The sequence below is a fragment of the Equus przewalskii genome, chromosome 9 (assembly GCF_037783145.1).
Source record: "Equus przewalskii isolate Varuska chromosome 9, EquPr2, whole genome shotgun sequence".
Lineage (NCBI taxonomy): Eukaryota > Metazoa > Chordata > Mammalia > Perissodactyla > Equidae > Equus > Equus przewalskii.
This window is the reverse complement of record NC_091839.1, coordinates 82,006,155-82,150,333: the sequence shown is the minus strand read 5'-3', so window position 1 is coordinate 82,150,333 and position 144,179 is coordinate 82,006,155. Positions and strand designations below refer to the sequence as shown.

At 44.8% G+C, this 144,179-nt stretch overlaps 2 protein-coding genes and 2 long non-coding RNA genes across 4 annotated transcripts; 2 read left to right on the top strand and 2 right to left on the bottom strand.

The window, feature by feature from the left end:
• Window positions 1–6,950: 6,950 nt before the first annotated feature.
• IL22RA2 (interleukin 22 receptor subunit alpha 2) lies at window positions 6,951–26,747 on the top strand. Its single transcript, XM_008517130.2, has 5 exons — window positions 6,951–7,105; window positions 10,439–10,574; window positions 13,148–13,326; window positions 24,974–25,143; window positions 26,353–26,747. The coding sequence occupies exons 1-5, from the start codon at window positions 7,045–7,047 to the stop codon at window positions 26,500–26,502; spliced, it is 696 nt and encodes a 231-aa protein (XP_008515352.1). The 5' UTR covers window positions 6,951–7,044; the 3' UTR covers window positions 26,503–26,747.
• Window positions 26,748–36,112: 9,365 nt separating this feature from the next.
• On the bottom strand, window positions 36,113–40,999 carry LOC139073436 (uncharacterized). Its single transcript, XR_011522179.1, has 2 exons — window positions 40,839–40,999; window positions 36,113–39,198 (listed from the first exon to the last, which is right to left on the bottom strand). It is a non-coding gene; the product is annotated as an uncharacterized lncRNA (long non-coding RNA).
• A 38,167-nt stretch (window positions 41,000–79,166) lies between these two features.
• Window positions 79,167–117,014, top strand: IL20RA (interleukin 20 receptor subunit alpha). Its single transcript, XM_070557320.1, is given in 8 exon segments — window positions 79,167–79,620; window positions 100,464–100,599; window positions 106,430–106,608; window positions 107,834–108,009; window positions 108,566–108,710; window positions 112,580–112,719; window positions 114,652–114,702; window positions 114,704–117,014. Coding segments are annotated over 7 exon segments (1,551 nt in total). The 5' UTR covers window positions 79,167–79,620; window positions 100,464–100,522; the 3' UTR covers window positions 115,487–117,014.
• Window positions 117,015–124,229: 7,215 nt separating this feature from the next.
• LOC139073741 (uncharacterized) lies at window positions 124,230–128,296 on the bottom strand. Its single transcript, XR_011522730.1, has 2 exons — window positions 127,987–128,296; window positions 124,230–125,061 (listed from the first exon to the last, which is right to left on the bottom strand). It is a non-coding gene; the product is annotated as an uncharacterized lncRNA (long non-coding RNA).
• Between the last annotated feature and the right edge of the window lie 15,883 nt (window positions 128,297–144,179).

Below are 144,179 nucleotides of genomic sequence, written 5' to 3'. Positions count from 1 at the left end.
TAGTCTAGTTTTCTTCTGTCACCATACGTACGTGCCCCTTTACCCTTGAATTTTTTTTTCTTTTAAAGATTGGCACCTGAGCTAACAACTGTTGCCAATCTTCTTTGTTGTTTTTTTTTTTCTGCTTTTCTCCCCAAATCCCCCCGGCACGTAGTTGTATATTCTAGTTGCAGGTCCTTCTAGTTGTGGCATGTGGGACGCCACCTAAGCATGGCCTGATAAGTGGTGCTATGTCCGCAGCCAGGATCCAAACCGGCAAAACCCTGGGCCGCTGAAGCAGAGCACGCAAACTCAACCACTCGGCCACGGGGCCGGCTCCCTGAAATTTTTTTGAAAAGTAGAATATATAACTAATTATAAAATCTGGTTCCTTGAAGAAAAGTTCAAAGATAAATAACTAGCTAACTTAACTAAAAATAAAATAAGAAAACAAGGGAGAAAATACCATTACTCAAAATAGGAAATTATAGCAGGGAAACCACACAAAGAGGGGAAACTGCATCCACCGTGAGGGAATCATTTGCTCAACTCTATGCAAATAAACTGAAAAGCATGAATGAAATGGACACTCTTCTAAAGAAAATTTAATTCGTACAAACTGAACCTGGAAGAGGGAGAAAAGATAGACTAATGATCATATGATTATGATTATTAGAAAATTGCCGGAGAATTGCCCCCCTACTCCCACCCCCGACACAGAAAAGCATCCAAACGCTTCCTCAGGGAGATCTCCCCAACCCTCAGAAGGAGAGGCTCCCAGGCACCCAGATGGACTTGTCCAGCCGAGTGGGCAGTGCTGCCACATGCTGTTGCTGCGTGTGTCTGACCTCAGGGGTCCAAGAACCACAGCCCTCCGCCACCAGACTCCACCCGAGACCACACAAGCAGCGAAGCCTCTCCCTGTTCTTCCAGCTCTGGTCTTCTAAGTCCTTGCCCACTGCTCGTCTCACGTCCCTTTGCACTGATTCACGAGGTGGGCACTAAGTGCCGACTCTGTGCCTGAGGCTCTTCTCAGTGAAGCCAGGACCAGACAGACACCGTCCCAACCTCACGGAGCCTGCATTCTAGCTGGCAGATAGACAGCAGGAACAGACTAGAACACAGCCCGTGAAATGGTGATGGGTGTTACGGAGAAAAATTAAGCAGATCAAGGGGTGGGGAGAAGTGCTGGCAGGCCGGGTGGTCCCGGAGGAATTCATGGCAAGATAACGTCTGAGCCGAGGCACCAGGAGGGGAGGGTGAGCCTGGTCCTCTCAGGAGGAGCACTGAAGCAGAGAGGGTGCCTGGGAGAAGGTCCTAGTGTGGGATGTGCCTGACGTATTTGAAAAGCAGCAAAAAGGCCTTCCGGCCAGAGCAGCCCGGTTAGGAGGAAAGCTGCAGGGATGAATTCAGAGGTAACAGGGCCAGACTGTGTAGAGCCTCGTAGGTGACTCTAAAAACTTCGACCTTCATTCTGAGAGGGATGGGAAGACATGGGAGGGTTCTGAGCCAAGCTCTGATCTGACATGTAAAGGGACACTCGGCCTCATGCCCAGGACGGCGGCAGAGGCAGAGAGAATGGAAAGGAGGCTGTGGTCACAACCCAGGCAAGAGATGATGGTGGTAGGTGATGCGGGGTCAGTGAGCCGAGAAGTCGAAAGAAAGATTTCTTAGACTCTTAAGATCTGGCAGTAGTGCTCTTTTATTTAGAGAATAGTGTAGCATGGGGACAGGGCCCACGGGCGGTCAGAGCTCCTGCTGCTGCCCCGAGTTGAGGGTTAGGGCTAAATTTAAGGCATAGGTGTGTGAGTCATCTCTTTACGAAGACAAAGGAAAGAACATGGAAAAAAAGTTAAAATGGTATCAGTGCAGGTGGGGTCTGGTCATTGGGTGATCCCATGACTTTTAGACAAGAATCAAATCGGATTAAGTAACGTCAGAAGCCACCACCCTAAATCAGTTACATGAGATTGCCAGACAGCAACCAACTTAAGTTCTTGCCTTCCCCATTAAGAATTTCTAGGGATAAGGTCATCTCTCTTCTTCTTCCTGGTACAGAGAGGGAGGCACCTTTTACAGATAGAGATTTACCTTACAAATGTAAATGTGTCCCAACAAGGGCAAGTTCCATTCCTCAGAGCCTCCTTCCCTGTCCCAGTTTATCAAAAGCAATCAGCCCAAAACAATCCTGATGCCAAAGAGACATATCCTGGGGTGGCCAATTTCAGGTCCCTACAAGGTCATCCCCCCTTCCTTCACAAGTGCAAATGTCTCTCAAAAGGGCAAGCAAAATTCCAGTCCTCGGAGCCTGCTTCTCATCTGCAGTTTTAAAAGTAACCAGCCTAAAAATCCTCATCATAAACCATTTTAAAATTAAGCAGCCTAAAAATCCTCATCAGTAGGGACCCCAGTGGCTGTAGCGGAGGGGATGACAAACTGGTTGGATTCTGGTTATGTCGTGAAAATCTTTCCAGAGTCGAAACAATGTAGAGGCATATGCTGGGGCGTGGGCATGATGCTGGATAACACCCAGTAGGATTTTCAAGGTCAGTGAAAGACCTTGGTCAAGAACAGTCAAAGCAAAATCAATAGCATCTTTGATCCAGAACAATATGAGTGAAGAGCAGCAAAGTTATCCTAATGGATTGCGAAGTCCGATGAATGGAGAATTTAAATAATGCGTTAGTGTCCCTAGTCCAAAAATTAATCACAGTTAAACTGGATCAGACTGGTCGTTGTGCTTATTGCCCGTATTTGAACAATGGAGTTCCTTTTTTTTTTTTGTGAATTGAAGCCCATAAACTATTTTGAAATGCATGTCAATTATTTCCAGAATGCGGAACTCCTTAAGGGTCATGGGTGTCACTCGGCAGAGTCATTGAGGGTCCCTCACATGAGAAGGAACAAATAGTTTCCTAGCTATTGGTAGGACAGGCATACGGTTCTCTGTAGGTCTGAGGGGGAGAAGGCTGATGTTCCTGTTATCATTCATTATGGAGCCTTAAAAAGACACCTGCTGCTTACACATCACCGAATGGGGGAGGGGGCCTGGAGCAGAAACCTAGCCCATGTGACTCCGGGAACAAACCCCCTGGAGCAGTCCAGAACACCAGCTTTCAAACACTTTTCTGAAGGAGAATAGGGAGCATGTGGCCCTTCACTACCAAGACCCACTGGAGAGAAAGATGTTGACCGGTGAGGACTGGCCCTGTGGTCTGGTCCATCCCTGCCCGCCTCGCAGGGAGCCTGGTACCATCTGAGTGAATAAACAGGTAAAGGACTGAATGGCTGGATCTTCTCTGACCTCATTCTGTCCCTTTAGGGAACCAATATTACAAACGTAGAACAGTGCACAATGATTTTATAATCAACCTGGCCCTGAGGTCCGCCAGAGCTGAAGTCACCCCTCACTTTGTCCCTACCTGCGACAGAGTGCCGTCAGGTCCTCTCAGTGTCTCTGTGCCTCAGTTTCTCATCTGTAATATCAGGATAATAATGCCGACCTTCTGGGCTTTTTGTGAGCATTAACTAAGATAATGTGTGGGAAGAATTTAACATGGTGTCCCATAATGATTAGATCTTGTTATCAACACTAAAATGACATTAAAATTACCAAAAGGAGTTTTATAAAGATGGCATCTTGTAGATAAACTTTTAAAATCTTTTTTGTTAGGAAAAATTTGGGGGCTGGCCCTGTGGTGCAGAGGTTAAGTTCTCACGTTCCAATCCTTGGCGGCCCAGGGTTCACCGGTTTGGATCCCAGGTGCAGACATGGCACCTCTTGGCAAGCCATGCTGTGGTAGACGTCCCACGTATAAAGTAGAGAAGATGGGCATGGATATTAGCTCGGGGCCAGGCTTCCTCAGCAAAAAAGAGAAGGATTGGCAGTAGTTTGCTCAGGGCTGATATTCCTCAAAAAAAAAAAAAAAGGAAAAATTTTAAATATATACAAAAGTAGAGAGTACAATGAACCTGTGTGTACCCCATACTTAGCTTCAACAATTATCAACTCATGGCTAGTCGTGCCCTTCCTCAACCCCTGGGATTATTTTGAAGCAAATCCCAGACATCATGTCATGTCATCTGTAATACTTCAATGTGTATCTCTAAAAATAATAGCCAAAATCTCATATCACACTTAAAAATAATTAATAAGGATTCGTTAATTAGATGAGCTGTTGGTCTGCTGGAAACCACAAGGAGAAAGGAAGAAGAGAATCAAGAGAATCTGCCAGCCCAAGGCTGAGGCTTAGACAAATTCTCTGCAGACCCAACACGATGGAGGCATCTGTTGTCCCTACCAAGGTGGGCGGGTGGGAGGACAGTGGAAGGCACGGAATGAGTTTGAAGGCAGCATCCCATGCCTGAGCGAGGTAAAGCAGGGGTCTCTATTGTCTGTAATTTTCTTACTTCCCAAAGCAAATGTTTCGTTTGAAACAATTCCGCACAAATTCTTCTTCTTCCAGATTGGCAGGATTTGAGGATTGAACTTTACCTTTTCACCTACCTCGAGGCGCTGCTGCAGTGTGCGCTTTATGCAGGTAGGACATCACACGATTGGAGAGCTCATCGAAGGGGCACGGGACAGTTTGGTTTCGGAAACTTACAGCACGAAAGCTCACACTCCTCTGAGAGAACTCAGCTCTTAGTTTATTCCGCACTCATCTCCCTTCCCCCCAGTCTACAAAGCCAGTAACCCAGCGGACACCCCGATTTCATTCTCTGCTGCTCTACTTATTAAACTTGCAATTAAAACATTTTCATTTTTTTCTCAGCCGGAATTTGGAGGTATTTTGTTGCTTCCGAATAAGAGCTATTTGTGTTGAAGATCCTGAACATCAATAGCTCAAACCCAGACTATCACCCCCCATCTAGAGACCAAGGCGATGCAAAGTCTAGAGTTCAGTGGGCGACACAGCAAGTAAGTGAAGGCTGCTGAGAAGGCGCGGGGACAAGGAGCACCTGGGTGTGCAGAGGGCGCTACCGTAGGCTGCACACTGCTTCTTTGAAAGCCGCAGTTAGCTTATGAGCAATGGAAGCTTCGCCTGGAGGAAATAAGGAGTCTGGATTCCAAAGTCTGACAGAGCACAGAAGTGCTGGAAAACCTGGCATCGTCTTCGCAAACCCTCCTCACAGCTCCGGGAGTGGGTCCGCCTCCCCCTTTAGAGACGGGTGGCGGGAAGGCAGAGGTGATGTCCTCCGTTTGCTGCTACATCCTTGCTGCCAAGAACACTGCCCAGCACACAGTAGGCAGCAAATGTTTGTTAAATGTTGAATGAATGAATGAACGAATGAGTGCATGCGTACTGCTCAGCAGCCAACTCACCAGAGACTGTTCTACCAAGAACTTGAACGCTCCTCGAGAGCAGACAGCAGAATATGTTTCCTCTTTGGACCCAAAGAGCGTCTTTAAAAAAACTTTATGATTTTCTTATGCTTTAATGTATACTTTTCGTGCCTCTAAAAACAAGTGGTAAAAAAAAAAAAATTGGTGAAAAAATGGTATAATGACTCACGGGCAAAGAACAGATGACCTAGTTCGATCAGATGTCAAAGAAGATGCGAAAAAGATCTAACGTAGCTCAAAGTGATTCATCCTTTAAGGGACACATTTGGTTTGACGGCTCAGAATCTTATCAGATTGCTGGAAACTGAGGGTGGGAATGGGAAAGGAAGAAGCACTGGTGGAGTGGGGCCCAGGCCCACGTGGACAAGAAGGGGACACAGCAGGGAGCCCTTCGGGGAGCCAGGGGCACAGAGGGTGAGGTCTCCCGGGAGCAGGGGGTGGGTGTCAGGGAGCCTCTGAGAAGGGAGGAGAAGGGAGAGCGGACTGGGGACCTCACCTGTCAGAACCACCGCCAGGGGCCCCAAGAGCTGCAACTTCCGAGGGCGGATCAGTCAAATTCACCCTGTCGCCAAGTCCTGGCTGCCAGCCGCTCCCTGCCTCCCGGGCCAGGTTCCCTGGAGGCTTCTCAGGTGGTTCACTCCCTCTTGCGAGTGCCCTGCAGGGTTCCTCGCCCTCCCTGCCGGCCAGGTGTCTGCCAGTCCTCAGTGTTTTGCCTTTTCACAGCTAAAGGAGCTCGAGTCCCGTTCATGAAAAGATGCTCATCATCACTGATCATCAGGGAAATGCAAATCAAAACCATACTGAGATACTACCTCACACCCGTCAGAATGGCCGTAATCGCCAGGACAAAAAATAACCAATGCTGGAGAGGGTGTGAAAAGAAAAGGGAGAAAAGGGAACCCTTATCCACTGCTGGTAGGAATGCAAACTGGTGCAGCCACCATGGAAAACAGTATGGAGATTTCTCAAAAAGTTCAAAATAGAAATACCATATGACCCAGCTATTCTGCTACTGGGTATTTATCCAAAGAACTTGAAATCAACAATACAAAGAGACTTATACACCCCTGTGTTCACTGCAGCACTATACACTATAGCCAAGACGTGGAGGCAACCCAAATGCCCAACAACTGAGGAGTGGATAAAGAAGACGTGGTATAAATATACAATGGAATTCTACTCAGCCATAAAAAAGAGAAAATCGTCCCATTTGCAACCACATGGATGGAACTTAAGGGCATCATGTTAAGTGAAATAAGCCAGACAGAGAAAGACAAGCACCACACGATTTCACTCATATGTGTAAGATAAACAAACACATAGACAAAGAGAACAGATTAGTGGTTACCAGGGGGAAGGGGAGGGGAGGGTGGGCACAAGGGGGCAGGATCACATTTATATGGTGTTTGACAAATATTAAAGTACAACTGAAATTTCACAATGTTATAAACTATTTAGACCACAATAAAAAAAATTTTTAAAAAAGAAGACCCGTCCCCCAAAAATGAGTTTCCACATCAGAGTGGCTTAATGTTTTTTCAAGTGATCCTTACACTTTTATGATTCCTCTAAAATAATAAAATAACGTATTAACAAAATGAGGTTTCGTTGCTTCAAGGAACCATGGTTGGACCCGGGAGGGGACGTGCAGCGTGAGGATTCTGGCTTCCTCTTCTGTCACTGAGGGACACCGCTCGCCTGGCAGTCGCAGCCCAGCCATGATGCCTCCACACGCCTTTCTAGGCTTCCTCATCGGTCTCTCCCTGACTCGTGCGGCAGGTAAGTGCTTCTTTTCTTTTAATTGCTCACAGCCTTGTCATCTGAGCCTGCTCCAGCGACTGTCTGAAATGCCACTGGCGCTTTTCCGGGCTTTGCAAAAATTTCCACGTCTTCTGTCATGAAATGATACAGCAGACCCAGGGGCGGTTTCTGTTTGCAGCCTGAGCAACTCCGAGGGGCTTAGTGAGTAGCTACTAGAGGGGAGGCCGGCTAGTGGGTGCAGGGAACTCCACCCACGCCAGGCGCACATCCACCTCTCCATCTCCTGAGCCTCTCTTTGGCCTCCCAGGAACACGACAGCACAGCAGTTCCCAGCACAGACTCCTAAGCCAGGCTGTGAGTCTGGATTTCAACTCTGCCGTTTATTATCTCGGGGACCTTGGGCAACCGACTTCATGCCCGTGCCTCAGTTTCCTCATCTCATCTCTGGTGGGTCACTTGAGGGTTAAATGAGTTAATACGTGCCAAGTCTGAGGGCAGTGCCCGGCACAGAATGGATCGTAAACAACACGTGAGAATCTGCCGTTGGTCTTCACGGAGAACTCTTCAAGAGCAGAAAGCGTCTTATCACGCCACTCCTCTGAGCAAGGCCTTGGAACCCCAGGTTACTGGTGCGTGCCTTCAGCGTGGGGGCTTCAAGCAGCTCTCCCGAGACTGGACGGGCGCCCAGGGACTGATAACACAGAAACGAGGCAGCCTCCATCTCCCAGAAGGTGTGGATTTGAGACGGGAAGACCAAGGACTCACTCGGCAAAACAGGGCAGGAATTCAAGAGCTACAAAGTGATCCTGGCTCTGCTTCTTACCGGGCCTGTAACCTGGGGCAAGATTCGCAACTTCTTCAGCTCTCGGCTTCCCCATCTGTGCAACGCACTAACAACAATGCCTATCTTATCCGCGGTTGGGAGAATGAGGTAACGGAAAGCTTTGAGCACAGTGCCTCACATGTGCTTAATGTTCATGTGCGTTCCATGATAGATGCATGCAGCCAGGAGGAGGAGGAGGGTAAAGGGAAGAAGGAGGAGGAGGAAGAGCATCCTTCAGCCTCTCACTGCTCTGCTCCTCCGTGCGCTCCCTCTCCCAGACTTTGCACTTGGTCGTCTGTGGGAGGTGAGAGGCAGGGTCTGGAGTCAAACTGCCTGGGTACAGAATCAGCTTCACCGTTTGCTGCTGTGGGAGTTCCCCCACCTCGTCAAGGCTTAGCTTTTTGGTTGGTAAGAGGAAGGTGACGATAGTACCTTTTCAACAGAGGAGCTGGGCAGACTGAGTGAGTTGATGCAGGTGAAACCCCACCACGTCTGGATCAGAGTCATTTGCTATTGTGGTTGATAGTGGTAGTGTGGTGGAGTCACAAAAGCGACAGAAGAAATGCATAGACAGATGAGATAAGGGCGCCGAGCCACCCATCTTCAGGATAAAATCAACTCTAGGCAGAGTCTCCAGGAAACTGTGCCTGTCATCTCCTGAAAACTTCCGGAAGTTTTATGTACTAAATATGATTGATTAGGTAGTAATTCGGTGAGCAAAGTCAATGGTGGCAGACTTTTAAAGTGCACACCACCATTTGGTGCACTGAAAGAGATCCAAAACATTAAACTAAAAACAAACTAATAACAGTATTAACATTATTTGGCTGGTAAAAATAAATATTTAAGGCAACAGTCCCATTCATTAGAACATAACAAATCTTGAATGTTCAGAGCTAAGATTATGGGTTTAGGAGTATTTTCTTCCATCCCAATGATATTTGAGCAAAGCCTTGAAGGAGGTGGAGAGATGAGGCATGTGGAAACCCAGGGACGAATATTCCAGGGAAACGGAAGGGCCAAAGCTGAGACCCTTGGGTGGGAGCACCCCCAGCATGGTGGACCAGGGAAAGAGGCCTCTCTGGAGAAGCCAGGAGGAGGTGGCAGAAGACGAGGTCAGGGAAGAGACAGAGGGTGGGCTTCCTGCCTCCGCCTCTGCCCAACTTCCCATCCCTCATCAGAAACTTCAGACCTGTTGGGAGGCAAAGCTTCGCCTCTGCCCGTCTTGGGTTTTCAGTTGGGGACTCTTCAACAAAAGGGCAGATTAACAAGAGAAAAACAGTCTGTTAACGCGTGCAGCTCACATCACGAGGGAAAGACCTAATCCAAGAATAACTCAAAGTGGTGGCTTGGAATTCCAGCTCAGACAGCATCTTCAACCAAGAACCACACATCTGTAGGGACAGGGCAGGACAAGGGAAGCAGTTCTCGGCTTCCGAGGGAGGTAAACTGTGGGAAGGTAAAAATATCCCAGAGGAAGCGCCGAAGCGAGGAAGGTTTGTGAGCTGCTGTCTCTGGGCTGATAAGAGTCTGTCTGCAGTAAAAGGAGAATCTATGTCCTGCCTTTACGCACAAAGACGGAAGGTAGAGAGAACTCTTCCTGCACTTGCTGCTCCTTAATTGCTATCAGCTCAAACAATTTTTATGTCACAGAGGTATATTTTGGGGTGACATATTACTGTTTTCTTCAGAATCTACAGTAGAATTTTGTCAAAGCTGTCTTGCCTCCCTGGGCCTAAATGCAGGTGAGACTGGGCCACCCATGTAGCATGGTCTGAGGAAGAAAGCACAGGCCACACAGGTGTGAAGTGTCCCCTTTCCCACCATGATTACTGCCTAGACTCTTCCCAGAAACACCAGGTCGCAGGGCAGGGTCGTGGGCGGTCTCCCTCCATACGAAGACCAGGGCATCTGAGCAGTTGTGTGGGGCTTTGGAGCCAGGGTGCAGGCAGGTGAGCACAGCTGTTTGGGAATGGACAGCAAAGGCTGACCCAAGTGGAACAAAGCCCGGTTGTCTGGGAGAGGAGGAGGAGAATGGGGCAGGACCCAGAGACTGAGCACGAACCGAGAAAGGAGGATCCCACCGAGTCTGGGCTGAGGTCCTGGAGCCAAAACTGATCTTGGGGAAAATTTTGCTTCCAAGTAGCTGTCATTTCGGGCTCCTGGGAGGGTGGGCGAGCATCCTTGGCATGGGCCCTTCATCTCAGTGGCTCCCTTCCATCACCACTGGGGAAGGGACCAAGGACAATATCTCTCCCTTCTGTTTATTCCCTCTACAGCTTGGGGATGGGGTGGGAGGCCATCACTTATGTTCTTATAGTCTTGAACACAGTTGCTCTGAAACCTCAGCATGCATCAAGATCAGCACATTTAAGACTCGAGATGTTGGTCCCTGGGCTCCACGTCCGCCATCTGCACTTGCAGCAATCACTTTTGGGACTCCTGACGCAAATACGACAGGAAAAACTACTGCTCATGACAGCAGTGCCTGCATAAAGCTCATGTTTCTCCTTCTCTTCCTGTTGTAGAAACTCAGCCAGACCACGCGTCTCTGAAGCCACAGAGAGTACATTTCCAGTCCCGAAATTTTCACAACGTTTTGCACTGGCGCCCTGGGAGGGCTTGCACCGGCAACAGCAGCCTCTATTTTGTGCAGTATAAAATGTAAGTAATTTGAGTTTCCTCCAGCTGGCAGAGATGGCCCCCGGGATAACATGTTCTAGAATGCAATGGAGCGTTAGGATCTGAGCTTTTCTCAGAAGTGTCAGAGGGGTTGAGAAGCAGCAGAAGAAGGGACCAAAGCATCTTGTCTCCCCTGAACGCTGCCTGGTGACAGAAAAAGCACAACGATGTGCAGTCTGCTGGGGGACAGGCTTCACCCCCAGAGACCCGGCATGAGACCGCGCGAGCTCAGCCTTCGGCTCCACAGGGAGGCTGGCATGTGGGGGGGCTCTCAAAACATATTTGCTGAATGAATGTTGGAAGCGAATTGTTCAGCACATAGTAGGGACGCAATTAAGTCGACACTATTGATAGTTGACAAAGAAGTTGTGGGCCACATGGAGATGAATATGTAAAAGGCATTTTTAATTTAAAAGCCTTTATTTTAGGGTTGGCTTACTATTTAGAAAATTCCTTTCAAAAACTAAAGTCTCTTGTAAGCCTGAACACACAGGAGAACGTGCTGCCTTATGTTCCTCTCGAGGGAGCTTCAGGCGAGTTCTGGAGCATTGTTGCCAGGACTCAGATATAATCAACTCCTTTCCTCCATCCAGGCCAGGAAACAGAAGCTCCTGATTTGTGAGCGGCACGTTTTCCAGCTCAGATGTTTCCTGGGGTTTTCTGAGGCTCTTCCTTCTCTTACACAGTTTGAAATGCGGCTGAGCCTGAGAGAGGAGATAGTGCAGTTCAGCTTTCAGGGTTTTTCATTAGAAATTCAGAAAATCAGATGCAGCTGTGGACCAAAATAGCAATTTTTATTTCATAACTTCATCCACGTCTCTCCAGCGTCGGGGGAGGTCCAAGGTCAGATTTTCGCATCCATTAACCTCTTGCCACCTTCAGCAGGACCTGTCCCACAGAGGTTTCTCAGTCTTTAGTCTGCTGCTTTCCTCAACACAGTTTGTGTGGCAACTCTAAAAGCTACAAATCTTTACAAGAAAGATTTCTCCATGCTCAACGCAGATTTGTGCAGAGCTGGAGATGTTGCTGAACATGGGGGTAGGGGTTGGTGCTACTTTCATTCTTCCCTCTTAGGCAGCATACACAGCTCCAAAGTGGGCCTATTTGTGGTCCAACGCAAAAAGTGGGTTAGAAGTTGTTTTACCCTGAAACTAGTGAAGATTAAACTTCAGGGTCCCCTGGAAGAATTTCATATTTGTAATTCATTTTCTTTTTTTTTTTAAGATTTTTTTTATTTTTCCTTTTTCTCCCAAAGCCCCCTGCTACATAGTTACATATTTTCAGTTGTGGGTCCTTCTAGTTGTGGCATGTGGGATGCCGCCTCAGCATGGCTTGATGAGCGGTGTCGCGTCCTTGCCCAGGATCCGAGCTGGCGAAACCCTGGGCCCCCAAAGCAGAGCGCGCAAACTTAACCACTGGGCCCCGGGGCTGGCCCATGTAATTCTTTTTCTTAAAGAGGGCCTCCAGACTTGTATAAAATTCAGAATTCCTGGGTCCATTCCTATCTAGATGGTATTTTCAACAGCACAATGCAGATTCGTATTTTTGAAATCTTTCCCTTTGGTTCTACCCAGTTCACGTGGGTCTACTGTTAATATCTGTGCCATTTGGGATAGGACAAAAACCAACATAGCACACTAAAAGAGAAGCCAGTCATTATAGCTAAATTCAGCTAGCAAAGACAGTGTCTTGTCAATAAATAACAATTAAAAAGCATTAAATTGCACTCAATATATATTGTTGGTTCTGCTTTAACGGTACCTTCTGATATAGTGGAACCGCTGCCACCACACAGTTTACAGATTGCAGACAGCAGCGATATCCCTCATTATATGCCTACAAAGTCATATTTCAAGTCCTTCAACAAATATTTTGGAAGCCTTTCTCCCAGCCTCTAATTGCCGCTGTTCCCGCCACCATCTTGTTGCGTGTTCTGAAGGGTTAATCTTCCCTGTTGCTGTCACACCATCCCATTGCCTTAGGCTGGGTCATCTATCTGCCTCTTCGGCTCTCTGCCTTCTTTATGGGATCTCCTCCCCACCCCAGCCCCTGATTACAGGACTTCTTGTAAAGCCCTCACCACCACCCCCCTCCATTCAGAGAAGAGCTTGACCAGATGTGTTGAGTAAGCATCACCTGAGATGAAAGGTTGTTGCAAGTTCTCAGAATCAGCTGCATTACTCAACAGCAAGCTGATGAGAAGTGAAGAAAACCACAAAGGGGTGAAACCTCAGAAGCATTAAGGATGTGGAGAGCTAGTACTCAAAAAGGGAAGACGTCCACACCCCAGAGGAAAAACTCACTAAATGTTAAAAACCCAAACCCCTTTGCTGGTGATGCAGCAGGTGTCAGGCTCGAGTTAATCTTTCAGTGAGATAGCACTTTGGTTAAGAAGAAATTTTTTTGAAAGATACTGAAGAGTAGCCATAAGCTTTCACAGTGGTACCAGTATTGGAGGACACATTTCAATATAATTTCTAAAAAATTAATAGACTGAAAAACTGAAGACTCCAGTGGAAAAAAGAAACTCAGCTCTTGCCTTTTCACTTCTGTAGGTACGGACAGAGACAATGGACAAACAAGGAGACTTGCTGGGGTATTCAAGAGTTCTTTTGTGACCTTACCAACGAAACGTCAGCGATCCAGGAGCCTTATTACGGGAGGGTGAAGACGGCCTCGGCCGGGATCCACTCTGGCTGGACCATGACGCGGCGGTTCATTCCCTGGTGGGAAAGTGAGTTCCATGCATTTCTTTGCATTCTTTCCTGCGCTTGCATAGTCCTCAGGGAGTGTGGCAGCCCCCGGGCCCCGTGCCTTGCGGAGGTCCACGGCTTCATCTCATTTGGGCTAATTCTCCAAACAGCTCTAGAGGATGGTTTTCCCCACCCCCACTACGCAGCCCAGGGAATCAAGGTGGGGGCTCTAGCAGGTGCCCAGGCTCACAGGCTTCATAACCCGGGTCGGGATTCAAATTCTGCTGCATCTGACTGCAGAGCTGGCACTATCCCACTGCCAGGTTATTACCTCCTGGAAGAAAGAAGTCTGTTTAGACAGCAGAAAAGGAGTCACATCGCCCTAGTCCCTTCCTAAGCATGAGGATTAAGTTCCGAAAAATGCTCATTAGAATAATCTTCTGTTGAGGAAATTAAGACTTTTAGTCACCTCCCCCAAAAGGGGAGACCAAAAGTGCTCTCTCATATCCATTTCTCAATGATGTATTTTCTTCTTCTAGTTTAGTCATAATCCCAGAAAAATATATTATAACCTAAAAGGTAAATTATAAAATAAACAATTACCGACAGACCTTATAGAAAATAGTAGACAAAAGAGAAAGAGAAAAAAAGTATTTAATGTATACGTACAAAGATACGGATAACAAAACAAGAAAGAAAATATGAGTATTTACTGCAATCCTCATAACTGCAACCCGTCCTGAGGCTGAAGTTAATTTATAACTGCTTCCCTCCTTGTTAACTCAGTGCTCACCTTCTTTCCAGCCAGCACCTCAGCTCTTCACTCTTGAGGAGTTGGAGTCCTTTTCGTCTTTCCTGTATCAGCTTGACATAATCGTACGTTAACAGGAGTTCTAGGAGGCCGCCGAGAGGATGCCAAGCTTAACCCCCCACCTGACCCCACTGTGTGTGTAATGACTTTATTTCCCCTTGGCGGTCAGAACCAATCGCCCTAGACAACACAGGGCCTTCGCTGTCCCCTGTTGGCTGAACGGCATGGAGAGTTGCCTACAGTCAGGAGGGCGACTCCCAGTTCTTTGAAACCATTGTCCTTATAACCCAGAAGAATTAAGGATCGAGTATATGGAGAACAAACCACTCATGAGTCACTCACTAGGACTCCATTCCACTTCTTGTATCCTAGACCAGTGAATTCTGTCTATGGAAGACATAGCACCATTTATTGGTCACAGATTAGAGCACCAATTCACATACCACCTCACAAGATGTTGTCTCTCAAACGGAGTTTTCAGTTATCCACGTTACCTTCCTGTAAGGCCAGGGTTTTGAGCGATGGGCTATCTGGTAAGGCCAACTATTCCTGTGGGTCTGAGAGTTTACTTCACTCCTCCCACACTAACTTAGTTCTTCTGTCATAAGCAATGTGCGTTGGGGTGCCGTTCCCATGAACAAGGCGTTCACTACATCCATGCGGGGGGCTGCCAGGGGGACAGTGGTTAAAGCGTTGAAGCAGCGAAGACAAATCCAAACCAGAAAAGTGTCTGCTTCAGAGTCTCTTGTCCCCTCCCTGTTGGAAGGGATAAAAAAATGTGCATAAAAAAATCCCTGCATGAAATGAACCCACTGCTAGTGCTTCGGCAGTGGTCCTCCTGGCTGGGGAGCTGGACGCTCAGCGGTGTCCGTCCGGCTTTGGCAGAAGAAAGCCTGTATTGTCGAGTCCATACGTAGCCTCCATCCCATTCACACAGCCAGTTTGTTCATGAGCCTGTCCAGCAGGAGTGGGACACTGGAGAAAGAGGTTTTCACTGTCTCCACCTCGATCTTTTTAAACAGCTATATTGAGATATAATTCACACCCCTTACAATCCCCCATATAATGTGCACAATCGATGGTTTTTGGTATGTTCACAGATATATACAACCATCACTCACAGTCAGAATATTTTCATCACCTCAGAAAAACTCCACACCCTTGCCTCATCCTCATCCCTCACTCCTCCAGCCCTAGGCAACCTCCAGTCTACTTTCTCTATCTATGGTTTCCTGTTCTTGATGTTTCACACGAATGAGATCATATAACATGTGACCCTCTGTGACTGGCTTCTTTCATTTAATGTAACGTGTTCAAGGTCCATCCACGTTGCAGCGTGTGTCAGTACTTCATTCTTTTTTGTGGCTAAATTGTGCGGATAGACCGCATTTTGTCTGTCCATCCATCAGCTGATGGACATTTGAGTAGTTTTCACCTTTTGGCTATTATGTCTAGTGCTCCTATAACATTCGTGGCCAAGTTTTTGCGTAGACGTATGTTTTTATTTCTTTCTCTTGGGTCTATACCTAGGAGTGGAATCACTGGGTCACGTGATAACTCTATGTTTAACCATTTGAGGAAGCGCAGGCTGTTTTTCAAAGCAGCTGCACCATGTTGTGTTCCCACCAGCAGTGGATGAGTGTTCTGATGTCTCCACACCCTGGACAACACTTACCTGACTTTTTTATTATAGCTGTCCTAGTGGGTATGAAGTGGTATCTCATGTGGTTTTGATTTGCATTTCCCTGATGATTAATAGAGTTGAGCCTCTTTTCATGTGTTTATTGGCCATTTATGTATCTCCCTTGGAGAACTGTCTATTCAGATCCTTTGCCCGTTTTTAAATTGGATTATTTGCCTTTTTATTGTTGAGTTGTAAGAATTCTTTATACCAGTCCGTTATCAGATATATGATTTTAAAACATTTTCTCCCATTCTGTGGCTTGTCTTTTCACTTTCTTGACGGTCACTTGAAGCACAAAAGTTTTTAACTTTGATGAAGTCCAATCTATCTATTTGTTCTCTTGTTGCTCACGCTTTTGGTGTCATTTCTAAAAATCCTTTGCCAAATCCAAGGATATGAAGGTTTAAAACCCTAAGTTTTCTTCTAAAAGATGTATAGTTTTAGCTCTTACATTTAGGTCTTTGATCTATTTTTAGTCCATTTTTGTATATAGTGTGAGGTAAGGGTCCAACCTCATTCTTTTGTATATGGCTATCCAGTTGTCCCAGCATCATTTGTTGAAAAGACTGTTCTTATCCCATTGAATCATCTTGGCACTTTGTTGAAAATCAGTTGACCATAGACCTGTGGACTTATGGATTCTCGATTCAATTCCATTGATCTATAGGTCTATCCTTGTGCCAGAACCATGCTGTCTTGATTGCTGTTGCTTTGTAGCAAGTTTTGAGATTGGGGAGTGTGAGTCCTCCTACTTTGTTCTTATTTTTCAGGATTGTTTTAGCAATCTGGGTCCTTTGCAATTCCATATCCACCTAGATTTTTAAGAGCTTCCTTTTGGTAGGTACATTTTGCTTTGCAGTCACATGGACATAGAAATACTTTTTTAGGGGTCCATCCATATAGCTCTTCTCCAGACCTCCTGCCACCACCTGAGTGGGATATAATGCTGCAGAAGTCCACTTCTGGCCAGTGCTGTCATATCATGCAGAGCCTTCTGGGAACAAGCCTCCTTTATTTTTTCTCCCTAAGTTAACTGGTCGCAGGGAACTCCTCAAGAGCTCGTAACTACAGGGGAAGAAGAATGATAAGACAATAGGTGAAGCTGCACTGGGAGGATAAGCAACCTACTTTTGCAAATTAGTTCCACAGTAAGACCTGCTAGAGGCTGGACTCATATAATCCTTTTCCACTTAATGTTGGCAGGTTTCTGTGCATTTTATGACTTGCTGTATCAGAGGACACCTAGCTGATAATAGGAAGCTCAGGTCACATGTTTCCTTTATATCCCAAGGTCAGGTGTTCAGTTTCTATCAGGGGCCAGTAACAGGGAAGTCTGGAGCCTTTTCTCAAAAGGAAAATAGTTATTTGTTAAAGAGGATATGACTTTGTTCCAAGAATCCAGGGGCCGGGAATTGTCACAGTCTCTACATGGCATCATGAGCTGCCGTAGATGTTTTGAAGATGGTTAAGATTGTTGGATCTTCCAGATCATAAAAGACAAGTGGCAGAGCTGTTTGTTTGCAGCATGGACTGGCTGAATCTGTCTCTTAGTCTGGGTTCCTCTCAAATGTCAAAGTCTTATGGATTACTTTGCAAGTGGGTAGCCACAACTAAATGTGGTATGTGTTCCCTCCAAAATTCAGCGAGGCCCAACAAGCCCAGTGAATCTTTCTTAGTAGTAGGGGATGCAAAGATAAACAACCTGTCTTTCACTCGGAGGAAATGTCTCAATGAACCCAGAGGAAACTTAACTCCCACATTCTGCTTCCATGTGTCTTACTAAGGCACCTACAGTGCGTAGTCCTTTAGGCCACCAAGTGCAATCAGTGTCATGTGATCAATTTAGTGGACTAACATGGTGTCCTATGGATCAAGGATCAAAGACAAGACTACATGTGACAGAGTCAGGGTGACAATGAAAGCTGATGAAAGGAAACTGTTCTGACTCTTTCTAATTATTGGACAAAGGAAAGAAAAATATCATTCTCCAAATCAATAGCTGTCTATCAGAGGCTGTGTTGATTGGCTCCAAAACCGAGACACAATACTGAAGCAATTACACTGTGGTCACCACCTGAGTACATTTACAACTATCCCTTTTATTATTCAAAACAAATCTTTTTGGGGAGAATAATTCAAATAAATGACTTAAATGGGGAGGTGCTACATCTCACTGCGTCTGCATCCTTCGAGGTGTTTGGCGTTCACGAATTTGCAGTTTCCCCAGGGAGACATTAGTACTTTTCATCTTCCATTTTGTCCAAAGGAGAAATTCCACTGGCTTCCACTTGGCCTTTCATTCCATAACAACTTTCAAGCCACAAATCTGGGAACCCAAATGGAAATGGGGTCTGTCAGTTGTTGTGTTTATCTCATTGAGTTTTCTTTTATTACCTGACTGACTAGAACCCACAGTGGCATTCTGAGTCCCCAAGGATTACCATCCACTCAGAATCAAGGTCCAGTGTTGGCCAGAGGGCCTGCACTAACGTTTCTCCGGTTCCCGATTACCCCATGGGGATGGATGAGAGAAGACTTATCTTAAGACTCGGAGCACTGTTACCTCACTTGCCTCCCGCATCTCACCCGCGTTCCAACTGGTACAGTGTCCAACTAAATCCAAACTAAGTGGATAGTGTCCAAAATGCTAGATGCAATAGAGTTTAGAAAAAGGCATTTTCAGTCTTTCAACTCTTCTACTAGCAGGAGAGTGGATTGGGAATTGAGCAAACCATCCATGGGATCCAGCACATTGTTTCTGGGAATAACTTGAGATTCAAGCCCAATAGACTCCACCAACAATTCTCTAGTTGAGGAAAAGGAGATTGCATGACCAAGCTGGGATGCACCAGTGAGGGGTGTATTTGCAGAGCAGTTTAATTACTTTACTCAAGCCTGAAATGGGGTCTTGTTCAAATTTATTCATCGAATGAAGTCTTCTCGAGTGTGATCCCCTGGGCTAGCTGGTGAGATCAGCCAGAGACACTGGCTGAGATGAGGTGAGCTTTTGGCTCAGTTCTATTTAAATTGAGGCAGTGCTGAGTTATTAAGGAGTTCTGTTCTTTCTATATGACCATCCCCATTGGAAAAAAACTAGTGGCTGGCCCAGTGGCATAGTAGTTGAGTTTGCATGCTCTCCTTCTGCGACCCGGGGTTCATGGGTTCAGATCCTGGGCACGGACCTACACACCACTCATCAAGCCATGCCATGGCAGCATCCCATGTATAAAATAGAGGAAGATTGGCAACAGATATTAGCTCAGGGCCAATCTTCCTCAAAAAAAAAAGAAAGAAAGAGCAAAACTAACAAAGCCTTGTGCTAGGACCTCTTGGGTAGAATAAGACACCCAGTGTATAAAGAGTTGGAACTGGAGCTCCTCTTGTTGAAGTGGTCATGCAGAGCCCTGCCAGCTTGGCTGCTTCCTCACCCTCCAGCTCTGCCCTCTCCTGCCCGAACCCCTGAGGCTTTTTGAAGAACATGTTTTGAAAAACGGGTTTCTGGGTTATTCAGACAATACTTTCCTAGGGTCTGTGATACGAGCCAATGAGCCAACTGGCTGCCTCAACTCACCCGAGCCCTGTTTCTGAGCAGCATGGGGTTATCTTAGGTTCAGAGATTCCAGGTCCTGGTGTCTATCTAGAGGCAAAGAAAGTTTTTTTTTAAAAAAAGAAAAGCTTCTTAAGTTAAAAACAGCATTCGAGGCTCAGTAAGACTTCAGCATTATCTAACCCCAGAATTTCTTGGATTAAAATAGTTGTGGAGTTTCAGAGTGGGTCTATTTTCTAATGGAGTGGGTTGGGATCAGATTAAATCATCACCGTGTCTCTTTATTCATTCAACAAGCATTTGTAAGGCATGTACTCTGTTTCAGGCATTGTACTAGGTCCTGAGGGGGGATAGCAGGCACAGCAGACACCAAGAAGTCGCTTTCTTCATAGAGCTTTCCGTTTGATGAGGAAGACAGACAATAATGACATAATCAGGGGCTGGCCCCGTGGCCGAGTGGTTAAGTTCGCGCGCTCCGCTGCAGGCGGCCCAGTGTTTCGTCGGTTCGAATCCTGGGCGCGGACATGGCGCTGCTCGTCAGACCACGCTGAGGCAGCGTCCCACATGCCACAACTAGAGGAACCCACAACGAAGAATATACAACTATGTACCGGGGGGCTTTGGGGAGAAAAAGGAAAAAAATAAAATCTTTAAAAAAAAAAAAAAAAAAAAATAATGACATAATCACACAAGCAAACGTAAGATGATACCAAAGACAGGTGGTACAAAAGAGATGCCCAGTGCTATGAGAGCCTAGTCAAGAGGGGACCTGATAGGGATGTCAGGAAAAGCATCTTGGGGAAGTGACACTTGAGCTGATATCTAAAGATGTCTGAAGAGGTTAACTAGGCAAAGAGGGTAGAGTAGAAGATTCCAGGCAGGGAGAGGCACGGCAGATCTAAGAGCCTGAGAGCCAGCTGCATGGCAAAGACGAGCAGGCAGAATGAGCATGAAGCGAGGAGCAGCTGGAGATGGAGAAGGAGAAGTTTCTGTTAAGGAGTTATGACTTCCTCCAGAAAAATCAGGGGGCCGCATGATCAGATTTGTGTATTGAAAAGACTACTGTGGCTCTAGGTACAGATCAGAAAAAGAGTAGTTTGCATACAGGTAAATGAGGTGGCAGGTTCCTGTGATAGTCTAAGGGAGACAGCTCCTGGCTTGAATTAGGATCATGAAAAGGGCTATAGAGAATGGATCACTGGAGGGACATATGGTAGGAAAGATTGGCAGGACTTGGTGACAGGTTGGACATAGAGGTAAGGATGTGTCAAAGACGACCTCTAAGTTTCTGGCTTGCACAACTAGACGAGTCACTGAAATGTTTTTGATGGGGTTTGATGGAAAAAGCCCAGTCTGATGGGGTTCTGAGTAATTGAGATCATGAGCTCAATTTTGAGTACGCTGAGTTTAAGATGGTTTTCAGACATCCAAAGGAACTAGCTATACAGACTCAGAACTCTATGAGAGAGAAATTGTGAGTCATTGGCATATAATACAATGGGCATTGATAGAATTGCCTGGAGAGAGGATTGACTGAGAGGGAGTGTTGAGTAAGACCAGGTATTGAGGGAATCCCAACAAAAGGTGCCGAAGTAGGGAAGATAAATCCTAAAAGGACATTGAGAAGAAATAGACAAAGACATAGGAGGAAGTCAGTGGACTCTTATATTCGTGAATTCCATGGGAAGAGGATATTTCAAGGAGAGAGCAGTCAACCAGTTAAATGGTGCTGTAGGTCAAGTAATCTTAAACTGCCAGTGTAACACAATCACAGTCCACTGACTGGGTCAGGAATGGTCACTCAGTTACAAAGCCCAGAGTCACAGACCACACACCAGGCCCCCTGTGATGTCTGCAGCCAGGCTCACTGTCTAGGCCATGTACGTCATCTGTATTCAGGATCAAATATCACATTAAACAATCAAAATCAAAGATAATGGATTGATACATTCAAAGATTGTATATGCATATGATAAAAGAAAATTCTTCAATTATCATAACTTGGGCCAGAAAAGGCAAATATTAGTCAGCTTAAATATAAATATTTTAGTGAAAAAAATACACAATAGTATTTAGTCTTGCCAGTATTTATCTTCAACTAATTTCTACCATTTGAAGTAAGTCTAAACACTGAGTCACATAAAAGAAAAGCCGTACCTGGGGCAGGAGACAAAGCTGTACCCGTACAAGGTACACCCAGTGCCCTGTAAAGTCTTGGACTCTCGAGGGACTACACTCTCAATAAAAGAGCAGACTCAGAAAAACCCTTCCATGCATGGAAGAGAGGAAACGAAGAAGGATGTATTCAGTCTTGACTCTTAACAATCAAGGGTTTCCTAAATTCACAAAGTTTGAGATTCAAATATATGCAACTTTCATGTTTCAGAAAACACCAACTTGAGGTTGTACCAGGTTGGTGGTGCCACAGGACACCTTGCAGAAGCAAAGTCAGGCCCTTAAACCAGAGTTCAGAAGCAACACAACACGTGTATGGTCATCTGATCTACATCCGTGGTGCAGTTCAGTAACTCTGTTCTTTTTAATCAATGAGCTTGGATCAATGGGGAAAACAATAAATCTTGGTCCCCTACCTGACCCATTTACAGAATCAAGTCTGGCTGGATGAAAACAATAAAACTCGGCAACTACAGCCCATGAGCCAAATTTGACCTGTTTCTGTTTTCATAGATAAAATTTTATTGGAACATAGTCAAGCTCATTCGTTTACATTTTGTCTATCCTTTCCACTACAGTGGCATGGTCGAGTAATCACAACAGAGATGTATATGGCCCACAGAGCCTAAAAATGGTTGTTATCTGGCCCTTTACAGAAAATGTTTGCTCACTGCTATTCTATAAGATAATATGAGAGAATATTTTCGTGACTCTGGGGAAGGTAGACTCCCAAAAGTACTAATGATGAAGGAAATAACTGATAAATTGAACTACACTAAAATCAAGAACTACTATTTATCAGAATATACCATTAAAACGATGAAAATGCAAGCCCCAGAGAGAAAAATATTTACAATGTGTAATTTGATAAAAGACTGCCCAGAATGTATGGAGAGCTTTTACAAATCAATAAGAGAAGACAACCAATTAAAAAGTGGCCGAAGACTTGAACATGCTCTTCATGAAAGGGGATATCCAATAGCCAACAAACGTATGATGTTCCATCAGGGAAATGCAGTTTAAAAACACAATGAATCGGTACCACACACTTACCAGAATGGCTACAATTAAAATTTTCAAAAATAATAATGCCAAGTGTTAGAATGTGTAAAATGGGAGCTTTCATACTGAAGGGGATATACATTGGTGTATCCACTGTGGAGAACGGGCAAGATCTATAAGAGCTAAACACGTATAAACTCTGTCACACAGCCAGGCCACTCTTAGTTATATTCCCAACAAAATGCATGTTTCCCAAGTGTTATGTGCAAGAATTCCATAGCAACTTCATTCGTAGTATCCAGAAACTAGTCTGTGAGTAACACAATGAGTAAGTTCTGACAGTCATACAATTAAACACCACACAGCAATCAAAAGAACAAACTGCTGATACACGAACAACATGGAAAACATATATATAGTAGTTTTCTAGGAATACCACAGACTGGGCGTTTAAACAACAGAAATTGATTTTCCATCCATTCTGGAGGCTGGAAGTCCAAGATCAAGGTGTCAGCAGGGTTGGTTTCTTCTGAGGCCTCTCCTTGGCGTGTACATGGCCGCCTTCTCACTGTGTCCTCACATGTTCATCCCTCTGTGATTGCACATGTCTGTGTCTTCTTATAAGGACACCATTCATCCTGGATTAGGGCCACCCATACCACCCAGATGTCTTCATTTTATCTTAATCACTTCTTTTAAGGCCCTGTCTGCAAATACCAGCATATTCTGAGGTACTAGAGGTTAGGACTTCAACTTATAAATTTGAAGAGGACATAATTCAGCCCATAATTATAGTTATAAATAAAAGTGAAGGAAGCCAGACTAAAAAACATTGTATATTGTATGATTCCAACAACTAATGTACAGTCTGTGCTGCATAAGGACATCTCAGTTGATGACGGACCAAATATAGACAGTGGTGCCATAAGATCAGTACCATGTAGCCTAGTGGGCCGTACCATCTAGGTGTGTGTAAGTGCACTCTGTGATGTTCGCACAACAATGAAATCGCCGAATGACACAGTTACCGGATTGTATTCCTGTCATGAAGAGACGCATGACTGCACATGGCGATAGAGATCAGGACAATGGCGTTATCTTCTGGGTTAAGTAACGGGAGGAAACGGAAGGTTTCTGGGATGCCAGTGATGTCGTGTCTCTTGATCTGGGTGCGGCCATACAGGAGTGGTCATTTGTAAAGATTTGTTTAGCCATATCCTTATGATTTATTTATTTGACTGTATCTATCTTATAGGTCAATAAAAAGTTTATTTAAAATTTAAAAATTCAAACCAAAGTAACAAAAAAGAAAATATCAACTTGAAACACGTGCTCACAATAAAAACACAAGGATCCAGATCAACACAAGCAAGTTTGAAAGAAGCGAACACTGACCCAACCTGCACGTCATGTGTTTGTAATATTCGAAGCAAATAATAAAATAAACGAATTTAAAGATGTAACAGAGGGAACAAGAACATAATCAAAGGAAAAAATATTACTTTTTAAGACCAGATAGATTGAAAAAGACCGAAATAGAGCTCATAGAAATAGAAAAAATATAGTCATTGAAATAAAAAAATTTAATCTGGGGGGTTAAAGATCACTTTAAACATGACTGACTAGTAAACCGGTGGACTGGAGGACGGTCTGAGGAAACCACGCAGAAGGCCTGCGGAGAAAAAAGATGGAAAAATAAAAGAGAAGTCAAGACATATGGAGAATCAAACAAGAAATTCTAACAAATGTTGAAATGAAATTTCATAAAAGCATATATATCCATCTATCTCTATCTATCTATCTATCTAAGTGGCTAATTTTCAAGAATTGTAAAAGATATGAATCTACAAGCTGAAAGTATACAATGAATACCAAACAAGAAAACAATAGACTCCATTAGAGAATCAAATCCACCCAGAATTACTAATAGTTAATCTGGGGAAAATTAAAGTGACTATTAATTTATCCGATTTTCTTTCCTGGTTAATAGTGATCTGGTTATTGATACCGAAACGCAAGAAGCAAACCTCCCTCTTGTGATCGTTCCCCTGCCCTTTCATAGTATATAACACAATCCTGTTGAATTCATTTTATAGCAACAAATCTTCAAATGGTTTTAAAGCTGCTTTGAAATCTTACATCTTTAAGGACTTACAAAACATTCATCTTACTCTAAGATCTCCGCCCAAATAACTTTTTATACTTTGTTTTCCAAAACAATCACTGTGGGCTATGGAAATGATGATAAATGTCCTTTTAAAGCTGAAACAGAATCTATCAGTCTTTGCAGATAAAAATTATCTTGAAAGAAACTTCTCAGGTATTTCTATTTTAGGTGTCAGCAGTATCTTTGCACAATGATTTTTACCAGATCTCTGAATTTAATGATGACGTTGTTATGCATAATGTGTCCATGTGAAATGTTACGTTTTTTGAATGATTTGTCAAAATTTCCTATTCTTTCTCCAGCGAAAATAGATCCTCCAGTTATGAACATAACCCAAGTAAATGGCTCTTTGTTGGTGATTCTCCATGCTCCAAATTTACCACATAGAGACCAAAAAGGAAACAGTGTATCAATGGATAATTACTACCAGCTAGTATACCGAGTCTTCATAATTAGCAATTCACTAGAAAAGGTAAGTTCAGATGAATAGATGTTTAGTATTTTCTTCTTTTGTTCATTTAAGTAACATTTTAGCCATAATATATGCCCTCTCTCTTGCTACTCTATCTGGTCTTTATCTTTTCTCAGTTCCTTCTCGCTTCCCCTCACTGATGACGTCAGAGCCGGCTTCACCATCAGAACTTGTGTGTCTGTTTGTTCCTTTCAGCCGCTCAGCTTGCCTCCACTTCCTCTTCCCTGCATATCTAAAGACTGGTGTTAACAATGTTTCAGTCCGTTTGATTGCCACAATATTCATTTTTATGGACTTCGCACACCTTATTTTAAGAAGCTTTTGGATCTCAGCATCATATGCTTGTGCCAATTTTGCTGTGATATTCTTCTCCACTATCAGTGCTTTAACTTGGTTTCGTGGTTAATTCAGTAATACTTTTTTTTTGGTAAGGAAGATTGACCCTGATGGCCCTGAGCTAACATCTGTTGCCAATCATCCTCCTTTTGCTTGAGGAAGATTGCTGCTGAGCTAATATCTGTGCCAATCTTCCTCTACTTTATATGGGATGCCGCCACAGCATGGCTTGATGAGCAGGGTGTATGTCCGCACTTGGGATCTGAACCTGTGAACCCCCGGGCCATTGAGGTGGAGCTTGCAAACTTAACCACCACGCGAGTGGGCCGGCCCCTCAGTGTTCTTTTTTGGTGTCCATCTAAGACAGGGTTCCTTTGGTTGTAAGGAAGAGAAAGCCAGTCAAACTGGTTCCAGTAGGAAAGTGGAGGGGAGGGAGGAGTTTAATCAGGAAATACAAGCAATCCTATGGACCGCCAGAGCAGGAAATACAGGGCTGCCAGGCTTTGTAGCGACTGGAAGGAGAAATGGAGCAGCGAGTCTTAAAGACTGCCACTCTGTCTCTCTGGGGTCACACGTTACATGTCCACAGTTGTCTCCAGATCTGCTCCATTCTCCTCGCTGCACAGTGCAAATTCTTGACAGAGACTGACTGCTGGTCAATCAATCAGCTGCCCTCACGTAGCACCTCCACAGCCACCTGACCTGTCTCCTTGTCAGGCTGGGGTCCACCACTCTAGGGACGCATCTGGGAAGAAACTCCACAGCCCATCTACTACTGTGACTTTGAACAACTTATTAATTTTATCAAAAATAGAGCAAATCAGTGAAATTCCTGAAAACCATGTATGGTCTCTTTTTTTCCCTTGTGTTTAGGAGCAAAAGGTGTATGAAGGAGCTCACAGGGTCATTGAGGTTGAAGCTCTCGCACCGCATGCTGTTTACTGCGTGGTGGCTGAAATCTACCGGCCTGAGTTAGACAGGAGGAGTCAGAGGAGTGAGGAGAGATGTGTAACCATTCCCTGAAGCGGTGTGGAGGGCTCGCCGTGTGGACGTCGCAGCTCTCTGCGCACTGAATGGCTGGTGCTCGCAGGATCTCCTTGAAGATGGTTCTCCATTTTCTTAAAGAAGTGCTCACCATGACACTTTGGGGCTCTTTGCTCATCCTTTCTTCCTTCCTTTAGATGCTATTTGTGAACTAAATTTAAGCAACACCCCCCAAAATACATTCGAATTTAAAGAAGAGTCAGACAATAAAGGGCTCTGTGAAATACGGAACTTTATTTCTGAGCGTAACACCCCTAACAACAATCTCCATTCTGCTAAGACAGCTAAATAAAAATCGGAGAGCCAAGGAGTAACAGGCGTTTAACAAAATGTCGTTGAAATCACCTTTTAAAATAGCATTCCAGACAAGCAATCCTTTTTCACTTGACATAGATATGCCAACTTTTACATGAATGGAATTTTTACATGAATGAATATGTTCCCATACATTTCTATTTTATACAAATATATTTTTTCATACATTTATTTTCTATTGTAAAGTATTTGTACTTAAAGAACCAATATTTTCTTTCAAATTCTGGTCTGTGTCAATAAGACTAGTATTTTTAAAAAACTTCTCATGATCTCTGGATTCATCTCTAGGTTCAGATTATCAACAGTAACATCTAAATTCCACAGGATGCCCACTCAATGCAGTTTCCCTCTTTTAACACATAGTCAAATTAAGGTTCTCGCTTCTGTTTTTGTATTTGCTTTGTTTTGTTTTTTAGTATTGCCTTAGAAGAATTTATCCTTATTCTCAAAATCAGGTGTGGTGTTTTTTAGCAACAAAGTAAAAAGGAAAACTTAACTCCAATTTATACCGCACTCAACCCTCCTGGCAAAGGGTCTTTCATGGGTGGTCCCTTCCTGGTCTCCATATAAGAGGGTCTTATGAATGACAGTTTGACTGGGGATGTGGGGGATGGCTGGGGGCCAGGCAGAGAAGCTGGCCTGAAGCTGAGAGCACGTAGTGGGTGGTGGGTTCATTCGGAAGAGGGACTGGGGCTGGCAGAGATCCCAGGGGCAGCTGGAGCCCACCAACCACCTCCTGCAGCTTCACCGTCCCCCGGAGGGAAGATCTGTGGCCTACGCTCGTGTGGGCAACAGAAAACTGCCGTCTTCACTCGGGGCTTGGTCTCATATATGTGACAAATATCCAAAATGTGATAAAAAATATAGTAAGTGCCTCTGTCTATATACAATTACACACAATAATAAACAGATTAAAAATTATTCCAAAACGCACAGAGGGAGAGAGTAAGAGAGAGAGCAGAAGGTAGACAACTGGTTTCATCACTTTCCAACATGGCCAGAAAAGATGAGTCCTTGTCGTGCCCCCAGGCCTGTGTGATCTGTTCCCTGGCCTCACTTCCAGCAGGTCTCTGCTGGAAGGTTGTTTTATCCTGAGGTTTCCCTCCCCATTCCATTTAAACTTGCAAACTACCCCTGCAGTCTCTCTACCACTCATTTTTCTCCGTAGCACTCTGAAAATTAATCAGGGGAAACTTCATCTAAAATGAAGTCAGGAGGCCAGAAGGGGGAGCTCCCACCCAGTACCACTGGAAGTGAATCACAAAAAAGTCAATTACAGACCCCCACAAAAAGAAGTCGCCAACGGGAAGATAGCCAATTACAGGAAGAAATGTCCATTGCATCCCAAACAGAAATCTAGGACCCCAGCGACTCAGCCAATGAGAAGCCGTCACCACCCTGAATGCCTGCTTTCCTCCAGCGGACTTTCCTTCGAAACAACCCTCCCAATTTCCTCCTTTTTCCCTATAAAACATTATTTTATAGGGAAAATTTGTTGGATTTGCCTGTGGTCTGCCACAGCACGGATATCCAGAATTTCAATTATTTGGCTGTTCCTGAATAAACTCCTTTCACTGGTAAAATAACCAGCTGTTTTGTTTGTAAGGTCGGCAACTTAAACCACCTGAGACACCATCGTTTGCTTGTTCATCTTGCTTGTTGTTTGTCTTCCCTCCTGCGCTGGAACGGAAAGGCAGAGCTGTCTTTTTTTTCACAGCTGTATCTTTATTATCTAGAGCAGAAGCAGCACGTGGCAGACACTCTGTTGATATTTGTTGGATAAGTTAATGAATCAAGAGTGGAACCACTGAGAGCCTGGGGGGAGTGGGGAGGGTGGTGGAGGGGGGCTTTTCTTACAATCTTGTACAAGCTGCTGCCTTATCTTCCTCCACAGGTTGGTGGGAGAGCAAGCCGTTCCTTAGAGAGATGCAGAGATGGAGGCAAGTGGAGGCCAGGTCTTGGGCATCTCTGACTCGATAGCAGAGAGCTAGTCTAGAATGGTTGTTTCTTCCTCCAACTCAGGGTCACCACACAGGCACAGTTTGTTCTCCTTGGCTGATGGTCAAGTCCAGAAGTCCTGCCCCAGATTTTCTTTAAAAGGAGAGAGGGTGTGAAATTGGAACATGGAAGAACATATGCAAGTTGACGAGAAGGAATTTTGGAGAGTTCTCAAGGCAGGGGGAGGTGATGACAGGAACTGTGAGAACCCGGGACGCCCTGTGAGCAGTGGGCCTGTCCCATCTTGAGATGGCTCGTCCTCTACAGAGTGGGCTACAGAGGGGCGCTAACGTCTCCTGTGCTTCTAGAATTAGTGCCAAGCGCTTACATATTGAGTGACTGTCCACGTGATGATGCCAAGAGCGAAGGAAAGATTCCAGTGGACACACAGGTATAGTTTCCTTTTATGGTAAAAGACATGGAAATTTCTAGAGATGGTCAATGAAGGAGAACACACAGCTCCCGGCGGGGGTTGGCTTCCCAGATGCCTCACTTCCCCAAGAAGACAGGATGGTGGCGACTGCCAGCTGCTCAGGATAAGGCCCCCTGGGGAGAGGCCCTTTCGGTTCTCACAGGGCTCTGATACCTCCTGGCTTCCCTCTCACGGGTCTCTCACGAGCCTGGCTAGAGGCCTGCCTGCTACAAGGAGCAAGCCAATGGTGACAAGCCATCTCAGCCCAATCCTGAGAACTGGCCATGGGTCCAAAGTGACCCTCATTTCTCAGGCACATCCCTCAGCAGGTGCGGCCTTCAGCCTGCCTGAGGGCTGCATGTGCACGTGCGTTATTTCTTTAACCTCACACTGGCCCACAGGGAGCCATCATTTTCATGAAATAGCTAGTCACCTACTTCACGAGTGAGCCTCCAAGAGGTCAGAAACCGCGTCTGTCTAATGCCACAGCTCATGCACTGTTCGTCAGACCCGCTGGAACTTCCTCTGGGTTTGCACACACCGATTTCCCTTTAGTACCTTAGTTAAAATTCCGTTTTTAAATGTGTTTCCCTTGTTGAACTTTGGGACATTTTTTTCTTTAATGTCAGCCAATATATTTAAGAGCAAGTGTTGACCTTTAGGGTCTTTTTTTCACTGTTTCAATGGATTTTCTTTTGTTTATTTTGTCCTGCTGGTTGGGACCGTGTTCCCTGGAAAGAAAAGTAGGCCTTTGTGTTTAAACAAAGACGAAACTCACCACATAGTCAAGTGTTTGATGTTGCCAAGACTGAACCACCAAAAATGACCTCTACAGAACAGGGGTTGTCCAAGCAGAGGGACCTTGACCCCAATGCCCCAAAGATACAGACTTAGCTTTTTAAGCTAAGACCTCAGTCCCTTTCAGCTCTTCTTCGACAATGGCTGGCCTCTCTTTACCCACAGCTCCTGGGCTGCTGTGGGCACAGGCTGTCTCTCCCGGCCCCTGCTTCCCATCCTGGGAGTCCTACGCCATCCTCCTTTCTGACCTCCAGCAGGTCACAGAAAGCAGCAGTTATGTTTGGCTGACACTCTCATGAATAAGTCAGTTCTGCCAGATACTTCCAGTTGGGACGTTTTTTGATGTATAAAAGATTAATCTGGAACAAAATGCTTTGCCCTGAGTGAAACTGATTCCAGACACATTGTGCAATGGAAATATGTCCTTCAGGCAGAAAGGCCCTTCACGCTGCCCCTGGAATCATACTGTGCCCGAGGCTGCTAATCGTAAACGTGGTGAGGAGAGGCTGTCAGCAGCTGTGTGGCTCTGCACAGCCATCCTTTCTTCCCACCCACCCCAGCTTCCCACGTGACGGCCCCCAGAGCTCTGCTCACTGTCGTCCTTCCCTGTCCTATTTGTCACCTTAACAGAAGGGTCTTTCCTGCCTCTCCCCAGCCCCCGACACACATGCACAGCAGAATCGCCTAACAGGATTCAACTCAGGTAGGGCAATCTGTTCTTTTCAATATTGATGACAAGAGTGGAGGAGAGAACCCCTCTCCCTCCTCTGGGATCGTGTGCTCTAAGGATCAGCTAAGCTGGAGCTGCCATGACCGACCCTCCTACCAGATGGAGAAAGCCCACTCGAGAATGGAGTCAACACAAGGGAAACAGAGCAGAGGTGTAAAAAGGCAGATTTCTGATGGAATTCAAGCTGAAAACCAGACTACCTTCTGAACTTTGACTTTACGTGAACAAGTAACTTGGTTTTCCCCCCTTACTTTACTTTGACTAGAATTTCTACCACTTTCAAGCAAAAGATCCTAGACAAATTCGACAGATGATATAATTAATTCAGTCTGAGCACGAGAAAGCCCTACTGAAGCCTCTGTGTTGTTCTGGTCAAGCTTTATCAGACCCCCTCAGCCAAGGTCTTGTGTGTTCAACAAATTCCCATCTTGGTGATACCACTTGCCTTAATTCGCAGCTACCTGGGTACTAAATACATGTGGAATTATGTTCCTACTCATTGTTACAAGAGCAAATCAAGGTCCCATCTGATATTCTTCAGAAATTGCATGGCTATATGAATACTAGAACCCAAGGGCTGATATCTCCCTGTTTATCTATTAATATAATCTTCAAGGTCAAAAAGTCCTTCAGGTCACAAATGTTTCCTGACACCCTAATACATGCCCAGCGCAGTGCTAGTGAACAAAACTCTTGCATACACCACATCTACGATGTCTTAGTTTCTACTGCTTACGGCCCTCTCTCTCCTCTCTCTCTCTCTCTCTCTCTCTCTCTCTCTCACACTCACACACACACACACACACACACACGCAAACATGGCATCGCCCATTGTGGGCTCCTATCATGTCATCTTTACTGTTTTGAGGACAGGGCTTTGTAATAAAGAAATGGCTCTGCTTCTCAATGCAGTTATAACAGAATTGGTTCTTTGGATGAATCCTTAATCTAAATGTCCACTAAGAACACGCTTTCTTCTCTGTTTAAATGCCTGACGTCACCACTATCCTCCATATTTGTGTGGAGAACATTTTGCACTGTTTAAGATTAATCTGTTATTTTTGGTTGTCTCAAAATAACTTTAGTGAAGAGGAACGTTTCCAGACACAATTGCTTGTCAACTCCCCTTCAGAACAATAGCCTCCAAGTTCATTTTGTTCTTGTTTTTGATGTAACTACACCCCAGGGCCACAATAGTTTTGCAACAGTGGCAAGAATGGAGCTGTAGGAAGCTGGACCCACCACCAAGAATTTAAGTAGATTCTGATGGTTCAAGTTCATTACTAAAATTAATAAATCTCTTCAAGGAAAAGGTAGGTGGGATCATTACTCTTGCTTTTCATAAAGCTATAAAAGGAAAAGCGCGCCCATCTTGGTCAGGAAGGAAAAGAATTAATCTACTACTAAGATCTGAACGTAATCGCTCAGCAGCTTCTCCCCCAATAGGCACAAATTCCTTTCCCTTCCTGCAAGGAAGTGAGGAAAAACAATTAATCTAAGAGGAAAGTAGCCCAAGGGTTCCCTCACCAGCACCATGGCTAGACAGCATGAGCATGCTTTCAGTATTTGCAGACTAACTGAATTACCTCCCCTGTACATTTGTCATGCTTTCGAGATGCTTCATATGAGAACCCCCACCTTATGTTTGAGGAACCCCTCCAGTTTATGAAGTCGTAGCAGGTGCTGTCTCTCCAAAGCTCCCTTGCAGCTAAGGAGCAAGTACTGAGACTCTGCCACTCTGGTGTCCTTGTGCCAGACTTTGAGATGAAAGCTTGGTCACAAGCAAGCCGTCCTGTGCAGAATCCATTCTGGCCAGGTTGGTGGGAGAGCGGCACAGAGACATAATCATGGACTTCTTTTGGATATATACCCAGGAGTAGATCATTGGGTTTAAGTATGTTTAGCTTTAGTGGGTAGTGACAAACCCATTTTTCCAACGTAATTGTTTCAATTTCTATTCCCACCAGCAATATAAGAGAATTCTAGTTGTTCTACCTCCTTGTAAATATTTAGTATTGTTAATATTTTTAGTTTTAGCCATACTTGTGGGTATTTAATTGTGTGTCATTATGTGTGTGCCGTGTGTCTATGTGTGTCTCTCTAAGTGAACATGGATAAAACATTTAACTCGTGAATGAAGGAACCAGAAGAATGGTAAAGCTGACTCAGAGGATTGTAGGAGAGGCAGAGGTGTTCGTAGTCATTGGAAGAAAGAATGCTAATTTAGATACAAACCTGGTTAATGTTCTACAGGTCAATGAAACTATAACCTCTAGGTTTATCTGTTCTACTAGAAATCATTTACATTTCTACAGGGAAAACATCATTTGCATTGCTCTATAGAGAATAATTTACATGTTATTCCATTTTCTAAAAGTTAACATCTATCTGGACCTGTAAAATCCTAGTAAATACCAATTAGGGGTCAAGGTGGGGCCTGCTTGACAATGAAAGGACTTGTAGTCATTCTTTTCCCTTTACAAGTTATGGATACTTTTTTTATTAATGGTTCCTTCATTGTTATCACCAATTAACCTGTGTTTTAGCCTGAAACGCTTACACAGATGCAGCGAGAAGCATCATCTAACACATGGAAGCAAACTTGTGGTCTAATCAGCAAATCTAGGGCTATATCTACTTAAGCATCTCTAAGCCAGAAGATTGACTTCTGGCTGAAGATGTGTAGAAATTGTATTTTCAACAGTCTCCACCACTCCAAAGATATTTTTAAATCATTCTTCTATTCCAAGGTTAGAGAACCAAACGCAAGAAATTTATCTTCACCAGATTTTACCTGCAGTCACTATATACGTGGGTGAATTCCTCTCTCTTCAAGGTCCTCCTGATTCTGAGGGGTGAATAAGAATAAGATACCCTTTTTAAATTTTCCACTAAATTAGGATTATAGAAAGAAGAGTTAGAGGTGAATTAAGTAGCAGTATCTAGCATGTACCTATCAAAATATAACATTGAAACTAGTACTAACATCATTCAGTCAACAAATCAGATATTTCTCATCAGTTCCTTGTGTTTTGCTTAATTAACTCTTGCTCCACTAGATATTGTGGAATAGGATGTGTTCATGACTTCATCCGTTTCTGGACTGAAAGAGTCCTGGACATCCTGACCTGTGGTATAACCCAACAGTTGTCTAAGCAATGTCAGCTCAGAAGCTGTGTATGCACAACCAGTCTTTGAGGTAACAACAGACCTTGAGTCCTTTCCACTAAGTCTCTGAAACCACCCTTTTTGTTAAAGATCCATTTCTAGAGTTGTAGCTTACAGGAGACACTGTGCAAATACGGGAGGAAGGCTGAGACCATTTGTCTACTAGGGCATAATACACGATTACTTTACGAGGATTTGCGCAATGTTTCCCCTGAAGGTCAGAATAGCTTACAGACAGCCAGAGTATTAGCAGATTTCCAGGACCTTCCAGTCTATTGTGTAAAGTTGTGCAAGCTCTGAGACATATTTGCTGTAACTCTTGACCAACACAGAACTAACCCAGGAAAGGCTGAGCCTTTCTCAGATTTGACAGCTTTTCCCATGCAGCTCCTACAATATTGTTGAACTAATTAAGAAATACGGACCATACCAGAGCTAGTTATTTTTAACATCTCTTTTAAAATAAAGTTAAATATGTAAACACATAAGAAATTGGTCTTCCATTTGGAGGACCTCTGGGAAAGCACAAAGTTTGTACAGGTGCAAAACATCTTGAAAAAGCTTTCTCTGAATCCGAGATCTGATGAGGGGAGGGCAAAACTGAAATAATTAACCCTGGAGGATAGTCACTTGGCCCAGTAACACAGGTGCTAATGAGCAGCGACTAGAGACTGACCAGAGCAGGGAGTTTGGCCACCTGTTGAGGAGTGATCAGATGGCACTTAAAACGCAACGCACAGAAGGTAACACAATTGTAAGAATTCTTAGCTCATTCAGAAGTAACTTTTATTGGTCACTTGCTTGTTTAATAATCAAAAGCATAACGTCAGCACAAAAGCACAGAAAGCTACTCTGGTAAGACACAGAGTCTCTGCCACTCGAGATTACATAGAAGGTAAGTCAAGAACTTTTACTACATCTGTTGATAAGAGCAGACTAAGCACGACAAGGCCAATGTGTCATTTTAATGGGGGAAAATATTTAGAGGTAAAAGATTCCTAAGTTTGATTGTTTTTTAAAAAATCTTATGACTAGGGGGCTTTGGGGAGAAGAGGGGAAAAAGAAGATTGACAACAGATGTTAGCTCAGGTGCCAATGTTAAAAAAATCTCATGAATAAACTCATCAAAATTAAACCACCTTTGCCAGAGTTCTAACACACTTCATTGCTTCCATTCAGCCTCATTATTTGCAGGTATTATAATCCCAGGCAAACGAAATTTCTTTCTGCAAACCTAGAACCTTTGACCCATATTTCCTCTGTCTGCTCTGCTCTTCCAAAGCGAAGAGGACAACTCACCCCGCTTCCTTGCATCCACGTCCATATGTTCTGCCACCACTGTTTCTAAGATGCTCTCAACCACGTAGAGTAATTCTAACTTTTAAACAAAGTAAGTAACTTCTCTTTCACGTAGAACTCTGGAAGAGGGGTCCTTAAGAACTGTTATCATACACTAGTATTTTAGCAGACCAATAAAGCAAATATATATATTTATTGTAAAATATACATTTATATTTTATATCAAAACATATATATATATATCTCAAGGAAGAATAGATCCTGATCATCCCAACAGAGATCACCAAGAGGTCAGTGTGGAGACGAAATCCCCGACCAGTGCTGCCACCAACAGAGAATGTCACAGCAGCCGTGCACAAGCCAGACTCACGTGTGCACAGAGCCACATCTGTGGAGACTCACCTGGAACATGCTTGTCTCTGGACACCTGAACACCGATGAGCAAGGGGCATGGCCCTAACAAGGCACAGATGGGCTGATTGACATGACCCAGAAGCAGAAACAAAAACAGAAACACAGACTCGGGGTAAAAGACGACGGAAACAGTTGGCAGAGCTGAGGGTCTCCTGCTAGGGCTTCTCTGCAGGAGCCAAGGAAAGACACACCTGGTGCTGCACAGACCGCACGGTGTTGTCTCAGGCAGGGCACGTAACTGGTTTTAGAAGATGACCCACTGAGACATCTCTGTGGAATCTACAAAACTGGTCAAACTGCAATATTCAAATAGTTGAGCTGTAGCTCCCATGCTTACGAAGCGAGCATGTGTTAATCATTTATTATAGTGAGGGAACTAGCAAAATGTTAGAGCTGGTTTGGTTCCTGATTTTGGTTTTAAATTGCTTTTCTTTAATTGGCATCCTTTTAATACATTTCTTTTTTGTGTTTAAATTGCCCAGATTTGGTTTCTGTTGCTTGTAACTAAGAGACCTGACTACTACACAAATTGATACCATCATTAATTGCAAACAACAGACCTCTAGAGGAAGGAAGAAAATTTTGGAGTGTTATCTAGCTTTGTTGGAGCTTAGGGCCATGAAAATGTAGCTAAGAGATACGACTCTGGCAGCTGATGCTTGATGAGCTCTCCCGTGAGGTCCCCTGGAATTCACGGTCCCATGAATTCAAGGCTTTAGGGAGTGAAGGCGTGCATTGTCTGTAGAGGATTTAAAAACATTAATGCAAGTAACTACAAGTTGGTTTGATTTTTATTATCACCTTGTACCCACATACCCATCCCACTAGCTTTCTTTGGCCTCTGCAGAAAGCAGGTTGGGTCTTGGAGAAAGAACGATGAAGAGTAGTAACTCCTGTTACAACCACCGTTGCAATACCAGTCTTTTTGCTGGAGAAAATCAGCACAGGCCAGTATACAGCTTTTGACCCAGCACATCTATTTCTCTCTGTTCTAATCACTAGAGAATGTCCGAAATACACCTCCAGTCTCTCACCTCAGAAGCACATCACCACGGTGGTGGGGAACCGGAGTTCAGTACATCCCATAGGACATCCTCCCAGGGGACATTCTTCCGTGGGACTTTGTCCCATGGGGCATTCTTTGTTTCATAGGACATCGCACTGGCCCGCTGTATGGAGGATACTGGCTGAGAGGAGCTGCAGAGCCAGAGGTAACCCTCACCCAATATGATTTGGTAAAATACGTGTGTGTCAGAGGGTGGGAAACAAATTCCACAAAATTCAGGGGCCTGATGAATCGTGTTCAGAGGTCCAGCAGGTTGTGACGTACCCTCTGAATTAAGGAGCGTCTTGCCGTCTTTTTCACCCCCTACCATAAGAAGGAGGTCACTTGGCGGGCCTCTTCAGGGTTTGGAGGCAACATTCAGTTGACTATTCCCAAGCATTTACTAGACGAATTGGAAAACTGCCACGTCTGAGTTTGACCCGGAACAGAAGACGGCTCTCTAGCCCGTCCAGGCTGCGGCACAAGCAGCTCAGCTATTGGCTGTTATGACCCAGAATAACCGATTCACCGTATTGTGTGGACAAAGTTGAAAACTAACAACTGCCAACACATCCCGTAAAAAGCAACGAGGAAAGGGATGGAAAAAAGGAAATTTAAAAAATAAATATGTATGTATATTTTAATGTATGTGTATTTAATTTAATGTACATGCATACTTTAAATAAAATGTATATTTATTTTTAACATTTCCTTTTCTTCTCTATCCCTTTTCTCATCGCTTTTTTAGGATGCATTGGTAATTGTAATATTTCAACTTTGTCAACTTTGGTGACAGAGAAAGAAAAACCCAGGGAAACATTCTACAATCGTCTTTCTGAAACTGGAGATGACACCGCAGTGGGTAATCACGATCCCCTCCTCTAATACTCGCTCCGTGTTCTTTTTGTCTTTATCCGTTTCGTGGGGTTGATGAGGACCCACAACAGGTGGCCCAGCCAGACCTTCATTCCTGGGGCTTCAGAGACGCATGTGAATATCGTTCCAGCAGCCGGTCGTTAACACTTACCAGTGGATACGGAAGCACTGGGAAGAACCCCGGAGGATGTCTTGGGCTCCGGATATATTCCTCCGGGACTGCATTGGAAAGAGCAATTATATTTATCCTTGAAAGTCAGAATCAATTGCCCCAGGCTATCAGTTACCCCCTTTTGGCGTGTTCACACTGTGGCACAAGGAGCCAAAATTTCCAGAGAGCAGTTTCAGTTTCCAATTTGTTTAAGCCATTGGAGGTGGGTCTCTGCTCCTCATAGCAGAACCTAACCCCCAACTGACGCAGAGGCGAAGACTGCAGAGTCCCTGCATGGCCCTGGAGTTTACTGGACTTCGGCCCACAGCCTGCAGAGCAACAGAAGGGATGGCACCATGTCCCACCCTGCATGTCCTGCCTCTCATCTCACCTGGTTGCTCCTCTCCTGCAGGTTTCAGCCTCATGTCATCTCCTGTCTCCTTGACAGGCCCTCCTTGGTTACCTGCCTGGAAGAAGTCTCCCCACCCCGTGTTGCTACGTATCACAAGACTTCGTTTTCTTTCACTGTAATTGTCACGCTTTCGACCGTTTTGTGTGTTTACTTTATTTCCAAATCTCCTCACCTGCACCAGATTTAACAAATCCTCTCACTGAGGCTGACCTGGCTCCTGCTGATCTGAGTGCCCAGCAGCCAGCAGCCTGTGAACACCGTGTGTGTCACATGTGTTGGAGGGGGCACTGATTTGTCCCCAACAGAGTAGACACATCAAGCTGTGGCCCAGCGTGCTCCTGTCTGGCCAGCACCTGTGGACTGACTGAGGGTCTCACTCACCATGGTTTTGCCACACTGCACTGCTTCTGACAAAAGAACCCGCTTTAAGGGGGAAGGAGCAGAGCAAATGCACCCAACTGTCCACGTGACGTCTCTTTCAGGATGTTTTAAAGGCATCTCATGCTCAGCACATCCAAACCAAACTCATGATCTTCCCCCGTAACCCAAGGCTCTTCCGCCATTCTCTGAGTGAACGGTGCTGACAGCTCCCTGGTACCCAGACCAGAAACCTCAGCGCCATCCTTGTCGCCTCCCCCTCTCATCCTCATACCTAATCCATTTCCAAGTCTTATTAATGTTCCCTTCTAAACATTTCTTGAATTCATCCACTTCTCTCTGTTTCCTCCATCCATGCTGGGTGGAACTTTCAGGATGACTCTTTGTTATGGTATTAAACAGAGACTGCCACAGCTTGACCCTCTTCTTCCTCGTTGCTGATGGCAGTGTGGACGTGAGCCAGGGAGGTGCAGAAGGTCTCTTGTAATCATGAGGCAACAAGGACAAACACCTCTGTGCAGGAGGATGCAAAGTGGAAAGACGGAGTGAGCCTGGATCCCTGAGAGGTCACTGCGCCGCCGTGCCGGGCCTGGACCACCCGCCTGGACTCGCAGAGCCCTCGATGTACGCTTCTCTCTAGTGTGTGAGGCAGCCGTCATGAGGGAGTAGGTTTCACTTTCTGAGGAATGAGAATTATGTTTCCAAACAGAAAGAAAGCAATGATGTTTGTCCCTTTGACTCAAGTTAGAACACTTCCAAAACCAACACACTCAAGAGCAACACCGTCTACTCTAAACCTAATCCACATCAAGAGAGAGGAGAAAATAAAACTTTTTCTTTATGTCAAAAGGTTCAAGAATGTTTGAGAGAATCATACCTGTCTTAGATTGAGTCTCAGCCCATCGCCCTCCCCTCCTCCCAACACACACACACATACACATACATATACACATACACACGCACACACACATGAACATACACATGCACACACATGTGTGCATGCACGGACACACACATATGCACATACACACGAGCACACACACGCACATGCACACACGTGCACACACAGACACAGACACACACCTTTCTCTCCAAATGTCCAAGATACAGGAGCTCACAAATCCCTAAAGGAAAGGAGATACTCCCCCTTTACTGAGTTCCACACTTTGTGGCTGTAAAAGGACATCTTAGTGGCCCATGAAACCATTTATTATAACAAAAGTGAGGTATAACAATATGACAAAATTTGAAAGTTTAATGTGAAACCCTAACCTTAATAACACCTTCACTCCTTGTTCAGTCAACAGTAGTGGTAACGGTACCCTCGCTCTTCACAACTCTTGTACGCACCCTCCGCCCTCAGAGTCTGGTCTCTAAGGCTCATCTCCAATGCACAGATATAAGACTCTTTGAAGAATCCTATAGCTTATGACAGAAAAAATGTCAAGATGGATCTGGAACATCCTATTTTTGTCCCAGGGTCGGAGCTAAAAGGATGAAGTGGAAGGCAGTCTTAGGGGGTTCCAGCAGCCAAGTCAGGCCTATTTGAGAATGGGTTCTAAAAAAAGATCAAAAGAGGGGCTGGCCTTTGGTTGAGTGGTCAAGATCACGCACTCCACTTCAGCAGCCCAGGATTTTGCCCTTTCAGATCCTCAGCGTGTATCTAGCACCACTCATCAGGCCATGCTGAGGTGGCGTCCCACATGGCAGAGCTAGAAGGACCTACAACTACAATATACAACTATGTACTGGGGGGCTTTGGGGAGAAGAAGCCAGAAAAAAAAAAAGAAGATTGGCGACAGATGTTATCTCAGGGGCAATCTTTAAAAAAAATTCGAAAGAGAAAAGTCAGTATAAAATGCACAAAAATTAGTTATAATACTAAAGAAAAATAAAAGGAATACGTTATTTTAATTTTTGTTGACTTTTAAATATAGGCAAATGCCAAGATTCAAGGAGATTTTTTCCTTCTATGAAGCACATGGATTTGTTTCTATCTGCAGAAACAGGAAAGAGAACAAAAATACATGGGCGAGCCAGACAGTCCCAGGGGTGCAGGACCTTTATGGAGAACAGGAAGGGCTGGCAGCTGGGCTGAGTTCCCACGGTCAGAGAGGCAGGTCCCTGTTACTTGCACCGTGGGGACCCAGGAAGGTCAGTTACCAGGATGGTCAGAGAACTGCTTTCAAAAGGATAGTTCACCAAAAGTCCTAACAAGCAAAGCTGCCCAGCAGGTTCCGTCTCTCCTTCTCCAGGAAGGGAGAACTCCTACTAATTACAGTTACTTACTTTAATAAAATACTAGTGACAAATACTTACATTTTTAAAAATATCAGCAGTCGATGTCTACATCCCAAAATGGACGGCCAGCATCACAAAACTTAAAGGCTACTGCATTTGAAGAAAGACACAGCTCAAAAACTGAGCGTCTTCCTAAGAGGCAGGGACCTGCGCTTCCCATGATGAAATGAGTGAAAATTGTTTATAAGGTGGCCTCAGCCTATGAGGACATAAAAATCATTTGAGCTGAAGGCAATTAAGAAGCAGCAAATGCAGGAAAAGTTCTCTCTACTTTCCCCCTTTCTGCCTGAAGGCAGGATATAAATCCTCCTTTTACTGCAGACAGACTCTTATCAGCCCAGAGACATCTGCTCACAAACCTTCCTCCCTTTGCTTCCTCCAGGATATTTACCTTCCCACAGTTTGCCACCTTTGGAAGCCGAGAACTGCTTCCCTTTGTCCCATCCTGTCCCTACAGATGTGTCGAGAGGATGCTGTCTGAGCTGGAATTCTAAACCACCATTACTTTTCATTTGAGTTTCTCCTGCACAGTGTGCACTGCATGTGTTAATAAACTGTTTTCTCTTGTTAATCTGCCTTTTTGTTAAAGGGTCCAGCTGAAAACCCAAGACGGGCAGAGGCAAAGCTTTGCTTCCCCAACAGTCACAGCAGCTCTCCCGCAGCACAGAAGCAGCCAGAGACAACACGGGAGAGAGTGAGCATTCCTGTGTCCTGTGGGACTTCAGCTATAGGGCGGACTTGGCCCACAAGCCACAGTTTGCCCATCCTGGTAGAGAGTGTGGCCCAGGAACACTGTATTTGGAAACGCATTATGCATTTATAAGGTGTTCGTAAAATTTATAACAACATATCAAAAACTCAACAGAAAAATGGCACAGATTTAGAATTGGCAGATACAGAAAAGGAAATAAAATTGGTTTATAAAGAAAGGAAAATGTGCTCAACATAATTAAAGAAATGCAAAATGAAATAGAACACCACTTTTTAAATAAATTCTTAAAGACTAAAAGATTAGGTGAGCTGCCCTTGGTCAGCCTGTGGGAAAGCAGGTGCATGCAATGCCCTCAATATGGGGATAAATTAGAGCATCTTCAGAGCAGTTCAGGCACAGCCATCAAAATTACAAGGTGCAAATGTTTATACAGAAAGAGCGCTGATTATAGCAATAAATTTGGAACCATCTACAAATACACCACGGTTGAAAGATGATCGTAAATCTGCTCCATCATCGACTACATAAACATTATGAAGAATAAGGTGGAGCCGGATGCCAACCATGGCAGATTGTTGGTCATGGCCCCAAATTGTTCTCCCTCTTTTCCTTAGATGGGCTGCCCGGCCTGAGATGACGCTTGTCAAACTTCCATGCAGCTAGCTAGGTGGAGTCCTGTCCCCAAGTCTTCACCAACTGGAAATGAATGAAATCGATGTGCATAACTGCAGCTCATCCTCTTGAAGAGGCCTGCTTTTGAATTGCTCCCCCTTTCCTATTTCTGGGGCAGCCTTAGGAAGCTATGTGTTGAAGATGATTGTGCCCCTTTACTCCAATGGTTCCCTGAATGACTTCATGGAGCAGAGCCCACTTCTCAGCCTGCACCGTCCTGTGAGAGAGAAATAAACATCTGTCCTATTTAAACCAGGACATCTGCATTCTCTTTACGGAGGCCCAGCGCCTGCCCTGATGATACAGAAATGGGCTGGTGCTGCTGTAACTAGAGCACAAAACACGGCCTCACGGTGATGGGAAAGCTGCAGTGAAGGAGGCGCAGCACGCCAGCCAGGCTGGACGGTTGACGACTCCTCTCCGGTGGTCACAAAACATTTGGTAGGAAGATAATCCACAATAACTGGACCACAGCCCACTTCCTCTGTTTCTCCAGAGGAAGCTACTGGAAAGAGTCACAATGTGGCTGCTCTTTGTCATCTGTAGGAAAGCCTTTAAAAAAGTGACAAACTAACAGGCCAGCCCTGGTGGCCTAGTGGTCAAGTTTGGCATGCTCAGCTTTGGCGGCCTGGGTTCGATTCCTGGGCATGGACTCACACCACTCATCCGCGGCCGTGCTGTGGCAGCAGCTCACATACAAAATAGAAGAAGACTGGCCGAGGACGTTAGCTCAGGGCGTTTGCAGCAGAGACAGAAGAAAACAGAGAGCATTCAGAAAAGTGAGGCTTCTGAGGTTTGAAAAGCCGGCTGATCTACACGCCAAGCTGCAGGAGATGAGACTGTTGCTCAGGCCTTTCTCAAAGGCGTGTTCACACCCCCAGCCAACCAGGAGAAGCAGCCTCGCAAAGGGCACACTCAGGGTGCCGCCATCCACCTAAGCTGGTTTTTTTGAGGCGGCCTCTAAGTCCCTCCATTCAAATGACATAGAGAGAGGTGTGTCAACCCTACAAGACAGGAAATATGTCAGCCTGGACACCTGTGTCCAGAGAAGCAGTGTGAGAGTACCTACCCGCTGCCTCAGTAACTGTCTAGAAGCCAACAGACCCGCAGCCAACGAAGTTCGGGTTCTTTTGTCAGAAGCAGTGCAGTGTGGCGAAACCATGGCGAGTGAGACCCTCAGTCAGTCCACAGGTGCTGGCCGGACAGGAGCACGCTGGGCCACAGCTTGATGTGATTACTCCATGGGGACAGATCAGTGCCCCCTCCAACACATGTGACGTACACGGTGTTCACAGGCTGCTGGCTGACGTTGGCTCCTGGGCACTCAGACCGGCAGGAGCCAGGTCGGCCTCAGCGAGAGGAAGCTCGTGCCCGTGGGCCAGGAAGAGTGACCCCCCCTCCAGACCGCAGGGGTGCATTGAGAAAACACTGGCGAGTCTGGAAAGAGGCTGAGTGGGTCACACAACCTCAGAGGGCTCATCTCGTCTGTTGATTCTCGAGGTCCTGCAGCTATCTGTATTCTGAGAACACATTTGGGTCCAGTCTTGGCTAAGCCCCTCCTGCCTCACTGCCCAATGGTCCAGAGGACACCATCAGACATGGGAAGCTCGGGTCCCATGGTCCGCAGCCCCTCGTGGTCAGGCTTGCAGCTTCCCTCAGAGCCAGGCAACAAGCCTGTAGCTGCTCTCCAGAACCAGACTAGTTACTTGCTGAAGAGGGTAGGATTTTGCTCCAAAACCCTGGAAGCCCTGACTGTGTGTCTGCCGCCAAGTCCACTTGCCCCCCGGCGTCCTGCTTGGTCTCCCATTGGGTGGTGCCTCCTCTCATCTAATTTTCATGTGACAGCTGAGTGATCTTCTAAAGCCGAAATCTCATCATGGCTTCCTCTTGTTCAATCAATGAAAATGATTTATTCATTCCACCACAATCATTTAACACGATTTAACGAGCACTGATTTATTTGCCAATTGTAGGTCCTGAGGATTCCGCAGAGACCATGGTATGAGGCCTTTGCTTTATTCTTTGAATCTGCAAAATAGGTGCCTGCCTCATAACTTGACTTGAAGGGTCCTGGTCCTGCATCGGCACCCAAATTCTATGATTCTTTGGGTAAAGCTGTTTGTCTCATGCTAAAAGGCACATACCCCTGAGGGCAGCAGAGCTCGTCATTCTCGGCCATAAACACTCCAGGTAAATTCATTTCTAGGATGGGTTCTAACATGATGGCAACTCAAGATCACAGTTCAGTACTATCTAAACGAGTTTTATGGCATCCTTAACAGGGGCTTTGGTGCCAGAAAAAAATTACTTAGGGGATGTTGATTTTTTAAAATTGAATTATGGAAGCTACAAATTCAAATCCTTTGTTATGTTTTGAGTCTTCAAAGTTCAATTCACGAACCTTATTATTCTGTTTATACGTCTGGCAACTTTTAACAATCACTTTTAAGATGGCTTTTACAACTAAAAGTGAATTATTTTAAATATTTCTGAATTTGAAATATTCCATATTCTTTTTCATACTTCAATTGTACAACAAACAAGTTGTCAAGAACAGTAAGAGGTTTGGTACTTTACCCTTCTTGGAAGCTAACGAGTCAGCCCGTCAAAGTTTCTTAGATGCTGGCAGGAGACAGGAGACTCCCAGGTCAGAGACAAAGGGCTCTAACACTCACAGCAACAGCAGTAGCCAGAGTATCGTCATTTCGCGTTGGTCCACTGTTCAGTAGGTCTGGGTGAGGACCCAGATATAACGGGATGAGTAAATTTAATATGGTGTCCTAGATGGGATCAAGAAACAGAAAACAGGGCTAGGTCAAAACTGAGGAAATCGGAATAAAGTATGGACTTTGGTTAATGATAATGTATCAATATTGGTTCATTAATTGTGACACATATAACGTACCAATATAAAAGTCAATAATAGAGGAAACTAGATGTGGGGCATATGGGAAATCTCTGTACTATCTTTACAAGTTTTTGTATAAATTTAAAACTATTCGAAACTAAAGAGTTTCTTTTTCTGAGGAAATGAAAAATATTAAATAAATGATAGCAATGTTGTACTTGGATAATGAAAACACTGTGCAAACTGTAGTCCATGACTGAGGTCTGGGGACACTGGTTTTGCACACATATGAGGGAAGTCTAAACTGCCTGCTGAGACGCATTCCTTCCCACCAGAGGGACGGGGGAGGCGTGCGCGCAGACCACAGCAATATCCGCCCGCGGGCTACAATTCCAGATGGTCTGTCTGCAGCTCTGACTAGAAGAGACTTTCACCAACCACCCTGAGAACGAGCAGAGACTAACCACCGAAAGCAGAGCTGAAACTTCTTCAAGAGTAAAACACGTCCTTTTCTGGAGGGAACTGGGGCTTGTTGGTGTCTGGGTTCTCAGGGGATTTCTTAGGTGGAGGGTTACTAGTAACACCCAGACTCCGGTGACCACGGGGACCTGGCTCTTCAGAAGCCTGGGTCTTTCAGCAGGCCCCTGAGCAGTCATGAGTCCTATCTGCACAGACAAGACCCCTCACTGAGGGAGTAGGAAGAGGGAGCTGAGGACCGTGCTCACGGATGCCCCATCCTCAATGGCCCCTACCATCTCTCTTCCTACCCTGTCCACACTCATCTAGGGGTATAGCACGTGCCCCTCTCCAACCTCAACACCCAAGGTCCCAAAGGAGAGAGTGTGCCAACATTCCTCCTCTGTAGACGGAGGACACAGGAGAGGACCGTCTGCATCAGTGGCCTGGAACTTTACCCCACAGGAGAATCATCTGCAGGGCCTGTTACAACAGGCATCGCTGGCTGCCCCTCCGGAGTTTCTATTCAATATAGGGCCAACGTTCTGCATTTCTAACAGGTAGCGTTGATGCTGTTGTTTGGAAAGCCACACTTTGAGAACGACTGGTTTAAATCGTCTCCAGGGCATCTTTCTACTTTCATATCTATTAAATCCTTGTATCTCAGACTCATGTGACCGCAAGAATCCCTGGGAACTTGGTTAAATGTGCTCCACTCCAAACCTACTGCCTCAGAATCATGAGAAGAGCATCCTAGGGGATTCTTAGGATCAGAAGAGTTTGGGAAACTTCATTATATCAAAACTCAGAGCACCATCAGTGACTGTGGTCTCAGGCTGGAGAAGGACATGGTGGGGAGATCAGGGCATCCTAGGACCACACGCGGGCCCCAGGAGAAACGAGTAAAGCTGAACGAGGGGCGAGAGGGGTCATCAGGGTCACAGTTTTGCCTTGACTGTTGCCCACAGTGTGCCAAACATTGCAGAAATCATCTCAACCACCTGGCATGCTTCTTTACTACTCCATCAACAGGGAAGGCAGGGGGATCCAGGGAGGATGGACGACCAAGGTGATACTGGGTCAAAGGGCAGTATTAGAAGGTCATCAAATGTAGCTTACATTGAGTGCTTTGAATGTGCTTGGTTTCCCCAAACACACGACGACATATCAACAGACAAGCCTTTTCTTTATGTATTTTTGTATCCTCTTTTATGTCTGCAATGTTCAGGGACAGAGCTGGTCTGGTGGCTAATTGAGCAGTTGGCTTCCAGAACCTCTTATTGCCAAGGCCATTACATGTCCAGGTCTTCTAGGACAATGTAGTATGACCCAAGCTTCCTATGCAGCCCTCGCCCCCATTCTCTCTCAAAAGTGTCCTAGTTTAGATGATAAATTATATTACTTATATATATTAGAAAAATTACATATTCCACATGACCCTGGATCTAATCATAGTCACTTACATTTGTCTAATGTCTTATCTCTTAAAAGGTATGTTTATAAAATGTGTTGGAGTTCCTATTACCCGCACCGTGAAGTTCTGGAAACACAGGCTCAGAGTGGCTAAGTGAGACGATCAACATCACAAAGCTGTTAGGGCAGAATGAGGACCAGAGCCTCTTCGAAGCCCTAGACCAACAAGCTTCTTCCAAAATAGTATTATTTGAAGGTAAAGTGCTCCTTCTCTTTAAATTATATTATCTATGTCTCCCAGAAAACCAATTTCCATCATTAAGATGTTCGTTCCTTTGAATATTTTAATATCAGCGGTAGAAGTTCGTTTTAAAACAAAAATATTCTAAGTTTCTCTCAACCAACACATCAGTGGGGTCAAACAGAGAGGGAGTGGAAAGCTGGGCCTCATCTAGTAGATAGTAAAGGACATGTCGCCAGCACAGCCCCACCCTCCCCGCCCCAGGAAGAAGGAAGAATGATAACAGAGGGAAAGGACGGTGAGCAGGGAGCCAGGCCCTCCCAAATCTTCCTTGTGGAGGGGGTTGTAGGCGGGGGGGTGGGGGGGGGCATCATGGCTCCTGCCTCCTGTGTTCGTCTGTGTGGTCCCCAGTAACACTAGTTGATTCAAATTAAACAGAGACTAATACTAACTCTGACTGAGAGTGTGCAGAATTTCATTTGGCCTAAATTCTCCTCTTATAGATTAAGGGTCAGAGAGAAATCTCTCTTTATGGAGAAAGACCCGATCCAGTGATGGCAGCCCAAGATGCTCCATGGAAGAGAGCACTTTCAAAATACCACCATCCAATAAAGAAGTCTTACTCACACTGAGACCAAGACCCTTCCTGGAGGTGTTTCTGGCTTTCCTCTCCGAGAGGCAGGGTTCTGGGCCGTGGCGTTTTCCCTGGCGGTGATCCCCTTCTTTCCCTCAGCATGGTGGGCTGCTCGATTAAACAAGAGATCAAGGAGGAGGCTGTTAGAAAACTGGAAAGGGTGGCAGCTTGAGAGCAGATGCTCCTGCCTTATAAATTAGCAGGAGATTATGCACGGCCAGCTGTACCATATAAATGCAGGGTTTTTATACCACAGCATGACCCTCTGTGTTTATCATATGGTTCAGCATCTGGTCAATTCTGTCCCCAGCTACCATATATCTATTGAAATCAAGCAAGCATTGGCCGGGGATTTAGTTAAGTATATGCTCCGATCTCAATCAGGCTGAGACAACCTCCTGAGGTCTTAACTTGCAAGGTGACAGAGAATTAACCCAGCAAGTCCTTTGTATCACAACCACAAGATCCTCATTCACTTGGAGGGTCATGTTATTTTACAAGGCTAGATGGTGTGGCCAAATGAGGACTGTGTGTCTGTATGTAGTTAGATGATACAGATGTACATACAGATACAGATGCAGATATATAGATATAGATATAGACATAGATACAGATATAGTTATAGATTCAGATATAGATACAGACATATAAGCCCCAAAGTCTTTACATACCAAAAGACACAGATATGGATACTCTAGAATAAGGTAAAAGCAGTGTTTATATGCCTTTAATAACTAAGATAAAAAGAAAAGAGATTTTCCTGTGTTTTAAAAATCTTGGACTAAACCTGAGGTTACATGAAAGTTTTCTAAGTTTCTTTCTTTCATAAAGACAGTTTTTACAAGAAGAAAATCCATTGATTGATTTCTTGGCTTAGGTGTCTTTGTTCAATTATTTTTAATGGGACTCATGTATGCGGGCCCATCTTTGGGGTACAGGCAAGAGAAAACTCTGATCTTCCTCTCACACCGCACATCAGAACAAATTCTGGATTGACCAAAGAATTAAACTGAAAAGTCTCAAACTAAAAATAAGCTTAGAAGAAAACACTTTAACAATTTTCCATGATCTCTGGAAGGTGAAAAGTTTTAGATTATAAAAACAACAGAAGTTATAGTAGATAAAGATTGATCAATTTTACCCCATAAATCTTTAAATTTTCTAAATCATAAAATTTAGTATAAACTGAATTAAAGGACAAACAGCAAGGTGTGATATTTTTTGCAACAAATAGTGAACAAAGAGTTTAATAATCTTAATATACGAAGAGCTTTTAGGGATCAACAAGAAAAACACCAAAGCAATAGATAAACAGGAAAAAGACATAAATAAACAGTTCTCAAAAGAGGAAATACAAATTGTCAGTAAATTTTTGTATTGTTCAATTCATTAGTAATGTTAAAATCTTAAATTGAAGCAAAGTACCATTCTACACAACTAGAAAAAGATTAAATTATAATAGCAAGAATGGGATGAGGTCAACAAATTCGGGCAACCAATTTGGAAAGCTAATTGGTTTTAAAGTATTCATTTCTCTTGACTCAGTAATTGTACTTCTGGGCCTCTGGACTAAGACTGAAAATTTCAAAATGCAGATATAAACTCAGGCACAGTGATAAACACTGCAGTGTAAGTTTTAATAGCAAAACCAAAAATGGAAACAATCTAAATGCTCTTCAATCATAGGAAAATGGTAAAGTACATTAGGATGTGTCCATTAACGCTATTTTGTCTCATTAAAAATCATTTTTACAAGAATTTGTAATGATGTAGGAAGGGGGAGTAAATTCCCATTTCTCTGGCCTCGTTACGGCACTTTCTGCATGAGCACTTGGTCTGCAGGAAGTGTTAAGTGTACATAAGGCTCACAGCACAGTACTGAAGGGGTCAGGTATGCCACGCCAAAATACACCACTTGGGCATAAAGATTATTTTGAGCTAAAGGAATTAAGAATCAGCAGACATGGGAAGAGGTCTCTGTTCCACCTTATCTGCCTACACGCAGGGCATAAATTTTCTTTGTGAAGGTGGCATAAGTGTTCCCCACTCTCCTGTAGGTGGACGAGGAAAACGACTTCATCATGAGACAGAGAGTGCACCAAGACGAGTCTGCAGAAACAAACTCTGCTAAAGTAACCCTTATCTTCCATTAGTTCCCCCACATATTTCCTAGTCACTTCCCCACAATTTCTAGTCCCTTAAAGCCCAAACCCTCTTTCCTTTGTTAAAAGTGTTGCATCAGCTCACAAGTCCAACCACTCCTTGGAGTTTCACTTCTTTTCTGTGAACTCCTGTGCACATAAAAATATTCATCAATTTGTATTTCTTCCCCTTGTTAGTCTGTCTTTTGCCAGTTAAATTCACAGGCCCCCAGATACGAACCTAAGAGGATAGAGGAAAAGTTTTTCCTCTAGAAATTCCTTCATGAATCTTAGCTATTATTGTCACTCTCATTATCCTTGAAAGAACTCTGTAAAGTTGGTGTTGTTTTACCCATTTCATCAAAGAACGAAGCAAGGCTCGAGGAGGTCAAGCCCAGGTCAAACCTGAACTGCTGTTTGAACACAGACGGGTCAGGCTCCACAGACCACGATCTTCCCAACGCCTTATGCTCCAAAGACTGGAGAATCCATCCTAAAATTCAACAATACTCCACTTTAAAGAGTTACTTTCAGCTGTTTGGAGAGCTGTGTTTTTGTACTTCAGGATATGGGAAGAAGTTACTAAGTGTGACCGACTGGAGAAAGGGTTTAGTTTAAGATCCTAGGATTATTCAAAATTAAAGCAACGTAAAAAGAGCTATCATACTAATAGCAATATCTCACTTGCAAAAAGAGTTTTAAAAACTTGCAGTAGGGGGCCAGCCCCGTGGCCGAGTGGTTAAGTTCGAGCTCCGCTGCGGTAGCCCAGGGTTCCACCGGTTCGGATCCTGGGCACGGACATGGCACCGCTCATCACGCCACCCACATGCCACAACTAGAAGGACCCACAACTAAAAAAAGAAAAATACACAACTATGTACCAGGGGGCTTTGGGAGAAAAAGGAAAAATAAAATCTTTTAAAAAAAAAGCTGCAGCAGAATGACATGCCTTCCTCTCTATGATTTCATCCAACTCAAACAGTCTTCTGATTTCTGGAGGTAAGTACGCCTATAAATTGCAAATCTGACATTCTAAACCTGAATTTGGACTCAGAAGCATGTCATTGAGAGGAATGCTATAACTGTGACCCAGCCGTTAACTCCACTTGCTACAAACAGAGTGTCTCAAAGTGGCCCATCAAGTGATATAAATATCAGCAATGCGGGGGAAAAAAAACTGTTTCAACTACACTCTGATGTTAAATGCACACTCTTGATTGGATTGGTGACCTATATTTTTCCTTTGCTTGATGCTAAAAGACAGCGTCCCTCTCACCCTATTCCAGACCCACATCAGTGTGGAGGTTTGGTCGTTACAGCTGGTAAGATGAGGAGCTTCTGTGAAGTTCGTCTCTGGTACAGAAAGGAGCACTAAGACCTTAAAGTGATCTCAAAATGCATAAGAATTAGAGGGAAAGGGCCATCGTGCCAAAGCGTTCAGTTCAAAGAGAGGGTTTAGCAGAGCCAAAGAGGCACGGGAAATGAGCTGCAGCCCTGTTTCCTTGATTGTATCTCAAGTTGACTTTTTCAAGTGTTGCAAACACGTCTGTAAACATCGCAAATCTGAAGCTGCACGTCTTGCATTTGAAGGACGTTATTCAATGGAATATTGGAAATGTGATCACACCTGTTTCTTCACAGTCTCCAAACATAGATGCCCAATGGGAGCCACCAGGTGGCCTCTAAATGTTGATGGTGTGAGAGACGTTAACTTGCTTTTATGAAATTGGGCACAACTGAGACTTTGCAAGGCCTCAGATTTTACTGCAAGGAGAAGCTATAAATTGAGGCTCCCTTACCACCAATTCTTTCACCTCAGACATCCTCCAAACCCCCACTTTTCCAACATCACACACAGTAGAACCCCAGCATAATTAGCCAATTTTATAAGATGGTTTTATCATCAACCTCGAATATAGATGACGCAAATGTCTTCCATATTACAGGTTGGTAAACCCGTTTCATCAGACATCTATGAGCAGACCGTTCTCTCTGACCTCTATCCCCAAGGAAAGGGAGGGTGGGCCAGCAAGGAAGAGAAAAAATATCCACCTTTCCACAGGCTTTTAAACCAAACAGCATAGACTTGCCACGAGAAGGAAAAGGAGGGTGGGCCAGCAAGGAAGAGAAAAAATAGCCGCCTTTCCACGGGCTTTTAAACCAAACAGAATAGACTTGCCACGAGAAGGAAAGGGAGAGAGCAAGGGAGGAAATGGAAGCTTTCCCGTCAAGAAAACTGTGGTGGCACATGTGGTCTCAGCCTTAAGAACAGTTTGGAGAGACAAGAAGCAGCGGTTTGTGGTTTATTTTCTTTTGTTCATTTGTTTTTAGTTACCGGCCTTAAATCACAATGAAAAATGTCCAAAAAAAGATGACATTTAACTTTAAAAAAACTGAACAAAAGTTCCTTCTAGTGTCCTTTGAAGAGAAAATGCTTGCCTTCTGATGCAATGGCTGGCGGCCATGTGGTGTTGTTACGTGACTTCCGCCTGGGAATCTGTGTTTCTGCACCGAAACTTGTCTGCACACACGCCAGCATGCACAATGTTTCTGCTGCTCTCTTACGCTGGATTTCAGAGGCGTCTCCATCCAGTCTCAGCTGAGGTCTGGTGGGGATTGGGGAACGACAGAGGAAGGCACTGGTCCCACTGAGCTTGGGTGCAGCCTCTCAAGCAGGAAGCAGGAGAAGCCACCCAGGACACAGCCAGCTCGTCCAGGCAACCCACGGTGATAGGCATCCACAGCCATTCTCAGACAGTCTTCTTGGCTAACAACTCCCATATGGTTGAAACTCTGCTTTCCGTGCCTAGGAAATGTTATTCATATTGTAATATCAAGAAACCAACCTTCTGGGGCCGGCCTGATGGCGCAGTGGTTAAGTTTGTGCACTCCACTTCAGTGGTCTGGGGTTCTTGGGTTTGGATCCTGGGCATGGAACTCATCAAGCCACACTGTGGCAGTGTCCTACATATAAAATAGAGGAAGACTGACACAGATGTTAGCTCAGGGACAATCTTCCTCACCAAAAGAAAGAAAGAAAGAAAGAAACCAATCTTCTTTTGAATTATCAGGGTTTTCTTTCACAATCATTGATTGTAGTGTGGAATAAAACTCAGGAGAAACTCAACTACCCACCAGCCAGAATCCTTCTTTAACTAGTACTTTTGCACATTTACTATAAAATTAAAGTTGAAGCTTGCACTCGGCAATGTTTTTGGTTACCAACAACAGCAGATTTTCTGGCTAATTTAGGAAAACATAAATTTGTTCAAAGGACAAATTAGTCCTCAGAATTGTTGGGAGAATGGTGTTTACGCAGAAAGTAAGGTCAGCAAAGCCCAGCCACGTCCTGCTGGACTCTGCTGATCCTGGGTCCTTGCTGCTGTGCCTCCAGCCTCAGAGCTGCCATCACAAACGGTGTCTAAGTGGCCCTGAGCCTTTGAGATGCCCAGCCCCATGGGAGCTCCTGACTGGCCACCCCTTGGTCACCCACCTGTGCTCCAGCAGCCAGGAGTCACCAGTACAGAAAGCGTCTGCCTCCCTTGGCTTCCACTGGGTGGACAGGTCCTGTCTCCCATCCATCATTAGATTCTCCCCATAGGGGAAGGACTCGGGGCATCCAACCATGCAATGCTCAGGGCTTTATGACGGCACTCACTGCATTGTCTCCTTAATTATAACCATCACCGCATCATCCCCATTTTAAAGATGAGAAATCGAGGCTCAAAAAAGATAAGCAATTGTCCATAAGGGTGAGATCCAAGATGCTAAGGGCCGTCCCAAATACCAAGGAAATCTGAAACTGTGCTTACTATAACGCTAAAGAGAGGTGCGTTTGAACGATTTTTCTTTGAAAAGTTGCGATCTAAATGTGATATGTGTGGTGACACCCTAACCAAAGCGTAGGTTTAATAAAAGCTCATTTCTTGAAACATCCTGGTGTCATAGCCCGTGAACCTCTAAGAAGAGGTTAGTGCCCATCCCATTTTATAAGCTGCAGACACACTTTGTTCAAGCCAACCTGTCAATTTATCTGAAAGGATGGGAGGAACACCCTGATCCTAGTTTAGAACAAGGTTATTTATGGATGGAAGATTTGCAGGCAGCTGTTTTGCCTCTTTGCAGACCCACAGCCCGCTGCTGACCCCCTGTGGCCGCATTTCAAGACCAGCCTCACTTGAAACCCAGCTGCTTCTGAGAGCCGCAGGCAGCTGCAGGAGAGGTCCCCCGGGTGGTGTGGTCCCCGCGCATCTGTGTCATCGCCGGGAAGCTGGTCGTTGTGCTCGGGTGTGGGATTACTCAGCTGTAGGAGCAGCTTTGCTCTCAGGCCCCCGCAGCCCATCCTAAGACCCACCCACGTCTCAGCCGCAGCGTGACTTCTGCGTTTGTTTGCTGGTTTGTGTTCCTGGAGCGCCAATTCTGCTGGCGGCATCTGACAGGCACATTACCTGCATCATCTCATTTAATCATGGCAATAACTGTACTAGTCCCATTTTATAGATGAGAAACTGAACTTTGAATATCAGTAATTCCCCCCAAAATCAGATGAATAACAAAGGGATTTTGACAAAAGGATTCCTATCTTCCACCTGCTCATCAGGGTCTGCTGACATCTCCCCAAAGGCCTCTATGCCTACGTGGCACACAGAAATCTCAGCCCACAGGACTGTAGCATGGAGCACATACTGCTCTGTGTTATTTCCATGTGGGGATAACTTGGGTGCTGGCTGGAGGGGAGGGGGTATTAGTTTGTAAGCCCAGGATGAAAATCTTTCCACGGTGAGAATCTGCGCAGGCAGCCGTGAGAACACCAGTGCTGGCCAACACCCCCTAACTGCTCACTGTGTCCAGGCTGGCACGTCCCCCAGAACCTCACATCCCTGATGGTGAATCCTTATCCCAACGCCACAGTGCAGGTGTTATTACTCTGCATGACTCACTGTGGGGAAACTAAGGCACTGAGAATTTCAACGAGTTGTGGTCATGGGTTGAATTGTGTCTCCAAAAAATTCATATGTTGACGTCTTAGACCGCAGTGTCTCAGAATGTGATCTTATTTGCAAATAAGGTTGTTGCAGGTGCAATTGGTTAAGAGGGAGCCACGCTGGAGAAGGGTGGTCCCCAATCCAATATGACTGTGTCCTTTTAGAAAAAACACCATGCGAAGAGACACACACACACACACACACACACACTGGGAGAACACCGGGTAAAGATCAGAGCGATGCTGCCACAAGCCAGGGAACGCCAAAGACGGCCAGCAAACCAGCAGAAGCTGGGAGAGAGACCTGGAACAGATCCTCTCACAGCCCTCAGAAGAAACCAGCCCTGCTCACACTCGATTTTGGACTTCCAGCCTCCAGAACCGTGAGACAGCACCTTTCTGTTGTTCTGAGCCACCCAGTTTGTGGTACTTTGTCAGGCAGCCGTAGAAAGCTGGTACAGTTGTGTAAGGTCATGAGCCACTAAGTGGTGAAGCCTGAAAGCAAACCTAGGCGAAGGGGCTTGGGAGCCATGCACAGTTCTGGAGAGAGATGGGGAGGAGGAAGGAGGTAGGACGTGACAGAAGTTCCTCAGGCCTTTGGCAGAGCAGCCAGCACCTAGGACCAAGCGAGAAAGGGGCTTGATAGAGAACCCATGCTGCAGAGGTAGTAACACAGTCCCCAGTCCCTTGTCAGTACTTCTTATCCCCCGAGAGCCCTCGGTGATCATTGGAGCCATGCCGTCAGCAATGGTGGCAATGATGACCCTTGACCTTTAAGTTAGGCCTGCTTACCAGCTGTTGGACACCCACAGCTGTAAACAGGGTGTCCTGAAAACGTTAGAGGGTTTCTTAACCTTAATAGCTTTGTTGACATACAGTAAACTGTGCATATGTGCAGTGTACAATGTGCTGGGTTACGAGAAAGTATACATCTGTGACGCCATCAGCACAATTAAGATGCTGAGCATATCCATCATCTGCAGAGGTCGCATCACGCCCCTCGGTATTATCTCCATCCATGCACCCTGCCCCCTCTCTGTCCCCACACAATCACTGATCAGCTCTCTTTCACTAAACATTAGCTTGCATTTTATAGAATTTTATATAAATAGAATCAAATAGTACGTAGTATTTTTGCTTGGCTTCTCTCATTCAGCATAATTATTCATCCAGGTAGTTGTGTGTGTCAACAGTTCATTCCTTTTTACTGCTGAGTAGAATCCCACTCTATGGGCATACTGCAATTTGTTTATCCATTCACCTGGGAGTTTTCTCCAAATTTTTCATTGTGGTAAAATACACACAACGTAAAGTTTATCATCTTTACAATTTTCAAGCATGCACTTCAGTGGTGTTACAGACATTCGTAAATGCAACCGTCACCATCATCAATCTCCAGAAATCTTTTCATCTTGTAACACCAAAACTCTGTGCCCGTCAAACAGTAACTTCCCCCTCCCCTCCCCCAGCCCCTGGCAGCCTCCCCCCGCTGTCTGTCTCTGTGAATCTCACTACTCTAAGTACCTCATATAAGTGCAGTTACACAGTATTTGTCTTCTTGTGACTGGCTTATTTCATTTCAACCATGATCTGTTCTCAAGGTTCATCCATGTTGTAACATACATTAGAATTTCCTTCCTTTTCAAGGCTGAATAATATCCTATTGTATGTTTATACCATATTTTACTTATCCATCTATGGACACTTGTGTTGCTTCCATGTTTTAGCTGTTGTGCATAATGCTGCTATGAACATGGGTGTACAAATATCTCTTTGAGACTCTGCCTTCAATTCTTTGGGGTATGTACCCAGAAATGGAACTGCTGGATCACGTGGTAATTCTATGTTCAATTTTTTGAGGATCTGCCAATCTGTTTTTCACAGTGGCTGCATCATTTTACATTCCCACCGATAGTGCATCAGGGTTCAAATTTCTCCACTTCCTTGCCAATACTTGTTATTTTCTGTGTTTTTGAGAGCAGCCGTCCTCATGGATGTGAGGTGCTCTGTCGTTGTAGTTTTGATTTGCATTTCCCTAATGATCAGTGATGTTGAGCATCTTTTCATAGGCTTATGGCGATTTGTACATCTTCTATAAAGAAATGTCTATTCAAGTCCTTTGCCCATTTTTGAACTGGGTTGTTTGTTTTGCTGTTGTTGAGTTTTAGATGTTCTCTATATATTCTGCATATTAATACCTTATAAGAGACATAGTTTGCAAATAGTTCCTCCCATTCTGTGGGTTGCCTTTTTATTTTGTTAACATTGTCTTTTGATGCATGAAATTTTTCTGAAGTCTATTTGTCTATTTTTTCTTTTGTTGCCTGTGCCTTTGGTGTCATATCGAGAAAATCATTGCCATAGTTTTTTCTCTGTGTTTTCTTCTAAGAGCTTCATAGTTTTAGGTCTTACGTTTAGATCTTTGATCCATATTTAGCTAATTTTTGTATGTAGTGTAAGGTAAGGGTCCAGCTTCATTCTTTTGCATGTGGATGTTCAGTTTTCCCAGTAACATTTGTTGAAAAGACTGTCCTTTCCCCATTGAATAGTCTTGGCACCACTGTCAAAAACCATTTGATCACTTATGTAAGGGTTTATTTCTGGGCTCTCTGTTCTATTCCACTGGTCTATGTCTGTCTTTCTGTCACTACAACACTGTTTTGATTACTGTGGCTTTGTAGTAAATTTTGAAATCAGGAAATGCAAGTCCTCCAGCTTCATTCTTTTTTTTCCTTTTTTTAAAGATTGTGTAGGCTGTTCAGGGTTCTTTGAGATTCCACGTGAATTTTAGGATGGGTTTTTTTATTTCTGCAAAAAACATCATTAGGATTTTGATAGGGATCGTATTGAATCTGTCGATTGCTTTGGGTAATATTAACATCTTAGCACTACTAATCTTCCAATCCATGCACATGGGATGTGTTTCCATTTATTTATGTTTTCTTTCATTTCTTTCAGCAATGTTTGGCAGTTTTTATTGTACAAATCTTTCACCTCCTTGGTTAAGTTAATTTCCTAAGTATTTTATTCTTTTTTTTGATGGTATTATATATGGAATTGTTTCATAATTACCTTTCTAAATTGCTCATTGTTAGTATAGAGAAGTGCAACTGATTTTTGTGTGTTGGTTTTGTATCCTGCTACTTTGCTGGGTTCATTTATTAGTTCTGCCTGTTTATTTGTGGAGTCCTTAGGGTTTTGTTCATATAAGATTATACCATCTTGAACAGAGATAATTCTACTGCTCCCTTTCCCATTCGCATACCTTTTATTTCTTTTTCTGCCTAATTGTTCTGGATAGAACTTCCAGCCCTTGTTGAATAAAAGTGGTGAGAGTGGCATCCTTGTCTTGTTCCTGATCTTAGAGGAAAATCTTTCAGTCTTTCACCATTGAGTATGATGTTTGCTATGGGTTTTTCCATTTATGGCTTTTATTATGTTGAGGTAGTTTCTTTCTATTCCTAGCTTGCTGAGGCTTTTTTATCATTAAAGGGTGTTGAATTTTGTTAAATGCTTTTTCTGCATCAATTGAAATGATCATGTGGTTTTTTTCCCTTCATTCTATTAATGTAGTGTATTACGTTGATAGAGTTTCATATGTTGAAACATCCTTTCATTCCAGAAATAAATCCTACTTGGTCATTTAATCCTTTTACTCTGCTGCTGAATTCAGTTTGCTGGCATTTTGTCGAGGAATTTTGCATCAATGTTCATAAGAGATATTGGCCTGTAGTTTTCTTTCTTGGAGTGTCTTTGGCTTTGGCATCAGGGTAATGCTGACTTCATAGAATGTTAGTAAGTGTTCCCTGCTCTTCAGGGTTTTTTTGAAAAATTTGAGAAGGACTGATGTTAACTCATCTTTAAATGTTTGGTGGAACCCACTGGTGAAGCGGTCAGGTCCAGGGCTTTTCTTTGTCCAGAGATTTTTGATTACTGATTCAATCTTCTTGCTAGATATAGGTCTATTCAGATTGTCTATTTCTTTGTGATTTACTCTTGGTAGGTTTTGTGTTTTTAGGAATTTGTTGATTTCATCTAGGTTATCCAATTCATTGGTGTACAATTATGCATAGTACTCTCTCACCCTTTTTATTTCTGTAAGAACTGGTAGTAACGTCCCCATTTCATTTCTGATTGTAGTGATTTGAGTCTTTTTTTCTCTTAGTCCATCTAGCTAAAGGTTGTCAATTTTGTTGATCTTTCAAAAGAACCAACTTTTGATTGCATTGATTTTCTCTATTGTTTTGCTATTCTCTATTTCATTTATTTCTGCTCTAGTCTTTAGTATTTCCTTCCTTCTGCTAGCTTTGGGTTTAGTTTTTTCTTCTCTTTCTAGTTCCTTAAATTATAAAGTTATGTTGTTGATTTGAGATCTTTCTTGTTTTTTACAACAAGCATGTATAGCTATACATTTCCTCCTTAGTGCTGCTTTTGCTGTGTCCCATAAGTTTTGGCAAGTTGTGTTTTCATTTCATTCATCTCTAAGTATTTTCTAATTTCCTTTGTGATTACTTCTTTGATCCATTGGTTGTTTAAGAACATGCTGTTTAATTTCCACAAAATTTTTAATTTTCCAGTTTTACTTCTGTTATTGATTTCTAACTTCACCCTGCCGTGATCAGAGAAGGTATTTTGTATAATAGCTTTTAAATCTGTTGAGACTTAATTTGTGGTCCACAATATGGTCTATCTTGGAAAATGTCCCATGTGCACTTGAGAAGAATGTCTGCTGTTGTTGTTGGGTGGAGTGTTCTGGATATGGCTGTTAGATCTACTGGCGTATTGTGCTGTGTAAGTCCTCTGTTTCCTTACTCATCTTCTGTCTGGTTGTTCCATCCATTACTGAGAGCAGGACACTGAAGTCTCCAACTGTTAATGTAGAACTGTCTATTTCTCCCTTCAATTTTGTTAGTTTTTGCTTCGTATATTTTGATGTTTTTGTTATTAGGTACATAAATGTTTACAATTGCTTTATCTTCTTACTGTATTGACTCTTTTATTAACGTATAATGTCCTTCTTTGTCTCCTGTGAAGGGTTTTGATTTAAAGTCTATTTTGTCTGATATTGGTACAGCCACCCCTGCTCTCTTTTGATTGCTATTTGCGCAGAATATCTTCTTTTATCCTTTCATTTTCAATCTATTTGTGTCTCTGGATCTTCAGTGAGTCACTTGTAGCTAGCATGCAGTTGGATCTTGTGTCTTTATTCATTCTGCCAATCTCTGACTTTTGATTGGCAGTTTTAATCCGTTTACATTTAAAGGAACTACTGATAAGGAATTCTGTCATTTTGCTGTTTGTTTACTATATACATTATAGGGTTTTTATCCCTCATTTCCTGCATTACTGTCTTCTTTCACACTTAGTTGATTTTTTAAAGTGAAACATTTAAGTTCTTTTCTCATTTCATTTTGTGTATATTCTATAACTATTTTTTTGTGGTTACCATGGGGATTACACTTAACATCTTAAAATTAGAAAACTCTAATTCAAATCTACGCCAGCTTAACTTCAATAACATACAAAATCTCTATTCCTTTACAGCTCCATCCCCACCCCTTTAGATTGTTGATGTCACAAAATTATGTCTTTATACATTATCCCCCAAATTTAAACTAATATCTCTTTTAAATAGATCAGTCTCTTAAACATCCATTCACCTATTGATGGGCACTTGGGTTGTTTCCAGCTTGAAGCTATTACAAATAGCTTACATTACAAGTTTAATTTGTAGTTACTTCATTTTTTATCACTTTAATTAACTCATCAGTTATCTTTAAGATAGCACCTTACAACAAATTTCTTCACAAACTTTTGCAACAGTAATAAGATTGTATCAACGTAAAACCATTTTTGCAAGCACATAGCACAACTTACGTTTTAAAAGGAGGTTAAAATGAAAATATTTTGGCAAAAATTAGATTTTACAAAATTGAAAAATAAATGAAATATATTGAACATATTCCTGTTTATTTCCTACATCAGTAGAATTCTGTACTTGGTTTCCAGCCAGTAGTTCAGTTTTTCTGTAACACAGAGGGCCGGCAGAGTTCCTCTAAGTGGAATGAAAACCTCCATGTGAGTCTTTATCACAGGCTGCTTACATTTTTGCCCAGTGATTCACCACTTTTGACAGAAGAAATAAGAGGCAGAGGAAGATGTGACTCATTATTTCTTCTCTTCAACAGAATGTCAGCCTGAGTCTTACTGCACACATTCACAATCATACTGGTATAGGATAATAATACTTTACATTTGTGCGATGTGCTACCATTAACAGGGTGCCTTCCCAGGAATTATCTTGTCTTGTCCTCCCACTAACTGACAAGGTGGGTGACACTAGCTTTTCTACAGATGAGGAGAGACAGGCAGGCTGAGGTTGACTTGCCTGAGACGCAGAGCAGTAAAGGGCAGAACCAGATGGACAGTCCCTTCTTCTCACTCCAGCCCAACGTTTTCTCCAGATGGGACCTAGATGGGGTTCATCTGAATGTGCTCTGGTCCACAGGCTAGAATCTGGGGATGGGTATTTAAGATGAACATTGATAGAATAATTAGCCTGTGTTCCACTGCTTTAAATGCTTTGCCTTTGTACTGAAAATTTACTGGCATTCACACGTTTAATTCTCACCACAACCAAATAATGTAGCTAATTTTTTTATTCCCCTTATATATCTACATATGGCTTTGAGGTCTAAGAAAATTTATCAATATCTTGTAAAAAATTAGCCTCTATGAAACAAAACTTATTTCTCTCCTTATTACTAGACTAAATACATGAGTTTGAGTTATAAACAACTTCAGACATCAAATGACGTACATTCAGGGATGTACGGTAAATGTCTCAAAACCACCTTTCTGGGGAGGAAAGGGCCTGATTGCAGATAGTGCCAGTTTCTGTGGGGTAATTATTCCCGTCACAGTTGAGTCATTAAACTTGGAGCTGGGAAGACGTTGCACAATCAGCTCTTGCAAGCTGCTTCTGACACGTTATTGGTCCTGGGCCGTGGATAACCTGTGTTTAAGCTGGCATTCCACATACTCTTGAGTAAGCCCCAACTGCTTTGTTTTTTAAAATATATTATAAGAATTTTGACGAGTTTTTGAATTATTGTTAATTTTTCCAAATGTTTTTCCAGAGTGAATTTTGCTGATAGTCTCTAGATAGCATGAAGACCTGTACATAAGCCGCTAAGCCAAGGGTTGGCAAACGTTTTTTGTCAAGGCCCAATGCTATGGCCTGCATGTTTGTGTCCCCCCAAATTCATGCATTGGATACCTAACGCCCGGGGTGGTGGCATTAGGAGGTGGTTATGGCCCCTACAGAAGAGGCTCTGAGAGCGCCCTGGCCCCTGCCCCCATGTGAGGACATAAGGGGACATCTGTCACTGGGAAGAGGGCCTTCCCCGACCGTGCTGACACGGAATTCCTGAGAAATAAATTTCTGTAGTTTACAAGCCACCAGCCCGTGGTATTTTGTTAGAGCAGCCCGAATGGACTGAGACAGCCAGACGGTAAGTATTTCAGGCTTTGCAGGCCACACACTGTCTCTGTCACATATTTCTCTTCATTTTTACAATCTTTTAAAAATATAAAAATCACTCTTAGTTCTTGGGCTGTTCAAAACCAGCTGAGTTTGGCTCACAAACTGCAGTTTCTCTAAGCCTGGGGCAGCCAGTAGGGAGAGAAATGAGAATGGCCACGTGGTTGGACAGGCCTGGTCTTTACTGTGTGTGCAACATAGCAGATCACAGCATTCTACCTTACTGGCTTGCATGGGTTAAATTAATTAATTCCTATGAGAGCTCTTCCTTAAGTATAAAGTTTCAGCAATCATAAGAAATCGCTAACATTATCCTGAATCGCCCACGACAATCCCAGTTTAATTAAAACCTCTACCCAGAAAGGAAAGTACCAGCTCTTTAAACACCTGGAGGCCCCAAAAGCGTGGGAGAACTGACACAGGTCCACGCTATCATTCTAAACCCTCTGTGTGTTCTAAGCCGCTCCCAAGGCTATGTCCAGGCCTCCTGGCACTGGCTAGCAATTTCAACCTCAGCTCAACTTAGAACTGTTCAGGGCTCTGACCATGCAAATACACTGCGTGGCATTCAGTAGGTGCTCAGTCCACACTGAATGAATGAATGGTTGTATCCAATTGGCTGAGCCCTCACCGTCTGAGAACCGCAGCTCTCCCAAGCCACACACCTGAACCACGTGCTTGGTCAGCCACCTGCCCGTCCCAACACCAAGAGAATGCCCTTCCCATGTGTGGAGATGTTTCCCCGGCTCAGGGAATGGAGAAGAAACAAAGAGAACACTGTGGATATAGGATACTCAACTGGCCGTAATTGTTGAATGGATGCCGGACTTTCTCCATATCTTAAAAGTCAACATATTATAATCAGAACTATATCCTATGATAGACAATTGTTTGTTTTTTGAAAAAGAAAGAAAGGAAAGAAGAAAGAAAAGGAAGAAGTTCAATTTTTGGACTGGCTGAGAACCCATTCCTTTCGATTCTCCTGCCTCAGAAACCGCTCACTTCCCCTCGGGAGTGTGAGCTGGAACCCCCTTTTTAACTTCAAATAGGACCCATCTGAAACGTGTTTCTGCTTAATCTGTTAAGTATAGTTTCTTACTATATGGCCGATAAGTTAAAGGATGATAAAGAAGATAAATTTAAGAATGTAGTTTCAGGAAAGAAAGCAAACTTCTTTTTCAGATGTCAGGGAGAAAGAAAAGCACAGGTGTACTTTGTACCTCTATCAATAACTTAGGAAATGGAATTTGGCACTGAATCATAGCATGTGTCAGAATCCAGAGATATCACAAAATCCCAGCAAACACAGGAGCTGGAGTGATTAGGAGAGCTGGAACTGGAATAAACAGAAAGAAACCTTCATAGACCAATTTGGACTGGTCGAAGTGTTTTCACAGCGTGATGAAATCACACAGCATCCAGTTACAGCCGCTGTTACTCGTCTCTAGTGAAGCCGTGTCCTAACCGGGAAATTCGCTTCCAGTAGAAGGAGGATGGAAATACTTCACACTAGTGATACTTAAATCAAATGAGTGAATCTTGAATTTTTAAAAATCAACTCTGGTGGATTGAGAGAAATGAAATCGAAATGATTCTAACTTTACATAATTGATCTAAAATACCGAGGGATAGACTGCTATTGCCAACTTTCACAGTGTATATAAAAACGAGCCCAGGGCCCATCCTCGCCATCCCATTATGAAGTTACACAACGGTAACTGTCAGTTCTCAGAGATTTTGTCCGCGTGAATTGGCCGTTCTGTGAGTTCCCTATAACAACAGTTTAATCCCAGAACCACTTTCTTCTCTGTTCTACGTGATGAAGCATCTTCCTTGCCATCCCTGGTATCCACAAGAGAATAAACTGATTTAGAGAGGAAGCTAAGCCTGTGTTTCCTGAGCTTCCTTCCAGGCAGTGCTGTTCCTGTCAGATGTTCTGCAGAAAAGAGCGTCATCACCAGTAAACATGAGCGTGTCCACTCAGGGTTCCTCTCGTGCTGATTCGCAGTGTGCCTGGGATTCTAGAATTCCTGAGAATTCTGCAGTAAAGAAGCTTATTTGACTGTGGATAGTTGTTTTTTCTGTTTTTTTTTTGGTGTGTGTGTGTGTAACACTTGTTGACATCCCATGGAATAAGGGTTCACAGATACGCTTCGGAAACTTTCTACAAATAAACCAAGAGGGAGATAAGCCAGCTGAAAATGAATGACGTGGTCTCACTCCACAGCCAGCCTTTAGAGACCAGAGTCACAGACACAAGGCGGGGCCCTGGGGTGGGCACCCGCTCGTTCTGCACGCGCCCCAGCACCGTCTGGCCTCTCTCCTCCTCCCGTTCTCCTGCAGCTGCCCCACGTCCCTGTCTGCTTTGAGGACAAAACTCCATGAAGTTCTTGGAGCTTCTGTAAAAATCAGACCTCTGTCTTGGGCTGTAAGTTAGCTGCACTTGAAAAGATGCGTGCACTTAAGCAGGACGATGTTAGGAGCATGTCTAAGAAAAATAGAATAAAAACATAAACAGCGATTTTTAAGATGTCATTTTTGAGGGGGTATATGAAGGTTTTTAGACTGAGCAATGGCATTAGTACCACGATTGTAATCCCAAGGTTCTGTGTGAAATTGTCAGTTTAATGCCTGTGTCAGCCGCTGGAGTGCCATCTTCCTAAGAGAGAGTGCTGTGTCTGCTTGTTCACCTCCATGTCCTCAGGACCAGCACAGTGCCAGCACCCAGAAAGCATCAGTAAACATTTGTGCAGGTTAGAAAAGGAGGGAAGAAACAAGGGAGGGGTCTTTCTGAGGTTTGGTTGCTTTGCCAGAGTGACGATAGAGTGACACAGTCTTGCCTGGTCTTCCAGGGTGTAATCTGTGGCCGTGAAATAGAAATAGGAGATAATTAACCCACATAGGCCTGACATCATGACATTACTTCCATTTGCACTGTATTCTAATCAGTCTTCGCAATAGTACGCTAACAGTTACAAAGGAGAAAAAAGTGGGGGCCGGCCTGGTGGCACAGCGGTTAAGTTCGCACGTTCCGCTTCGGCGGCCCAGGGTTCGCCGGTTTAAATCTCACGTGCGGACATGGCACCGCTTGGCAAGCCCGGCTGTGGTAGTCGTCCCACATATAAAGTAGAGGAAGATGGGCATGGATGTTAGCTCAGGGCCAGTCTTCTGCAGCAAAAAGAGGAGGCTTGACAGCAGATGTTAGCTCAGGGCTAATCTTCCACAAAAAAAAAAAAAGAAGAAGAAGAAGAAGAAGAAAAAAATGTAGTTCTTATGCGTCCTAGGTAGACTCCATCCGGATCTTGTACCTGGATAGAGTCATACGGTCATATGAGGTCATGTGAGGAAAGGAATGGGATAAGGGGAGTTGAAATCTGGTATTTTCATATTGTTTGTATGCAACTAAGAAATTAATATTTGATTATCAGGGGAGGACGAAAATAAAGGGAGTCTGGTCATTCTGTCACACTCGCCCTTTCTTCCATTAAAACCATGACCGGGTGACCTAACAGAGCTGCCGGATATCTTTCCTTGTCGTTTGGCTAAACCTGAAAACTGAAATTAAGTAGACTCCCCTCCCTGACAGGACACAAGGCAGTGAGCATGCAAATATCCACTTACAGGCCTGCTGTAGAAGATCATTGATATATTCTCATAGAACAGGAAGAGGGAAAAAAAGATAACTGTTTATTTTCCTAGTTTGATCAATCTGAAGCCAGAAAAGTCACAAATTAATCAACCCTTTGTTACTATGCTGATACAGGTGTAAAAAATGGTGCTGCTTCAACAGAACAGAAAAGGACTCAGGTGTTCTCATATTTCTTCTCTGAGCATGGATGTGAGCGGGGCCGTTCCATCTGGTTGTAACTCCTGTAGTAAGCAGATGGCCAGACAGCACACCAAGAATTCTAATAATCTGTAGGGGACGTCCCTGAGACATGAGTTAATGCTTTCAAACCCATAAAGCTTGGGGTTTTATGGAGATGAACCACATTATAGACCCACACACATGCACATGCTCATCAAGATTACCTCAGCTGAGTCAACAGCTCAACTCGTCTGCACCTCCTGACCTTCTGGAATGGACCTGTGAGTTGCATCCTGAAACCGATTTCTTCCTTTTAAGGACTGAAGTTAGATACAGAGAAATACACTTAATTAACAGTGATAACATGCATTTTCTGGTTCAGATTTCTAGATTAAAACAAACATGGGAAACAAGGTAAATTCATTGCCAAAAGCAAGAGATTTTAAATTATAATCCACGGCCTCCCTAAGATGTCAGGGGACACTGCCAGAGAAATAACTAGTAAAAGCATCTGGGACGCAGGACACAACCATTCACGTCTTTCCTTTCCTCTCGTTAATAATACTTTCTTTTTTTTTTTTTTGAGGAAGATTAGCCCTGAGCTAACATCTACTGCTAATCCTCCTCTTTTTGCTGAGGAAGACGGGCCTTGAGCTAACATCTGTGCCCATCTTCCTCTACTTTATATGTGGGACGCCTGCCACAGCATGGCATCTGCCAAGCGGTGCCGTGTCCGCACCCGGGATCTGAACGGGCGAACCCCGGGCCGCCGAGAAGCAGAACATGTGAACTTTGCTGTGCCACCGGGCCAGACCCAATAATACCTTCATTTTTAAAACGCTGTTTTCAAAGCCCTTCCATAGATTTCCTTAACTGATCTCACAGCAATATAGGATATAAACATTAATTCTGTTCCACATATGAGAAAACAGAGGCTCATTTAGAACCCAGGCTCCTTCTGGTCCTGTGCCCATCCCACGAGATGGAATACTGGGAGAGCTGAGTCATGCCAAGAAGGAGCTCAAAACAGTGAAGAGACTCTAAGACCAAAACATAATCACCTGGGACTGGCCCCGTGGCCGAGTGGTTAAGTTCGCGCGCTCCGCTGCAGGGGGCCCAGTGTTTCGTTGGTTCGAATCCTGGGCGCGGACATGGCACTGCTCGTCAAGCCACGCTGAGGCGGTGTCCCACATGCCACAACTAGAAGGACCCACAACGAATATACAACTATGTACTTGGGGGGCTTTGGGGAGAAAAAGGAAAAAAATAAAATCTTTAAAAAAAAAACATAATCATCTAAGGCTTTTAAAGATTGTATTAGGTCAAATAGACAAAAGAATATTGTGGCCATTCAGGTGATGTCCATTTCATTTTTACTACATAGCTGAGGCAACAGGGGACTAGAAAGAAACCTCTCATTAAGAATTACAGGGTGCACGATATAGGACAGAGCAGGCTTGTGGAGAGCTGTGAAATCCATCATTTAAGAATCCATTCTTACTGGTGATTCTTGTTTGCAGAAATCTACAGACAAGATACACACATATAAATATATAAGACAGTCATTAAAAGTTCTTGCCATTGCAAAGTTAATGTTAAATGTTAAATAGTAAGGAGGCATCAGTTTTAGCAACTTAAAAAATAATAAAGTAATTCGTAATATAGTTAAATACTACTGGTAAAGTATCATTTTTGTTTTTTGTCTATTTCTCGTTTTATTACAGCACTGGCATACTCACTATCACTAGAAATCTTCACTTAAAATTGAATCTTTAGAAAAAATTCTGAAAATCTCAGAAATAAAAAGGGGAAACAGAGTTCAACAAACTTTGGAAGAGAAGAGAAATAAGGTTAGTGTTTGAAGAGAGCACGCATGAAGCACCCAGCACCACCTCCGGGAGACGGGGAGCTTTCCAGTCAGTTCTCCTTTCCTCCCACGGGAACACGTGTTTTTGGGTCAGAAGAGTAAAAGGCAGAGCTAAGGGGCCAACAAAGACAAAATCTGAGAGCAGAGAGAGCAGCAAAGTAGGAGCAGCTGAGGGCAGCAGGTGCTGGTTTTGTAGAGATAAGAGAACCCACCAATTATTTCCGGGAACCTCACTGTGTTTTGAAAAGCCTGGGGTTGCCGGGATGGATGCTCCGCTGCTCCCCCTAGATCCCACTGCAGACTGAGATGTTCCTTCCCCAGCTGCCGGAAGTGGTGGCTGTCATAGCTGTGTCCCCTCCAGAGGACTGCCCTTGGCTGAAGGGAGCCACCCTATCCAAGGGCACGCTCACCCTCCTAGGGCAGCCAGCACCCAGTGGCAGACGGATGCAGGGTTACAGGGCCAGCATCCCCCTGCCTCAAGTGGGGCAACTCTCAAGGGCAGTCCCAGCTCGGAAGCCCCTTGTGGGATTAGCCAAAGCTTCTGTTGCAACTACATGGCAGCTCGAGCTCCCTCCACCAGCACTGCTTCCCTCCTCCATCACAGCGCTGAGGCCTGGAGCTCTCGCCTACTGACAACTGCCCACAAATCTCCATTTCAGAGCTGTCTTCAGGGGACCCAACCAATGGTCCTAGGAAACAGGCTCCAATGAGGGATTTTGGAGATTGCTTGCCTGTTGGCCAGCTGGCAGTGGGGACCCCACAAAGGTTGGTACGTGGAGAACTGATACCTTCTCATGTTGTAGGGTCAATTGTCAAAACTGGAGACCTGGGATGGGATGACCAGGAAAGGCAACACGCGGACTCCCACATGCGAGAGGTACAGGGGCATCATCATCATCAGGGCTGTGGCCCAGGGGAAACCTGATCCATCCAGGGGACTGACGTTGCTGCAGAAGTGACCAGAGTTCAGGCAGACAGTGAAGGGTGGTGTGTATGTGATGGGGAGGGAGAGATGGTTACAAAAGAGCCTGCCAGCCAAAGGAGACACATCTGCAGAAGCTCTGATGCAGAAAAGTGCCTGGCAACGAGAGGGACTGAGAAATGGCCGATAGATCTCAAGAGAGTGGGAATGAGACAGGGCCAAGGATGGGCCCCATGAGGCTGGCGAAGCAGGCGGGGGCCATCGCAGCCGCGGTAAAGACTGCTGTTGCCAACTGAAGAGCAGGGACAAACCGTTGAAGGGTTTGAAACAAGAAAGCTACAAGGTAAGATTTGCCTTGAAAAAAGCCTCTGGCTGTTTGTGAACCGATTGGAGAGAGCAAGGGCGGATGTGAGGACAGTGGCCTCTTGCAGGCTGTCGCAGTGGCCGGTTTGGGACGTGGTTGCTCTCACCTGCTGAGCTAGCCATCCCCCTCCTTGGTGGTAGGAAGGTGAGCTGCACCTCCACTCGCTGGTTGACGTCTGCAGAAACCACCTGGGAAATTTCCCTTTAGTTTGCGATTTTAATCTCTACTTAAACACTAGAATATGGGCGCCACAGTGACAGGGACTTTTCTGTGTGTCGCTGCTGTGTCCCCAGCTCCTAATACAGCAGTCAGCACTTAGAAGGCAGTACTTGTTGAAGAACTGAGTAAGTGAATTTAAGGGAAACTCTCCTGGGGGAAGGGCAGGAAGGTGCTGTGGATCACCCATCCCTTGGTCTGGATGATGAATGTGAGCACGCCCGTGGGGCAGGAGGAGCCCGGGCTGCTCCCCCACTCCGTTCACAGGGTGGGAAGTGTGGGAGGCCAACAGCCACGGCCTGTCCTTGAGACGCACATGGACGGATGGCTGAGGACAGACGCCTGAGCCAGCTGCAGCCTGGTGCTGGTAGGAAGTTCTGGAGACCTGCTGTCACGTTTTGACACCAACTGATCATTAAGCCTTGTTTTTCATTTCCTGGTTTTTGGTTTTTGTTATTTTAATGGAAGGATTTGGGTGTTATCTTTGAACGTAATCTAAACCACCTGTGAAACACAATGATTTCCAGGCCTGGGCACATAGAAGAGCCAGTCACTTGACAGAAAGGTAAACAGCTGCTGTGTTCCATCCCCCAAGCTCTGTTTCAGGGCTGAGACCAGCTGAGAGCTGCACTTGAGATTGCTCATGGCTTCTAAACCTTTCTGTGCTGCTCTGGAACGAAAATCATGGTTATGTGGGGATAGTCAGGGATCCCACATTGCGAGGCCCGTGCGGGTGAGCCTGCGCCACTGTCAGGCTGCAAAGCAGGACACCGAATATTCACGCAGAGACGTTGTGGGATGCCCAGACGAGGAGCACGAGAGAACAGTGACATCCGGTGGCTGGCTGGGTACATTTCTGACGCGTGGTGCACACAGATCACAAAGGACGGTCACTCTGCTCCAGGTGCTGGCTTCTCCCTTTGTCCTTCCAAGCCGGGGAACCCCGTGAATCTCCAGGAGATTCTGAGTTCAGATCAACCAGGTTCTACCAAAAATATTTGTCCTTTCCTATTCTCTCCTGGGTTTTTTTACTTTCAGGATAAGCACACTTCTCTCTCTAGAGTTGCAATTGGGTTTTTTTGTTGTTGTTTTTGGGTTTTTTTGCTGAAGAAGATTCGCCCTGAGCTAACATCCGTGCCAATCCTCATCTATTTTTTCGTATGTGGGACACCTCCACAGTGTGGCTGGTGAGTGGAGTGGGTCCACGCCCAGGATCCGAACCTGTGAACCCAGCTGCCGCAGCAGAGCACAGAACTTTAACCACTCAGCCATGGGGCTGGGGCCTAGAGTTGCAGTGTCTTAAGTTGCATCATAAAATTTAATAGATGTTAATGTTCAATATTTGAAAAAATGGAAGATTCCAAAAATGAGCATTCGTTTTTGTTGAGTATGTATCCAGGGTTAAAATTCTTGGTTCAAAAACTGGGCAGGCTACATATTTGCAGGTCCAGCACAAAATGAAATGCAAGGTCTATTGTTCAAAAAGTGGGGCAATGTGCCATCAAAGGTACTAAAATATAAATGTTTCCTTTTTTCCATGATCTCTCTCAACTTATGTTGTTCTTTGATTTGATATTTCAGGTGACTGTAAGTGAAAAAAACTAAAATGTTTAAATAGCAGCATGAATTTCACCATTCGCCTTTATATTGTGCAATGGCAATTTTAAATGCAAATGTGGCAGCATTTAACCTGTATGCGGAATCACTGAAATTACACAACTCATATTTCACAGCTGCTACGTGCATATGTATTTGATTCTTAACAGAACAGTGAAAATGCGGCACTGAATTAAGTCAAATATTTTTATTTCGCTTCCTGGTATGTGCCCATTATAGCAACACTTTCTACCCTCAGTTTATGGTGAGAAAGAGGGACTAAAAGGAGAAAGAACAGTGGGTTGTCCTACCCTTCCTTTCCTTCTCTGTCATCATTTCCAGCATGTGTGTTTGGCTAATGCAGGGAAGTAACATGAGTCAGAACAGATCTGATAAGATTCTTCAGTTTGCCACGTTTCCTAGAACACCACTGCCTTCTTTCTGTGTTCCGTGCAAGTTCCAGTTCTGGCGGAAACAGGCTTCTCGGGGATATCAGCATCCCCCACTGACCTGGTACTCCTTTGAGTCTCCTTGAACTCCCAGGCACGGTGGTTTCACCAGAATTCTGTGCTCACGGGCATGGCAAATACGGTAGCAAGGAACAGCGACAGACACACGAATTGCACTTCCCTTGTTCTCAGGTGCGTGCTCCATTGTCTCACAAGACTTTACTTACAAAAAACAAATTTAAAGAGAAAACCTTTAGGAATTTCGAGAGGTGTCCAGCAGGGCATTAAACCATGCATAGAGCCCTTGTGAGTTTGGGGCCCTGAACAACTAGCCAGCTCGCCTGTCCATGAACCTGACCCTCTTTGGAAAACTGCTAACCCAACTGAAGACTCCCACAAGCAACATACGAGCGCTCCAGTTGTTCTGACTCCTCACCGACACTCGACGCTGTGTAACCACTGTGGTGGGTGTACCAGCATTTCATTGTGGCTTTAATTTGCGTTTCCATGATGATGGAGGATGTTGAGAGGCCTCTTGTCTCATTGATATCTTGTTTTGTGAAGCGCCTGTTAAAACTTTCGCTCATCTTTGTATTGAGTTGTGTATCTTTTTCTGGTGATTTGTAGGAGTTATTCATATCTTCTGCTTTCTTTCATATATATAGCAGATTTCTTCTTCTGCTCTGTACTTCCTCTTTCACTCTCTTAACGGCATTTTTTGATGAATAGCAGTTGTTAATTTTAATGAATTCTAATTTCTCAATGTGTAGCTTTATAGTAAACCATGATATCTTGGTGTAAGTTGCCCAATTTTGTTCTTCTTCGAGATTATCCTTGCTACTCTGGGCCCTTTTGAAATAAAAACTCTGAATTGACTTACATGCTAACCCAGCATTTTCGAAACTCTTCAGAGCTAAGTTAAATTACCCAGCAGAGGGAACTATGCTAGCACTAGGTAAAGCCACACTACCTCCGGATTTGGACCAGAGCAAATTATTGATGTTGTGCTTTGTCTTTCCATCTGGAAAAAGAGGAATCGTTAGTTTCTTTTCACATACTCCGGCTAATTAACATGCCTGGCAGACGCAGCCACCAGCTGAATTGTTACACCAACAGTTGAGAACTTTGTTGGTGATCACGAATGCCAAAGTCACCCAACCTTTGCAAGGATTTCCATCTTCTTTACTGCCATCGTTCTTTATGCTACTGACTGAAGTAACTTCTGTGGCTATCTATAAACCCTTCCAGAAGCCATTGTTTTTGTTAGGAGTATTGTTTCCATTTTCCATAGTAGTTCTCAAACTCAAAATAGAAAAGAAATGACCAAAACAACATCACAAATCCCTTAGGTGAAAATGTTCTTTAAAATTAAATGAAAGTTGCCTAGTATCCAGAATATATATGTATAAATATATCTCCAGAATACATACGCACATCCAGAGAATATGTATATATAACATAACATTCAGCATAATACATGTTATATTTATATGTGATGCATATATAGTTTTTCAGTTTGTGGCTTGTCTTCTAACTCTCTTTTAGTGTCTCTTGATGAGCAGAAATTCTTACTTTCAATGCAGTTAAATTTATCAATCTTTTTATTTCTGGCTAGTGTTGTTTATGTTTAAGAAATGTTTTCCACCGAGGGCCACACAGATTTTCTACTACGCGGTGTTCTAGTTGTGCCTCCACGTTGAGCCTTGGAGCGGCTTTTCGGCCTGCAGTTAGCAAAGCTGGCTCAAACGATGGAGATTTGTCGTCTCAGTTCTGGAGGCTACCAGTCTGAGACCAAGGTGACAGCAGGGTTTCCTCCTCCTGAGGGCTGTCGGGAAGACTCCGTTCCAGGCCTCTCCTCCAGCTTCTGGTGGTTCTCTGGCAATCTGTGGTATTCCTTGGCTTGTAGACACATGACTCCAATCTCCGCCTTTCTGTTCATATGGCATTATCCCCGTGTGCATGTTGGAGTCCAAATTTCTCCTTTTTGTCAGGAAACCAACCACATTGGATTAGGAGCCCATCCTACTCCAGTATGACCTCATCCTAACTTACCCAATTACGTCTGCAACAACCCTATTTCCAAATAGGTCACTTACGGAGGTACCAGGGGTTAGGACCTCAACATGTGAATTTGAGGGGGAAGGGACATCATTTAACACATAACAACTCTTTAACTATGCACCTTAAGTTACTTTTGTAAGTGGTGTGAAATAAGGTAAATACCCAATTTTTCCAGAAGCATTCACTAATAACCCCATTCTTCCCCACTAATCTAAAATACCCACCTTGTCACTTATCAAATGTCCGTAAATGTCTGTGTCCGCCTACTGTCTCATTGATCCTTCAGTCCACCACTTCATCTCACTGAGACTGTATAACAAGTCTCGATACATGGAAGGGAAAGTCTTCTCATCTGAACTTTTTAAAAAAAGTCTTATTTCTGGACCTTTGCAATTCCACACAAATTTTATAATCACCTTGTCAAGTTTCACAAAAATCTGTTAAAATTTTGATTGGAATTGCACTGAATCTACAGCCTAATTTTAACAGGTATTGAGTTCTCAATCCATAACCAATGAGAAGAATAGAGACCCAGAAATAAACCTATACAGATGTGGTCAACAATTTTTCAACAAAATGGCTAAAGCAATTTAGTGTGGACTGAAAGTCTTTTCAATAAATGGCACAGAAACAACAAGAAATTTGCATGGGAAAAATAATTAATCTCTAATTTTTCCTTATACCATACACAAAAACTAACTTTCAATGTATTATGGATTTAATTGTAACAGCTAAAACAAGAAAATTTCTAGGAGAAAACATTTTCAACTTTGGGATACACAAAAATTTCTTAGATGGGACACCAAAACACAACCACAAAGGAAAAATATTGAAAAATGAGACTTTGTCAAAATTAAAAACTTTTGCTCTTGCAGACATCATTGAAAAATTAAAAGGCAAGCCAAGAACTCAGAGAAAATATTTGCAGCACATGTATGTGACAAAGGATTTGTGTCCCGAATACAACGGGGCCTCTTACAACTCAGTCGTAAGCAACAACCTGAATGTCCATCAACAGGAGAATGGGAGAATCAAATGCCTGCATTCACACAGTGGAACGTCAGGGAAACAAGGCTGCACGAATATTTCCACACATCTGGACAGCTGGTCTCCTGAGCAAAGCCAGTCGGCGCATCTCGGAATGTCTCCTCTTCCACAGAGTCACCTGCTTCTCACACTGCAAGGGTGTCAGACCTGGAGCCATGTGTTCCCGGTCAAAGGATAGTAAAACTCATCTCCCCAGAGCCACACGTTTGCATGCAGGGTCGGGACCCTCCGCTTCGCTTCCTGGGAGAATCACCCACTTTCCACTTGTTTACACCAGGGAGCAGGGTTTCTCTCTCTCCTCAGAAAGACAGAGCAGCAGGTGAGCAGTGTGCAGCCTCTATACGCTTCCAGATCCATAATTCTGGGCTTCTTCTCTCGAGGTGCGAGCGCAGCATCCACCTGGCTCTCATCACGTCACCCCAGAAGAGAGAGAAGAATGGAGCACGGGGACCGGGTGCAGTTATTGCTGCAGTGATAGTAACAACACTGAAACCTCATGTGTGCTTTCAGGATAAAGATGAACAGATGCAGATGTTAAAAACTTACCATGGAACACTCCTAGCCCTAAAAAAGATAAAAGCTACTGATACATGTAGCAACGTGAGTGAGCCTCAAAGGAGTGATGTTGAACAAAAGAAGCCAGATATAAAAGAATACATACTGTATGTTTCCACTGATAGAAAGGTCAAGAAGAGTCAAGACTAGTCAAATGGTAACGGAAGTCAAATAGTGACTTCCTGTTAGAAGGATGTGAGAAAGCACCTGGGTCCTCAGAGTGCTGGAGAGCTTCTCTACTGTGATCTGACGTTGGCACCATCATTGTGTGTATATGAAAAACTTAAGATTAATGTGCTTTAGGTGCCTTATTTGATGCATGTTATGACTTAATAGAAAAACTTTAAGAAAAACCTCAGCCAGTTGTTTTGTGGAAATTGACAAGTGATTCTAAAATTTATATGGAAATGCAAAGGGCAAAAATAGCCAAGATTCTCAAATAAGAGCCAAGTAGAGGGTCTCACTCTACCAGCAAAATGATAAAGTAATCAAAATCGTGTGGTATTGGCGTAACGATAGACAAATCGACCAATGGAACAGAGTACATTCTTTAATCAGAGCCATCGTTAAAGACAGTCAAGGAGGAAGGCGGATTTGAAGAGCTACAGGGAAAGTTGATTTTTCAGTGAATAGTGCTGGGTCAATTTGGCTCATATAAAAAAGGAAAACTTGAACCCCTACTTTACGTCAAAATAAAAATCAATGCCAGGTAGATCATAATTTGAAATGTGAAAAACAAAACAAAAAAGCTTTCAGAAGATAACTTAGAAGAAGGCCTTCATGACCTTAGCATGGGATAACACTTTTTAAACAGGACTCAAGAAACAATGCCCGTAAAAAGAATAATTTGCAATATATAACTGCTAAAGGCCTCATATTCAGCATATGTAACAAATTCCTTCAAAAAACTAAAAGTAAAATAAAAAGACAATCTAATACAAAAAATAAACAAGAAACGAGCAGACTCATGACACAAGAATATATCTAAATGGCTAGTAAAGTTATGAAAAGGTTCTCAATGTCATTAATGATCAGAAAAATGCAAATGAAAACCACAGTGAGATATCACTACCTAGCCTCGAAAATGGCCAAAGTTATGAAGCCTGAAAATACCAAGTGTTGGGAGAATATGGAAGAAGAACCCTCATTAGAGGTGAAGGCAGTGAAAGTTGTTACGACTACTTTGGAAACAGGTTTGGCATTCTTGACTTCAGTTGAAATCACGTCTGTCCTATGATCCAGCAATCACACTTCTGGGTACATCGCTGATAAAAACATGTGCACCTAAGAGGAGACACATACAGGAATGTTCAAGGTAGCACTATTGCTAATAGCTCCAAACGGGAAAAAGTCAAAATGTCGTCAAAAATGGGATGAATAGGGGCCGGCTCGAGGCCAAGTGGTTAAGTTCGCACACTCTGCTTGGTCCGCCCAGGGTTTTGCCGGTTCAGCCTAATCTTCAGGTTGACTTTTGAAGCAGTCTCCTTAGGACATTCTGAACCCGCCCCCCAGCATAGCTGAGCATCCAGGAATGCGCCTCTGTCCCACTCACTTGTAATTTACAATATGGAAGTCACAAAAATGCTGCTTTTTTCATAAATTAATAAGTATACATCTCAATGTGTGTGTTATTTGACAGTTCAACCCTCAAATGTATTTGCTTTATTTTCTCGAGTGCAAGAGTCATATAAGGAAGTCATTGAAGACACAGGTGTCTGAATTAGATTAACCAGGATTCATTTCCCAGTTCTGCCCCTTATTTAGTGAATGGCCCGTCCAAGCCTGCTTCCTCATTTTGTAACTCGGGGTAATGCGATTAACTTGCAGAACTGCTGGAAGGACCTAAGGAGGCAGTAAATGCAACATTCTCAGCATCGCACTTGGCTCAGAGGAAGACTTCAGTAACTTCACATGATGGCGATGACGGTGAGGACAATGATGACAGTGTATCCTCCCTGAAACCCTTCAGGAGTTAAACTGGAAAAGGAAACGTCTGTACTTTTTGTTGGTGGTATTAGTGCTGGGGTTGGGGTGGGGGCATTGGTTTATGGCCTTCCTGATCAGAAAGACCAGGAATCTGTACATCAGGCTCCACAAAATTAGGATCTCAGTGTGGTAAACCATGACAAGAAGAGTTGTAATCTTTATGGGCAGAGGAAAACACCAATTTGAATGGGTCGAGTCATTTCAAAACTCTTCTGAAGGACGCAGTTCGGCTTATTTTGTCCGGTAAAGGTTTAGGCTGGGAGGGGCTCGGACTGCCTCCTCCTGAGGTTCACAGGGGCGGGTAAGCACGCAGGATTTAAAGGAACAACGGGAACTCCCTAGGGCGAGTTCCGGGTCACAGGTAAAAACAAAAGAAAAGTCATGACTGTGCTCTTAGTGCATGGGAAACATCAGCTGAACACGGAGCCACTTCTCAGTCACACGCCTCCTACAAAACCACAGGCACCCTGAGGACGGACGGGTGAGGTTCTTAACAGGCACCAGCCCAGTGAAGTTCTGACTTGGTGTCTGACAAGTGCAAAGGGGAACCTGAGAGGAAGGGAGAGAGGGAAGACGATTACGGAAGAGGACTGGCTCACAAACAAGGAGAAAGGACTCCAAAGCCCAAGTACCCACCCACTGGCACCTGCTGTTAGGAGGAAAGGACGAACTACTCCTGCCAAGTCACGAAGGCTCGGGAGACAGGGAGGCAGGGCCGCGGTCTGTCTGCTTAGCCCCTCGAGGGCGGTGAACAGTTCCCGTTTGAACGGAAATACATACAAGTCCCAAAGTTTAGATACCAAAAAACTATTGGCCCCAAATATTTTTGTGGCAAATATACATCATATTTAACCCACCAGACTTAAAATGATGGTGATGGAGCTAAACTAACGTAATTTACATTTAGTAAGAACAACAGTAACTCAAGATAACACTGATGATGTCCTGATAACACACAGTCCTTGGAAAATGTTCAGTCCTTCCTAAACTCTTACTGAATCAGGAGTCCAGCCAGGAGAACAGAAAACATACCAGTTATTTTAACAGAAAGAACTGGCTATAAGGAATTGGTTAAACAGATGTTGGAAAACTAAAAAAGTAAAAAGGGATTCTGAGAAGGAGACAAAGCAAGCAACTGCAGGAAGCAGCTGCCAGCCCTGGGGCTGGAGAAACCAAGGGAAGGCGGGCTTCATCCGGGAAGAGGAACCCAGGGACCTGGAACAGCAGCCTGTGAGAACGGGGCGGGCAGCCCCGGCTGTGCCCCTGAGGGGTGCGATGAGGCCGATTCTGGGGGTTGAGGAAGCGGGAAACCAGCACCAGAGCAGCTGCCCCTGCCGGGGGAGGGCCACTGTGACAGACGGGGCGCAGCAGGTCCTTCCCTCCGCCAGCCCTCAGTCCTCCAGCGCCCCTCACCCGCCGTGGGGGAATCTACGGGACCGGCGACACACCAGACGTGTGGTTTGTGGGGTCCCGGGTTCTGCCTCGCTGAGCCGAGTCGCAGCCAGAGGGACAAGCTGGCCTGGACTCACCCTGTTCGCAGTCTTTCCGGCGAGGAGGAAGAAGCCTACTGAGGGGACTCTGAAAATCCTGCCCATCCTCTCACCCCCTCCCACCAAAATCGCTTCTTTTTTTCATTTCGCGAAGATTCTTTTTTCTAAGATAAAGGTAGTTGACCTATTTTCGGGTCGTGTTTCTCCATTTGCATATTTGGAGACAGGTGTTGGTGTTCCCGAGGGAAAGAGCGGGCAGCCCTCCGCGGTAGGCGTTGGTTTCCGTCCTCAGGCCTGCCCAGCCTCTACCTGCCTCCCGAGGACCAGGCCGAGCCCGCTCGCTTCCTTCCACCGTTCCCACCTTTCTCAACAGCGCCCCGCCCTCCGGGGAGGAGGCGGCAGGACCCGGCCTGCGTGGACGCCGCCCCTCGGCTCTGCGCCCGTGTCCCGGTCTGCGACACCGGGCGACCCCAGACCGCAGGGGGATCGGGGAATCCCGCACGGCGCGTGGGGAGCGCCCACGGTCCCCGAGGGGTCTCCTTCCCCCCGAGCCTCGGGAGCGACCCCGGGCCTGGGGGCCGCATCGCCCCTCCGCCCGGACGGTGCCCAAGCTGAGACCGGCCTCCGTGCGCCGCCCCAGCCGGCCCGGGGACGGGGCGCACCCACCATGTGAAGCCCCCGCCCATGGGGAAACCCCGCGCCCCCGCGCCCCCGCCAGGGCGGACCGAGGGCCCCGGGCGCTGCTGCCGCCGCCGCTGGTGCTGCTGCTCGCGGCCGCGCGGTCGGGACGCGCAGGTAGGGGACGGCGGGGGCGCGGATGGGGCGCGCGGATGGCGCGGTTGGGGGACGCAGAGGGTTTCTGGGGGGCGGGCGTGAGGAGCGCGGTGGCTCGCGGTCAGCCTGCCGGATCCGCGGTCGCACTTCCCAGCGCGGGGGTCTCAGGTGGCGGCGGGAGGAGGTGGCTGGACGGCGGTGGCGACAGTGACCGCGCGCGACGCCCCAGCCGGCTGCGCAGCCCCGCGCCCAGGGGTCGGATCCGCGGGGCGCACCTGCCGCCTCCCGGGGACCCGGGGGCATCGGCTGGAACGCGGTCCGAGAGAGGCGGCCTTCCGCAGGGCGTCCCCCGGCCTGGGCGCGCCACGGGCACTGACGGTCAGGTACACAGAGGTGCTCTCTGCTTCCTCGGAAGTAAAACTTTCAGCTGATCCATGACAGAAGGTAATGTGTTTTATGTTTAAACTGCACCAACTGGAATCCAGTAAACCAGAGTGATTTGTTAACCTGATTGCTTTTTCCCTTCTGCATTTCTGGTATATGAGAAAAAGATTTTTTTAAAAACAAGATATCTGGAATTTTTTTTTTTAAACTACAGCAATGGGACCGGCCCGGTGGCACAGGGGTTAAGTTCGCACATTCTGCTTCGGTGGCCGGCGTTTCACTGGTTTCGATCCCGGGTGTGGACATGGCACCACTTGGCAAGCCATGCTGTGGTAGGCGTCTCACATATAAAGTAGAGCAAGATGGGCACAGATGTTAGCTCAGGGCCAGTCTTCCTCAGCAAAAAGAGGAGGATTGGCAGCAGATGTTAGCTCAGGACTAATCTTCCTCAAAAAACAAAAGAAAACAAAAACGATAGCAAAGCTGCCCAGAATCCTGTACTTTGCAGAGCCTTGGTTCAGCCCTCTTTGCTTTTTAACCCAGAGCTGACCAGCAGCGAGTGCGGAGTGCCAGGTGTCCGCCAAAGGGCCGCGGCTCAGTGCTCAGAACAAAGGGTGTTTAGTTCAGTTCGGTTACAAAGGCAAGGAAAGTGTGCGTATGGATTTTGGAGAGATCTTTGAACAATAGATATTATTCACAAAAATGTTTCTCTTCTAACTCCTAGATTTACCGGAAGCTTTAGTTTTGTCTTTTACTATTCCTGCGTAAGCTGGATGGGAAGAAACGACTCCTGTCTTATGCACATATCAAACCTTCAACCAACAGATGTGAATTTGCTTGCTCTATTTTTAATCAAAGAGAGAAATAATTGGGTTGGGAGGCTGACATTAGAAGGTAGTGATATTCTTGGCTTCAAAGCAAAATTTGGGAAAAGAAGAAACTTGTCTGATCCATGAAATTCAGAACATCTTTGATGCTCCCTCAGGGCAGACACGACACACACTCTCACCTCCGCTCTGTAAACTCTCCAGGCACAGAAGTTTCACTGGAAGTGCATCCCTGTCGCTTGTCAAACTCTACCCTGTTGGCCCCTTCCCAGGTCTAATTCCTCGGTGAAGATAAAGAACCGCCGTCAGCGTTGTAGAAACAGGCATTCCAAGCCAACGAGGGAGTGGGAGAAGATGGCTTCCCAAGGTCATGTGTCCCTCTCCTCAAGCCCTTCAGCGGCCTCCGCTGCTCACAGAATACTTCTGAATTCTGCTACCAGGTCCCACGTGGCCCGCGCCTGCCTGTCCCTCCAGCCTTACCCACACCCCTGCGGGCCTGCTGTCCTGGCCGTTTCCAGCTCCCAGAGCAAGCCGACCCGCTTCCCACCTCAGGGACTTCGTGCTGGCACTTCCCTCCTCCAGAAGGCCCCCAGCCGTCTGCTACCTGCTGTCCCCAGCTGACTCCTGCTGGGATGTGCCATCTCACCTCCAGTGTGCCTCCCTCAAGGAGATCTTCTGCAAAGAGGGAAAAAATAGAGAGTTTATTATGTCTGTCAACAATGAGCCTAACTTTAGTTTTGAAGCTTTAGAACGCCATCTCAGTATTACTAGACCTCTATGCGTAGGTCTCATGCTAGAACCAATGTGCTGTGATTACCACGGTGAGGACATTTGTTCAAGTGTCTTCCTTAATTTAAACATAGCGGCACTGGGTGTTTTATTTCACTGAGAAGTTGTTCCAGGACATACGTCATACACACACATGATTCAGGTGAACTAATTAAACTTTTGTTATTTTCTTTTTTAACTTTGACTTTGAACTAATTTGAGTCTTGCAGAAAAGTTGCAGAAATAGTACAGAGTTCCTAGTTCATCCCCTTAACCCAAGGAACATCCTAGCCTAGCCTGGCCTGCCTCCTGCGTGCTCAGAACACTTTCACGAGCCTACAGTTGGGCAAAATCATCCAACGCAAAGCCCATTTTATAATAAAGTGTTGACTATCTCATGTAAATTTCACTGTACTGAAAGTGAAAACGGAATGCCTGGATGGGTACAGAACGTTGTTAGTGTGCCGGTGGTTCATCCTCATGACTGCAGGGCTGACAGGGAGCTGCACAGGCTGCCGCTGCCCAGCATCCTAACAGAGGATCACACACACATCGCTAGCCCGGGAAAAGAGCACAATTCACAGTTCCAAGTATGGTTCCTACTGAATGCGTACAGCTTTTGCATCATCATAAAGTCAAGAAATCCTAAGGCGAACCATGTTAAGTTGAGGACCGTCTGTCATGCCCTTTCTCGGTCCCAGGTTCCAGTCCAGGATTGCACGTTACGTGAAGTCGTCACATCTCCTTCAACTCCCCAAACTATGCTAGTTCCTCAGCCTTTCTTTGCCTTCATGACCTTGACACTTTTGAAGAGTTCTGGTTAACTCTTCCTTAGAATGCCCCTAATTTGGGTTCATTTGAAGTTTCCTCATAATCAGTGTGAGGTTATTCCTTTTGAGTAAGAATACCACGCAAATCGTGTTGTCTGTCTCAGTGCCTCAGATCAAAGGGTTTCTGAGGCCAGTGTGTCTTCCTTTGGAGATGATAACTCTGATCACTTGGTGAAGGTGGTGTCTGCAGGGTCTCTCACAGGTACAGTCATGACTTTTCACTTTGTGAATAATGAATATCTTGTGGGAAGGCACTTTGACATCATGCGAATACCTTGTTTCTCCTCAAACTTACATCCACTGATTTCAGTATCCAGCAGTGGGTATTGACTGCAACAACTATTATACCCAATGGTGATTTTTATTTCACTCTTTCCTTCTCCATTTATTTTATTTATTTAATTTTTGAGGAAGATTAGCCCTGAGCTAACATCAACTGCCAATCATCCTCTTTTTGCTGAGGAAGACCGGCCCTGAGCTAACATCCGTGCCCATCTTCCTCTACTTTATAAGTGGGATGCCTGCCACAGCATGGCTTGGTAAGCGGTGCACAGGTCCGCACCCAGGATCCAAACTGATCTGAACTGGCAAACCCTGGGCTGCCAAAGCGGAGCATGAAAACTTAACCACTACACCACCAGGCGGGCCCCAACAGTCTCCATTTATTAACTGGAATTCTACTGCAAGGAAGAGCTGTCCTTCTCCCCCATTTATTTATTCATTTATTTGTTTAAATACATCAATATGGACTCACAAATATTCAGTTAATTTTTTGAGTTATAATCCAACACTATCATTATTAACTTTCTTGCTTAAATTGTTCCAGCTTTGGCCATCAAAGTCTCTTTTAGTTTGGCGCCCATGTCCTTTCAATAAGCCTCGTTCCTTTTGAGCACTTTCTTACTGTCCAGCACCACAGAATGTTCCAGGCTCATCTTGGATTTCCCCTCCCCCAGGCCTGGAACCTATCACTTGCCCAGGGAGCTCCAGCTGCTTCTACTGGGAAAGGGTGGTTAGAAACCAAGATCTGGGTGCCAGTCGTGCTCATTGCTGCTAGAATGTTGTTTCTAGGCTCTCTCAGCAGACAGAGCTGGGGATGATAAATATGCTCACTAACCCAGTCCTCCTCACACACCTAAATTTCTGTCTCTTTCTCTCTTGTGTGTGTATGTGTGTGTGTGTATACAAGACGATGCTCTTACACTGGTACTTCTGATTCTGATCCAACAGCACAAGGCTCATTGTGTCCTTCCTTATTCGTAGCTTCTTTCTCCAACAGTGAGGAAACCCAGATGTCATTATCTGTAATGGATTTTCTTATTTGTTGAACTCTGGCATAGAGTAGTCTTGGAATTGCTAACCTGTGCTCCTGTGAGATGCGCATTCCCTAACTGAATTGTAGCCCACACGTACAGTTCTTGGCTCTTCAGCTTTGTGACATCCAAAGTCCCTCAGAGCAGCCGGTGTTTCCTTCACCTCCTTTATGGTGGGTGTTGCTATCCACTTATAATAGGGTTAGGTTCATTTGTTACTGTGTGCATTTCAGTTTGGGTTCCTCCAGACGCTAGCCGGTCTTGTCTGTTGATTTCTGGGTATTTGAAGGGTGTGTGAAACATTGCTGTGGTTTGAGTCAGAGCTGCACAAACGGGACGCTCCCTCCTCATCCCTCCGCCCTGGTTCCCCTTCTGCGCACCTGCTGCAGGTAGCTGTCTCCCTAGCTCCCGCCTTACCCTTCCGGTGTGTCTTTTGCACCAGGCAGCAGATGCGTGTGTACTTTCTCATACCCCTCCTTTCTCATAACATGTGGCATCCTAGACATACTCTTCTACACTTTGCTTTTTTTGACTTACCAAGATAGTTGTTTTCTGCTTCACGGAGCACTCATCCTCAAATAGACCTGACCATACCGGACAAATTCATTTCAAAGCTAAATAATTTCCAGATTTATTTCAACACAGCATGACAACCCCTTGTTTTAAACATGTTACATGCTAATGGCTAAGAGCCAGGTCTGAATCTGGGTTCCCTTGTGCAGCTCACACAGGATTTGCCCACTCAAGGGTCCTTTTCTTCCAAAAGGCTGGTCTCCTTTTCCAGCTTCTCTCCCCTTGCCTCTGGAGCAGACAGGAGGTGATTTCTCGTATATTTGCACGGCCTCCTCAGTTACCAGCTGGAGGCCCGGCCCCAGCCTCTCTGGGGGGCGTCACGCACCCGAGGCCCCAGTGTGTGGCTGCAGGTCTCACCAACCACACTCTTCACAATGTGTGCTTCCACGGCAAGAACCATTCAGCTTCCTGTAGAACAAACTCCACTCAGGAGAGGCAGCGTTGGCTCCCCAGAGAGCAACTGAGGGGACAGGCTGCCTGCGGGAGGGGGTGGGGTTCCGGAACGAGGGAGTAAGGACGAGGCAGGAGCGAGGCTTCTCTGAGTGCTGTGCCCCTTTGTGTAGCCCTGACTCTCAGAGCCGCAGGTGGAACACATTCTCCATTTAAGCCTGAACTTTGCACAAAGATAAAGACAATAGCCAGATGGAACTATTAGTGCTATAAAATTAATACTTTTCCACAGAAAACATTTCCACAGAAAACATTACCTATTTTTATAACACTTTAATAGAACAGCATATCTATGTGTTGCCTTTTTTAGTGCTTGGCATAGTACTTTTCACAAAATATTATCTAGTAAATTTTTATCCTTTGATTAAAAGCGCTTTTCGTTATTTACATAATATTTTTTAAATGACTTTCCACTTGCATTTTTTTCTTCAATGTACGATTTTACCAGGCATCATTGACACGTTTACCTCTATGATGATTTAAAAAAAGACATTTAGGAATTAACTGTAGCCTAAGGTAGCACACATTTTAATAAGTGAAATCATTTTATTGATCTTACTTATAAAATTACACACACTATAATTGTAATGTTCTGACAGCATTTTTACTTTTTCTTGGTCCTTTATAATTATAAATTATATTATATTAAATTATATATTATATATTATATTAAATTATAAGTTATAAATTCATAATTATTTGACACAAAAGCTGACATCAGAAAAGTGAATCAAATCACTATAATCAATTCTCAGATGTGTCAATTACATATAAAATTGGAGAACACAGCATTTGGGAAAAAAATGCTGGCTGAAGACATTAAATCCAATGCCTCTGCCTTATCTTTCAGAATTCCTTTGCTATAGGAGCCGGGTTGCCAGGACCTTAAAATCCCGTGAGCAGCTCTCTCTTGATTCTCCTCTGCAGCGTTCCTTCCACGTCGTTACCTGTCTGCCGTTTGAGCTCCTCTCATCCCAGAAAACTCTCTACCCAGCCCCAAGGCAGGATGCCCTGTCATCACAGACTCGAGCTATTCCACTGCTCTTCCACGTGATGAGCTAAGTCCTGATCTCTTTAATGCTGGTCCTCACTCGAAGCTGATGGAGCACACAGAGCAAGCTATTTCCATCGCTGAATGCATCCGTCACATTTCCTGTGTGTCTTCTTTGCTCTCAGTTATGTCACACCAGGTCCCTGTCTCCCCCGGTCTCTTCGCTATGTGTGTGTCTGGTTTGTCCATGAGCACTCAGGCTGACTCACTGTAGGTCACGCTGAGATGGCCGGCCTGCCACATTTAAACACCACGCCTGGGGCGTTTGTCCTTAAACGATTCAGCATCAGGTTCCTGGGGAATGCAGGACCTGACCCCTCACCGAAACTCAGAATTTCGTGTTAACACAATTTCACCTTGTGGAGGTGGTTTTCTTTCTATTGGCTCCTCAGAACTTAGGAAACGGAAGTATGGCATGTTTTATCTAGAACTTGTGATGTCCGAGATGGTGGTCTTTAATGCAATTAAGACCACTCTTTTCTGGAAAGAAAATTCATATTGATTATAAATATTATCCATTCAAAATTGGTTCTGTTTTTTGAATGTGGCGATCACTGCGTTGCATGTTGAGCCACCAAAACGATGTCCACACAGCCACTTCAGTCACCTTGTCCACTGCTTGACCAGTGCCAGCTCACGTCCAGCACAGAGAACAGGCACACTGTGTCCTACACAGATGTGTCAGTAACTTTTCCTTGTACTTCTTGATTCTCGACGTGTCTGCAAAGTTCCGTTCCATAGAGCTACATTTCTGTTTTGAGGATGTGAGATATTTCGTCAACTGCATCCACCTGGGTAAAGCACTTGTTTGCATTATTTCCCCCATTTCCATTGCCTTCTCCTCAACTTTGCAGATATTTTTTCCCCTATATCAATCCCCTCAGCTTTACTTTCGGTGACTTGGCAGCCCTTAAAGCATTCATTCTTCTCTTCCCTAAATATTGTGTTCATTTCTGAGGAACGATACCTACTGCATTGGTTTCCTAAGGCTGCCATAAATAACGTAAATATGATCTCACGGTTTTGGAAGCTAGAAGTCTGAAATGAAGGTGTTGGCAGGGTTGATTCCTTCTGAAGGCTGGGAGGGAGCATCTGTTCCAGGCCTGTGTTAGCTTCTGCGGGTTGCTGGCAGTCGGTGGCGTTCCTTGGCTTGTTGATCATCACTCCAGTCCTCGGCCTCCACGTGGTGTTCTCCGTCTCTTCTCGTAACCTTCCCTTTGTGCACGTCTTCATTGTGCCCCTTGGGGAAGTGGAGGCAGCAGGCAGGGGTCTGAGGAGAGTGAGCCCCTCCGCTGAAGGAATGTAAACCTCACCGGCTTTATTACACACCCATCGATGGCTCCCTCCCCTTTGTTTATGTTGAGGTCTAATTGATATGTAACATTACATTAGTTTCAGGTGTACAACATAATGATTTGGTATTTGCATATATTGCAAAATGGTGGCTCTCTCTCATGTTCAGATCATGCAAAGTACAAGAGAAGACCTCTTCTCAGCCCTCAACATTCTCAGGGGAGCCTTTCAGGGGCGACACTTCAGCAAGTTTCCCTTTGGCAGTGGACACGGACCAATCAACGTGTTGAGGAGAACTGCTTCACGGACTGAAACAGTAGCTTTCCCCACTCAACCAGCCAAGCCCACGGATCCTGCTCACCGCCCTACAAGTCTCTGAGGGTGTGGTGGGCGTCCCAGACTCAGCTGTGTCCTCTGAAAGAAATATATTGAAATCCTAACCCCCAGGACCTCAGAAAGTAATCTTAATTAGATAGAAGGCCTTTACAGAGGTAATCAAGATACAAAAGAGGGCATGAGGATTGGCTCTAACCCAGTAAGCCTGGTATCCTTATACAAAGGGGGAATTCAGACACAACGGACTGGCAACAGATGTTGGCTCAGAAGCCAATCTTTAAAAAGAATAAGTTAAAATGTAACGTGACACAACGTGACTTTTAAATAATCTTCCTTTGAGCACTTTTCATTCATTCATTCATTCAGTGTCATTCATTCATACATATCAGGAACTGTCCAAGGTGTTGAGGTGAACAAGAAAACAAAGTCTGTTTCTTCATGGAGCTTTTAGTCTCAGGTGATTAAGGTATAAGTGCCACAATTGAGGAAACCGAGCTTCTTTAGAAGCTCAGAACAAGGCAACTGAACTAATCCAGAAGTCAGGCAAGACTTCCTACTAAAAGGGCCCTTTAAACTGAGACTTACGAGAGTACACACACGCGCACACACACACACACACAGTCGTGAGTCAACTAAAGACAGGGATGCCCTCCGAGAAATGCATCATGAGCTGATTTCGTGATTGTGCGAACATCATAGCATGTACTTACACAAAGCTAGGTAGTATAGCCCACTACATACCTAGGCTCTATGGGGCTAATCTTATGGGACCACCATAGTATATGCAGTCCGTCATTGACCAAAACATCATGCAGTACATGACTATATTATATTATATATTGTATTATATATATTATAAATGTGATATATATATCACATCACATCTACTCTACTTGAGAAGAAAAGATGCATTATAAAAGAAATGAGATGTCCAAGTAAATGTCTTACTATGAATAAATACTTCAAACACTTTTAGGAAAAAACATAAAAGTTCAATAAATAGTCATAGGTAGGCTGCCATCAATACTACGTAAAATAATTGTAATTCACTATAAATCCAGATCTTTTCCATTTATAATAATGGCAAGAAAATAAAGCTATTCTGCTGTAATCATATTCTATCTATAAATTACCAGGTAGTTCATATTCCTTTTTCACACCTACATTTCTTTCTTAGAAAACTACCAATCAGCAAACAAAACCCAACAGCGAATAACACAGGCCCCTGGAAAGGAGGATTTTTCTGAGGGTGGTTTTTCCAAGTGGGTGGGAGTCGGGAGGTTTGTAGCATCAAGAAGTCACTGTGGTCTGCGGCTCTTGGCAATACTGAATCAAACCACAGGCAGTTATCAAAGGCATAGTTGTTACCGTGTGGTTTTCTGAGACAGGGCTGGTGTGCTAGGTGCTATTTCCCACTTCCTGAATCAGCAGTGCTCTAAAGGCTGTCAGCTGTACTGCAAGAGCAAAGAGAATGTCCTAACTGATTGGTTCTCTGGGTGGTTCCTGGAGACGTTCCACCTGGTAACATCCAGTGTTACCAGTGCCACGATGCCTTTGACTCTTCTTTTTGGGTGGCCTCTTCATTGTTGCTCAGCTTTTATCCTGACCAGTGTTTGTTTTTACATCTTTCTGGAGGGATAAGTACCTCGAAGGGCTGATCTTCAGCAGGGTCTATGCACCATGTGGAACACCCTGCATTTTATTGCATTTAGTTGCCCAGCTTTATCAAGGCATAACTCCACCCTGAAGAGGTCTGATCCTAGCCCCGGTCACTCTCAAAAACATTGAAGCATCTACTTGTCACTAGGGAGGAGAGTTCGCCTACTGAAACATACCTGGCCTTTCGGGCAGCGTTGTCCATGACTCCTGCACACTCCCGTCTCCATCGTGCTCGACTGGGAATCTGAGATCACACTGTCAACCTCATTTGCCTCAAAATCCCAACTAACAATGAGCAGAAGTAAACACCATTAATTACTTCCACATCCCCACTACCTACTGATTTTTAAGGCTCTCTTACTTTTTCTGTTAATGTTTTTCTCACACTTTTATCTTACTGATTTTCTCTCTGAAAATTTCAAGTGATGGAGATACTAATGGAAGAATGGCATTGCTTCTGTGAGGATAAAAAGAACTAGTTGTGAAGGTGATTTGGAAAACAAAGTGGATGATGTGTGTTGATATTTAATAAATACCCATTGATTGGACTTGGAGTTCCCACCAGCTGCTCTTTCCCATACCTCCTTGGTCCCAAATGGTTTGTCTTCGATTCTGTTCTTTCTTTCATCTTTTCCTTTCGGAGGCAAGTTATCAAGTAGTAGAGACTCCAACACACGTTCGATCTACTTTTCCACAGTTACTGTGATATTTGTTATTACCAATCAAGACACTTTGGAGACTAAAAAACATGGGGGAAATCAAGTCCTGGCTTTCCAAAAGCTAATTTCTAAAAAGGACGGGAAGGGAAGACATTCACGAGGTAGTGGGACTGGTTTTCTAAAAAACAGGCTGACATGCACACACTCATAATGGTATCTTCAAAATAGGCATTTTTGAAGGCTATACACAAAAATCTCACAGTGATTTATTTCTTAAACTCCTGTTTTCAGAGTTCCAGATAGACTGCACACGAGTCAGAATGACCCATTAAGTGGAGGTGTGGCGTAATTTTCAGAAGCATTCAAAGCCGCTTGGTAATCAAGCTGGGAAATGCTATGTTGGGCAAAAATAAGGTGAGCCTATACAAAAGATGAGATGGAATTTTTTGCATGTTTATAAACTACCTCAGAAGACACTTGCAGTTGAAAGAAAGCATGCCCCAGTGCCATGAGCTGAGCAGCACCCTGGGAATAACTGTAAACCCTCCTGGGGGATTCTTGGAAGATGCACGCTCTCTTTGATGGGTAAACTCCAATGTATTTATTTTAAAAAGTAGTCTCTACTCTTAATTCCTACTTGCTATCAAGTACCAACAGTAATATTCAGACACATGTTTAAGCACATTGATTTACTTATTCGAGTGTTATAAAGAAATAACACCCCTGTTTGACGTGTGCATACCTCATCCGTGTAAACCTTCACATTCCTGGTAGGGAGATCGTGTATTGATGGATTGTGTCTCAGATTCGAAACTATCTGCTCCAGGGCTGTGTGTTTCTGCCCTCCACTGCGTATCAGTTTCTATTTCTAGCACACAGGACATGCCCAGCACCCATCTTGAATGAATGGTATGACTGTGTACAGGTCCACCAGGAAAAGCGTCAGAGAAGAAGAAATACTCGGGTTTTCCTCATTGTATTTCTTTTCTCTCTCCTTAGAAGCTATCATCTGTAACATGCAAAATTTATAACAAGTAGACAATCCCTTCTTCCCACAACACTGCTCTTTGGAGCGTTTCCTAAAGGCAGCAGGTGTATCCTAGTAGAGAGAGTCTTGGGCATCAGCATCCACTGAATAGCTGAATAACCAAGTCATTCAGCCTCTCTGGGCCTCTGTCTATTCAGTGCTAAAATGAGAATAGTAGCCGTGGAAGACAATACTGAGCTAGTGATATTGAGCTCTCTCTTTGTGCCCGCCACTGTTCTACGAGCTCTCTATAGAGAATCTCATGTAATCATCCCGACAAGCCTAGGAGGCAGAGAGTATTCTTTCATTCTTCAAATTAGGAAATTGAGGCCCAGCAGTTAAATAACTTATTACAGGCAAACAGCTGGTTAGTGATGGAGCAGGGAGCGGGTCCCAGTGTGCCTTAGAGCCTTTGTTCTCAGAACTTCTCTTTGATCTACTCACGCAAACAATTAGAAGCAATGAGATGGGACAGGTGGCAGCACCCAGTACAATGTGCAACATTATTACAGGGAAAACTGAGCAGCACACACCTACAGCAGTGAGCGGGCAAAGAATAGGGGAATCTTAGTGGGGTGGGTGGCCAGGGGAAGAGAATGAGTTCAAAGGAACTGATGTTAACACCCAATCATGCTCTCTCCCTTAGAGAAGACAGCTGTGTGTCTGTACTCCAGTAAATTGTCCCGGAATCATGTTTAAGTGCTGTTTAGGCAACTGACTTTTTAAAGGCACTTGATATATAATTCGGGGGCAGAGGAGGAGAGAGGAGTTAATATTTTTCAAGAGAAATAGTTGATTACTTGAGACAAAAGAAAATGTGCCGTCCCTGTCGGCATGGTGATGTTGAACAATGCTCAGATGGTCCATTTGGAGGCTGCCATAGTGCTTGGCTCCCCTTTGCTTGTGGGTAGGATGAATTATTTACAACTTTTGCTTCCTGGAGTTGGTTAATTGCCTTCAGGTGCCTTTTGCACGTCAACAGTTTTTAACCTCGTTCCCCATGATAGAAAATTCATTCAGGAGGTAAAGTCTCTTTTTGGTCTTAGAAGCATATTAAGGTATTTTCTTATTTCAAAAGACTCTTGAAATATGTCACAACCACTTGCCATGGACTACTATTCCTTCACTAGAAAACATCTGTTGAGTGTCTTCTGACCGTGCTAATCTCTGTGTATAGTGAGAGTTTACCGAGGTGGTCCAAGCTATCCAGATTTGGCGGTTCAGGCTGTTCCTCCTCATTCTGGTGCTCACGTGAATCTGGGTCCTGCCCTGTCGCCATGATTTGTGTGAGCCCCACTGTCCCTGGCTAGTTCTGTTCAAAAGCATTTATTTGCCAGGCACTGGGGACACAAAGCCTCTTTATAAAGCACAGTGCCAACGTCGAACGGCTCAGAGCCTCGTGAGTCCTTGGCTCTGCTCCAGCTTCAGGGGGACAGAGGGGCTGGGGGCCTGGAGGCTTTCTCTGGACAGGGCGAGGCAGGACTTCCTCAGTGCTGAGGTTCCCTTAGTCATGAGCTTGAGAAACTGGGACAGCCTCAAAGGGGACATCCCCAGGAGTGGACACCTTGACTGTCCAGCCCCTTGCAGTCTGGTTGCTTTCCTCACCGTGGATGAATGTGTGGTCCACAGCGAGAAGGTGGGAACATCTCAGCCCCAAAAGAGAGAGGTCTGGGTAACCACAGACTGATCCCCTGGGCTCTTTGTGAGCTCGCTGTGAAAACCTCACCCCTCTTTTTGCAGGGAAAGATTCGCCCTGAGCTAACATCTGTTGCCAATCTTCCTCTTTTTTAAAATTTTTTCCCCTCCCCAAAGCCCCAGTATGCGGTTGTGTATCCTAGTTGTAAGTCGTTCTAGTTCTTCTATATGGGATGCCGCCACAGCATGGCAACCGACAGGCAAGTGGTGGGAAATGAACCCAGGCCACCAAAGGGATGAGAGTGCCGAACTTTAACCAGCAGGCCGTCAGGGCGGGCTCCTCACCACTTTGCTAGTGCTCAGCAGGCACTAATGTATGCATCGGCTTTTCCCACAGTATGATGAAATGGAAATACCGTTTACTGACAGGCATATAATTAAAACTGCAACCTACTTAGATGAAGACCTTAGTATTAGCTTTGAGGCAATTAGGAAGATGTCACTTGCCATTTCACTACACCTAGGGACCTGTATACAAGGTAACTTGGAACTAGTGTAGCAGCCACATTTTATAAAACTCCGCTATTGAAGTTGTCACAGATTTACCCATTTCGAATGTCAATTATCTACTCTATTAAGGACCCAAGAGTACACACAGGACTTCCTCCTTATGATGTGTAATGTAGGGGAGGCTGGGCCAGAACACTTTCCCAAAGAGTAAGATATAACAAAAGGAAAATAAATCCTGAGAGGGGACACTAATCTAAAGGATGTGGCTTACAAGAGATAACTGACCAATCGTCACTCGGAAGTTCATTAAGTGGACACCTTGTCAGCCCCTCTCAGTTCTGTTAGGGCAGAAGCCATCTTAAATGCTCGCAGCTCAAGGGGGCATCATCGTCTCCCTCCATTGCTCAAAGGCCACACCCTGGTCAGGAAAGGTTGAAGGGAACCCAGAAGTCTTGCTCCTTTCTGAGGTCTTCTGAGTTCCATTTTCTCTTCAAAGACCAGCCTCCCAGCCAGATGACTGTTGTCAGGACATCACAGCATCATCATGTCGTTAAAATAGTACAAGCCAATATACATTAAATGGACACACATGCTGAGGAACAAGGAGTCTTTTAGTTCCAAGAGATACTATAGGAGGAAGGCAGGAAACAGCAGAGCCACTCAGGGTGTTGCAGGTAATTTGGTGTGGCTGGTGAACACGGTGCATTTGGCAGAATTGCGATAGGAGAGGCCAGGCCAGACCATGAAGAACCTTGTGTACCAACCGAAGCTGTGAAGGTGCAGCACTCCCGGAAATGAAACTGTGCGCCGAGCTGACAGCTTTATGATTTGGGATGTGCAATCAAAGGACCATCAGAGAAAAGGAACTGTACTTCCAGGCCATATATCTACATGAACAAAAATGCTTTTGTTACCGTAAATTGGCACTCGACTTCTGATAGCCACGTAGGTGTGACATATTTTCACTTTGGCATTGGTTAAATTATCTTATCAGGCCTGGCAGGTTAGAAAAATGACTTATCTCATCGGAATGTTTATTCAGGAGTGTCTTTATGTTTTCTAAACTAGAAACAGTGCCTAAAAACTTTGCAAAGATCAAAAAACCAAGAAAATATTAGTTATCGATTGTGGTTTTTTTAAATGTACCATTTCTCCTCCTTTAAGAAAAGTGCTAATTCTGTTTTTTACCACTTCTTTGCATCACCAAACAGATGACAGGGCAAGCATTCCTTGAGAAATCCTCGTCTGTTCACTCGGCTTCACAGCCCCGAGTCCTCTGACCAGTGAGAGCCCTGCAGCTGTGCCTCGTCAGGAGCACCTGGTGTTTCCGTCGCAAACACAGGAATACAGAGCTCGGAGCCGCCCGCCCACCCCGTCCCCACAGCCAGCAGCTGGGAAAGCTCAGCCTCCTCACTGGGGCTGCTGCAAATGGTCTTGCTGGTGTCTCAGTCCTATTCTTGCCCCATCCAATCTTTTCTCCCCTCAGTAGTGAAGTAATCCATTTGAAATATAAGTAGGCTCATGGCTTCCCCTGCTTCAAAGACTCCAATATGTTCCCGCTGAATTTCAGTTATAATCCAAATTCCTTCCCAGGGTTTATGAAGACTGGGGACCAAGCCACTTCGTCCTTCTGTTTCGTCGTGGCCACTCTCCTCTCCTCACTTTTTCCAGTTACACTGATCATTCGACAGTCCAAGGACATTGTCTCTTTTGATGGGCTCTTTCCCATCTGGGGGTCTCTGCCCTCCCACCCCACAGCTGACTCCTCAGAGCCTGTCTTAGTAGGTTCTGTGACCTGCTGCTCCAACCTCATTCCTTTCCAGAGCCTCATCACCAAATCTGTAGGTACATCTTGGTTTCTTTGTTGCCCTGTTGACGGTGTCTCTCTCCCACTAGTTGGGAGCTCCGTAAGGGCAGGAGCGTATCTCTTTGTTCGCCCTTAGACAGCCACATCGTAGCACCTGTCTCAGTTTCCTGGAGCTGCCCTAACAAAGCACCACAAACCGGATGGCTTAGAACCACAGAAATTTGTTCTCTCCCAGTTCTGGAAGCTGGAAGTAGGAAACCAGGCGTGTGCAGGGCCGCGCCGTCTCTGAAGCTCTGGAGGGTGCTGCTTGCTTCTTGCAGCTCCTGGGCGTCCCAGGCGGTCCTTGGCTTGTAGATGCATCACTCCGATCTCCCACCCGCAGTGGTGTTCCCCTGGGTCAGTGAGTCTTCACACGGCTTTCTGCTTACAAGGACACCAGTGGTACTGGGTCAGGGGCCTCGCTGCAGGAGGGTCTCATCTGAGCTAGTTCCGTCTGCAGAAACCCTATTTCCTAATAAGGTTGCATTCGGAAGTAATGGGGGCTAGGACTTCAATACATCTTTTTAGGGAGACATAACAGCACCTAATAAATATTAGTTGAATGAATAAACATGAAGACTCATGAAGTGATATTCCCCGTCAATGCAGGTGAGGTTGCCGTGGTGCATTCCGTACAGGAGATGAAGAACTGAAGGCCAAGGCAAATACATCTCCACATCCTTACGTTTTACTGTGGTTTCTCATTGACAGGGGGCCTGTCCTCAGCACTAAAGAGGCACCAGCACAGACCCAGCACAGCCTCCAGGAGTCCCCACCTTCGTAGTCGCCATCCACTGTCTGGGGGACGTGTTAAAGCAGGAGAGCATTCTAGGCGGAAATAAGAGAAAATATTCTGGAAGGAAAAAGAAAGAGCTTCCTGCTGCAAGATGTGGTGGGATCCAAAAGAATGTACTGACCAGATCAATGTATAATTTTTTTTAATATTTAAATTATTTTATATTTAATCTTAGAATAATACATGTTTTCTCATCAGTCTTGCCTTGCCTGTTTTTTTAATTTTTATTTTTTTTGGATGTACATCATATTTCAGATTCTGTATACATTACATCATGTTCACCACCCGAACACTAATTATAGTGCATCCCCTCACATGTGACCCTAATCACCCCTTTTGCCCTCCCCCCACCCCTTCCCCAATGGTAACCACCAGTCCAATCTCCAATGCTATGTGTTTTTTTTTTTTTGTCGTTTTTATCTTCTACTTATGAGTGAGATCATATGGTATTTGACTTTCTCCCTCTGACTTATTTCACTCAGCATAATACCGTCAAGTTCCATCCATGTTGTCACAAATGGCTGGATTTCGTCATTTCTTATGGCTGAGTAGTATTCCATTGTGCATATATACCACATCTTCTTTATCCATTCGTCCCTTTATGGGCACCTAGGTTGCTTCCAAGTCTTGGCTATTGTGTATAATGCTGCAGTGATCATAGGGGTGCAAGTATCTTTATGCCTTTGTATTTTCATGTTCTTTGGATAAATACCCAGCAGGGGGATAGCTGGGTCATATGGTAAATCTATTCTTAATTTTCTGAGGATACTCCATACTGCTTTCCATAGTGGCTGTACCAGTTTGCACTCCCACCAGCAGTGTACTAGGGTTCCCTTCTCACCACATCCTCTCCAACATTTGTTGTTTCCTGTCTTGTTAATTATAGCCATTCTGACCGGAGAGAGGTGATACCTCATTGTAGTTTTGATTTGCATTTCCCTGATAGCTAATGATGCTGAGCATCTTTTCATATGCCTGTTGGCCATCTGTATATCTTCTTTGGAGAAATCTCTCTTCAGGTCTTTTGCCCATTTTCTAATTGGATTGTTGGGTTTTTTTGTTGTTGAGCTGTACGAGTTCTTTGTATATTTTGGATATTAACCCCTTATCTGATATATGGTTTGCAAATATCTTCTCCCCATTCTTAGGTTGTCTTTTCGTTTTGTTCACGGTTTCCTTTGCTGTGCAAAGCTTTTTAGTTTGATGTAGTCCCATTTGTTCATTTTTTTTCTTTTGTTTCCCTTGCCCAGTCAGATTGCCTTGCCTTTGTTTCAATTCAGTTAAGGATTAGTTTGAAAGGGTAGCAGGTGAGTGAGAAGGCTAAGAGTGTGGGTTCTGAACCCAGTTCCTTCATCCCCTAGCTGTGCAAACTTGTGCAAGTTACCTAAAGTCTCTGTGCCTCAGTTTCTTCATCTCTATAATGGAGATGGCAATAAAAGTACCTTCCCCAGGGCTGTTATGAGGATTGGATGATTCAGATGTATAAAGCACGTCAGGGTCAGTTGCAGGGTGAGGAGTCCACAAATGTCAGCTACTGTTTGTATTATGTGCTGGTCAATTTACCTCATTTCAACTAAATACCGTAACATAAAGGTTTTCACAATATTTGTTGTGTTTTTTAAATCTTATGCAAACTGAATTTTATTCACATACTGTGTCTACTATTAAAGCAGAATCTCTTAGGCTGTCGTGAATGGGTCCCACTCTCAGCATTACCTTTAATCGTACTAAAGACCGTCCACGTCCTACCGGAGCCAGAACTGTGCAAGAGCAGGCAGCCCTTGTGAGTCTCCGTGCAGAAAGGTCGAGACTCACCATGGTGACAAATCATTAACACTCCACAGTCAACAAAACTGTGGTGTGATTTCCCCGTAATGTAGTCTTGCAGAGGAGGTAGAGACACATTTCACAGCATTCATGATAAAACATGTTTTCTTTTCAAGGAATAGAATGGTATGATGAAAAACTTTTAATGTTATTGTCACGTTATTAATTGCTTTTATTTAACCTATTATTACCAGAGTTTGGTAGCGTTTTGATAATGGGCACAGCATTTCTAGAGGCTTTAGACAATTACAAAACATTAATCAAAATGTCCCTTGACTCCATGGGCATTAATGATTGACAGCACATTCCAAAGCAGAGTTCACTGCAGAAGAGCAAAATTGCTTTGTTTCCTTGTGACAGTGACCAAGAAAATTAAATTAAATTAAAATGAGAAATCTATTTTTTTTATTCCAAGTTATTTCTTAAAACTTCTTTGGGTATGTTTTAGGCATCTTGAGAGTTCTGTCAGTTTTTTCTTCTATTAAAAGATGAGCAGGGGCCGGCCCGGTGGCGCAGCGGTTGGGTTCGCACGTTCCGCTTCTCGGAGGCCCGGGGTTCGCTGGTTCGGATCCCGGGTGCGGACATGGCACTGCTTGGCAGCCATGCTGTGGTAGGCATCCCGCGTATAAACTAGAGGAGGATGGGCACGGATGTTAGCTCAGAGCCAGGCTTCCTCAGCAAAAAGAGGAGGACTGGCAGTAGTTAGCTGAGGGCTAATCTTCCTCAAAAAAAAAAAAAAAGATGAGCAGAAGCCAATATTGTAGAAGATAAAGATTTGTGGATTAAACCTTGAAAAAGTACGCCTGGGGTCCGCCCTGGTGGCGCAGCGGTTAAGTTCGCACATTCCGCTTTGGCGGCCCGGGGTTCCCCCATTTGGATCCTGGGTGTGGACATGGCATTGCCTGGCACACCATGCTGTGGTAGGCATCCCACATGTAAAGTAGAGGAAGATGGGCATGGATGTTAGCTCAGGGCCAGTCTTCCGCAGCAAAAAGAGGAGGATTGACAGCAGTTAGCTGAGGGCTAATCTTCCTCCAAAAAAAAAAAGTATGCCTGGACTATAGTGTCTAAGATAACTTGTGTTTTACAGCTCTAACCACAAGTTGCCACAACCAGAACATCCTACTTCCTTATCAGCTAGTTCTGAGGAGCCATATTTGGTAATGTCTTCCATCCATAATATTATAATAAATGGTCTATTTTAGTGTTAGTTCTTGCAGGATACTAACCACTCTTCTTGTGTTGTGTCATCTAAACACGCAGAACACAGCATTTTAGATGTGGAAAGATGCTTGGAGTTTTTTGTTACAAGCGTTCCTCACTTTTGAAGGGTTGGGAAATACTATACTTCATGGCATTGCTTCCCCATGTTCTCTGTTTTGTCCTCAAAAATTTGATTAAAATTTAGAACCCAGTGATAGCACAGAGCAGTATTAAATCATTGATAATTACTCACTGCATATAACCTCCCGAAAAAGCCAATGCCAGATGAAATACAGTGGTTCCAAAGAGATGGCAGAATAGAAATGAGACGGGTGTCAGGTGGGTGTCCGTCTGAGAGCCTCGCTCCTCCTCCCACGCACACCCACACAGTGATCAGTTGGTAGTGCTTCTCTTTGGGTATTTAACTTTCTTCTTAAACATAAGACTGAGATATGAAAAAAATGATGAAGGTTAAAAGTGGGAGTCATTACAAATACAGAAAATATACACACACACAAACACACACTCAACCACCAATATTTTGGTGTCTCTGCCTCATGTTAAAGAGATTATTTTGGCTTAAGATCAGGGTCATGTTACAAAGTTTAATTCTAAAGTAAAGAATTTTTTCTTTCTTTTCATTTGGCTCGCGGAATTGCAATACATTGTCTAGAGCTGATCTTAGCCAAGGATTACCACAAGCATAAGGCTAACTCCTTTCTCTGACATTAGTCCCAGCTAATTTACACAAGAATTATGGGACGTTAGCCAACATTGGACCAGCCTTCAGCGACTTAGCTAAATTTTATTCCTAAATTTGATTTGCAATATCAACATTTGATGTTTTCCAAGTTCATTGACTGGAACGTGCGTGTGTGTGACAGGATAAGTTCTTCGTCAAATCTGTTTGTCAGCGAGTACTCTGTGGTCTCTCCAACAGTTTAAATTCATATTTTGCTTCTTACGTGTTACCACCGAATTTTCTCATTCGTTTTAATTCAGGAATCATCCTTGTTTTCATTTATAAAGTACCATCCTTCACTTTCCTTTTGTCCTCTTCTAACTTTTTGGTAGTTTCTCAATTCTTTGTCATTTCTCTATGGAGGATTTCTACAAATTAACCCTCTAGGATACAGTTTTTCTTAGAGCACAGTGTTGTGAACATATCTGTGTTTAATTTAAAAAATTATCTTCTTTCACTGGTTTCTTTTCTAATTATTGCTTTATTATATACTTTAGTAAACTAACCCCAACTCCTACCTCCAAAACTCTGGCCTTTCAGGGGCACCGATCCTAAATTTTACTTCTATATCTAATAAAGGGATTGTTTCAGTTATCTGCTGATATGCAATAAACTACCCCAAAACTCTGTGGTTTAGAACAATCGTTTGATTATTTCTCACAACTCCGAGGGTTCACGGGGCTCATGGATGGTTCCTCTGCAGGCCTCATTGCGAGTCTCTCCTGGAGTTTCAGCCTACGTTGGGGCAGCTGGAATGTTCCCAGGGACTTCATTCTGGCCCCTTGGTTGGAAGGCCGGGCTCAGCTGAGACCGCTGAAGCTCTCCCTCCTCACGTGGCCTCTTGACATGGTTTCTCTAGCAGGATAGCCCAACTTTTCACACGGCAGCTCAGGACTCTCCATGGAGCGAAAGTGGGAGTTGCCAGGCGTTCCTGAGGCTTAGTCCCAGGGTGGCTTCTGCCATGTTCTGGTGGTTGGAGGGCATCATGGGGTCAGCTCAGTTCAGTCTGGGAGGAGTAGCAGGCACGAGTCCGGGAAGGCACAGGTCATGGGGGCCATGTCTGGAGACCAGCTGCCACAGCGGTTATGTTTTCTTTTCTCCGCTGAGACTCCGAATCCACTCTCTTCCCTTCCAGTTCCCTGTGTCCATGCTGGTCTGCCTAAGCCTACAAATATCACCTTCTCCTCCATAAACATGAAGAACATCCTGCAGTGGAGTCCGCCAGAGGGCCTACAAGGAGCCGAAGTTACTTACACCGTGCGGTATTTCATGTGAGTTGTTTCTCTTCCTTTTGGTGAATTTACAAACCCGAGACTCAGGCTCCTGTTAATATGCAAAGAGAAACCATCTACTTATTGTAAATATGTTTGAAGCAAAGAAAGTTTTAGAGATTTCATGTTAGATTTTCTTTTTATGTTTTGTTAGATTAAATTAGAAAAGAGTTTCTTCATGGAGACAGAAGCATCAGGTGCTCAGGGAAGGGGAAGTTAGTTAAATGGAGAAAAGAAGTTGGTCAAAATGTGATTCTGTGGCTGAGCAAACAAGAAAATCCTTCTTCTCTGAAATGCCCAAACATATTGGAATTTTAGACATTTTAAAGTGGAACTCAGTGCAGCATTCTGTGCAACTAGCTGCTCCTGTTAAAGAGAGTCACGAATAGACATTTTCACTCCTCACCTCCCCCTCAAAACTCATTGCAAGCGAGAAGGATTGCAAAACAGTTGACAATGCCCATCTTCACAGAAAGGAAAGAATTGGCCACAACCCCAAGCCACAAACTATGAAGCATACCAGCCAAATATTGTGAAATCTGAAAGAAAACACTGCAGAGGCTGAAAGTAAACCTATACTTTCTCAAACTCCAAGAGTAGAAAATAATTTCACAGCAAGAAATGTCCCAGTGCTAAGAGGCTCACCTAACAATCTAAGGATATGGAATCCAAGGATTGCCACCATCAGAAACTGAGGAAAGGTCCCCACTGGGACAGCCCAGTTTGGTGCCACGAAATGTCAGAGAAGGAGGAGCTGAAGGGGAAATCAGTTTCAAGTGATGTCTCCATTGTAGAGACTCAGTCGCAGCCCAGGGAGGAGCCCCTCGTGAGACGGGAGCAGGAGGGAGGGCTGGTGGCGATGGCTGGGAGGCAGCTCAGAGAGGCCATGGCCTTACAGATGTGTCGGAGCCACATCAGCCTCTGCAGTCCAACCCTGAGGGGGGCAGGCTCCCTGACAGAGGGAGTGAGATTCGGTGAGCAGGTGTGTGACAGACCCTCACTCTTACACTCATTCGCCTGATATCCAGTAAGCAGCTAGCCCCATTCAGAGAGTCCCGCACAACATCTAGCCGTAATTACCAGAAGGGAAAGCCAAAAAAGGAGCACAAATTAAAAGTTTCTGAAAGCTTTCTCGTAGAAATAGGAGAAAAGTTCAGACAAATAATTGTCCATCGGTTGAGTCCATAAACAACATGATCTCTAATGGTAAAGCTCAAAGAAGAAATAACAATCAAAGAAGGGATTCTAAGACAAGAGGAAGAACTTTTTTTAAGCAAGTGGGCAGAGCTTAGGAAAAGGAAAATAAAAAACGTTATATAGAGATGAAAATCCTGTCACAGCTAAGTGATGGTAACAGCTGAACAGGTAATAATGACTATCTGGAACTGATAAATGCATGCTGTGTCTAGGAAAGAAGGACATCCTGGTGAAGTTATTGAACTCTAAGAAAATGAAATGACTCATGGTCATCCCACCAAAAGCAGGACTCAAGTGGCGAAGGATGGGGTGATTTCTGTCTGGCCACACTCAACGGAAGACAGTGATGCATCTTCTAAGGAGAAATAGGTGTGGCCTGAGCCTCTTATCAAGTCAAGATGTATTTTCAAGCAGGTAGAAAATCGGGATACACTTCCCCAAGACCTTCTTAAGGGGAGCAAACCACTAACTAAAGATAACATCTGGCTGACCGAGAGAGAAGGATGAGCCTCGACAAAGAGCTCAGTAAGGGCGGGATGAGGGCCGGGAGACCCGCGTCGTGCCCCGAGACCATCTCAGTGCCAAACTAGGACCAAAGAGTGCTGGGGGATGCGGCTATCGAAGCCCCTTGAAAATGTTTGAACCTAAACAATAATAAACAAATCAGAAGGTGAGGAAAAACTGGAGGTGTACTGACTTTCACAGTAGGAAGCCATTAAATGTGATCTAAAATGGAAATATTTCATTTTGATAACTAAATTCTCAATATTTTTCATAAATCATTTTCTCAATGTAAAAGATCTTTTAGAACTATTATCTTTTGTGGTGATCAGACGTTTGAACTGCACCAGTTCCTTTGATTTCACATCAACTTCTTTTTCTATTAAAGTTCAAATCGAGTTAAATGTACCACTTTGACTAAAACCACAGGTACGGGATGATTTTGTTTTTGGCTATGTGTTCAGCTGTCTGATCCCTCTTCTGTGTATCTGTGAGCATAACAAGATGTCCAGCTGCGTGTGGACCAGACGTTTCAGGGTGATGGGTGTCAGGGTGATTTGTTTCTCTCTGATTATACTTTTCTGATTGTTTGAGTTAAGAAAAAACACGCGCCATATTTACAAAAAGAAGAATAATGTCGTTTTGGTCTTTGAAAAGAAAATTCTGACCCCTAACGACAGTGACAGACTTCAGCTGCTCCTCAGACTGACTTCATTTATCTAGAACCCTGTTCTCATTTCCGAGGACTTTCTCAGGAGCTGGTGTGTTAGGATAGCAGATGTCCCTCTGCGAAGAGAAACGGCTCCTGAGGTGCCTTGGCCTCCTCTTCCATTAGGTGGAGCAAAGAGCTTGCTCTGTCCTTCACGTTTCTGTGATTCAGGAAAGGATAAAAAAAAAAAAAAATAGGGAGAGTCGTCACTGCTCTATGAGAACAGATTATTTAGATTGTGCAACCTTCAAAAAAGAATATTGGGAAAGAAACTTGCCGTGCTGGAGTTCGTACATGCCCGTGCAAGTGGAAGGCGCACAGAACACAGGGCCACATCTCACGGACAGGGTCCATGCTGAGTGCCAAGTCAGACAGTCCGGGTCCATCAGCAGGCCGGAATCCAGCCGGGTAACCTCCGACAGCTTAGGTATTATACTTTTATACTTTTCAGTGAAGTTTGTTTCCAAGTAAATATGAAATTTTTTTTTATTACGTACATATGTACATATATTTATCATACAAAGGCATACTGGGTATTGAAAGTAACATATTTAAATTTATAAGAAAGAAAATCTAAATTAGTTGTAATCTTACCACCCAGACATACAAGAATACTTTTGTGAGTCTTCTGGTCTCTTTTTTCTATTTTCTTTTTTTGTTTGATTGCGGTAACATTGGATTACAACATTATATAGCTTTCAGATGTACATCGTAATATATTTTGAATTCTGTGTAGATTACATCATGTTCCCCACCCAAAGACTAATTATAGTCCATCCCCTCACATGTGCCTAAGCACCACTATTGCCCTCCCCCTCCCCTCTTCCCCTCTGGTAACCAGCAATCCAATCTCCATTGCTATGTGTTTGTTTGTCATTGCTTTTATCTTCTACTTATGAGTGAGATCGTATGGTATTTGACTTTCTCCCTCTGACTTACTTCACTCATCATACACCCTCAAGGTCCATCCATGTTGTCACAAATGGCTGGATTTCATCATTTCTTATGGCTGAGCAGTATTCCATTGTGTATATATACCACATCTTAAAAGATGAAATTTTGACAAAAGTTTAAATTATATCTGCCAAAAGAATTCAATGAAGAAAATACAGCGTTGCACTGAAAGCACAAGCTTTGGCTTTAGGGAAAAGTGGTTCCAATCCTGGATGTGCCTGTTACCAGTCATGTGACCAGGAGGGCTCCCTTAACCTCGCCAAGCCTCAGTTTCCTCATCTGTAAAATGGGATGAAAATAATGGCACATAAGTCTAAGGTCGTTATGATAATTAGATGAGATAAAACGTGCAAATCCTAAGCACCAGGCCCGGCACACAGTAGGCACTCCATGAATGTTTCCTGCCATCACCAGAAAACAATCAGACTTCTGAGGCCCCACATGACTCTTTGCTGTGCATCAGCATCACTACTAGAGTATTTGTTGACTGATTCATGTCTATCAGCTGGTCAGACTTGCAAAGCATTTTGTCCAGAATTTAGTAAAGAGCATTTTCTCCTTCATCAGCATCTGTCTCGGGAAGCAACCTGCCCTCGGCAGAGTAAGGAAGTTTGAGGAGGGAGAGTCACACAGGCAATGGCAATATTCTTCGAACCACAAGTCAAGACCTGTTGGTGGGCCATGAAGTCAATTTAGAGCGACGTAACGAGCATTATTTTTCATGGAAAGGATTGGAATGGCGTGGAGTGGATTGGATGGAAAACAACCGAAGACATGGCACGTAATAACGCTTAGGCATTATCCTGTAAAAGCTGTGTTCTAGTATGTTAGATATAGGGATGTTTGGGGGAGCTGGGTCACAATGTAAAATGTATTTCTTTCTGTGGCTCACAGTCAGAAAAAGTTTGAAAGCCCCTAGGCAGTGGTGACCACTAGGATGGTCAAGTTGGTTAACAAGATCGAACTCTGTTTCTAACGTCTTCTGGCAGGTGTGGCACTTACGAAACAGGAGTCTTTACTTTCAAGAATCTGTTGCCATATTCTGAGAAGGGAAGACACTCTCAAGCTTTGGCAACTCTTGAAAAAGTCATTTCCTTCTCAAGACACGCTGTCTCCCTGACTTTCGCGACGTCTGTTTTTCTGCTCCCTCTGTAGCTGCTGTTACTAAGGGCACTTTGTTTTCAACCTTGAAATCTCGATGCTTCTGAAGCCTATCTTAGGTTTTGCTTTGTCTGCGTGGATCATTTCATTCACGCCTGTGCCTTCAATGAGCAGTTTTATGCCACTGATTTCAAAATTGCTGCCTCCTTCTCACACTCTCTCCTGAGCCCCAGGGCCCACATCTTTTACACGCCTTGAGCTCAGCATGTCCCAAATGGAACTCATTATCTTTCCTTCTCTACCCCCATTCCCCCTTCCCAAACCCACTCCTCTTCGGTATTCCTTTCCTTGGTAAATGTTACCACTCTTCCACACGTTTGTCTCAGACAGAAAGACACGTCGTCCTCAATACCTTCATTTCCCTCATCTCTCACGTGCACTCGATCACCAAGTCCTGACTCCAAATATGTCTTCCTTTTGTCCTATCATTCATTCTACTGCCACCATCCTTGTCCAAGACTCCTGCACCTGCCCCCTGGATCCGCAGGAGCCTCTAACCTGCTCCCGGGGTGCCTCTCCTAACCCAGTCCGTCCTCCACGCTGCCACCAGAGTTAGCTTCCTGAAACCCAGCACACCTGCTCCCATCCCTTCAGCAGCCTCCTGGGTGACCCTGTCTCTTTACTGACTCACCAGATGTTGCTTAAACTCTCTGTACCTCAGTCTCTCCCACCTGAGAAGTGCTAAGAGTATTTCCCCCTCCCTATTTGCTATGGGTGTTGTGTTTTCATTAAAGGAGAGGGAAAATCGATATGAACATCCTAGTTCATATCATCATCATCATCCTCACTATCATTACTGAAAATAGAGATTCTGATACGCACTCCAACCTAGCGAATTTTCCCCAGAACACTTGATGGCAAGTCGCGTTTTACATTTTATGAGAATGTCAAGATAATTTTTCTTCCAAGAAAAAAAATGACTAATTTTTCTTAAAACAACCATCAAACTTACCCTAGTATGCTTGGTGGACTAAAAACTCACATGGACAATTACTGGAAGAATTGACCACAGAATATGTAAAATTTTTACTGTAGCCCAAGAATAATAATGAAATACATGCTTTCAAAATGTACCATCCACGTTATAATTCACAGAAAAGGTAATTACAGAAAGTCTGACTCATGTTCCTGACAGCTAATGAAAAAATTGCCAGCAGCAAAAGGAGCTTCCATTTTATTTCCATGACAGGCACTTCTGTTGTTCTCAAGAGGAGGCCCTAAGTTCCACTCAGTTTTGTTTCATGACTGGTTTTCTCCTGTTGTAAAGCAGAGGGCAGCTCATTATCAATTTAATTTCCTCCTCAGCAGATACGGGCAAAAGAAGTGGCTGAGTAAATCCGAATGCAGAAATATCCTCAGGACCTACTGCAACCTCTCTGCTGAAACCTCTGACTACGAACATCAGTATTACGCCAGAGTTAAGGCCGTTTGGGGAACGAATTGTTCCAAAGGGGCACAAACTGGACGATTCTATCCTTTTTTAGAAAGTAAGTAACAATTGTCTGTTAAACACGTATTAACATCAAGTTCATCCGACCTCTCCGTGTAACGGTCTCGGCCTCAGAGCCGCCCTCGCCAGGAGGCCAGGGGGCCGCGTGGTTCTGTCCTGCCCTGTACCCATCAGCTGGGGGAGTGGACAGCCTCGTGCCTCCCCCCAACTGGATCTTAGAGGCTCGTCTTCAGAGCGAAAGGTTTAGCCTAGTGATCTCTGAGATCTCTCCCAGATCTGAAACTGACACTAGATGTCAATATTATCAAATCTTGATTTTGTTTTATTATTCACTGGAGACTGTGCAATTTGGGGAACTGACAGATTTGTTTTTAAATGTTTTGGGTTTATAAACCATTGATATATGTCCACAAGATTGATTAAAGATTGTTCTGATCACCAAACAAAGGCTCGTCTTGCTATAAACTCGTTAGTAGGATGACATAATTTCTAGGTGAAGCTCAGAATTAAGGCAACAGCTCCCTGACATTTGCTTTTTAAATGTTTCCGTCCCCTGGTCTGTGGTCGACGCAGCCATGCAGGACCCACTCAGAGGGGCCATAAGGAAATTACAAGCTCTCCTCGGTCCTGGAGCTGGAGCCTTGTGCCATTCCCGGTGCCCTTCCAGGTCAGAAGTCAGCAAACTGTGCCCTCAGACCAAATGCAGCAAACTCCCCTTCCATTTTCCTAGAGGCCAAGAGCCATGAAAAGTTTTTAGATTTATGTAAATAATAGTTGCAACAGAGATCGCATGGCCTGCAGAGCCTAAAATGTTTACTGTCTTGACCTTTATGGTAAAACTCTGCTAACCTCTGTTCTAGATCATTCCAATCACGTCTCCGAAGGTCTTTAGCAGTTCATTTCTCCGTGTCTGATTTTTACCACTTACCAAATCATGTGAAGTTTATTTATCATCAACTTTTCAAGTCACGCGAGTGTTGTAGACACTTTCAATCGTATTTCCACCATCCAGCACTGTTTATCCCTGTGACTAGGAACTAAGCCATACAACACTTGCGTGTGCTGTTTGAACATTGTGTCAGGGCATGTGAAACAACTATTTCAAGATTAGGCATGACTTGGGCCCCTCTTGGAGCGTTCTGAGGCATCTCGAATAAGCGGGTGGGCTTCAGAGCGCTGACCCCAGTAGGATTGTACTGAAACTTTATCCAAGGTGATTTCTACGTCTGAACATGATAATTCCCTCTCCCCTCCCCTTTAAGCACGAATTGGCCCACCAGAGGTTGCTTTGACTACTGACAAGAAATCCATTTCTATTGTTCTGACGGCTCCAGAGAAGTGGAAGAAAGATCCAGAAGAAAGTTCTATTTCCATGCAACAAATCTATTCTAATCTGAAGTATCACGTGTCCATATATAACACTAAAGCAAATAAAATGGTAAGTCTGAAATGGAATGAATCCGTGTCGCTTTTCACAGCCAATACTGGAGCAAGCAGCCCTGATGTTTCCATTCTCTGCATGTGAACCTGGGAAGATGTGAAGTTGGAAAGAGATGCCGTCAGGACGCCGTTGAAGCTGATGTGTAGAAATTCAGAGAACTTCCTGCAGAGTTCCTTTACAGAAATGCTCTGTTAATGGGTGTGAGGTTGCTGTTGGGGTGTAGGGCGATCGTCCACCCCACTTTGGTGGAGAACTTTTACTTGCATGACATCTGTCAGTCACTCCCCAAGAAAGGAAAAAATGTTAGCAAGAACACAGGACAAAGCTGAATAAGAAATCCATCCTTGTGTTATTATTTAGAATTGTTCCAGTCCTGACCACACTCTGTGACCCAGAGGAAAGGGTATTTTAAAGCTGTTGCTGGAAAGAAAGCTTGTAGTGACAGTAAACGATTTAACGGTATCCCGGTCTCTTCTTTCCTCCTGGAGTCATTTGTCTGGGGTGGTGCTGGAAATCCTTGGCTCTAACTGCTGTTTGCAATTCCCTATCCTAGTGGTCCCAGTGTGTGACCAACCAGATGCTGGTGCTCAGCTGGCTGGAGCCAGACACTCTGTACTGTGTCCACATGGCGTCCTTCGTCCCGGGGCCTCCTCGTCTTGCTCAGCCCTCTGAGAAGCAGTGTGTCAGTACTTTGAAAGGTAAGCTTAAAAAGTCCCGGCTGGTCTGAGGAAGGAACTCGAATAAATCTGGAAGGAAGTATGGCAGTGTAGACAAGGTTTTGGCAGATTCGTGTCTACCAGAAACAGGTGGAGACAGAAACGACCATCACCAGGAATGCTCTGAGCGGCCTGGGACTCTGCCTGAGCTGGGCCAACGTCAGGGGTCTCTCACCCCACAGGGAACTCCCAGCTGCTGTCCCAGAGCGCGCTGCCAAGAAGCCTCCGCCTTGGAAAATAACAATTAGGAATTTGTACACACTTGTTTTTTCTTCTTTAAAATTATAATCCCTCTGCTCAGTAGAAGTCCTGTGGTCTTCATGAACATCAGACAATTTTATTGCTAGAAACAAAACATTATCCTAAAAATACTTTTTTAAAATTGTGTTAATATTGGTTTATAACATTACAGAAATTTCAGGTGTACGTTTTTGTATTTCAGCTTCTGTGTAGACTACATCACGTTCACCACTCAAGACTGATTACCATCCTTCACCATACACACGTGTGCCCCGTCACGGCTTTCTCCCTCTTCCCTCCCCACTTCCCCTGTGGTAACCACCAAGCCAATTCTTGTATCTATGTGTGTTGTTTTTATCTTCCACTTATGAGTGAAATCATGTATTTGTCTTTCTCTGACTTCTGTTGCTTAGCATAATACCCTCAAGGTCCATCCATGTTGTCTCAAAAGGGATGGTTTCATCCTTTTTATGGCTGAGCAGTATTTCATTGTGTGTGAATGGATCTATTCATCCATTGATGGGCACTTGGGCTGCTTCTAATCTTGGCTATTGTGAATAATGCTGTGATGAACATAGGGGTGCAGATACCTTTTTGAATTATTGATTTCAAGTTCTTTGGATAAATACCCAGCAGTGGAATAGCTGGATCGTATGGTAGTTCTATTCTTAATTTTTTGAGGAATCTCCATACTGTTTTCCATAGTGGCTCCCAGTTTGCACTCCCACCAGCAGTGTATGAGGTTCCCCTTCTCTCCACATCCTCTCCAACACTTGCTATTTCCTGTCTTCTCAGTGATAGCCGTTCTAACGGCATGAAGTGATATCTCGTAGTTTTGATTTGCATCTCCCTAATAATTAGTGATGTTCAACATCTTTTCATGTGCCTGTTGGCCATCTGTAAATCTTGTCCAGAAAAATGTCTGTTCAGATCTCTTACCCTTTGAAACAGAATCTTTCGTTCCCTTGGGAACACAAATTCCGGGCTCTGCAGGCAGTGTCCAGATGTTGCTCGCTGGGCCGTACGAGCTCTGGAATCCGCAGATCAGTAATTACCCCCTCCCTCCCACACTCGCTTCTCTCTCCTTCCTTTCATTTGTCTCCTTCTCGTGTCTTCTGAACGCGGCTGCTAGGGGTCTGTGGCTGAGAGTCTCATTCCTGTTAGGAGACAGTTAGGAGCCCGGCACTTGTTTAATGTTCTTCCCCAGAGTGAGAGGACCTTGAATTCAAAACCTGAAAGTTGCAAATAAATCCTCACATTTACCTTCACTGACCAGCTCTTCATCCGTGGCTCTTCGGCTCCTCTCCTCCGAATGTGCTGGCCGAGGGCAGGCGCACAGCCTCGGTTCCATCACCCGCCCTGGGAGGGGCGTGGGGACAGAACCCATTTTCCGCTTCCCTCACGCCTCCCACATCCCAACGTGAAACTGTCCCAGGCAATAAAAAGAGAATTCTGTGAGTACATATCCAGAGTCAAAAGCTCTCTTTCTGAATCTCAATCCTAATCACACCTTGCCCTTTCAAATGAAAGTTCTCTGCCAGATGTCAAATAAAACTAAAAGGCTACAAGCAAAAGGCAGAACAAAGCAGACTGAAGAAACCATTTTTGTATTTGGAAGAGTGCTCTGTGTACTAACAGCCTGATCAGTGGCCAAATGGTGGGAATGAATTTCCCGCGGAAACCATTAAGCGGTTGGCAGAGCTGAAGCAGCCGACGAGCAGATGACAGGAGCTGCAGCTGCAGGAGCCTGGCCACGCTCCACCTCAGGTGCTGCCCTTTCCACAGTAGCCCAGCTCTTCCATGGCTCCCGGCACCTGCCCAAGACACTGTCTGAGGGCCAACTCTTTCAAAAAATCACTTGCCTCTTTGGGGTCTATTTTTTGAAAGAACATTTCTGCTTCCCACAGTCCCTCAGTCCCAAAAACGCCGATACAGCTTATTGGTTTATGACAACAGACGTGCTGCGTACACTAAGTGACACCAGTCATGGTTGTGAGGGCTCTTTTTAATTAGGGCAGGTTCAGTCCAGAGGCCGGGGCTGTAGTGAGAGGACTGGACCGAGCTGGAGCCTGAAGTCGGGGCCGGGAACCCTCAGCGCCTGCAGCGTCTACACTGTGGTGTTGGCTCCTTTCCACACGAGGCCTGGTCACAGATGCGCTTGCAGGAGTCGTTGGGGGAGACGAGCCTGCGGTCGGACCCCCGAACCTGGACTTCTCCCCCGGCTGTTCTTGGCCACCCTCACTGTCCGTGGCACTTCTATTTCCAGTCTTTAACTAAGCAGTTAACGGGACAGTGACTTTGCCGCTTTCTCTTGGGCCTGGGCATCAAGAGAATCCGACGTCTGTGTGGTTAGAATGCTCCCGCGACACTCTTGCTGATTTTATTAGTCTGTAAGGAAAGTGCCCGAAATTTGTGCTAAGGCTGCTTCTTTCTCTCCTGCTGTGTTAGGGTTCTCCAGAGATCAGAACCAGTAAATACGTATTTTTCGCATCTATCTCCCTATCCATCGAGGTAGAGAGTGATTTCAAGAAGGTGGCTCACGTGATGGTAGGGGCAGCTAAGTTCACACCCTGCAGGGCAGGCCACGGGCTGGACCCAGGGAAGAGCTGATGTTGGGGTGCTGGTCTGAAGGCAGTCTGCTGGCAGAATTCTCTCTTCCTTAGAGTGGCCAGTCTTTTTTCTATTAAAGCCTTCAGCTGATTAGATGAGGCCCAGCCACATTAGAGAGTAATCTGCTTTATTCAAGTCTGCTAATTTAAATGCTAATTTCATCTAAAAAATGCCTTCTCAGAAACATCTAGAATAATGTTTGACCAAATATCTGGGTCCCATGGCCTAGCCAAATTGACAGATAAAATTAACCATCACAATTTCCAAGTAGCCCACAGGACTTAACAAGTATGAGTTGGTGGCACTGAGCCCTATGTATCAGCTACGCAGTCTGACCCATGGTGGGCCTGGGCCGCTCTCGTTAGACCTGGTCACCAGGTGTCCCCCTCCTCTGTGCACTCTTACTTGCCACGAAACTACAGCAGCAAGAGCTCGAAGGGAGTTACTGCCGTTCTCAGCACACACCAGCTCGGCCACCCCCCACACACGTCCCCACGCTCCAGACCCACCCAGACAGTCTGGCCGACCCACACGAGGAGGGTTCTGTTAGTCGCGTAGCAGGTGACACCTACATTCCGTCCTCTACTGAGTACGGAGAGACCGAGTCTGATGAGTGGGCTGGAAAGCGGGGCAGCATAATGGGATCTTCACAGCGGCTTTTGCTGTCTGGGTTGAAGTGCTGTGAGTTGCCTGAATGTCAGACACACTCACCTTCCAATAGAAGGACCAGCATGAATCTCACAGCCAGACGTGGAACGCTGGGCTATCTGCTGACTCGGTTGCTGGTGCATCCTTACTGGACCGGTTGAGATGAGTCCTTAGACCATCTACTGTCGGAGAGAGTAAGAATTCTGAAACCTTTCATAACAATTAGCTCAAGCTTGTCAATTTATAAACGAGGAAACTGAATTCCTAAACGTAGGGGACACTCCCAGAACCTCCTGACATGGCCAGTGTTCCCCCAGTCACAACTGTCTACGCCCCCTCGCCTTTTCTCACAGATCCAGCATCAGCGCTGAAGGTTAAAATCCTCTTCTGGTATGTTTTGCCTGCATCGGTTACCGTGTTGCTTTTTTCTGTGATGGGCTACTCCCTGTACAGATACACCCACGTCAGCAAAGAGAAACACCCAGCAAATCTGGTGAGCCCTCGGGTGGCAGGAGTCTGGACAGCAACACACGTCCAGGAGGATAGACACGGAGGCACTTCACGGGCAGAGTGGCTTAAAGTTAAAGAGTTGAATTAAAAAACTCTTCTGTATGAGATTAACTCAGTAACATAAGCAAAGACGAAGACTCCTTATCTTCGACAAAAATTCTATATGCAAGGACCAGATTAGACTAGGTCTTGGGTACACAGATGGATTAAGTCGTGATCTTTGCCCTCCCAGAGTTCAAGTCTAGCTGGGGGCTAGGATTTCAAAAGGACTCATGAAGGCTAAGATGAAAGCCAGCACTGGGGCCTCTGAGGGGGTGGGGCCGGGAGGGCGCGGGAGCCCCACTTGGATCAGGAGAAGCTTCACGCCTGGGCTTGGTCAGGAAAGGTGAGCAGGAGTCGGGGCAGCTGCTGCGGGCAGAGGAAGCAGCAGGATGAAGGTGGGCGGACCCTCGGGAAGCCACCTAGGGTTGCTAAACCGTGGGGTCCTGATGGGGAGCTGCAAAAGCCGGGACAGGAGTGTGGGAGGCAACGGCCGGGTGACCGAAGAATTGGGGTGTTATTCCAGGGAGCTCGGGCTTTATTCTGCTGGCAAAGAGAACTCTCTGTGGGGTCTTGAGCTGGGAGCAGTGTGGTGATGTTGTGCTTTAGATCCAGCTGGGGGGTGGTCTAAGACGACTTTAGGAGGAACGGGACCAGAAACAAGGAGAGTAGCGAGGAGACAGTGGCAGGAGTCCAGTGGAGAGAGAAAGGCAGTCTAAGAGGAGAGTGGGGACAAACACGTGGAATGGAGACACATGTAGGAAGAGAATGGCCAGGACTTAACCATCCACAGCAGGGAAAGGCAAGAAAGTAGACGGAGGAACAAACCTCACGCTCTGGACCACGTGCTGAGGCTTCCAAAGGGCTGAACCTATTTTAACAATAAAAATGATTTCTTTGGGAATTATTGAAACATATGTCCTTATGTACACCATGCACACGTATTCCTGTTAGTTTGACTTTAAAACGTTTCTCTTATTCTGCCTGCCTGTAGGTTTCAGAGTTAGTTTTCTGATGGCATATGGAGACCGCTCCTGGGAGGAAAATTCACAAGGGAATTGACCGCATGTGACTTTTTGAAACCAAAACTTTTGTAGAAGAATGAGGCTGCTTTGCATATTTTGCGATGCTAAATGAACTCACGGCTCAGGGCGGACAATGAGAATTGTAATCCACCTCGTCACTGGCAGCCTACACGGGCACCTTCCACGTGTCCCCAGCAAATTTAGTCTCTAATGAGTTTTCCCAACATGGTTTAGAGTTTCTCTATCTGCCGCAAATTGGCAGGTGGCTTTCCTTTTTAGGCCTTATTATCGCGTCATAGAATGGGGTGTAGGGGTGTGAGTACTCACACCCTCCTGTTCTCTCCCTTTCTACATCAGCTTTCGTGCCCATCCTCATTCATGTCCAGAGAACAGCCAGAAAGGGCTGGTAGCCCAGATGACCACAGCTTATTAACAAGGACGGAGTAAACTATAATCAACAAGGCAATTTAAAAACTCTCTCATGCTCAGTCCTCGCCACTCCTCTTGTGGCAGAAATTCTGATTTTACAGAATTAAAAACCGAGGCTTGAGAAATTAGATAACTCCCCTGAATTCCCTCAGCCAGCTAGAGGAGGGCAGTCAGAGCCGGGTCCCTGGACAATAAATGCCCCCGCGGGAGCCGCTTTTTACTGCCGTTTGCGTCTTGCGTGTCTGGGTCCCTGGCCTGCATGTGCAAGTTTTCTGTGTATTCCGAACATCACTTTCCCTTCCATGAGTGGGTAAGAATAGGTCTTTAAAACTAGCTGATGACAGTATAAATTCTACTTAACAGCTGTTTTTACTGTCTCTCTAAAGTGAAAAGGTAAAAGCTCTTCTCTTCTCTCTTTATAGATTTTGATTTATGGAAATGAATTTGACAAAAGATTCTTTGTGCCTGCTGAAAAAAATCGTGATTAACTTTATCACCCTCAGTGTTTTGGAGGATGCTAAAATTTCTCTTAAGGATGTACGTGTAATGGAAAAAAGCAATGATGCATCGGCCCTGAGAGAGCCCAGCGAGGACCGGGAGCCCCAGCAGGAGGAAGTGGAGGTGAAACACCTGGGGTACTCTTCCCACTTGATGGGCGTTCTCTGTGACTCTGAGGAAACCGCCAGGGGTACTTCCCTACCCCAGCAAGAGCCACTCGGCAGAACAACAGCCACAGATCCGGCAGTCGCTGAATATGAATACAGCCTAAGACCTGCTGACATCTGTGTGGGACCTGCAGACCAGGAGCTCAATTTGCAGGAGGAGGGGCCCCGACGAGGACAATTATTTGAGCGACAGGCAGCTTCAGCAGACGCAGGCCCACAAACACTGCTGTATTCATACGCCCCTCAGCTCAGAGACTTGGACCACCTGCCACAGGAGCACGTGGACAGGGAACAGGGGCCAGAGGAACAGCCGGCCACCACACTGGCCGACTGGGACCCTCGGACCGGCAGGCTATGTATACCTTCAATATCCAGCTTTGAACACGACCCAGAGGGACGTGAGCGCCCTGAGCACGGGGAGCTCCTGGAGGACGGCCTTTTGTCCAGACTCTATGCAGACCAGGCTCCAGACGGGCCACCAAAGGAAAGTGAGGCCTATCTCACGCAGTTCATGGAGGAGTGGGGGTTGTGCGTGCACGTGGAGGACTCACGCCCAGCTTCCCCCTGCAGATCCCTGTTACGAGGCTCCTGAGTGAGCACAGGAGTGCCGGGACCACAAAGGCCTGGGATGGCAGACATGAATCCGATTCTTCTGTGTCAGTGAGAACTCCTTCTTCTCTCTAGGCTCCAGCCCTGCTGTTGTTCTGCTTCCTGTGGGTGGTTGGTTCATGCATGTGGGTCTCTTAGAGCAACGGGGGACCTAGCGTGCAGGGCGGACCCATCGCTTTGTACCCAGCTAGTATCCAAAAATGTTTGCCAGGTTGGATGCAGAATTTATTCAGGTGGGTGTCCTATGGCCTCTCTGTTTATCATTTCCTGACAAGCACACTTCTGGAGAAGATACAATTTCTGCATGTTTACCCAGGGTATAGTGTACCATACTGTAAAACATTTCATGAGGACCGTTCCTTTTATAATTTTTAGAATTTGGTTTATTGCCAGAAAGATGAGATACTTAAAACATACAAATACTACCAAATGGTGGTAACTTGGTTACACTTAGGGACCCTGGCTCACTAGCTAATCCTGGCAGTCACGGGCAGAGGGAGCATGTCGGGCACAGGTTTTCTTGATATCACACACTTTGGGCTACTTGAAGTGGCCATATTAAGACTTTATGAGAAGTTCTGGAGTGTAAACATAAATTGTTATTAATATTTTGTTGTCAGAAAGTGTCCTCTCAATAGCTTAGTAGGGGACTAACCTGAAAGAAAGCGTCACATTTTATAATGAAATATTACATTTATTTCTGGAAATGTGTTTTTTAAAAAGATATTTACATCGTCTATAAAGTAGAACATGTTTAGCAGCATGAAACCTGTTACTAACATTAAATACTCTATTTGAGTGGGCGATGCCTCAAAGACTCCTTGGAATATGTGTGAATGAATATCCCTTATCCACATAATCTTAAAATTAATAGATAAACAAGGACTTACAATAGAAATAAGTTAAATTAATATGTAAGGGAGAGCGTATTAAAAATGTGACATAATTTACTGTGGGAACTGAAGTGCACCGTAAGACAACACCATCGAGTTAAATTCCGGTAACTGTTCTCTCCTTCACCGTTCACTTAAAAAATGAAATTGTACCATCACACTGCATTAAAATATGACAGAATCTATTAAGTTGAACCATATAAAATTGTTACTATTTGATGTTCTTGACCTGCAGAAACAGCAATTTCCTATGATTTACCTTCATGTGTGTTTGTTTTCATCATGAACTCATAAGCCATTGATGCTCTTTCAGGAAAACAGATGTCATCCGTATCTCCTTGTTTGTGTTTTTGGCACAGGCAGACATCCCTGGTAAGAGAGATGGATTCTGGAGTCATGGTCTTTTGAGATTGTCCACAAATCCAAACAGTTTCTGATCTAATGGTTTAATTTAGAGCATAATTCTATTAACCAGAGTGTTCTGTTCTTCTGAGTCTTTGTAGAAATGACTCTGCCAGTTTTGAAGAACAAATGTGTAATACTGACTGTGAAAGAAATTCGGAGGGGAAAGAATGAGTTGTTACTAAGAGCAAAGACAAAATAAAGTGACTGGTGGTAGTTTGGCTTATTCATTCCATTCACAGAATATTTACTGAGCACCTGCTGTGTCCCACAGTGTCCTCCCCCAGGAGAGGGGGACTGTCCCCAGGGTGGTTCTGAGGATGAAGAGCTGGAATACAGAAGGCACTCAGAGCGGAGCCCGGCACACAGCGAGTGCGGAGTGAGTGTTGGCACCATTCACTGCAGAGTGCGTGCCTAGCCCCAGAAGGAGAAGCCTTTTAGACAGATGAGTATTTTGCTTCAAAGGCAGAGTTTGCCTGCCTTTGTTTTTCTCACCTAAAAGTACAATAGTAATTTGCTTCCTACTTCATGCCTTCTGATTGAAACCCGTCAGTGGGTTCATAAAAGGGAATCTATTTCTGAGTTGCTTTCACATCTCTTGTCATTCCAAGCATGTCAGAGGGATTGAGCATTTTTTAAATGTTGTCGCTTCTCTACTTCGCAACATATATACATACACACTCACACATAACCAAACGTGAGCGTACGGTGGGTATCTCTTGTGGGGAACGAGAGCACGTTCTGAGGTGCTGCAGTGTATCTGTAGGGGTGACAGCCGCTGTGCCTCCTGCCACCTCTGTGGCCAGGGCATCCGCAGCTCTAAGAGTCGTGCTCTGGGACCCCCTCCAACCCCATCCCCAGGGCTGCGGTCCACGTGGAGCTGAGCAGCGGAGGTATCAGAACCTTTGACAGGCACCGTCATCCTCTCCCTGGCTGTTCGTCAGTTCTAGGATTTTACACACCTCTTCCACAGGAGGTAGGTTTTCCTCCTGAAAACATCTATTAGTGGCTCTATTTCCACACCCCATAAATTCTAAACAACTGGGTGAATGAAAATAACCCCCTACACACAAAGTGAGTGAAACCTAGTGCCACACCTTGCGATGGAAGGAAGTATGTGAAGAGGTACCCTTCTCCCTGAGCCTACAACATAGGCGAGGTCTGGTGCCCTGGGCCCAGCTCAACTCAAAGGCAATCAGTGCGGAGAAGAACTGCTTATGCAGCCCGGAGCACAGGTCTGCTCAGCCTGCGGAATCTAATGAGAACACCAAACAGGGCTCCATCCGCACGGGTCACTGCCCCCGGTCACCAGTCAAGCTCTTTCTGGGCCACACTTTACCATTCCCACATCTTGAGATGAATTTTTGCTAAATCGTCTTCGAAGAACTGTTTTTCTCTATTTCCTTTGTGATTCCCATATCATACCTTCCATAAATCTTCTATCCACAATTTTTTCAGACTTTGCTCAAAAGCGTGTGCCTATAATTGTTTAATGAATAGTGCTATAGTTGTGTACATGATAGTAGCTTCATTTTTCACTATAGAAGATAAATGTACACATATTCGTTGTAGAGTAACTAAAAATAAAGGGAAAAATGGAAATGACCTGAAAGACTCCCACCCAGGTTTAACCACACAAACATATTAGGGCAGAGAAATGATTCTTAGCTGAGGGTGAACTTGACACCCCCGGGGGGACATTTGGCAATGTCTGCAGACATTTTTGATTGTCACAACCCTGGGAGGGGGTGGCTGGCGTCCAGTGGGGAGAGGCCAGGAAAGCTGTTAACTGTCCCGAGATGAGCAGGGTAGCACCCATAACAAAGAGTTATGGCCCGAAATGTCAATGGTACCGACACTGATAAACGTTACATCAAAAGCAACCTAGAGTTGGAGTTTTTAAGAGCCAAGTGCTGTGTGTTCTTTAAAGATAATTGAACCCCTCCCAAATGTTGCTTCCTGAAAATCACTGCCTCTGCAGAGAGGCTGGGGGGCTGTTGGTGGTCGTCTATCTTCCTTTGAGAGGTGGGACGCCCCTGGGCTTCCCTGCTGTGAGCTCCCCTCTTGAAGTCTCTGGGATCTTCAGCGACGGGTGTGTGAAGGCAGCCTTGGCGGTCACTGCACATCCTGCATAAACCTTCGTGTCCATCACTCACCTTCCTGCCGACTCCTCTGCCTGTGGCGGCTGCCACGTTTCTTTGGTACGTGAGTAGTTTCCATCTGTAACAAGTTTTCCAGCTGGTTTTCCTTTCTGAAAGGGATGCTGGGTTAAGGTTCTGAAAACACTGCTGCAACCAAGGCTCCTTCAGGAGGGTGAGGGTTGGTGTGTCGTGTTCTGTTCATGCCGGTTGTCGGAGGCTCCTTCTGTCCTCGGGAAAGGCTGTCTGTTCATGTGTTTCCCTAAAACTCTGCCTCTGGCACTTTGCTAAGCTTGAAAGTGCATGAGGTATTCGCTCCCTTACTTCCTCAACAGATTTCCTTCGATTTCTCAGTCTGTCCTTCTCTGGATCCAGGGGTCCTTGCAGGCCCCCCATCAATTCAGAAGATGGACATATGGCTCACACTTATGTTTTCATGCCCAGCCCGCTGAGAGGATGAACACTGTTGGGGATGAAGGCCACCGCCATTTGCCTGCCCCTGGAACTGACTTCTGTGGGACACAGGAATTAGCCACTGCTCTTAAATGTCTCATAGAGTTAAGAGAGTTTACATAGGATTCTTTCTTCTCGTGAAGTGCCCACTTCCCCAACCTGAAATTGACTTGAAATGCAGATACTTCAGAATATTTGATGTGAGGGGGGGAAAAAACAATGGGAATTTTCATCCCAATGCCCGAAAGGAAGCATAGGATATTGGATCTGTATTAAATCTGTTGGCTTTGTGCTTTTAAAAGAACTTGGGATATTTGACTAACAGAAGGACATATGGACAAATGAAAATAAGCCTTAGAATTTTTCAAATTGTCTGAGTGATCGATTAGCAGAAGAAGGATCATTGTGGTGTCCTGACTGGACATATGGACCCCAAAGCTAAGACACTTGGTTCAATGTCCAGCACTGTCACTTCTTAGGCTGTCACCTTAGAAAAGTCACTGAACCTCTTTGGGCCAAATTTGCTCACCCATGAAATGGGATAATAACTGCGCCTACCTCGCAGGGTGTGGGAGGTTGAAAGGAATTAGTGCCTCTCAAGTGCTTAGAAGAGCGCCTGACAGGAGATACATGCTCAATAAATGTCAGTGGCAACAAAATCACAGGTGGCATAGACGAGAATTTTCACGGACGCATTATTCATTAAAAAAACCTTGAAAGAACACTAATGTTTATCAGCAGGAGAAAACTGTGACAATGAATGAACTACGCCTTCCATGGCAACGTGGATGAATCCCAAGACAGGTTGAGCAGAAAGGGAGATTCCTAAAAGAATATACAAAGGATATTTCCATTTATATAAAGTCCTAAAACATATGAAATTAAGCACTATTCGTATACTGGTATGAATGGATATGGTATGAATCATATATGGGTGAAACCATAAAGAAAAGAGAGGGAGTGATTAACAGGAAGTTGAGGATCGTGGTTCCCCCGTGGTCTGAGGGGATGGGAGCAGGTGGAGCTCCCTGGGGCTTCAGAGGAGCTGTTCCCCAACTATGGCAGAAGCAGGATGCTCTTTGGATGGTTCCTCTTTAAACTGAGCATGTTTATTACACATGCCCTAGCACATGTATATTTAACTGAGAAAAACAACAGTGGAACCCCAAAGGCCTGAATTTCGTGTTATTCTCACAGGTTCCATTATCACTGTCAGCTTTGCCCCACTGGTCAAGGCATCTGGAGTTATGAGAGCTGACAGGCATTTTCCCTTGGAAGTCAGAAGCAAATCTATTTAGGGTTATATTCTGTTTACAAAGCTTCTTAGGTTCCAAAGTTTCGATTATGTCTAAAATTCTGAACAGGAAAGAACTATTGATGGGTTGGTTAGCTGGGTTTCCACGGCGAAAGGCATGTTCTGGACATCTTGGCCTTGCTGAGAAGTGCGGATGTTCAAAGAGCGAATGCCTGAGCCCCGGCAGGAGACAAGGGGACACGGGATGCGCACGAGCTTCTGCAATGCAAGCACCTTCTCCTACTCACGGGCACCGAGGAGTTAATAAGTAATCAGACATCAGGCAGGCAGGCCCCCCGACCAAACTGCATAGTGCGGACAAATCCGTCCTCATGCAGCAGCCAATAGCTGATCTCCAAGGAAGGAGTAGGGTCTTAAGTGCCCGGCCTTTACACTTCAGCTAACTGTTCCCCTCATAATAAGCTTGCCGTGGTTACCAATGCATTTTGTAGTGACCATTAGCAAATAGATGTCTTTGCTTTTCCTAAGTCTCATATTTCCTGCCAGTTTGTTGCCACCAGCTTCCAAAATGAAGGATTTGTGAAATGACAGATTTAAACAACACTTTCAGGTGGAAACACCTTTAATCCAGGCATAGTGATGGACTTCAAACATTTAACTTTACCCCCGAAAACAGCATTAACAGAAGCATAATTAGGACATTTGCTAATATTTCTTCTTAGCAGCCCACATCATCTGAGACCTGAGTCTCGGAAATCTGCTGTCTACATTCATTCTGAGCATCACAGTTTAACAAAGGCTTTAACCAACCAGAAAACGTCTGAGAGAGGAGCTGACAGCCAGGACACAGGACGTGTGGAGGGAATCCAGGATTTAGGGAAGTCCTGATAGCCGCCATATGCAAAGGCCTGCCTATGAATGAGGACACTCACATGCGTTTGTTGCTTCAGAGAATGGAATTAGGACTCATATTTGGGAGTTGCTAGAAGGCAGAGCTCAGTCCCAAGCAAGGAGGGGCTTTCTATATTAGCTGGCAGCTCTGCATTCTTAACTCCATGAGGTACTGAGTTCCCTGTCATAGGGAGGGTTCAAGTCCAGGCTGGTTTCTGCTGAGCCTTTTGCAGAGAGGATTCCTCCCTGCGGCTGGGGTTGGAATAGATGGTCTTGAAGACATTTCTACCTCAAAATGTCTAGTATGAAAAAACAGTATTTGGAATCCTCTTTATTTCTCCCTTTTTTTTCTTTTTTCTTCCAGGCAGTTCACTAGCCAGTAACTCACGCTCTGGTTGTCATAAATTGCCATGGGCCTGCCCTTTGCGGGTGGCTAAGGGGAGCCGAGTAGTGCCTCTCCTTAAATGTGACACACAGGAGCTTAGAAATTCCCCCCTGAGGCACTCGCCCCCGACAGGCACTTCAGAGCTCTCACCCTGCCAGAAAATGAGTCTGCGTCGTCTAGAAATGGCATCTTTCTTTCATTTCCCCTTCTCGCTACTATCCTGCTTTAAGAAAGTCCCTTTTATTATTGTTTCTCCTTAATGAAGTTTTGGGGTTGTCAGACTGGGAATACTGCTCGCAAACAAGGCTCAGAAGGCATCCTGTTTCCATCAACCCCCTTCTGACTGCTGGACCAGACTGGACATCACCAGACAGCCACAGTCACAGAGGTACAGACACAGGATGGAGTGAGAGCAGCTGGCATTGTGAAAACTGCCTATATCACCCCCAATCTGAATAAATACTGTCTGTTCTCATCCCAGTTTTCCAGACCACCCTGGGGCAGCTACCCCTGGAATGGAGATGTCTCTGCAGGACATATCAGAGTGAGCTGTGAAATATAATTCATTACTTACTGCACTCAAGGTCTCGGTACGCCTAAGTCTAAAAATCGTAAAAAGTCTAAAAGTCTAAAAAATAAGCTTTTCAACAGTAGAAAAAGTGAAAATGGAGTGAAGGAGGGGAGAGAAGAGGGACGGCCTCATATTCCTCCTATTGGCAGTGGGCAGCCCTGGCCAAACATGAACTAACAAACACACCGAGAAACACGGGCGAAGACACGGGCATTCACGTGCAAACTGTGCTTCATGGGGAAGGAATGGGAATGACTCTAAAAACATTCTCATATGTAATCTATTCCAGAATCTTCTAAAATGTAAACTCCATGAGGGCAGGGGTTTTGTCTTCTTTTTTTTCACTAATAGGTTCCCAGCACCTGAAACTTTGTCTATCATATAGTAGTTGCTCAATAAACATTTGCTGATGGAATGTATCAATACATGAATCTTAAGAATTATATGAATTGGTGCCCAGAAATAGACCCACACAAACAAAGTTAACTGACCTTTGATCACGGCACAAAGGCTATTCAGTGGTGAAAGGATAATGTATTCGGCAAATGGCGTTGAACGGTTGGACATCCGTATGCAAAAAAAAAAAAAAAAAATCATTCTAGACAAAGACCTTCCACCTTTCACAAAAATTAACTCAAAATGGATCTTGGACCTAAATTTAAAATGTAAAACTATGAAACTTCCAGAAGAAAACACAGAGTCAAATAGGTGACCTTGGGTTTGGCAGTGTTTAGTTACAACACCAGAAGCACCATCAGAAAGGGGTTCTTGACCGAGGGAAGGCCACGCACATGCTGAGTCTCTGAGATGTACCTGCGCTTGCTCTTTGAGAGGAGGTCAGAAAGAAGACAGCTGGGCGTAGTGAGCCAGCAGGAGCCCGGAAGACGATGAAGGCAGGGGGCGGGTAAAGACCAGGAGCCTTGTGACAGCTGTAAGGCATTTGGGTTACACTTTAGTGACAATGGGAAGCCACTAGAGAGTTTTATGCAGGAGACTATCATTTGATGCCATCAATAAATGTCAGTTGACTCTAAATTTGGACGACTGTGTGATGGTGGATAGTGGGCGCCTTCACTTTACAAAAGAGAACACACCAGAAGAAAATGAGTTGTTTTGGTTTGTTTGGGGGGGATTGTGTTGCTTTTGCTTTTTATTTTTGTATTTGTTTCTGTTTTGCTGGGAGTTTGGAATAAAGCATGACTTTAGTCTGGGGACTACTGGCTTTGAGATACCTGCACGTGTGGAGATGCCAAGGTGGTGGTTGGGAATATATGTCCAGGGATTGAGGGAAAGGATACAACTCAAGAGTTAACTGTCCTCATAAATTAGAATCAGAGGGAGAATCAGCTCAGGGAGAGCGTGGGCTACAGCAGAGGGAAGCCACGGACGGAATCCCGGGAAATTCAGACGCTGAAGGAGAGGACAAAGGAACAACGCTGAGAGGGAGGAGGGAACGGGGAAATGACAAATATAACTTTAACCAAGCCCCATCTAACCTCTAGAAAAGGAATAGGAGACCCCAAGTGAGAAATTTCTGGAGATATAACTGAAAGGAAGACTCGAGGTCAAAGGAACTAATGTGAAGAATCCGGTAGAGGCAACACCATCTCCTGTGTCAGCAAAGCCAGGTCCCATGGAAGAGGGGCCGCCTGAGGCCGTGGGCAGAGCTACAGTCAAAAAGAAATTAGGTTCCAGAAAATTGATCCTACAAAAATACTTGAGCAAATGCACAAGAATGTAACTATAAGATGTTCATCACTGCATTTACCATAATAAAGATTTTTAAATAATTCAAATCTTTAACAATAAAAGATAAATTAATATTGTTACATCCATACAAGGCAAAATTAGGCAGCTATAAGAATAAAGGAACATGTTCATGTTATGTTAGGCAGGAAAATATTAAAAAGTGACAAAATGCATCACATTTTTATAAAGATACATGTACACTTTTACCAATACATATTTATAAATTATACACATAAATGCATAGTTTTTCTTTCTGCTCACATTTTCTGATCTCGTCATGGACATGTATTACTTTGACATTTTAAAAAGAATGATGCAGAAGTTCTCTTATGAGCACATTTACTCTCTGTGATGGGCACAGCCTCAGCAGAAGGGCCTCTGGGCTACTGCGTTTTTAAAGACCACAGCCTCGCAGAAAAAGTACTTAGGATGGAGTGGTGAGAATTAAATGAATGGTGTCTTTCCTATAGTGTTCTAAGCACGACACAGTGTACAAGCTCAGACGGCAACGTTCAAAAATGTATTTGAAGTTAGGAAGTAACACCAGATGAACACAGCGGCAGGTGGACAGTGCGGTGAGATGCGCATCGGGCTGGAATTAGGAAGCAGCAGTGTCTACGACCGCAGGAGTAATGACAGCTCTTCAACCCGGCCACAGGGGGCACACAGCCTTGTGAACCTTGACACTTTCACTTCAAATCTTTAAAAGAACCAGAGTAAACTCTGGACTTGTCAGTCGGGTGCGTTTTCTGAATGTCCTAATACCGCTCAATGTAGAACATGTGCTCACTGACGGAAGCCGTGTTTGGTTGGTATAGAATCTGAAAAACAAATACACAGTGCTATAAGCAGATGCCTAACCTTCAGTAAGTCTGCCTTTTATTTATTTTATTTATTTATTTTTTTAATTAAGATTATGATAGATTACAACCTTGTGAGATTTCAGTTGTACATTATTGTTAGCAATGTTGTGGGCACACCACTTCACCCTTTGTGCCCTCCCCCCACCCCCCCTTTTCCCTGGTAACCACCGATCGGTTCTCCATGTCTATATGTTAACTTCCACCTATCAGTGGGGTCATATAGAGTTCGTCTTTCTCTGTCTGGCTTATTTCGCTTAACATAATACCCTCAAGGTCCATCCATGTTGATGCGAATGGAACAATTTGGTCCTTTTTTATGGCTGAGTAGTATTCCATTGTGTATATATGCCATATCTTCTTTATCCAGTCGTCAGTTTCTGGGCACTTAGGTTGGTTCCACGTCTTGGCTATTGTAAATAATGCTGCGATGAACATAGGGGTGCATGGGACTCTTGGGATTGCTGATTTCAGATTCTTAGGATAGATACCCAGTAGTGGGATGGCTCGGTCATAGGGTATTTCTATTTAAGTCTGCCTTCTAAATACCATTTGAGGTAGGGGGTAGGTAGGATAGAAAAGAACTATTATTAAAGTTTCAAAGTTTACAAGGATTTAGCAAAGACCCTGCATATCTGATGGGGGGTTGGTGAACATAAACACCTCTGTGTCACGTCTGTGTCATGGAAAGTATAGGAGGCAGTGCCTAAGAATTCAATTTTGAAATCCTCAGCAAAATTTTAGAAGAGCCCAGAATTTATCTCAGAATGCATAAACTGAGTGTGTCTTTGACAGCGAAGGCTCCTGGGTTTTGTTCAGATGGTGCCCTCGGTTCCTGGGCCGCCCAAGGAGCCTTTGCATCCGTGGCAGATGGTCTCCCCTCTGCCTGCTTGAGTCCCTCGCTGCTCTCAGGGTCCCAATTCCGAGAAGTCGGAGCTGGGGACGCCCACTGAGGGAGGGGGAGAAGCGTGAGCACATGCAGCCTCTGCATCTGCCCCTCCGCTCCAGCCCCGGACCAGCCTCCAGGGAGGTGGGTGGTGCAGTGCAGGGAAGGGGTGGAGGGAGGCAGCTCGGGCAATTATGTCTTCCTTGAGCTGCCACAGGCAAAGCCACTGACATTTATATCCAAAAATGGCTCGTTCTGATGCCACAGTCTTCCCAGAGGAGAGTGTGTCATGTCTTCATCGTCCTCCCCCAAGGGCAGGGAGCCGTGCTGCACAGGAGATGGCATTATCAGTGGCCTGCCTTGCTTTCAGAAATGGAATAGGGTTAGTCACTGTGCCCAGTGCTGCCCACCCGCATCCTGCCCCCTTACACCCCCTGTGCCTGCCTAGCTTAGGCCACGCCTGCTCCCAGGGTCCACTGGCGGCTGACCAAGTCTTCTCACAGCCTCATGGCCCCTGGCTGGGGGTGCAAGTCCAGGGAGAGGTGATGAGCGCCCCGCCCCTCCACGGCCTCCCTCTGCCCCCAGGAGCTAGTCTGTGCACCCCTTCCTTGGTGCCCCCTGCAGCTAAATGCTTCCAGGAGGATCTCCCTTCACAGAGGTGGCTGACATAGGGATGGCCCCCCTCAGGGTCGGCTCTCTAGGCAACTAGCCAGCAACAGTTACTGAACAACGTTCAGGTTCGCAGAAAGTCACAGCTCCTTCAGGAGGAAGGAAGGAAGAACAAGGCTCCTCCGACCGCGAGATATAACCTGGACCAAGAACACAGAACACTCATCGCCTTGCAGCAAAATGTCATCGAACCGGAGGCTTTGTAGTGACAGAACCTGCCATTGGAGCTCACGGACTCGGCAGTCTATGTGCTGGGACAAACACTCTTGGGGGTGCTTGTGGACGTTGGTTTTCCTTGTGTGATTTGATTCTTGTTTTATTTTGTTTTTGCTCCTGCTTCAAAGCCAACTGAGACTACAGAGCTCATGTCAACCATACTCACAGCTATTTCATAAAGGATAAAAAATTCTTTTTCTCAGACTTAGCTTTCAAAATTAAACATTCAAATGAAAATATAGCATTGCTCTGGTAGATGTCAGTGATTAAAATCACGAAAACAGTCCTTTTCAGAGAAGCTTCATAATGCATCTAGACCGTTTTTTCCCTTCGTCCAACCCTGACCCAATTCTGAGCTTCTGTTTTAAGCGCAACTAATTGTTGACAAGTTGCCTCGCAGGAATGAGCTTCTTTTCTGAAAAGAAACCCCTGAGGAACTTCCTAGGGGGGAGGAAGCTTTCAGGGGCATTTTGCCCCCTGAGGTCGGCTCCCTGAGGCCTCTTTTCATTTAGGGAAGGACAGCCCTCTCCTGCGCACCCGTCCCTGGACCCGGAAGCATGCAGAGTGCCTGTGGGGACACAGGGCCACCCCTGCTGCCCTCAAGCGCCACTGCCCGCCTCCCTCCACACCCCACAGCGTCAGGGAGCACACTGGGGTCTGCGACTTTTGTCAAAGCTGCCGGAACCCTGAGGAGATGCAAAGGCTGCTTGCCAGGGCCTCCAGAAGATCTGATCCAAGAGGACAACAGGGACTTTTCAACTCTCTCAGGAAAAATTCTGTTTGAAAGAGAAATATGTCTGGAGCCATGGCCATCTGCTCAAGGACAAAAGACATCTATAAACTTCCTTAGTCTCATCTTACTCCCTAAAGGGAGATGACTAGAAAAGGTCAAAGTGACTTTAATTGGTTTCTCTAAGTCAAATAAATAGATTATTATTAAGGATCCATCGCATTTGGGGAGTGAGGACACCAGGATAAATGACGCAGGCCCTGCCCTCAAGGCACTTACAGGGGCTTCTCTGCGTCCTTCCATTTAGAACAAGGTGTTTATTCCCCACCCCCCCACCTCCCCTACAGAGACAATCACTACTAAACCGATTTCACACTGGTCTGACCTTTCGTCAGTGATTCCCAAGTCTTCATTTGAAATGTCAGCTGGACTAAGGCAAAGCCCTCTGGAGAGACTGGAGCCTCTAACTGATTCTTCACACCAACCAGGATCTGAGAGCCATCCTTGACTTCTCCTTCTCCCCTCGCCTCCAGTCAGTCATGCTGGACCGGAAATTCCACCTCCTCAGTCTTTCGAGTTGTCCCCTTATCTCGTTTCCACTGCTCCATCCGCCTCAGCTGCAGCGTTTCAGTGCTCCTGGCGCATTGTCCTGGCTTCAGTCTCATGTAGCACTTAGCCACTCTCCACGCTGTCTCATGACTGCCTTTTATTTGTTCAGTTTTATGGGAGATTTCAAGCCCTGGGGGCAGGCACTGAGCCTCTAACGTCTAGATCCTGAGCACGGAGCGTGGTGAAGGGCAGGCGTTCAGCCCTGTTCACTAAATGTATTCAGGGTGGGAACCAGATACATGTGAGCACTGAGTGTCTGCAAAGCACATTTCCTCCCCTTGAGCTTCCTCTCTGACATCGATAATCCCTTTGCACATTTTAGCCGCATTTCTGCTTTTTATTCATTTATTTCCACTACCCAAATAAACTGTTGGTTTTCATCTGCTGTGGGCTGCAAAGCAGATAATCAAAGCTATTCGGTTGCAAGGGTGGGTAGGCTCTGCCTGGGTCCCTCTTCCACGATTAAAGCAAATGGGCTTCAGCGCACTGATTTTGTGCGAGCTGTTTCAGCCCTCAGGGCACTTTGTTCCACTGCTGTGCTCCAGAATGTAGAAGTTATCAATAAGTCTGAATTCTAGGAAACTAAGGTGTTACTATATTAAATTTTTTGGTAATCAATGATTTTAATTTGTTCTTTTCTTGCAACATGGATCTTTCAAGTTTGCTTCTGGAAAGGTATAGCAAGACTCTTAATTTCACTACTTTTTTTAATGATAAATATGAATCTTACCAAAAAACGTTATTGAAATATATCTCACTGGAAAATATTTACATTGCTATTTTTATGTATATCTTTGCTGTTGAATTTTTTCAAACACAGTTCAATGTTAAGTGAGACAGGATGTCAAAAATCTGTGATAAAATGAATTTAGAGTCCCCACAACTGAAAATGCACAGACATTGCATTATTCTGTTGAGAATCTCCCCTCATCCTGTTCTTGACGGGCTCTTTGTCAGTGGAGAGCTGAGCAACGCAGCCCTGAAATGCTTCTCAGCACAGAGCATTGGTTTCTGCTTTTTCTTTTTAAACTGTGGTTGGTTCTATTCAGGAGTAGAGATGCTGAACACCCTTGGAAAAAGAAGTTGAGCTTGGAATTGAAGCCAAGTTATCCTCCATGTGAGCATTTCAGTTGACTCAGTTGAGAGAGCAAGCCCAGCCCAGCCCAGCCCACCGGCTGTGCACACGCCTTCCACCCACACCCCTGCAAGTGAGGGCCTGCACAGCCAGGCGCACACGTGGCCCAGCCAATGGGAACAGATGGCCACCTGACATCAACAGGTGTCAACAAAGCCATAAATGTAGAGTCAGGGCTCTGAGACAGAAGGAATGAGTTGACCTTGGGCACTTGACCTGAAAGGACATGTAGAGTCAGGATGGAAGTGGCCCAGCTGGGCTGGAAACCAGGAGAAGCTGATCTAGAGAGAGGAAGCAGAGAGAAGAACCACCGTGAGGCCCTAGGAGAGGCATAGAGTGTGACCTCCATTCGGAGAATGACCAGCCATATAATTTGCAGGGCCCAGTGCAAAAGGAAAATTTGGGGCCCTTGTTCAAAAGCAAGGAGCACTGTCATTAAAGGTACTAAAATAGACAGATTTTTTCCCTTAAATATGTTTACTATTTATTTATAAAATGCATAGAGGTCTATTGGCCAGCTCAGATCACCATAACAAAATACCCCAGACCAGTCAGCTTAAACAACAAAAACTTGTTTTCTCACGGTTCTGGAGGCTGGAAGGCCAAGATCAAGGTGCTGTGAGGGTTTCTGCTGAGACCTCTCTTCCTGGCTGGCAGACGGCCGTCTTCTCGCTGTATCTCACATACTCTTCCTTCTGTGCATACAGAGAGATGTCTATGTCTCTTCCTCTTCTTGTAAGGACACTAGTCCTGTGGGATTAAACCCGATCCTTACAACCTCATTTAACCTTAGTGACCCCTTCTCCGACCTCCTGAATGGCCCCATGGCCAAATACAGTCACATCGGGGTTAGGACTCCAACATATGCATTTGGCGGGGGACACAATTCAGTCCATAAGAAGGGGAAATGGTGATACCTCAGTAAGAACATAAACTCACAAATAGAGAATAATAGTATTTTTGGTGTCATAATCTTATATAACGTAATAATACTTTGTAAGTGTGATAACTTGATGGATTGTACGACTTTTCTGGCTCACTTCTGCAAATATGTTTACTAGGCCATCAAAATTTATGCTTTTAGCAAATTTATTTTCCATTGGTATCATTGAAGGCAAAGTGAGTTGCTCTTGGAAAATTCAAGACGGCAAACAATTTTTGATAATCTTTAATTTTGAGGAGGATCTATCGGCAGATCCGACTGCTCCTGGAGCTGTTGAGTATTTTATAGGCTGTGAAAACATTGGCATAAATTTGTGATTAATTACTTTTAAATATAAATATTAGTGCATCTAGACCTGAAGATTCTTGCAGAACAATTTCTCCAAAAAATTTAAGCCTTCAGGGGCTGGCCCCGTGGCCGAGCGGTTAAGTTCGCGCGCTCCGCTGCCGGCAGCCCAGTGTTTCGTTGGTTCGAATCCTGGGCGCGGACATGGCACTGCTCATCAAACCACGCTGAGGCAGCGTCCCACATGCCACAGCTAGAAGGACCCACAATGAAGAATATACAACTATGTACTGGGGGGCTTTGGGGAGAAAAAGGAAAAAATAAAATCTTAAAAAAAAAAATTTAAGCCTTCATACAAGTCAGTTTCATGTGTCTGAATTTAATCTTAAATGTAATTTTGTACAATAGCATTTTAATATTTTCTCTTACATTTCCTGTAACAGGAAACTGACTTCATGGTTTATATATAATTCGACACCTGTTTATGCATTCTGTTCCTGAATCTTCAGTTACAAGAGAAAATTAATTTTAAAATTATCTTCATTAATAATTGGTTTATCTGCTCTTCATATAAAAACAGTGTTCTTTTCTGTCAGAATGTGATGATCCTTAAATTTAATTTCTATTTCTAAGCTTGTGAGCATTTGTTTGCAATGTTGCAGCAGTTTTCAAAACCAGGAATTTTCAGCTATGAGGAATTCTAAGAATTCTCTGATAGGCTTACTGCAATGTCCACGTGTATGTTTTTATTTTGTAATAATTTACCGACAAAGTTTTATCACTTGAGCACCAACAGTTCTTGGCTAAAGATTTAAGATTTGTGCCGATGCCCCAGAGACCAGCTCTAGGGACAGACCAGCAAACTGGCTTTCTGCAAACTGGCCTCCTGCTGTGGATCCCAGCATCGTCCTCACATGGGGTCCCTCCCCTCTCCAGGGCTGTGGCTGCTGCTGCTGTCAGCATCATCACCAGCAATCTGGGCCCAGGTCCCAGCCAGGGTAACTGCTCGTCAAGCACATGGCCCACTGCTCTCCACGCCACAAGACTGAGCCAACGTGTGTGTGTGTGTGTGTGTGCACATGTGCAAGTCCACACTGCTGTTTCACATATCTCCTCTGTGCATGTGCATATTCCATTGTCCAATCATATTTAACTCACAAAACACAAGCTCCTCCCCAGCCAGTGCTGGCACCGGCCCTCAGGAACGAAGGCTGTGCTTGTATCTTGTCCTGGGATGCCCACAAGATAGCCCATTGTATTTTTGCAAAACATCCACTACCACATAAACACAAAGTTGTTCCTTTCAGGGAAGCCTTGTGCCACCTTCCTAGAACTCCTTATGTCTACGGGTAATGATGTAACTCGGTCAGAGGCAACGTAAAGCAATCAGAAGTCTGTCGTCAGAGATTTCTGGGAAACGGGCTGTCCTGAGGCACATACGACCTTCTTCTTTCTGTTCCTGGCCTTCTTCCTGCCTGCGATGCAGACGTGAGGCTGAGGGTAGAAGAGCCGTCTTGCAATCAAGAAGCAACAAGCGAGGAGGCAGAGTTGGGACATTGTTCCCTGCTCACATCAGGAAGTGGCCACACCAGCCCCGGACTGCCAGCCTCGGACCTTCTTGTCACATGAGCTACAACAGCCGTTTAGCTTGGGCGCTGAGTCAGGCTTCTGTCACATGTGGTGAGATGCAGTCTGCACTGAGATAACATCACTTAGTGAGCTGGGGTGGGTTTTGGTTTCTTGCAACTTGCTGCTTGTGCTCCACCTGTATGCCTGGATCCCTTTGAGCACAGTGGCCCCCCTCACGGTGCCCTGCCTGCCCCAGCCGGTACTGTAGCTCTTGTGGAGTCTGCCCTCGGCTGCAGCCTGTTGTCTTAAGAGCCATAGGAATCTACATCCCAAGGAGCTACTCTGCACACCCTGGCCCTAACCGGGATGGCCTTACTGCAGGATTGAGTAAGAGTTATGCCCTGTGGGACCTCCTGCATGTCCCCACTCCTCCGCCAGTTTCTCCTGGGGACGTTAACTAACAAACTGCCTTCACATGGGCCCTTATCTGAGGGTGCACTTTGGGAAACTCAACCTAAAATGCAAGCCAAAAATCCAAGGAAAAGAAGCCTTCCCAGGTGCTATGGACTGAATGTTTGTGTCCCCTCAAAATTCCTCTGTTGAAACCCTAATCACCAATGTCATGGTCTACGGAAGTGGGGCCTTTGAGAGGTCATTAGGTCATAAGGATGGAACCCCCGTGATGGGATTGGTGCCCTTGTAAAAAGAGGAAGAGAAACGAGATCTCTCTCTCTTTCTTGGTGCACAAGCTCAGGAAAGGCCATACAAGGACATGACCAGGAAGAGGGACCTCACCAGAACCTGAGCGTGCTGCCACCCTGATCTTGGACTTCCAGCCTCCAGAACCGTGAGAAATGAACCTTCGCTGTGTAAGCCGCCCCACTGTGATGGTTTGTCACAGCAGCCAAAGTGACAGAGAGACTGGGGATTTAAAAGTCGTTTAAAAGCCAATTGGTTTTGACATTTGCTGTTCAAGGATAAAGGTATCTTTCTTTGCATCATGCATAAGCTCTGAAAGAAATTCCCATCCCTCTTCACATCTGATGGCAGCCCAGGCATTCTTTGTCAGTTGAAATATAATATACTTCAAATAAACATGTATTTATTAGTTTGACTGTAACAGAAATATAGTCACCATAAGAAGAGAATGCCACTATCTCAACACCAAAATGAAGAACAGGACACAAAATACGTGTCAGTCGGAGTGTTGACGCCGGGCTGTCTTTCAGACCCCAGCACAACTCTCGTGGGAGGGGCGCTCCACGTGGCGCTGGCTCAGGGGAACTGTCTGTCACCCTCCACCTCCCCACCACCTCCCGACACGCTGCTTTCCTTGTCCTAGCGTCCAAATTGTCTTGCTGCCCTTTTGTGTTGGCCATTTAAGACACGCATTTCAGAGTTTCATTGCGTGTGTAAAAGAACATTTAACAGCTTTCTTCACAGTGTGATTGTCTTTTATCTTGATGTTGAGTGGTCCCCTTGATGTCAGCAGGGCTGGGGATTATTTTTAAAGGCCTAAATCAATTCTTTCATTGAGAAAATTGGCCGGTGCTGGCTTATAAGCTCGAGATGAAAGCTGGAACCCCTTCCAGTAGCTCCTTCTGAGGGCTGAGACGAGAGCAGATGGCTCAGCGGCCCTTGACGTGATTTGATTACCCGTCACTGCCAGATGCCCAGTCTGAGGTACGTGAAGGGAAGCACAGACAGGCAGCTGGAGCTACGCTGTTTAGGAAGCAGAGACACTCTTTCAATTCAATGGCTGAAAACAAAATGATCCTTCAGGTTTTAAGGACTCACAATTTTTTGAAAATAGGAAGTATCTTCCAGTCTTAAGCGTCTGTCTCAACACACTCCCTTCGGGCTCCTAGTTCTCCCTGAATCCTTATCATTCTAGAGTTCTGCCAAGCTGGATGGAGAAAATGACTCAATAAAAAGTGCCGTTAATTTCATAGACTCGTAGAACCATAGGGCTCGAAGGAAACTTCTGGATCATTTAGTGCTGAGTTCCACCCTTTGCTTTAGAAGGAGGCCAGGGCCTCCTGGCGTTGTGGTAGTCCACAGTCATGCACGTCACCCAGCAAGATGGTGGGAGAGTGTCGACTTCTGGTTGCATAAATCAGAAACCCTCACCGCCCTTCAGTGAAGGAGAGGGCGGCGTGCAGGTGGAGCCCTGGGGGGCAGGCAGCTGGTGCAGCAGTTAAGTGCGCTCGTTCTGCTTTGGCGGCCCCGGGTTCGCCATCCCGGTGGGCATGGCACCGCTTGTCAAGCCATGCTGTGGTAGGCGTCCCACATATAAAGTAGAGGAACATGGGCACGGATGTTAGCTCAGGGCCAGTCTTCCTCAGCAAAAAGAGGAGGATTGGCAACAGATGTTAGCTCAGGGCTAATCTTCCTCAAAAAAAAAGAAAAAGAAAGAGCCCTGGAGGTCCTCACAGAATCCGGGAGCAGAGAGGGCATCTGAGACTCTGGAAACTTGAATCGTCAAGAGCCCTCAGGAAGCCACCCTGTGCCTCTCACTCTCAGGAACCACAGGGTTTCCTGCGTGTCTGCTCGTTCATCTTGCACCAGGCTCACCCACCCGCAGCCCAGGTGCCCACCACTGAGGGACTCAACGTCCCACGTCCCTAAGAGGGAAGCTAATGAGCCCCACCCACAGTCACACCAGCCCAGTGACGGACCAGGTCCCCAAGTCTAGTGCAGTTACCTGATGCCAGGAGGAGGGGAGATGGGGTCACTAGCTCAGCCGTGGAGGAGTCCCCACGGCAGGAGACAGCTGGCATCTCTAGTGACATGAAATGATTTGTTCTCCTGAAAAGAGAATTCAAATCAAATTCAAACAAAATTACGTCGTGTCTAAGTAGAGAGTATGGAATACAAGGATAGTTCAACATATGGCTAATCTTTATTGCTGCAGAATATCACATCTATAGATCTAAAAATAAGGAAAATTATCAATAGGGATCAATAAGACATTTGGTGAAATTCAATAATCATTCATAATTTTTAAATTCAAAAAAATCATTAAAACACCTTTAAAAAGGTAAATGACAAGCTAATTATAGTCCGTAATAAACAGGGGGTTAATATCTTAAGTTCGCAAGCTCCGCTTCGGCGGCCCCAGATTCATGGGTTCGGATACTAGGCGTGGACCTAAACACTGCTCATCAAGCCGTGCTGTGGTGGCATTCCAAACAAAATGGAGGAAGACTGGCACAGATGTTAGCTCATGGTGAATCTTCCTCACCAAAAGAAAAAAAAAATGTAAATGTGAAACTATTGGTTAATATTTTTATATCCTGTGAATCCAGGAAATAAAAAAGAATAAGGCAGAGGTTAATCCATGGAAAACAGCTTAGAAAAACTAAGTAGATCCAGTAAGATGGCCTTCTTGAAAATAAAAATCACAGGCCAGAAACTGCAAAATAGTAAGAAAAATACACAAACTGTGATTCACAAAAGATAATCATACCTAACTTACCTTCCTAAAAATTGTTGTGAAGATTAAGAAAAATAATAAATTTGAAAGGCCTTTCACATTTAAAAAGAAATTGGTGTAATGGTAGTAATAATTGTATGGATGTATTGTTTTAAAGAAAAAACATTTAGAAAATTATGTGATCCCTTTCAAGCAAGAGTCATTATTCTCACACTTGCCAAAAAGTCCATTTTACAATACTAATGTGCACTCATTGTTGATATCCAGGAGGACAGAGGTGTGAAAGCAGTGGGTTAGAGCAGAAAAATGGTTTCCATCCCTTGGCTCACCATCCTCCACCCTTCTGGGCATGACACCTACAGAAGTCAAGGTATGAAGAGAGGGCAGGAGGGCTCAGGCCTGGAGAGAGGACACAGGAACTGCACAGAAAGTCCACTAGGGACGTGCTCTGATTGTCCTGCAGATGCCACACCTGCACCAACCACGGCCACTTCCAGAAGGGGTGAGTGAGGCATTCTCCTCTGCAGCAGCAGAGGTCAGAGGGGCTAGAAGACACACCAGGGAGGAGGCAGAGAGCTCAAGGAGAGAGGAGCGTCCAACAGGCAGGGGTGTCCAAGACGGCAGGGCGGGGCCCTGGCCCTAAGGGCCATCCCTCTTTTAAGAGCTGGAAGACGAGATGGACAGTGTGTAGGAGCCCCCTCTAACCACTACCCCCACCCCCCACCCCAGCTTCCACCTTGGGGTCTGAATTGGCTGGAAGACAAAACTCAAAGCTGAAGTCAAGAACTGTTTTGTGCCTGAACTAGCTCACATACCAAATAAAAAGCAATTCTAGCATAGAGAATAATTAACAAATTAAAACAGTTTCTGAGTACATATTTCCAAATGTGTTTTACTTATTTAAACTCTCTCCTGCTTCTCTATCAACAACTGGCTCGAAACTTAACGTCCTTCGTGCCCCCTCAGACGTACATGTGTGTCTTAGTGACAAGCAAACAACTGGGCGCAGCCCCAGCGTCTGCACTTACAAGCTGTGTGATTTCCAGCAGTTTGCCCAACCTCTTGTGACTCATTTTCTTCTTCTGAATAATGGGGAGTAATGCACTTATTTTCTAGGGTTGCCAGAAAGGTTCCTGAGATGAGCCAAGGACATCACTTGGAGCGTGTTCCATCCCTAACGACTGCATCATAAATGGTGTGTTTTTAAAAAGTAAAATGGGGGGCCGGCCTGGTGGTGCAGAGGTTAAGCGTGCATGTTCCACTTCGGCAGCCTGGGGTTCACCAGTTCGGATCCCGGGTGTGGACACGGCACCGCTTGACAAGCCATGCTGTGGTAGGCATCCCACATATAGCGGAGGATGGACACAGATGTTAGCTCAGGGCCAGTCTTCCTCAGCAAAAAGAGGAGGATTGGCAGCAGCTAGCTCAGGGCTAATCTTCCTCAAAAAAATAAAATAAAATAAATAAAAAGTAAAATAATGTTTTATTTTTAACATTATACTCTGCAAGTTCCATAACATCACTGCTATAAACGGAATGAGGCAGAGAACTTTCCCTCACTGGGATCCTCGGAGGAAGTGCCCCAGATTTAATTTAGAAGAAATATTTTGATAAACTGTTTGAGACCGAGCCCAGGTGAACTGACCAGACAGACACATGGGGAGAGGGTTTCAACAGCCAAGTTGTCTAGTTTAGGAGAAAATCATCCCTTTTGCGGATTTTGAAAGGATTTTTATATTGTTTTGTGCAGTTCACTCATTTACCAGAGGGACAAATGCCGAGCTGGGCGCACATTTTCTTTGAGTCCAGAAGCAGGCCAACCAACAAGGTCCCGTCCAGAGATACTGGTGAGGCACCGTGAGCCGTGCACGTGTGTGACGCCGTGTGATCTGCTTCCAAGGAGAGGCGCCCCACAGGGTTGACCTGCTGCTTTCCCAGCTTCTTTTTGTCAGCCTCCCAGAGACCTATCACTTCCAGGAATGGAAGGCAATCTAACACATCCACACACCTGCTAGTCTGGGGTATGCTTGGCTTGGTCCTGTGCCCTCCGCGTCAGTTCCTCCACCCCAGAATATTTACTCGATTTCGGAATGCAGGCTTAGCTTCTCTCATCGTACCAGCACGGTCAGCTAGGAAAAAGGAGCCTCCGTTTATCGATTTGTATTTGACAATTTGTACATGGTCCATCAGCCTAGCCATGACATTTGACTGTATTCACTCTGTTCCAGGCAGGCGAGAACCATGGAACTCAGAGACAATTATTAAGCAGACCGTTTGCATGTAATTAAGATCTGCCCCAACCCAGTCACAAACCAGAGACTGCGGATGAAAGACCCAAAGCCCGGTGTATGTTGTTTTACAGGTCAGGGGTATGGTGGCAGCTGCTGCCTGTAATACACAGGCATAGTTCACCCACTGCCCAAGTGTCCAGCACTGGGAATTGAGGCAACTTTGTTCAAAGAATTATTTACCTTTATTTGAGGAGTAAAGAGAAATTAGAACAATGGCAATGAAGATTACCAGAAATTTTTTTCCACCTTAAAGAAAAAACAAATCCTTCCCCCACCCTCTGTACACCTCCACTCGCACAGATCACCCTGCCGGAGATCCCTGAGGCGTCTGCTCACCAGAGATGCTGCCCGTGGTCCATACCAGCGATTGGGCGACTAATGGCTTGTCTTTCGTACTCCAGCCTGATGCCCGGAAAGGCTAGACCCGGAATGTGCCCGAAGACAGGGAGAGAAGCACCCTGGAGGGTAGCTAGTTCCCGGTTCCCCTGACGTCCTGTCTGCGTGGTCCTCATCCTCCCTCCCACAGCCAGAGATTCTCAAAGCAAACTTCCTGGGCCCCCCAGGGCCCGTTTACGGCATCAAAGCCGTTGCAGGTGTGCACTATTTGTTCTGAAAAGGAAATTCAGAACATTCAGTTATGCAGTAAAGCAAAAAACTGATATTACACACGTGAACGGTCTCTGGAGCCAACTTGGTTCATTTTTGGACTTCTAGTACAGCAGTTTTGAAAACTAATTTAGCATGTAGGGGTATAATTCTATGATAAGTAAATTCAAGTTCAACAATTTATATTTGCACAAAAAATAAACTGAAATGACTAGGCTTTTAAAAATATTTTTCTCATTTATAAAAATGATACGTGTATTGGGTAAATACAGCAAATATAAAAGAAAATCAAAGTCAACAGTAATTCCAGCCCCAAGGGAAATCCCTGTTAATTTTTTGAGGTATTTATCCTCAAATGTTTTCTATTTATATACTTAGACATACTTTTTATCGTCATCCTATTGTATATGCAGGTTTTACATTTAAATTTATTTTGAATAGGTAAAATATACATCTGGCATTAAATTCAAAAGGCCATAAAACGAAAATAAGACTCTAGCTACCAAATGGCATTTGTCAGAGGCAACTAGTTGACAGTTTATTTTTAAATTTATTTTGAAAATAAAAATAAAGAGTCTGTTTTTAAATTCTTTCAGAGATCAATACATGTATGAGGATATGTATGTAATTTTAATACAAAGGTAGCATATTATACACTGTTCTGCACCCTGTTTTGTTTCATTTCTATCTATATACGATCTACTTGAGAAGCCCTCCCTGGTCACTGCATGAAGGTCCATCGTCATTTTTAAAGACTGTGTAATATTCCAGGGCCTGGATTTTTGCATGTTATTTAATCAGTGTCCTATTAATGAATGTTTATGCTGATTCCAAACTTTGCATGTGGCTTTATATTTCTTTTTTCCTAGTACTATAGCTTTCAACTTTCCCATGTTATTATATATTCTTTACATATAAGGTTTTAGTAGATTGCATAACATTCAATTTTATGTTTTGTAGTAATTTATTTAATTAATCCCCAGCAGGCAATGATCATTCTTCTGTACAACTTTCGTTCCCATCTCACTCACAATGTCTCCTTGTGGTAGATTCCTGGACATGGCCCCAAAGGATGCATAATTATTAACGTTCTTAACTTGTGTTTTCAACTTATTTCCCTGATGAAAAATGATGCCAACTTACAACCCTACCAGCAGCCTCTATCGGCACTGAATATTGTCAATTTTTTTTAACTTTAAATTTTACCAACCTCATATGCAACAAGTTCTTGTTTTCCTTATTCATCTCGGTGATGGTTTATTGAGTGTCACATACCAGGCGTGGCCGGGCCCTGGACACACGGAAGTGAACGAGGCACCTCCCTTACGGAGACGACCTTCTAGGTGGGGAAACAGAATAAAGGAGTAAACGTAACATCCTCTCAGGAAGGAAGAAGAGCCATGGGGAAAAATAAAGCCAGAGGAGGGAGAAGGTGCTGTGGGGGCTATTTTAGATGGGGTCAGGGAGAGCCTCTCTGATGAGGTCACGTCTGAGCGGAAATCTCGCTGAAATAAAGGAGAGAGAAATGGGACGGAGCATTCAACGAAGAGAGGACCAGGTGTGTGGAGGCTGGGAGGAGAGAGCAGGCCTTTCGTGGCCACAGAGCAGGAGGAAGGCCAACGTGCTGGTGGGATGTCGCTGGCGGTAGGAGACGGGGTGGGCCAGGGCCTTGGGGACCACGTGGATTTCATGCCAAGTCTAACAGAAGCCACTGGAGAGCTTTACGCAGTAGAGCAATCTGATCTGGCTTAGATTTTTAGAAAAAGCAAGATGCAGAACATTGAATATAGTATTCTGCAATCCGAGTGGAAAGGAACGAATATGTTGATGAATTCATAGAATGACTCTGGAAGGAAACACAAGAAACTGGTTGCCTCTCAGAAAAGGAACTGAGTGGGCTGGGAACAGGGGAGGGGGAGACTTAGTTTTCACATTATTTACTCTCTTTTAAGAATTTTAATTTTTTTATTTTAAACTTTAATTTTTAAATGTTTTTAAACCTTAATTTTTTCTTAAATTGTGTGCCTTGTGTTTGCATTCTCTGTTGGAGGGAAACAGCTTTTGGGTGCTTCGTGAAGACTTACCCATCGGGAACAAGACTGGAAGCAGGGAGGCTAGGCAGGACGCCGGCCCAGCGGCCCAGGAGGGAAGACGAGGCCTGCCCTGGGTGATGGTGGTGCAGGTGAGAAGCGACCGGATTCAGGATGTATTTTGAAGGGAGAAAACCTGCCAGTGGATTGGACGTGGTCTTGCACAAGGTAGAGAAATCAGCAACGACCCCTAGGGTTTTGGCCAGAGCGAACCCTGTGGAAGATGGCACCATTTACAAAGAAAGGAAAGACTTGAGAAGGATGAGGGATGGTGGGTGGCCTGGATACAAACCAAGAGGGTGGAGTGTTCCAGAAGCCTAGTGAAGAGAGTGTTTCAAAGAGTCGGGGACCAACATCAAACGGTGCAGAGACAATAACCAAGACATGGAAGCAACTTAAGTGCCCATCTACTAATGACTGGATAAGGAAGATGCGGTAAATATATGCAATGGAATACTACTCGGCCATAAAAAATGACAAAATCATCCCACTCATGACAACATGGATGGAACTTGAGGGTAGGATGTTAAGCGAAATAAGCCAGATAGAGAAAGGCAAACACTGCATGATTTCACTCATATGTGGAAGATAAAAAACACATGGACAAAGAAAACAGATTGGTAGTTACTGGGGGACGAGGAGTGGGGGGTGGGCACAAAGGGTGAAGGGGCACACCTATAAGATGACTGGCAAATAATGATGTACAACTGAAATTTCACAACGTTGTAAACTATTGTAACCTCAACAAAAAAAATTTGTTTTAAATGGTGCAGACAGACCAAGTAAAGTGAGGGCTGAGGATGGAGCGGGCCAGACGGAGGGCACCGGCCACTTTGACCGGGTGGTGTCGGGGAGAGCTGGAGACAAAGTCTGACTGGAATCTACTAACTGCCCATGATTTTTCTCTATTCATGTTTTAGTGTTTTTTCTTATTGAATGTTAAGAATTCTGCATGTGTTTACCCTATTTATTGCAAATATTTTTCCTGGTTTAGCATTTATTTTTTCATTTCAATTTTTAAAGGGCTTCTGACAAATTTAGATGCTTACAAACATCTACTACTGCTTTTTTCTTCTTTTAAAGGTATGCTTTTTGGTGAGGAAGATTGGCCCTGAGCTAACATCTGTTGCCAATCTTTCTCTCTGTTTTTTCTCCCCAAAGCCCCAGTGCATAGTTGTATATCCTAGTTGTAAGTCCTTCTAGTTCTTACATGTGGGATGCCACCTCAGTGTGGCTGGATGAGCCATGTGTAGGGCCACACCCGGGATCCAAACTGGCAAAACCCCAGGCTGCCACTGTGGAGCACTCGAGCTTAACCACTACACCACCAGGCCAGCCCCTACACTACTTTTATAGTTAGAGTCTTCGACCATCCAGGATGCAGCAATTTTTCCTCTATTTTTCTTTTTCATATTTTAGGTTTAACTTTAATCCATTTGCAAGTTATTTGGGGCTAAAGTGTAAGGTATCCATCTAACTTTATTTTTCTCCCCAAAGAGTTATATCGTCAATTACTGAGCAATCATTTCTTTCCCCACTGGTTTATGATACCATTGTTATGGATTGAAACGTGTCTCCCAGAAAGAGATGTTGAAGTGCTAACCACCAGGACTGCAGAATGACCTTATCTGGAAATAGGGTCATTGCAGATGCCATTGGTTAAGAGGAGAGCTTGCTGGAGTAGGGTGGGCCCTTAATCTGGTCCTTATAAGAAAAGAAAGAGCACAGAGAGGAGCATGCCATGTGAAGACTAAGATGCACGGAGAAGACGGCCACGTGGAGGAGGAGCCAGAGACTGCAGTGATGTGGCCACGAACCAGGGAACACCAAGGATTGCCGGCGACCATCAGCAGCTGGAAGTGGCAAGAAGGATTCCACCTTAGAATCTTCTGAGGGAGCAGGGCCCTGCTGACACCCGGACATCGGGCTTCCAGCCCCCAGACCTGTGAGAGAATAAATTTCAGTTGTTGTAAGCACCCCTGTTTGTGGCCTTCATTACGGCGACCCCAGGACACTCACACACCCTCCTGGTCTCATGTAACATCCTCTTATGGACTAGCATCTGCTCTTGGCCCCGTTCATTCATGTCTACGATTATACGAGTATAATGCTATTTTACCAAGGTTTTTTGGTTTATTTCAATATTCAGTACTTTTCCCTCATTACTTGTCTTTTAGAATTTTCTTAGTAATTTCGCAAATTATTCTTCACAAGGAGTTTTATTTCTGGAATGAATGTGTCAAATCCTATTTCCCCAAACGCAAACCTGGTAATTTCTATATATACAGTGATTCATTACTTAAAACAACAAAAATTCACAATATGATTACGTTAAATAACAAAATATCCAATTTCTTTAAAATATGATTTCAGTTTTTAACATCGATTTACATTTAGTGATTTATATTTATTCTAGAAAAATGGGATCAATATTTGTTTTTAAAACAATTATAGATCTTAAAGAATAAAAAAATACTGCATATAGTTGAAGGAAACTACATTTTTAAATGATAATTTTATTATTATTGATAATAATGCATTTCTCTTGATTTCTACGTTATTTAAAATGTTTAAAAATTCTTTCCCAGCATTTATTTCAAGTAAATGGCATAATACACATTTGCCTCAAGGATGTTTCCACATTCATCACCCACCCAGCCCAAGGCCCCAGGTCCAATCATAAAATTTTTTCCAAAATCCTCACCCGCCTTCCCCAGAGTCAGCCCCCTCCGACCATCAGGGATACTTAGACCTCACCAGCCCCTCAAGGTCCGCTCAAGCGTTGCTGACGCCTTGCAGCCACCCTAGTCTAAGTAGTTTCTTCCTCTGCTGAACCTGTCACTTTTCGTGCATAGCTCGCCTCGTACTCATCGTGTTTTGTGTAACAACGTTATCTTCTATCGACGTTAAGGTTTCAGCCGTGATTCACAGTTAGGGTTTCAACTGTGATTTACTGAGTCAATTCGTTTGAGCAATCTATTTTGCTACCTTGTATCCTAAAACTTTCTAAAATCAGATTAGATTAGCTAATTCCACCTACTCTTAAATTTGTGCTTCCAAGTTCCCTGTTCTTTGTGTAGAAATCTATGACGAGAACTGGCCTCAGCTCATTCTTGTAAAGGGAACGCCCGTCCAGCATTTAAAATGCATCCTTACGTAGGAGTTGGTGCTAGCGCCATTGCTCAGTAAGGACACCAATCTCTCAGTGGTGTTTTCCAACGTGCTCCTAACACGGCTTTGTGCGATGCAGTAAGCATTGGGCAAAGGGTTGGAAGGCCTGGACTCGAGTTCTGACTCTGTTCTCATCTTTCATTCTCTGGGCCCCAGTTTCTCCACCTGTGTAAGCGTGTTACTGCACCAGATCACTGGGAGTTTTTTTGGTTTTTTTTAACTGATGCAGCAGGAAAGACTTTTTAAAAACTTGGAGCAGAGAAGGGCAAGAATAGAGCAAAGGGAGCTGGCCTGGGGGAAGCTGGGAGAGCAGGCTGAAAGCCAGCCTGCTGACGTCCCCACCCTCACGGCAGCGAGAAGCTCCTCTGCGGCTTGACCCCCAGGGTAGTTCCTGAGAACAACTTTGAAACCACTCAACTCGGTCAGGGTTTCCTAAGCTTCAG

Excerpts from the sequence above, each read along its gene's own strand:
- IL22RA2 (XM_008517130.2), top strand. The coding sequence starts at position 7,045 with ATGATGCCTCCACACGCCTTTCTAGGCTTCCTCATCGGTCTCTCCCTG. Across the intron at positions 10,575-13,147 it reads TATTTTGTGCAGTATAAAAT|GTACGGACAGAGACAATGGA; the intron begins GTAAGTAATTTG and ends TCACTTCTGTAG. Across the intron at positions 25,144-26,352 it reads TTAGCAATTCACTAGAAAAG|GAGCAAAAGGTGTATGAAGG; the intron begins GTAAGTTCAGAT and ends CCTTGTGTTTAG.